The sequence below is a fragment of the Lactuca sativa genome, chromosome 3 (genome assembly GCF_002870075.4).
Source record: "Lactuca sativa cultivar Salinas chromosome 3, Lsat_Salinas_v11, whole genome shotgun sequence".
NCBI classification, from domain to species: domain Eukaryota; kingdom Viridiplantae; phylum Streptophyta; class Magnoliopsida; order Asterales; family Asteraceae; genus Lactuca; species Lactuca sativa.
In genome coordinates, this window is record NC_056625.2 from 1,603,924 (window position 1) to 1,748,102 (window position 144,179).

At 39.5% G+C, this 144,179-nt stretch overlaps 1 protein-coding gene across 1 annotated transcript in view; it reads left to right on the forward strand.

Annotated features, from left to right (window-relative positions):
- The first annotated feature begins 143,114 nt into the window (after window positions 1-143,114).
- LOC111892866 (L-lactate dehydrogenase B) overlaps window positions 143,115-144,179 on the forward strand; it is a 2,331-nt gene continuing 1,266 nt past the window's right edge. The window contains exon 1 of the mRNA XM_023888925.3: window positions 143,115-143,767. Coding sequence (XP_023744693.1) covers window positions 143,159-143,767 — 609 coding nt within the window. The 5' untranslated portion in view covers window positions 143,115-143,158. The remainder of the gene's footprint in view (window positions 143,768-144,179) is intronic.

A 144,179-nucleotide genomic window follows, 5' to 3' on the forward strand; every position in this document is an offset into this window, starting at 1 on the left:
CTCGCCGAGTCCAAGGCAATCTTCAACAGACTCGCCGAGTGACGAGTCCGTGCACATATTCATACAACTCGTCGAGTGAACCCATGTGACTTGCCGAGTCCAGACGTGACATCTTCATCTAGACGATTTCTGGCCATTCCAATGCTTCCAACACATAGATCTGGACTCCTAGGGCCAGATTCACACGTAAAGTTTCCAACTTTACGTGTATGCAAGGCTCAAGAAGCTCCAACAAGCTAAAAATGAAGGTTTAAGGCAAGGACACTCTCAATCACGCCCCAAGGCTACCACTTTCTGATCACATGGCTCCAAACCAACCTAGATGTGAAGTTGCAACCTTAGACCTAGTTTCTATACCCGAAAAAGATCCCAACCATGCTAAAAAACCCCAAATCACACACCATGGATGAAATAACAAGGAAATAGCTTAAGGTAAGGTCCTCTTACCTTAGAGACGAGTCTAAAATGATGTAGACTTCAGATCCACAAGCTCTCTTGATGCTATCCTCAACTTCCTCCAACTTTCTCTTCACCAATTCCTTCTTCAAAGCTTCAATCTTCTCAACAATGGAGTCACACACGAGAAGAGGGTTTCTGGATCTCAAATGGGTAGCAAAGAGGCCAAGGGTGGCTATAATGTGCTTTAAATAGGGCACAATACCCAGATTAGGGTTTTCTCCTTTCAACACCAACTCGCCGAGTCTAGACGCCGAATCGCCGAGTTGGTCACTTAACACTTTGACCAGAACCGCGACTCGACTCGCCGAGTCTATCCATCGACTCGCCGAGTCGATCTTCCTTATTTACACTAAGAACCCTGAACTTGCACCTCTGAACTCGGGGTGTTACAAGGTAGGAGTAGTGAGTGCACCTACTCCGGATATTCTAAGGATCACCAACATACGAGAGGGTAGAGCAAGAACCCCTGCAGAGAGGGGCCACACTTCGATGAATCAGATAGGAGAGATCGGAACTTCAACAGGCGAGGATGCGAGGTATGTACCCTTTTGCCTCCCTACCAGCTTTACCTATATTTTTTTATTGTTATCTTGCATTAGTGTGAGTAAGCATATCGTTGGGGCGTTATCTCTGTTTGTGGTTAAGTTATATATTCAAGAGGAGTTATATGCCATCTGCATACCGTGAATCTTCGGTAGAGTAGTACGAGGTCATCTCCTTACACATACGGATTTTCTAGTGTTCGAATGTCATTTTGGTTATGGTTGGGGTTGGTTCAAGGGCTTGTATGAGGGACTTATAACAAGGACTCAGTAGCCTTAGGAACTATGCTTGGAAGGGTTTTCGGGGTTGCCAAAAGAAGAGAGAGTTGTTGCTGAAGTTTTGATTGGAGCATCAGTCCTTTGGACCTCGAGATCTAAGTGTGATATCAGTTTGAGTATCTAGAGTTATTGGCGTTGTTGGGATTCAAGAAGTGTTAGTTGGTTTTCGGGAATTGTGTTGTTACTAGTTTTGTTAGGCACCGATCGTCAATAGATCGATCATTGGAACGAAAGAAGGATTGGGAATCCTTCAATTCTCATGTATCGAGCGGACTTAGTTGAATCTAAGTAGGGGAGAATCGTCCCGGATCTCAGAAGAAGGAGCGGTTTTGAAACTGGGATAAGTTTCACATCCTTTTTAGGAAGAAAGTTAGCCCAAGTGGCTGTTTGGTTTGAGGGTTGCGTGGGTTGGTAGTTCGGCAAACCCCCCAACATATGAATCGCATCTTCTTGGTGCTTGATAGCGGAATTTGGGGAAATCAGGTTTGGGTTCCAATCATGAATTGAGTTTAGTATGGGTGTTTGGTCGAGTGTTTGCTCGACTCTATGTGCGCTTCGAATTGATAAATTAGGGGTAAGTCATTGGGATGCGGTTGTGCTAGGGTGAAAGTGTTGTAAGACTATGGGGGATCCGTAGCATTCACTAATGGACAGTTGGGGTGAAGGTGTTGTAAGACTACGGGGGAGCCGTAGCATTCACTACTTGTCAGATAGTGTGGAAAGTGTTTTAAGACTGCAGGGGAGCCTTATCATTCACTAGTAGTCAGATAGTGTGGAAAGTTTTGTAAGACTGCGGAGGGACCTGTAGCATTCACAATCGGTTAGATAGTATGGGAAGTGCAAAAAGACTGCAGGGTAGCCGTGGCATTCACAAATTCGTTCAGATGACTTAGGCCAGGGTGGGCCAGTTTGCCATATTCAGTGGCGACAGGTTGTCAGCCTATCATGATCGGAGGGATCAAAAGGATTCAAGGAGCCTTTAGTGGCGGTATAAATAGGGCAGTTATTGTTAGACGAGGTACCCTTTGGAGGTCGCATAGGGCGAATGCAAGGTTGCTTGTTGGCTTAGTAACCATGCAGGAATCCGATATTTCAGATGCGGGTGTTCTGCACACGGTTATGGTAAGAAAATCCATTCAATTGGTAACACCGAGATAATCAAGACTGGAGGTGTTTGTCGGTCAGTCATTCTTGGAAGAAATTGATGGTACTATTTCAACGTAGGCGGTCTATCAAAGAGTCAGACCAATGTGAGGTCTCAGGATCTGGAGATGCAGGAGTAGTTTCCTGCAAGGGACAAAGGATTTACCCCTCTACGGGATTAGAGAGAGTCTAGTTGGGTAGGGATCAGTTGCCCTGGGAAGGCCATCGGAAGTTCAGGATGATCCTGTGTCCCTCAGGATGTCGGGTGTCGGTATCCGTTGGGTTCCGAACGGGTTGTCAATTTGCGGTAAGGGTGGAATACTCAAGTTTTATCAAGGTCGAAGTGATCTCAAGGCTTCACCTTTATGAGCGACACCCCGATTTGGGAAGCCTGGCTGAAGGCCCGATATAGGGATTCTGTCTGGATTTGGCCTGGGAGGGCAAGGTGACACATTGTGTGGGTTTATGATGGAACTTCAGACCGATTCATAGTGCTTACTATGTCTTAGGCACGTAAGTGTTTGGACAACGATTCCGTATGGTTCCTTGGCCGATATCCAGGATAATGAATGCCTGAATCAGGGAAGGAAGTAGTGGAAGATATTTAGTAGAAAATGATGATCTTGAAGACATAAGGTAGCAGGGCTAGTAAAGGTGCAGCGGGAAACACCAATTGGAGTAGTAAGTGGATAAAGGAAGTCGGGGGCGTGACACGTGAGTAGTATCTAGAGAAGGTGACTGCAACAGACTTTGAGGATGAATTCTAGTTTAAGTGGGGGAGACTTGTAACACCCGAAATGTAGAAGGCTAATTAAGGAAAGACATTTGCTGATGAAGATGTCAACTCGTCGAGTTGGAAGGGGGGGAGGGGAACTCGACGAGTAGGATTATGTTTGCATGAGGGGATTTAAAAACCAACTCAACGAGTTGGGGAGGACCAACTCGATGAGATGGACTGGGTTTGGGAAACCCTAATTTCGGGATTTTAGACCCTATTTAAGCAATTTAAACCTCGGGTGTTAGCCCCAATTGTCCAAAACCCTAACCTTGAAACCCTAAGGAACTTTTGAGTGCTTGTGAGCCATTTTGAGGGTGTTGTGTGTGTTTGAATCCACTTGGAAGGAAGGAAAGCTTGGGGATACAAGAAGGAGCTACTAGATCCAAAAACTCTTCACCAATGGCGACATCTTTGAGGTATAAAGTCGCACCTTGACTTGTAGTTAACTAAATCTCCTTTCTTGAAGTTTTAGCTTGAGTTTTGGGACTTTGGTTGAGTTGTCCAAAGAGAAGAGGTTTCCAGGGGTTGATGGAGTAGATCTAACCCTACACGACCTCTTGAGGCTTAAAGTTGCAAACTTTACTGGCTTCTAGGTCCCATTCATGCAATATCTCCATTTTGAATCCATATTAATATAAATGATTTATTAATATGTTAAAAGATTAATATATTGATTAGAAATCATAATGTTTAATTAATAGTTAGCCAGAAATTAATCAGAATTAATTTTGGGGTTAAAAGTATTAATTATAAAGTGCAGGGACTAGTTTGCAAATATCAGATAGTTGAGTGGAAGGCTCCAGAACCTCTTTGGAGGGAGGTGGACGAAATCTATAGGGGAAACCCTAAGGATTTCATCCAAGGGGCTCTGGATAAGGCCTTTGGATTAGCTTAGGCCCCAAGCAAAGGAGTATTAGGGTTTTCCCAAAACCCTAGATCCTTTAGCTATATAAGGAGCCTCCCAGCTCCTAAATTCGGCCACTCCTACCTTTGAAGAAACCCTAGGCCGATTTTTGCATACCCTACCCTCTCTCCTTCAAGTTTCTTTCTTGCTTGTTCTTGGGTGTGATTCCATTAGAGGCATTACATTTATGGTTCTAGGCTTCCAAGAAGATCAAGTTCAAGAGGATTATCAATTGTTTACTATAACAATTGAAAGGTATGTAACTATTTAACCCTAGTTAGTTATTTTCGAAAATAGCCTCTCTCCTCTAGGGTTCTTGTTTGCAATTCATAGTTATATGTTCAATAGTTAAAACATAGATCCAAAGTAGGTTGCATGTGAACTTAGGAATTCTTTTTCTAGTTTATTTGTTTTACCTAAAACCCATCAAAACAAACTCTAGAGGGTGTTTCTAGCATGCATGAGCATAAAGTCAGAAACTTTACGTGATTTTCCCACTTTGGGACACCAGATCTTTGTTTTGGAACGTTGTAGTGCAAATTTAAGGGCTTAATGGGTCAAGACCCTCATTAAGGAACCTAGGGTTTGAGTTTGAGGCTTAATGAGTGGTTCTTGAGGGTAAAGTTGGAAAACTTACCCTTCTGGACATCAATATGGAAGATATAAGAGGTTTGGAGTCCTTGGATTTAAGAGAAATGACTTAATACGTTAAGTTGGTTTGGTAGACTGGAGAACTCGACGAGTTGGTATGCAATTATCCCGATTCTAATGAAAAGGGGGCAACTCGTCGAGTAGTAGGGAAACTCGACGAGTTGGTTCGAGACATCACAATTCTATCTTTAAGGGGAACTTGACGAGTTAACGTACAACTTGATGAGTTGGGTCAACTCGGAGGGTTGACTTTGACCAGGTGTTGACTCGGGTTGACCATTCAGTATTTCTGACCTTTTTGGATATTGGGCCTTCTTAGGTTGGGTCCATGATGGATTGGGCCTTATTGAGCTTTGTGGGCCATTTTGGGTTTGGGCCCAAATTGGAAAACTAGGCCAATAGTGGAATTTATGGATTTTGGAGCTTTGGGTTTGGGCCTCAATTATGAATGTTGTTGGGCTAGGGGTAAAACAATCATTTTACCCCAATTATTGATTATGGATCATGGTTTGAGACCCAAATTGCTAATTGGGTGATATGTTGGTATTGACAGCTCGAGAAGTGGACATGGCAGCCACTAAGGATTTAATTCGGTAAGCTTCTACATTCGATGTGAGTCTGCTCACCAAACCAATGGGTCGAAGGCACCAAGGCCGACCCATTATGTATTATGCGATATGCTAGTTGATTTTGTGCTATGTAATATGCTAATTGATTATGTGGTATGTGATATGCTAGTTGTCTTTGTGATACTTGCATGGAAGACCTCGGGGGGTTCCCGGGACACTTAGGTGTAAGACCTTGGAGGGTTTCCACGACATCCTAGGTAAAGACCTCGGGGGATTCCCTTGGCACTAGGATTTACTTCCTTGGAGGGTTTCAATGGCATCATAGGTAAAGACTTCGCGGGGGGGGGGGGGGGGGGGGGTTCCCATGGCACTAGGTTTTAAGACCTTTGAGGGTTTCCATGAAATCCTTTGTTAAGACCATGTGGGGGTTCCCATGGCATTGTGTTAAGACCATGTGGGGGTTCCCATGGTACCCAGAGTAAGACCCTGGAGTGATTCCACGACATCCCTATATGTTATATGCATGGCTTGTGTAGTGGATACGTTTTATGTGATTATGTGTGTAAGACCCTTAAGGGTTTCCACGACATCCTATGCATGGCTTATATTGCTTATGTGATTGATATGGTTTATGTAGATAATATAGCTAATATGGATTATGTGGTTATGTGGATTGTGTGGGGTATGCTCTGGGGAACTCACTAAAGTTTAAACATGAAGTCGAGAATCAATTGTGCTGGAAGATAAAGATGATCCGATCAGATAGAGGCAGATAGTATCTTAGTATCGAGTTTCACGACTACCTCAAGGAATGTGGAATAGTTTCATAATTGACCTCTCCTAGGACACCACAACTTAATGGTGTGGCTGAGAGGCGCAATCGAACCTTGTTGGATATGTTTTGTTCCATGATGAGTCGATCTTCTCTTCCAATTTCATTCTGGGGGTATTGCCTTAGAGACTGCCGCCCATATTCTTAATCGTGTCCCAAATAAGAAGGTTTCCAAAACACCTCACGAGATGTTCATGTGGAAAGTTCCCTCATTAGCACATATCAAGGTTTGGGGTTGTGAAGCTTTCGTTAGACGATTGAATCATGACAATCTTGAACCTTGAAGTGAGAGATGTTTTTTCATCAGCTACCTAAAGAATTCCTTTGGGTATTTGTTCTTCAGACCTAGTGAGAATGTGGTCTTTGTAGCACGAAGAGGAGTCTTTCATGAGAGAGAGCTCATATGCAAAGAGGACAGTGGGAGCTCCATTGACCTTGAAGAGATTCAAGAGTCAATCGATGAAGGAAGCTCTAAAGATGCTAGGTTTCATCTAGAGGAAGAGATTCTAGTTGAACTAGTTGACATTTCATTACCTATTTGTCGCTCTAGTAAAGTTAGCATGCCACCTGAGTTCTATGGTTTCCATATAGCTCTAGATGGTGACATGTTTATTAGTGATAGTATAGTCATAAATTTGGATGAACCAGCTAACTACAAGGAAGAAATGATAGTCCTTGAGGCAGCCAAATGGAAAAAGGCAATGAACAACGAGATCAAGTACATGTATGACAACCAAGTTTGGAATTTGGTTGATCAACAACCTAGTCGGAAGACAGTTGGTTGCAAATGGATCTTCAAGAAGAAGACATGCATGGATGGTAATATGCACACATTCAAAGCAGGACTGGTTGCAAACATCTTTACTCAAACCCTAGGGGTTGACTATGATGAGACATTCTCACCAGTGGCTAAGATAAAATCTATTATGATAATGCTAGCCATAGCTTCCTTTCATGACATTGAAATTGGGCAGATGGATGTCAAAACCTCTTTCCTTAATGGAAAGTTGGAGGAAGATGTTTACATGACTCAGCCAGAGGGTTTTGTTGATGTAATGTTTCCTAATAGAGTGTGTAAGCTTGAGAAATGAATCTATGGATTGAAACAAGCATCTCGTAGGTGGAATATTTGCTTCGACAAGAAAGTCAAGTAGTTTGGTTTCTCTAGAAGTGAAGATGAGTCATGTGTACATTTCAAAGCTAGCGGGAGTATAGTAACCTTCCTTGCATTGTATGTTGACTACGTACTTCTTATATCAAAGGACATTCCAACTTTGCAAGAGGTTAAGTCTTGGCTTGGAAGTGTTTCGCTATGAAGGACCTAGGTGAGGATGCTTATATTCTGGGGATAAGAATTCTAAGGGATAGGAGTAAAAGACTAGATGGACTTAGTTAAAGTACATACTTATAAAAGGTGCTAAAATGTTTTAGTATGGAAAATTACAATAAATGAGAACTACCCATCTAGAGTAATACCAAACTGAGTATGGCTCAGGGTTCGAGTACCGATGTAGAGATAGCAGAAATGAGTCAGATTCCATATGCTTCTTCCATGGGATCAATCATGTATGCTATAACATATACTCGTCCTGACGTGTCCTTTGCTTTAAGCATGATCAATCGTTATCAGGGAAATCTAGATAAATCTCATTCGATAACAGTTAAGAATATTCTCAAATATCTACGAAGGACTAAGGACTGGGTCCTAGTACTTGGTGGCAGTGATACATTGAGAGCTACTGGGTATAATGACGCCAGCTTTCAAACAGAAAGAGATAACTTCCGTTCTCAATCTGGCTGGGTGCTTACTTTAAATGGAGGAGGAATTACATGGAAAAGTTCCAATCAAGAGAAAGTGGCTGATTCTACCTGTGAATCAGAGTACATAGCGGCAAGTGAAGTATCGAAGGAAGCAATTTGGTTGAAGAAAATCATCAGAGATCTTGGAGTTGTTCCAACCATTAAGGAGACGATGGAACTTTTCTGTGATAATGAAGGAGTGGTTGCCTTAATAAAGGAACCAATAGATCATGGAAGATCAAGATATATCGACAGAAAGTACCATTTCATTAGACATAGAATAAAAAAATGTCACCTCAATGTGAAGAGAATATCATCTAAAGAGAATACTATAGATCCACTCACAAAGGTGAGTAGGGCTAAACACATTCAAGATGCCAGGTGATTAAATAATAGAGAATACTATATTAGTTTTATTAGTTAGTTAAGTTTTGTTTGAAACTTAACATATTAAATGTAATTGATTTTGGTGATTAAATAATAGAGAATTATTTATAAGTTTGTTTACTGCCGTGTCAATTATTTATTCATGTGTTTCAGTTTTGCATGTTTTACTTAAGAGTATCATAAATTGAATAATTTGATTATTCAAACTCCACATTCATTCGTGCTTTTGGAAGTAAGTAATGAATTAAGAGTATCATAAATTGAATTGTAGATTGTCTAAAGAGATCTAGACATATAAATGGTATTGCTACAATGTTCACGAGTACTTAAAAATAGAGATTTAAGTATTGGATAAACCCAAGCTGAGAGGATTACTTCATGGAATTTATCATGAGTAATTTTGAGACGATAATATCTTATAATCTTAAAACGGAGATATATATGAGTTGTAGTTTATAAGTCAGTTGTGAATTGATAATACGTAAACACATCAGTAACTTGATGTTATAAAACATGTTATCATGCATGATTTGATGAGTAAATGGTGCAAGCATATAAATCAAAGTTTATTTGTTCCCTTTATTCTAACTGGAAAAACGATATCTTTGAGCCCCTCGGTGATTTGGTGTTGAATAATAGTGTTGGGCCTGGCCAGGACTAAATTGATGTGTTCAATTAGAAGTTCTATGTCATTATAAATAAGAAATCAGGAAACAAAGTCTTGGACAATGTAATTAATTCTATTACATGCCTCATGTTCGAATTATATATTGCAGAACGGAGGATTATATGATCACTAATCTTAGGACACGTAACTGACTGGGTAAGAGTTCGACAACGGCTTTTGGAAGCTATAATTTGTTGATCGATTTAGAAGTTATACTAGCAATTATGGTTATAGACTTGTCCTAGTGGGAGATTGTTGGTTTAGGTGTCTAAGACCATAACTAAAATTGGTATATATTTGAATTGATAGTAGCACAGTCCTTTTTGGTTGCCCTCTAACGTAACAATTGGACAAGATGCCTTTTAGAGAGATATATATTAATTTATTATGTGAATAATAAATTAAATGATTTATTAATGTGTTATGAAAATAATATATTAACTAGAAATCATATTATTTAATTAATATTTAATCAGAAATTAATTGGAATTAATTTTGGGATTAATTAGATTAATTAAAAGTACGGGGACTGTTTGGTTATTTGTTGATAGTTAAGAAATGAAGGCTCTAGAACCTCATGGAATGAGGTAGATAAATATCGTCTAGGGTAAGGCCTATATGATTTCGTCCAAGGACCCTTGGATAAGAGGATTGGGCTGCTTGGTCACCAAGCAAGGGAATCTCGGGCTTATCCCTTGAACCCTAACTTTGGCCCCAAGCATCTCCAACTATATAAAGAACCCCTAGCCCCTTGATCCCTTCAATTCCTTCCATCTACAAGCCTTGTATGAAAACTACTTCTCCCCTCTTCTCTCTCTTAAGTTATCCTCTTACTAGCTTCCCCGTGATTCCGTTAGAGGCACGACATTTGTGGTGCTAGCTTTCAAGAGATTTTCAAAGGGAATTTCTTGTTGTTTGCTATAACAAATAAAAGGTATGTAATACTGAAACCCTCTCCTTTATTTTTTTTAATAACCTAGGGGTTCTAGGGTTCTTTTTGATGTTCTTGTTATAGGTTCTATAGAGAAAACACATCTTATTTAGGTTGCATGCAAACTTAAGGGTTTTATTTTGTTTACCAAAATCCTATCAGAATATGTCATTGAAAAACCTTTTCTTGAAATCAATGAGTAAACTGCTACTCATGAAGGGCTTGCCACTTATAAGAAACACTATGACGATGCAACGAAGGTCGCTTGCATCATGGTTGCAACCATCGTACTTGAGTTGCAAAAGTCCTACGAGGACTACTGGCTATACGAGATGCGCTTGTATCTTCCGGAAACATTTCACAAGAAACCACGACATGCAATTTGAAGGAAGGAGACTTTGTTTGCACCCTTGTGCACATAATGCAGAGACAAGTGGAGCGTTTGGAAAAGCTCAACATGTCTTTTGAATAGGAGTTGGCCATAGAATTGGTCTTAAACTCCTTGCCTCTCAGCTATGATTAGTTTATCTAAACTTATCTTTTAAACAATGTAGAGAACACATTGACCTAACACCACAACTTGTTGCAGACCGCTAAATCAGGGATGAAGAAAAATTGGGTTCCTTCTTTTACAATATATCCCATCCTTGCCATTGACCAAAACAGAGGAAAGAAAAGGAAGCTAATCCTCAATTGAACTTGAAGGGAAAGGCCGACGCTGGATCGTCTGGTAGTTGGTCGATGACAAAGCCCAATATTAGTGACCCCACACAGGCCACTTGCTTCTATTGCAACGAAAAAGGCCATTGGAAAAGATGTTGTCCTAAATAATTGCAAGACATCAAGGATGGCAAGGTCAATCCATCATCAGCAGTTATATACACTATTCAAGTCAATAACTCACAACTTACTCGTTCTTGGGTCCTTGATACAGGATGTGGTTTTCACATTTGTTCTGATTTGTAGGGGATAAGAGAAAGTGAGGAGGTGGAGCATGAAATAATAAATCTGATCATGGGAAATATGCGATGTTCACCTGTTACAAAGATTGGAACATATGGTCTTGTGCTCGGTGTTGTTGTTAGAGTAGATTTGATTAATTGTTGCCATTCCTCAAAAATGACGCAAAATATTATTTCTTTTAATACATTGTTCAGACAAGGTTTCCGATATTCTTTTGACGATATGAATGATTCGATTTTAGCTTATAAAAATGGTGTTTTGTGTTTAAAGCTTTACCTTCTAATGATGTTTATGAAACTGTGATTTGTGTTGATAGCTTAGGCAATAGTCTAGTTGACATTGATTTGCCTAATGGTCTAAACAAAGCGTGCTTGTGGCATTTTCGTCTTGGATAAATTAACAAGAAACGCATCGTCCAAATCCAAAAGTATGGATTGTTGGCATCATTTGACTTAAGGGTAGACGATGAATGCATCTTGTTTTTCGAGTAAGATGACAAAATCACCTTTCACTAGGTCCTGTGAAAGAGGTGAAGGTTTATTGGATCTGATACACACAGATGTGTGTGGACCCTTCTAATCTACTACAAGGGATGCTAATCGATTCTACGTGACATTTACGAATGATTATAGGAGATATGAGTATATCTACTTAATCAAACATAAATTAGAAACCTTTGAAAAGTTCAATGAGTTTAAACATGAGGTCAAGAATCAATTGGTCAGAGAGATAAAAATACTCTGATTATACAGAGGTGGACAATATCTTAGTATTGAGTTCCACGGCTATCTTAAGGAATGTAAAATAGTCTCAGAATTGACGCCTCCTAGGACACCACAACTTAATGGTGTGAGTGAGAGGCGTTATCAAACCTTGTTAGAAATGGATTGTCCCATGATGAGTCGAGCTTCCCTTCCTATTTCTTTCTGGGGTATGCCTTAGAGATAGTCTCACACATCCTTAATCTTGTCCCTACTAATAAGGTTGCCAAAACACCTCACGAGATGTGGAAAAGGAAAGTTACCTTGCTATCACACATCAAGGTTTGGTTTGTGAAGCTTTCATTAGACAGGAGACTTATGAAAAGCTAGAGCCTAGAAGTGGGATGTGTATTTTCATTGGTTACCCACATAAGTCTTCTGGACACTTGTTCTACAGACCTAGTGAAAACATGGTCTTTGTAGCTCGAAGGGGAGGACAGCGAGAGTTCACTTGACCTTAAAGAAATTCAGGAGTCAACCACTGAAAGAACCTTAGAATACACTAGCTCTTAACCAGAAGATGTGACTGTTTTGAGCCCATTAACAATTCGTTACCTCTTTGCCAATCCAGTAGGGTTAGCATGCCACTTACGTTCTATGGTTTCCATATAACGTCAGATGGTGACAAGTTTATCAGTAACAGTATACTGATAAATTTGGATGAGATAGCTAACTGCAAGGAAGCGACAGTGATCACTAAGGCTACTAAATGGAAAGAGGCAATGGACAGCTAGATTCAGTCCATGTACGACAACCAAGTTTAGAATTTGGTTGATCATGTACCAGGTTGAAAGAAAGTTTGCTACAAATGGATCTTCAAGAAGAAGAACGAAATGGATGGGAATGTGCACACCTTTAAAGCAGGATTGGTTGTGAAGGGCTTTACTCAAACCTTTCGGGGTTGACTATGATGAGACCTTTTTCACTAGTGGCTAAGATCAAGTCTAACAGGATAATGCTTGGCATAGCTGCCTTTCATGATTGTGAGATATGGAAGATAGATGTAAAAACTACTTTCCTCAATAGGAATTTGGCTCAGCCATAGGGTTTTGTACACACAAAGTTTTCTTGATAAGATTAAAACTTAATCTTGAAGATCGATTAGATCTCAAACAGGTAAAATAAAGAACAAACAGCAAGAACACGAAAACAATAAACAACTCAAGAATGAATCAAACGTGTCGAATGATTATAAAACAACCCTCAGAAGAGCTCGACAAAGAACATCAACTGTAGAGGGTTAGACGGTTTACAGGAACGACAAAGAAAATCAAAGCTATCGTAATTCTCTCTATTGTATTCTAGATCGTTAACCTAATATGCATGCAAGCATATACTTATATAGTAAACCTAACAGGCTCACGGTTGGACAGGCCCAAACCGGAGTACAAAACAATTGGACTAACAGCCGAGCCCAATGACGCAATACTAAACGAATCTGCAGCCCAACAATCTCCCCCTTTGCGTCAATTGGAGCGAGATCTTCACTTCTTACTTGGGCCAGCAGCAGCGGCAGGTACCTTCTTCTTTACAGTCTGAAACAGACGAGAGATAAGAGCAAGAGACCTGTATTCCATGAGCTCTTCTTTCCTCCCTTTATGGTGCCGAAGGAGGAAAGAAGAGCACAGGGAATACAAGTCTCTTACAAATGGTGGCAACGTCAAGTTTGGAAACAACTCCTTCGGCACCATAAAGGGATACGGGTTCGGTTGATGATGGATATTGGCTTTCATTTTCGGTTTCTCTTTGGCTGGTTCACTTTGAACTGTGGAAGTTTCACTTTGAACTGAGGAACTAGAGGGAATGTCTTCTTTTGCCGAACTTCCATTTTCTTGAGGAATGTCTTTCGTACCACTGGTACTTGGCACATCGAAATTATCTGGCTTGTTCAAGGGTTCTGGTACGTATCTACCTTTACTTTTCCATGAGGTCCTTTCAGATAAGCCTACCATTTCATCAGCATTATCGATTGGAGCTGACCAGAAGAACTCATTGCAGCCATCAGCATTGTCTTACGTTTACAATTGCTGTGAGTTCAGCAGTCTGATGTTCGGTTACTCCTATGACCTTGTACACTTGATTTGGAGTGGTCCTAACCTTTTGATATACAACGGATTTCTCTGCTAAGATCGGGGACTTTTGTTGGGACAATCGAGCGAACTCCACTGAATTTTCTGAAATTAGATTCTTGTGGTTTTCAGGTTCGCTTTTCACAAATTCTGAGCAGTCAACCGTGTCCTCTACAGAAATTTCACTCTTATGGTCATCCTCATTAAGCTCAGATGCATTTTCAACATCAATTTTGTTTTCTGAGCTTAAGTTGGCGTTTAAAGAGTCAAATTTTTGTATGGTTTCGGTTCTCAGTTTCAGTCTATAATTTTCATCCAAAAGGTTTTTGAGCATGTCCTTATGGTCCCTGGATTTAATGAAAGATTCAATTTTGTCCAGTCCATACATATAGGTCGGATTGACGTCATCAGATGATATCACACTCTCACAATTATAAGCTTCAGCATCAATTTCATCCTCCTTAAACTCAAGGAAGGGAAAAATCATGCGATGAATCTTTTGTCCTATTTCACAATCCAAATGAAGCTGAGTAATATTAGTGTAAAGACGTTTTGCAATCAAACAAAAAACATTTCGCTGTTTTAAAAGCTTTAAATTGTCTCTTCGTAAATAAATATTTTCATCTTTTACTTTGACTAATTCCGACTCCTTCAATTCGATCCACATACGCCGTTCTCACTCTTCGAAGACACCCTGCTTAATTGATCAGTTAGGTTAGAATTGGTGACTCGAGTTTGAGTTAAGCTACTATCTAGATGAGAGATTCGTGAATTAACACTTGTTAGTTCTTTTTCATATGAGCATTGTGGTACTTTAAATGAAACAAAAACCGATTGTACCTTCTGGATCAGTTCATCGAGCTCGTTGAACTGCACGCTGAGCGGTTTGGCTGTAAAGAACATATCCTGCTGCTCCTTCGGTTCATTGCTTCCACCATCAGTGTTGTATCCCCTCATCTGAGATACTTCAGACACCATCAAGCACCTTCCTCCACTGCTCTCCTCTTTTGCCACACAAGCCTTTCCATGAGAAGGCTTCCTCACTTCATCGTCTTCAGAGTCGGTTGACCAAACTCATCATCAGCAACCGAACCCTGCACAATTAGAGCATTCATGGAAGGGTTAGCGGTAGATTTCTTCTTCCTTATCTCATCAAGCTTTTTTTGCAGCAAAGCTTCCTCATCCTTTTCAGCCATCTTTTTGAGGACACAATCCTTCGCATAGTGGTTTTTCCCTCCACAGTAGTAACAGCTTACTCCAGAATCACCGTCTGCCTTCGGTTCCTTCTTAGACTCTTCAACCTTCGGTTCATCTTTAACCTTTTCTGAACTATAACTCCCCTGCCAGTTTCGGTTTTTGTTGCTGGGGAATCTCTTCTTAATGAACCTCTTGGGGTTAGACACCATCATAGCATAATCCTCAGACGTGAGGTCATACTCCTCCAAGTTGAGGTCTTCGTCCTCCATCACAGCTTTACTTTTTGACAGGAGGGCCAGCGAACCTAGGCTTGAGACAACATTCTTCTCCTGCAACACAATCTTCTCTTGAGATTTGAGAATACCCACCAGTTTCGCCAAAGAATATGATTTAAACTGCTCATGGGCTTTAACTGTAGACACCACTGCTCTCCACTCTGATCTTAGACCATTTAAAAACGTAACCTTCTGCTCAATAAGCTTCCTTTCGATGTCATGTTTGATCATCTTGCTGAGAAGATGATTGAAGCGATCGAACGTTTGGGTCACAGTTTCTTCGGCTCCTTGCCTGAATTCTCCAAACTCAGACAAGAGTAAGGTTTGGATAGAGTGTTCAAGATCCTCGTCTGTAGAGTACAATTCACGTAGCTTATCCCAAACTTCCTTTGTCGTCGTGCATGAACTTACCAACCTGAAAGTGTCGGACTGAAGGGCGAATCTGATCAATCTTAACGCCTTGATATTGCACTGGAATTTATCTTTTTCATCTTGCGCAATATCTTTAACATCCTTCAATAGATCATTATACTCCTTTTGAGTTTTAATAATCCTTGAAGTTGCAGAATGAGAAAACGGTCCATTAATAATTGCTTCCCAGATGAGGTATCCATTATCCTCAGATCCTATAACATAGTCTTCAAAGTGATGCGCCCAGACTTCATAATCATGGGTGTATAGGATGGGAATCTTCGTGGTTGATCCAATGCTGTTGCAAATATTGATGGGATTCGATTGCGACTCGTCCATTATGATCAAATAACCTGTTCAAAGATCAGACTTGTAATAAATCAAATTAGGGCAAAACAATAAATATCAAGATACGTCAATAATGAGATGACGGCTCAATAAATATCAGTAATTGCGGAAAACCCTAATTGAAACCTTTTTCACAGAAAGGAAGTGTATCGATTACACAGCCTCCTGCTCTGATACCAATTGATAAGATTAAAACTTAATCTTGAAGATCGATTAGATCTCAAACAGGTAAAATAAAGAACAAACAGCAAGAACACGAAAACAATAAACAACTCAAGAATGAATCAAACGTGTCGAATGATTATAAAACAACCCTCAGAAGAGCTCGAAAAAGAACATCAACTGTAGAGGGTTAGAAGGTTTACAGGAACGACAAAGAAAATCAAAGCTATCGTAATTCTCTCTATTGTATTCTAGATCGTTAACCTAATATGCATGCAAGCATATACTTATATAGTAAACCTAACAGGCTCACGGTTGGACAGGCCCAAACCGGAGTACAAAACAATTGGACTAACAACCGAGCCCAATGACGCAATACTAAACGAATCTGCAACCCAACATTTCTAATAGAGTGTGTAAGCTTGAGAAATCCATATATGGATTGAAACAAGCATCTCGCAGCTGGAATCTTTGTTTCCATGAGAAAGTCAAAGAATTTGGTTTCTCTATGAGCGAGGATGAGTCTTGTGTGTATCCCAAAGCTAGTGGGAGTATAGTAACTTTCCTAGTAATTTATGTTGATGACATTATCCTTATGGGAAATGTCATTCCGACCTTGCAAGAAGTGAAGTCTTGGCTTGGGAAGTGTTTCGCAATAAAGGATATAAGGGATGCAATCTATATTCTTGTGATAAGGATTGTAAGGGATAGAAAGAAAAGACTTATGGGTCTTAGTCATGGTACTTACTTAGACAGGGTACTAAAATAGTTTAGTATGGAAAATTCCAAGAAAAGGGAACTACCTATTCAGTGTAATGCCAAGTTGAGTAAGACTCATACCCCTAGTAGAGATGAAGAAATTGCTTACATGAGCCGAGTCTAATATGCATCAGCTATAGGATCTATCATGTATGCTATGACATGAACTCACGCTGAATTCTCTTTACACCGACGGATGATCGACAGCACATGCTCTAGACAAGCAGTGGTATAAAGATGTTTATCCGCTAAAGCAAAGAGACATTTCTGTCCTTCTGCTCTAGTGAACATGACCGAATTACGCCTCGGGTCAATCTTGCCCATCTTCATCTGATTGAGATCACTGGCCAATCCAACAGGAGATATCTTCGGTTTCCTCTTGAAGACTGTGGCTATCTCCTGATCCATCAAGGCGACCTCCATGATATAACAGACTATCATCGTTTTGAGATGGTCTATAATTGGACCATATTCAGCTTCATTCGTCAAAAGGATGTTATGCAGAACGATCCAATCATGGGGGTTGAGGTTCGGTAGATCTGCTAAGGATATAAGATGTTCGGTTCTTGCAGACCCTCTGATCACCCTGAACTGAACGTTGATGAATCTCCCTTCGGTATATGGCTTTAAGACCCGAACATTAACGATCTTCTGAGCACTCCATGTTTGGTACTGTGGTTGAGCATCCTTCAGATAGAATTCGATTAACTCCCTATCAACCTCAGGATTAGGATGAGGGACTTCAAAAATATTGGAGAAGGCGTGGAAGATAAACGCCTTTCGAGTCAAGGGCATATCGAACTGCGAATCGACAGAATTGTAGCAGTCGAAGGAGATCACCGGTTCGAGCCATAGGATGCTTGGAGTATCTATGGCCTCCTTTATCATTCTCTCCCGAGTCCAAGCAGGGAAACGAGTCTTCCTGCTCCCGAGGAGATCGTGGGCTTCTTTCTTCTTGCGTTCGGCTTCTTCAGCTTCTCGCGCCACACGAACGTTTTCATTTTCAACATTGCGACTATTTTTGCGTTTCAGCAAGTCAGCAATGGTTTCTTTATCATCTTCATCTTCTTCCTCAGCTATTTTCTTTCCTTTATCATTCACACCCGAACCCGAAGTTTGACCAGTAGGAGGAGGTTCGGTTGTGTGAGCAGCTTTTGAGGAAGGAGGTGGTTTCGATTTGGACTTCACTTCCCCCCCTTGTTTCGGATTGGACACGAAACTAGGTAGCCCTTCAATTTTGCTGAGAAGGTCCAGGGCAGGAGTAAGTTTTTCAGCAAGGGTTCGCCTCACCGAATGATTGAGAATCGGATCATGTGCTTCCAGGATGTTGGATAGGGCAGAGTGTACATCCGAAACACATGTTTTGATAACCTCCCTTTCGGATCGAAGAGCCTCAATTTGTTGCTGAGAATTGGAAAGCTGAGCGATCTTGACCTTGAGGGCGGTGGTTTTGCTTGAAAGAACGTCCATTAACAAGTTTTCAGCAGCGAGATCCTCTTGAAGTTTAGCGAGGCGCTCGTCAATGGAGGCACGAAGGGCCGAGTTGTCGTCGCTGATGGATTGGCGAAGGGTAGCGAACGACTTTAACTCCGTTGAGACGAACGTGGCCAATTGGTGAACGATTGGTTCCAATGTTGTCTTTGTTGCGTCAGCGCTCTCCTGTAAGGACTTCAACAGGGAAGAGGCTTCAGAGAATAGTTTATTGACTTTTGCGGTCGCTGCCTCACATGCTTTTGTGGAGGCATCTATTGCTGCAGTGGCTGAGGCGACGGAATCATGCTGAGCCCTGGAGAAGGCATCAACAATCTTCTGAAGAGCGTCTTCAGAGAGAGAGGACTGAGTGTTGGAGGATGAAGCAAGAAGCAAGTCAACCTTCTCATTTAGCTCCTTTAGATGCTTCTTTGTTACTGGAGCATCGTCCTCGTCATCGCTTTGGACCTGAAACGGACTAAAGTAGACCGAATCGAAGGTCATATTTTCCCCGCCAAGGAAAGGGTTATCTCCATCAGAGGCATGATCTGGAGATGTTGGGGGTGGTGAAGCTGGGGTTGTTGTGGTATGTGAAGGTTCAGGTTGATTGTTGGTGGGGGTAGTTTCGGGTGGTGGTTGAGTGTGGATAGGTTCGGTTGTATGCTGGGTTTCGGTTGTATGAGGAGGTTCGGTTACAGGTGGTGTTTCGGTTGCATCGGTATGAACCCCCGTATCAGATATGTTGGTTGTAACCTTTGCAGTTGTTGTAGTTGTATCTGTGAAAATGGGTGGTGGTATAGGGAAAGAGGTTTTAGGAATGGTGGTAGAGGGGTTTATGGTAGGAATGGAAGTAGGGATTGTTTGAGTAGGAGAGGGAATGGGTGAGACATGAATTTCCATGTCTGGGGTAGGTGATCGGGGTGGGGTGTTGCCTCTTGGAGGGGTTTCGCCTCTTTGAGAGCCGTCCGAATCCGAACTCTCACGATCTGAATCACTCGAAGAGGAAGCGATTACAAGCTTTCGCTTCGGTTGAGTCTTTCGCCTCTTCGGCTGCGGGGACTGTGCAACTTTGGTTGGTTTCCTCTTCCTAGGAGAAGGACCTTTAGCACCTTTGGTCACTTGCTTCCCTTTCTCTGCCTTTTTGCCCCTATTAACAGGCTTATCAGCGTCATGGATGGACTTGAGCATTTCCTGTGTGAGTTCCCTCGGTCCAGACGCCTTGAACTCCTTAATCATCCGGATGATCCTGCTGTCAGATGGAACATTGCCGTACATTGTCTCCGGAATTGAGCCAATGAAAGAAAACTTGGATGCATCTGAGACGATGATCTTCGTGGTATGAAAAGTACCGATCGAAGACATCGATGCACCGACAGCAGTGGGGACATCGAACTTATCCATCGCCCATTTTGTGATGAGAGTCCAGAATCGTGCATACGACACCTCAGAATGTCGTGAAGATGAAGAGAGGCTCTGGATGAGTTGTTGCCAGAGAACAAACCCATAGTCAAGATTGACACCGTTGTAGACGCCATACATAATCGACAAGAAGAGTCGACTAGAGCCGTTGGAACCTGAGCTCCGTTCAGATAATCCCTTGAAGAAGACTGTAAACATGCCGTTCCACTGTGGCGGCAAGCAGGATTTTTTAAACTTCGCTACGGAGGTGAGCGCCTCCGTGTACCCCATATTGTAAAACATGTTGTAGAGGTGCCCAATCGGAATCGTCTCCGGATTAATTCTTGAAGGGTCAGCAGCAAACCCTAGCAGTGTACCACATCGTTGCCTTGAAATGGAGGTCTTGTGATCAGAAACCTCGAAGAACACCCTATCGACTGCTTTATCGTAATGTGCAGTCGCATACACCTGCGATAGGAGCTCCATGGGCACAGACTCAACCCTAGAAAGTGCAGGAGCGATTTGTGAGTACTTCAGGCACTCAATGATCGGAGACAGGTAGGAATCGTACGCCAGAGGGGTTAGGTCAATCACCAAACACTGTTGAGGGCGAATGGGAAGGATGTGTGAGGTGGCATGGACTGAGGATGATTCTGCCATTGTTGAAGTTAGGAAGAAGAAGATGAACAGTAAAAGCTTTAGGGAATTTTTGCTCTCTTGGAAATTCGGATGCAGTAAAGAGGTAAATGGGAGTGGAGACTGCCTTTTATAGTGGGTGTAAGGAGAGAGAAAAATCTATTCAAATCTTCTATGGAAATACGAAAAGGTTTTCCGGAATGACAGATGCGTGACACTTAAGGCATGCGATGATCACGTAGGAGAGAGAGTGTCAGATTCCTTGGAACACGCCGCCCAACAAGCGCCGTTTCAGAAGAAACCGTTTCAATTCCACACGCGCCTTGATGTGCCAGAGAGGAACTGCTTGAAATTCGCACACGCGTCCAATATGTCAGTTAAAGAATGGGCGTTTCAAATTCGCATGCGTCCCTTTTTAACCGCCGTTTGAAATTCAATCTTTTTATCTCCCGCCTGAGTCAGCAACCCTTCATCTTATCTTTTAAATGGCATCTTTTGAATTAATTTCCCACGTGGATGATTTTTGACCACGTCTTAATAATTAACCACCAATGCAATAAGACAGCCTGTAATTATTAGTACCAGATTTTTGGAAAATCAAAGATTTTCGTGCTAAGAGTGTAAAAAGAAATGAAATAAAGCAACTCTTTTTAGGAATAAATGTGATGTCAATAATGACACGAAACAAATGATCCCGGGCACGAATCTCTTCCTTCAAGATCAAGAGAGACCTTAAAGTGTTGATGTGGTTTTCCGTTGAATGACGATCAAACACTTATTAATAAATGTTGAAAGGCTTCTTTTAATTAGGCTACTTAAGGGTGGCTTTCGCTTTGATGCAACAATTCTAATCTTGAAATAAGGTAGAAAGTGAACAAAGTACTTGTGAGACCGGTGTAGTCTGTTGAACAAGTAGGTAGGAATTAATTTTAAATTGGCTTCGAAAATATAAAATCTCAACAAAAAATTAAAAACTGGATCCCAAGGGAAGAAATGTTATGGTGTTTAACAATTTCATAGGAATCACACAAAATAAAAATTTGAGATTTCAGCAAGATACATCCGTCAATTCTTTGGTGAAAACTTGAGCAAATTAATTGTTCACCGTCAATTCAGATTTGGTTTTGAATTTTGGGTTTCACTCAGCTCGTAGTGGCACGAAACTAAGATCATAAACACAGTTATTGTGTAACCATAAACCTCAGTGGTAATTTCTGAGAGTCTCAAGGGTTACGTTGATGAAACGAATGTAATGGAGAAATGTAATGGAGATGGTGTAAGAAATTAAAGTACCTCTGCTACGAAAATAAGGACCAAGCAGAAAACTCTTATCTCATGTGAGAGGAGAGTGAGGTAGCTCACGATTAGAATAAATGTGACAGCCTGATTGGGAAGACAAGGTTTGTTTATACAAAGTCATTAAGGCTATTATTCAGAATCTTATGAGGCTTGGGACACATACAGCAACATGCTTCTAGGGACACTTAAGTAATCCAACAATTATATCCCCATAAACGAACGAACACATAAATAAAATAAGAAAATAATTTTGGAGTTTTTGATATATATAAAAAAATTAAAAGAAAATAAAATAATAATAAAAAATTAAGCAAGAAAAAAAATAAGACTTAGTAAGAGTAAAAGAAACTTTGGAAAAATTTGGTAACCGAACCCGAACGTTCGGTTGGTTTCGGTTGAGAAAAGTTTTGAAAAACCGAACCCGAGCGTTCGGTTGGTTTCGGTTTTGGAAAATTTTGAAAAACCGAACCCGAGCGTTCGGTTGGTTTCGGTTTAAGAAAATTTTGAAAAACCGAACCCGAGCGTTTGGTTGGTTTCGGTTTAAGAAAATTTTGAAAAACCGAACCCGAGCCTTCGGTAGGTTTTGGTTTTGGAAAATTTTGAAAAACCGAACCCGAACCCGAACCTTCGGTAGGTTTCGGTTTTGGAAAATTTTGAAAAACCGAACCCGAACCTTCGGTAGGTTTCGGTTTTGGAAAATATTGAGAAACCAAGGAATTTAGGCTTGCAATCAGAAAATACTTTTGTTAATAAGATAAACAACTTTGTACAAGAAATTTACAACTAAGAAAACTACCTTTGTGGTGATGAGCGAGTCAGATGATTTAACCGAACCTGAACGTTCGGTCAATTTCGCTTCTTACGTTTGAGGTTGAGAGGTAGTTTGAGGTACTGACTCTGATTCCATCATACCTAGCCCTTGTAAAATTCTGTTGAATGATGCTTCAGGAAGAGCTTTGGTAAAGACGTCAGCCAGTTGATCTGTGGTTCTTACAAAGTATACTTCAACGTTTCCATCTTCCACATGATCTTTGATGAAGTGATACCTCAGTGCTATGTGTTTGGTTTTAGAGTGTTGCACTGGGTTATGACAGATCCTAATTGCACTTTCAGAGTCACAATATAGTGGGATCTTCTTCATATTGAGTCCATAGTCTCGAAGTTGACTCTGGATCCAAATCACTTGAGAGGTGCAGGATGCAGCGGCTATGTATTCAGCTTCGGCAGTAGACAACGCCACGCACGTTTGTTTCTTTGATTGCCAGCTAACCAACTTCCCGTCAAGGAATTGACAGCCGCCAGTGGTGCTTTTTCTGTCGAGTCCACATCCTCCAAGGTCTGCATCTGAGTAGGCTTGAACGAAGAAGCCTGAGTTGGAAGGATACCATAGACCTAAGGAGGCAGTTCGCTTGAGATATCGTAGAATGTTCTTCACTGCAAGCATGTGAGGTTCGCGTGGGTTTTGCCTGAAATCTAGCACAGTAACACACAGAAAACATGATGTCAGGCCTGCTAGCAGTAAGATACATCAGTGAGCCTATCATTTGACGATAGAGCGTGATATCAACAGCCGGTTTGTCTAGGGATGGAGTTAGCTTGGTGCCGAATGCCATTGGGACTTTGACTTTGGAATCTCCCATCATACCAAACTTTGCTAGGAGAGTCTTCGTGTAAGCTTCCTGATTGATAAAGATGCCTTCGGGTCCCTGTCTAATATTTAAGCCAAGGAAAAAGTTAATAGGACCCATTGAGCTCATTTCAAATTTAGTCTCCATCAGCTTTCTGAATTCAGCTGTTAGGCTAGGATTCGTTGAGCCAAAGATGATATCATCGACATAAATTTGAACGATCATAAGGTCGTTACCTTCTTTTTTGCGAAAGAAGGTTGGGTCAACCGAAACTTGTTTGAATTTAGACATCTTTAAGAATTTAGTTAGCGTTTCATACCAGGCTCTCGGAGCTTGTTTGAGTCCATACATAGCTTTATCCAGAATGTAGCAATGATTGGGATACTTTTCGTTCACGAAACCAGGAGGTTGCTCCACGTACACTGTTTCTTCGAGTTCTCCATTAAGAAAGGCACACTTGACGTCCATTTGGAAAACTTCAAAGTTTTTGTGGGCAGCATAAGCAAGAAATATTCTTACAGATTCCAGCCTAGCTACAGGAGCGAAAGTCTCTTCATAATCAATCCCTTCCTCCTGACAATATCCTTTTACTACCAGGCGAGCTTTGTTCCGTATAACGTTCCCTTCCTTGTCCATTTTATTCCTAAAGACCCATTTGAGACCAACAACCGAGGCATCTGTAGGAGTTGGAATGAGGCGCCAGACTTTGTTCCTTTCAAATTCGTTCAGTTCGTCTTGCATTGCTTGAACCCAATCGGAGTGATCAAGAGCAGTGTTAACTTTCTTCGGTTCAACTTTTGATACGAATGAGTTAAACATGCAAAATTCAACTTTGGAAAATAAGGATGTTTGTTTTGCCTTGAGTTGTGATCGGGTTAGAACCTTTTCAGAAACATCACCAACAACTTGAGAGATAGGATGATCTCTGGTCCATTTGGTAAGAGGAGGGTAGTTTGGATCAAAGGTTGGATCCAGTTCAGCAGTGATCATTTCTTCTGGCTCGGATTGGCTTTCGTAGTCGAATGACATATCAGCTTGCTCCCCCTCGATAGATGAGTTTTCTGGAATGCTTTGAGAAACTTAAGGTTCAGAGGTTTCTTGTGGTGCTGGGCTTTCAGGCGTTGATGCACCTTCAGATGGTGAAGCACTTTCGGTTGGAGAAGTACTTTCGGTTGGAGAAGTACTTTCGGGAGCAGTTGGAGAGCTTGGCTCCCCCTCAATATGTGAGGTCGGCTGAGTTGATGACGGTTGATCCTCCCCCTCGACTGAAGCATCGTTTGATGGAGGTTCATCAGAATTCGATCCCCCTTCATTCATTCTCCTGGCAGCTTCTTCGACAATTTGCTCCATGTGGTCTACCTTGTTGTCTGCTGCGCCTGCTTCTGAGAAAGTAGCTTTCTCTGGTTCGTCAAATAGCTCCATAAACTTCTCGAATAGATTAGCGATCGAGACTCTGACTTGGCCAGTTTGAGGAAAAATTTCCCCAGCTGTGTCTTCTTTGTCCTGTAGCTTTTTGACATAGCTATCATCGAAAGTCACATAATAAGTCTCTTCGATTTTCCTCAAACGCTTGTTTAATACTCTGTATGCTTTGGAAGTGAGAGAGTAGCCCAGAAAGATTCCCTCGTCGGCTTTGACATCGAACTTGTTGCGGTGTTCTTTAGAGTTAAAGATGAAACACCGTGAGCTGAACACATGGAAAAATTTCACATTGGGCTTCCTGTTGTTGAGAATCTCATAAGGTGTGAGCGTGAATCGCTTGTTGAGATATGACCTGTTCTGTGTAAAACAAGCAGCAGAAATAGCATCAGCCCAAAAATAAAGAGGTAAGGAAGCGAAACTTAGCATAGTTCGGGCAGCTTCACACAAAGATCGGTTTCGTCTTTCAACAATTCCGTTCTGTTGAGTTGTGTAGGGAGCTGAGAAGTTGTGACTTATTCCCTTTTCTGCCAGGAACTCTTCAAATTCTCTATTTTTGAATTCCAGACCATTGTCGCTCCTGATGTTGCGAACCACCTTCTTCAGCTGTACTTCAATCTGCTTGATGAACACTTTCAGCTTATGAGTTGCTTCAGATTTAAGCTTTAGAAAGAACACCCATGTAAATCACGAAAAGTCATCAACAATAACAAGAATATAGTTGCTACCACCGATGCTTTCAATAGATGATGGACCACACAAATCAATATGAAGTAATTCGAGTGGTTCAACAACTTTAGTGTTAATTATAGATGGATGACTTTGACGACTCTGCTTCCCCATTTCGCATGCAGCACACAAATGATCTCTATCGATCTTGAGCAATGGAAGACCTCGAACATGACCTCCAGTGACAATTTTGTTGATATCTTTAAAGTTGAGATGAGAGAGTCTTCGGTGCCACAACCAGCTTTCGTCAGATTGTGCTTTTGATAACAGGCATATAGCTGGGTTTCCTTTGATGGGTTTGAGGTTTAGAGGAAACATTTCACCCTTACGATCTGATTTGAGAATAACTTTCTTTTTCTTCTTAATAATTTCAGAACCCTCATCGTCAAATGAGACTTTGAGACCGGTACCTCCAACAAGCTGAGATACACTGATGAGGTTGTGTTGTAGTCCTTCCACGTATGCCACCTTCCTTATAGTGAAATCACCATTGGTAATCATTCCGTATCCCTTTATGGTGCCGAAGGAGTTGTTTCCAAACTTGACGTTGCCACCATTTGTAAGAGACCTGTATTCCCTGAGCTCTTCTTTCCTCCCTTTCATGTGACGCGAGCAGCCACTATCGATGTACCATTCTTCGTCAAACTGCTCGTCACTTATAACCTGTAAAAATTAAGTAGAATTAGGAACCCAAAGTTTCTTGGGTCCACGTGAGCCTTTCACAGGTACAGGAATAGTAAGAGAGATGTCAACAAGATATGTTCGTTTTATTCGTGTTGTTTCATCTTTCTTTTTGATGGTAAAAACTTTGATTTTATTAGGATTAGGTGCGTTCGGTTTAGACTCTGGTTTGGATGCAGAAACCTTCTGTTTGCCTTTTTGTTCAGCTGACGAATGAGATTTTTGAGAATGAACAGAATGAACTTTAGAGCGAGATGGAGATGAATTGGAAGAATTAGAAGAATTAGATGAGTGAGATTGAGAGGGCTTAGATTGAGATGACTTCTTGGCTGGAGACTCTAGGTGACCCTTTTGCTTTTGATCATTGGTGGGACTGACCTTAGAGTTTTGATCTCTTTTGATTTCAGAACCGAACCTTTGCTTTCGGTTGGTTTTGTTCTCTGAACCGAACCTTTTCTTTCGGTTGGAGTCATCCTTAGAACCGAACCTTTGCTTTCGGTTGTTGTGGTCTCGTGCTTTTTAACAGGATTATTCTCAAACTTTAGATTCTTGTCTTGATGTGAGAAATATGCATTCTGGGATTGCCAGAATTGTTTCCTTTCAGAGAGATTCTTCCTGTATCTCTGGTTCCTTTGACGTTTCTAATTCCTCATCTGCTTCGGTTGATGATGGATATTGGCTTTCATTTTCGGTTTCTCTTTGGCTGGTTCACTTTGAACTATGGAAGTTTCACTTTGAACTGAGGAACTAGAGGGAATGTCTTCTTTTGCCGAACTTCCATTTTCTTGAGGAATGTCTTTCGTACCACTGGTACTTGGCACATCGAAATTATCTGGCTTGTTCAAGGGTTCTGGTACGTATCTACCTTTACTTTTCCATGAGGTCCTTTCAGATAAGCCTACCGTTTCATCAGCATTATCGATTGGAGCTGACCAGAAGAACTCATCGCAGCCATCAGCATTGTCTTCGTTTACAATTGCTGTGAGTTCAGCAGTCTGATGTTCGGTTACTCCTGTGACCTTGTACACTTGATTTGGAGTGGTCCTAACCTTTTGATATACAACGGCTTTCTCTGCTAAGATCGGGGACTTTTGTTGGGACAATCGAGCGAACTCCACTGAATTTTATGAAATTAGATTCTTGTGGTTTTCAGGTTCGCTTTTCACAAATTCTGAGCAGTCAACCGTGTCCTCTACAGAAATTTCACTCATATGGTCATCCTCATTAAGCTCAGATGCATTTTCAACATCAATTTTGTTTTCTGAGCTTAAGTTGGCGTTTAAAGAGTCAGATTTTTGTATGGTTTCGGTTCTCAGTTTCAGTCTATCATTTTCATCCAAAAGGTTTTTGAGCATGTCCTTATGGTCCTTGGATTTAATGAAAGATTCAATTTTGTGCAGTCTATACATATAGGTCGGATTGACGTCATCAGATGATATCACACTCTCACAATTATAAGCTTCAGCATCAATTTCATCCTCCTTAAACTCAAGGAAGGGCAAAATCATGCGATGAATCTTTTGTCCTATTTCACAATCCAAATGAAGCTGAGTAATATTAGTGTAAAGACGTTTTGCAATCAAACAAAAAACATTTCGCTGTTTTAAAAGCTTTAAATTGTCTCTTTGTAAATAATTGTTTTCATCTTTTATTTTGACTAATTCCGACTCCTTCAATTCGATCCACATGCGCCGTTCCCCACTCTTCGAAGACACCCTGCTTAATTGATCAGTTAGGTTAGAATTGGTGACTCGAGTTTGAGTTAAGCTACTATCTAGATGAGAGATTCATGAATTAACACTTTTTAGTTCTTTTTCATATGAGCATTGTGGTACTTTAAATGAAACAAAAACCGATTGTACCTTCTTGATCAGTTCATCGAGCTCGTTGAACTGCACGCTGAGCGGTTTGGCTGTAAAGCACATATCCTGCTGCTCCTTCGGTTCATTGCTTCCACCATCAGTGTTGTATCCCCTCATCTGAGATACTTCAGACACCATCAAGCACCTTCCTCCACTGCTCTCCTCTTTTGCCACACAAGCCTTTCCATGAGAAGGCTTCCTCACTTCATCGTCTTTAGAGTCGGTTGACCAAACTCATCATCAGCAACCGAACCCTGCACAATTAGAGCATTCATGGAAGGGTTAGCGGTAGATTTCTTCTTCCTTATCTCATCAAGCTTTTTCTGCAGCAAAGCTTCCTCATCCTTTTCAGCCATCTTTTTGAGGACACAATCCTTCGCATAGTGGTTTTTCCCTCCACAGTAGTAACAGCTTACTCCAGAATCACCGTCTGCCTTCGGTTCCTTCTTAGACTCTTCAACCTTCGGTTCATCTTTAACCTTTTCTGAACTATAACTCCCCTGCCAGTTTCGGTTTTTGTTGCTGGGGAATCTCTTCTTAATGAACCTCTTGGGGTTAGACACCATCATAGCATAATCCTCAGACGTGAGGTCACACTCCTCCAAGTTGAGGTCTTCGTCCTCCATCACAACTTTACTTTTTGACAGGAGGGCCAGCGAACCTAGGCTTGAGACAACATTCTTCTCCTGCAACACAATCTTCTCTTGAGATTTGAGAATACCCACCAGTTTCGCCAAAGAATATGATTTAAACTGCTCATGGGCTTTAACTGTAGACACCACTGCTCTCCACTCTGATCTTAGACCATTTAAAAACGTAACCTTCTGCTCAATAAGCTTCCTTTCGATGTCATGTTTGATCATCTTGCTGAGAAGATGATTGAAGCGATCGAACGTTTGGGTCACAGTTTCTTCGGCTCCTTGCCTGAATTCTCCAAACTCAGACAAGAGTAAGGTTTGGATAGAGTGTTCAAGATCCTCGTCTGTAGAGTACAATTCACGTAGCCTATCCCAAACTTCCTTTGTCGTCGTGCATGAACTTACCAACCTGAAAGTGTCAGACTGAAGGGCGAATCTGATCAATCTTAACGCCTTGATATTGCATTGGAATTTATCTTTTTCATCTTGCGCAATATCTTTAACATCCTTCAGTAGATCATTATACTCCTTTTGAGTTTTAATAATCCTTGAAGTTGCAGAATGAGAAAACGGTCCATTAATAATTGCTTCCCAGATGAGGTATCCATTATCCTCAGATCCTATAACATAGTCTTCAAAGTGATGCGCCCAGACTTCATAATCATGGGTGTATAGGATGGGAATCTTCGTGGTTGATCCAATGCTGTTGGAAATATTGATGGGATTCGATTGCGACTCGTCCATTATGATCAAATAACCTGTTCAAAGATCAGACTTGTAATAAATCAAATTAGGGCAAAACAATAAATATCAAGATACGTCAATAATGAGGTGACGGCTCAATAAATATCAGTAATTGCGGAAAACCCTAATTGAAACCTTTTTCACAGAAAGGAAGTGTATCGATTACACAGCCTCCTGCTCTGATACCAATTGATAAGATTAAAACTTAATCTTGAAGATCGATTAGATCTCAAACAGGTAAAATAAAGAACAAACAGCAAGAACACGAAAACAATAAACAACTCAAGAATGAATCAAACGTGTTGAATGATTATAAAACAACCCTCAGAAGAGCTCGAAAAAGAACATCAACTGTAGAGGGTTAGAAGGTTTACAGGAACGACAAAGAAAATCAAAGCTATCGTAATTCTCTCTATTGTATCCTAGATCGTTAACCTAATATGCATGCAAGCATATACTTATATAGTAAACCTAACAGGCTCACGGTTGGACAGGCCCAAACCGGAGTAAAAAACAATTGGACTAACAGCCGAGCCCAATGACGCAATACTAAACGAATCTGCAACCCAACATTTCTAATAGAGTGTGTAAGCTTGAGAAATCCATATATGGATTGAAACAAGCATCTCGCAGCTGGAATCTTTGTTTCCATGAGAAAGTCAAAGAATTTGGTTTCTCTATGAGCGAGGATGAGTTTTGTGTGTATCCCAAAGCTAGTGGGAGTATAGTAACTTTCCTAGTAATGTATGTTGATGACATTATCCTTATGGGAAATGTCATTCCGACCTTGCAAGAAGTGAAGTCTTGGCTTTGGAAGTGTTTCGCAATAAAGGATATAAGGGAAGCAACCTATATTCTTATGATAAGGATTGTAAGGGATAGAAAGAAAAGACTTATGGGTCTTAGTCATGGTACTTACTTAGACAGGGTACTAAAATAGTTTAGTATGGAAAATTCCAAGAAAAGGGAACTACCTATTCAGTGTAATGCCAAGTTGAGTAAGACTCATACCCCTAGTAGAGATGAAGAAATTGCTTACATGAGCCGAGTCTAATATGCATCAGCTATAGGATCTATCATGTATGCTATGACATGAACTCACGCTGAATTCTCTTTACACCGACGGATGATCGACAGCACATGCTCTAGACAAGCAGTGGTATAAAGATGTTTATCCGCTAAAGCAAAGAGACATTTCTGTCCTTCTGCTCTAGTGAACATGACCGAATTACGCCTCGGGTCAATCTTGCCCATCTTCATCTGATTGAGATCACTGGCCAATCCAACAGGAGATATCTTCGGTTTCCTCTTGAAGACTGTGGCTATCTCCTGATCCATCAAGGCGACCTCCATGATATAACAGACTATCATCATTTTGAGATGGTCTATAATTGGACCATATTCAGCTTCATTCGTCAAAAGGATGTTATGCAGAACGATCCAATCATGGGGGTTGAGGTTCGGTAGATCTGCTAAGGATATAAGATGTTCGGTTCTTGCAGACCCTCTGATCACCCTGAACCGAACGTTGATGAATCTCCCTTCGGTATATGGCTTTAAAACCCGAACATTAACGATCTTCTGAGCGCTCCATGTTTGGTATTGTGGTTGAGCATCCTTCAGATAGAATTCGATTAACTCCCTATCAACCTCAGGATTAGGATGAGGGACTTCAAAAATATTGGAGAAGGCGTGGAAGATAAACGCCTTTCGAGTCAAGGGCATATCGAACTGCGAATCGACAGAATTGTAGCAGTCGAAGGAGATCACCGGTTCGAGCCATAGGATGCTTGGAGTATCTATGGCCTCCTTTATCATTCTCTCCCGAGTCCAAGCAGGGAAAAGAGTCTTCCTGCTCTCGAGGAGATCGTGGGCTTCTTTCTTCTTGCGTTCGGCTTCTTCAGCTTCTCGCGCCACACGAACGTTTTCATTTTCAACATTGCGACTATTTTTGTGTTTCAGCAAGTCAGCAATGGTTTCTTTATCATCTTCATCTTCTTCCTCAGCTATTTTCTTTCCTTTATCATTCACACCCGAACCCGAAGTTTGACCAGTAGGAGGAGGTTCGGTTGTGTGAGCAGCTTTTGAGGAAGGAGGTGGTTTCGATTTGGACTTCACTTCTCCCCCTTGTTTCGGATTGGACACGAAACTAGGTAGCCCTTCAATTTTGCTGAGAAGGTCCAGGGCAGGAGTAAGTTTTTCAGCAAGGGTTCGCCTCACCGAATGATTGAGAATCGGATCGTGTGCTTCCAAGATGTTGGATAGGGCAGAGTGTACATCCGAAACACATGTTTTGATAACCTCCCTTTCGGATCGAAGAGCCTCAATTTGTTGCTGAGAATTGGAAAGCTGAGCGACCTTGACCTTGAGGGCGGTGGCTTTGCTTGCAAGAACGTCCATTAACAAGTTTTCGGCAGCGAGATCCTCTTGAAGTTTAGCGAGGCGCTCTTCAATGGAGGCACGAAGGGCCGAGTTGTCGTCGCTGATGGATTGGCGAAGGGTAGCGAACGACTTTAACTCCGTTGAGACGAACGTGGCCAATTGGTGAACGATTGGTTCCAACGTTGTCTTTGTTGCGTCAGCGCTCTCCTGTAAGGACTTCAACAGGGAAGAGGCTTCAGAGAATAGTTTATTGACTTTTGCGGTCGCTGCCTCACATGCTTTTGTGGAGGCGTCTATTGCTGCAGTGGCTGAGGCGACGGAATCATGCTGAGCCCTGGAGAAGGCATCAACAATCTTCTGAAGAGCGTCTTCAGAGAGAGAGGACTGAGTGTTGGAGGATGAAGCAAGAAGCAAGTCAACCTTCTCATTTAGCTCCTTTAGATGCTTCTTTGTTACTGGAGCATCTTCCTCGTCGTCGCTTTGGACCTGAAACGGACTAAAGTAGACCGAATCGAAGGTCATATTTTCCCCGCCAAGGAAAGGGTTATCTCCATCAGAGGCATGATCTGGAGATGTTGGGGGTGGTGAAGCTGGGGTTGTTGTGGTATGTGTAGGTTCAGGTTGAGTGTTGGTGGGGGTAGTTTCGGGTGGTGGTTGAGTGTGGATAGGTTCGGTTGTATGCTGGGTTTCGGTTGTATGAGGAGGTTCGGTTACAGGTGGTGTTTCGGTTGCATCGGTATGAACCCCCGTATCAGATATGTTGGTTGTAACCTTTGCAGTTGTTGTAGTTGTATCTGTGAAAATGGGTGGTGGTATAGGGAAAGAGGTTTTAGGAATGGTGGTAGAGGGGTTTATGGTAGGAATGGAAGTAGGGATTGTTTGAGTAGGAGAGGGAATGGGTGAGACATGAATTTCCATGTCTGGGGTAGGTGATCGGGGTGGGGTGTTGCCTCTTGGAGGGGTTTCGCCTCTTTGAGAGCCGTCCGAATCCGAACTCTCACGATCTGAATCACTCGAAGAGGAAGCGATTACAAGCTTTCGCTTCGGTTGAGTCTTTCGCCTCTTCGGCTGCGGGGACTGTGCAACTTTGGTTGGTTTCCTCTTCCTGGGAGAAGGACCTTTAGCACCTTTGGTCACTTGCTTCCCTTTCTCTGCCTTTTTGCCCCTATTAACAGGCTTATCAGCGTCATGGATGGACTTGAGCATTTCCTGTGTGAGTTCCCTCGGTCCAGACGCCTTGAACTCCTTAATCGTCCGGATGATCCTGCTGTCAGATGGAACATTGTCGTACATTGTCTCCGGGATTGATTTAGGACCTTTAGCACCTTTGGGTCCCTCGGTGATTTAGTGTTGACATTATAGTGCTGGACCCAGCCAGGACTGAATTGATGCGTTCAATTAGTAATCTTATAAGGTCATCACTAATCAGGAAATCGGGACACAAAATTTTGGATAATGGATTGATTGTAATCCATGTCACATCTCCATATAATATTTTGAAAAATAGAGGAATATTTGATCACTTATCTTAGGGACGATGTCTAATCATATCAGAGTCTGACATTTGCTTTGGAAAGCACACTTTGCTGTTCGATTTAGAAGTTATACTTGCAATTGTAGTTATAGACTTATCCAAGTGGGCGACTGTTGGATTAGGTGTCTAAGACAATAACTAAATTGGTATATACTTGAATTAAAAGCAAAGTCCTTTTGGGTTGCCCTCAAAACTAGTAATTAACTAGAATGACTTTTGGAGAGAGAGGTTGATTTATTGATTTATTATATAATAAAAATAAATAGTTTTTTTTTGTATATATTATAAGATCAATATATTAATTAGAAATAATATTATTTAATTAATAACTAATCATAAATTAGTTTGATTAATTAACAGTGCAAGGACCTAAACTGTAATTGTTTAATAGTTGAACAATAAAAGGATTCTAGATCCTTCCTAGGGTTGACCGAAATTTGGTTGATTCTTAGGGTTTCTTGATTATTCCATGTGGATAATATGGATAATAAGGAAAGTAGATAAAGTTAAGATTTGAAATAATATTATTTTATTTAAAATTAGGGTTGTCTAGGATTTTATTATCAGCTATAAATAGGATGTTTAGCCCTATGATTTTTAGCCACTCTTAATCTAAGAAGGATACCTGAAAATTTCATCCCCTCTCATCTCTCCTCAAGTGTTCTTTTTGCTAGGGTTTGGGTACAAAGCATCAGATGCATTAGATTTTTGGTGCTTGATTTCTAAGATCTTCTTGAAGAAGGAATTCAATTGATTATTTGCAATAATAATCAAAAGGTATGTAAATTCTAATCCCTTGTAACTTTTGATTACATGGGGATTCCTTTAGGGTTCTTGATGTTCATGAATTGTTGGTATCAATAGAGAAAACTTACCTCCAATTAGGTTACATGTGAATTGAAGTGTTCCTTTAGGGTTCTTGATGTTCATGAATTGTTGCTATTAATAGAAAAAACTTAGCTCCAAATAGTTTACATGTGAACTTAAGGGTTAAGTTTTTCCACTACATGTTTTAATTATAACCTATAAAACCCATGAAATGGGTCACACACCCTTCCACTTCCCAACACGTATCTTACTTTGACTCTTCAGAAATTTTGAATTACTGGTTCTATTATGAAAAGGATTCTAGATCTTTCCTATGGTTGGCCGAAATTTGGTTGATTCTTAGGGTTTCTAGATTATTCATGTGGATAATATGGATAACAAGGAAACTAGATAAAGTTAAGATTTGAAATAATATTATTTTATTTCAAATCAGAGTTGTCTAGGGTTTTCCTGTCAGCTATAAATAGGACCTTTAGCCCTATGATTTTTAGCCACTCTTACTCTAAGAAGGATAGCTGAAAATCTCATCCCCTCTCATCTCTCCTCACGTGTTCTTATTGCTAGGTTTTGGGTACAAACAATCAGTTTCATTAGATTTCTGGTGCTTGATTTTTAAGAGCTTCTTGAAGAAGGAATTAATTGATTATTTGCAATAATAATCAAAAGGTATGTAAATCCTAATACCTTGTAACTTTTGATTACAGGGGGTTCCTTTAGGGTTCTTGATGTTCATGAATTGTTGGTATCAATAGAGAAAACTTAGCTCCATATAGGTTACATGTGAACTGAAGGGTTCCTTTAGGGTTCTTGATGTTTATGAATTGTTGCTATCAATAGAGAAAACTTAGCTCCAACTAGGTTACATTTGAACTTAAGGGTTAAGTTTTTCCACTACATATTTTAATTATAACCTATAAAACCCCTCAAATGGGTCACACACTCTTCCATTTCCCAACAAGTATCTTACTTTAACTCTTTTAAAATTTTTAATTACTTCTTCTATTATTAAAAATTTGATTTATGTTTGTCATTTTGTTCGTGAAAATAATTGTTTTATTGAATTTGACACTTTTGGGTTTTCTATGAAGGACTTCCGCTCCAAAAAAATTCTCATTTGATGGGATATCATTGGTGATCTTTATCCCATCATGTCTCCAAAGACTCAAGCCTTTATTTCCATTGCTCCTGTTGTTTGGTCACCCTGGTCAACACATCCTCAAGCATCTAGTTCTAAACCATTTCATTCATTGTTCTAATAATACTAACTTTACTTTGTGTTACGCATGTCAATTGGGCAAACATGTTAAATTGCCATTTACTTCTTCTACTTATGTTTCACAGTTTCCTTTTGAATTAATACATTCCGATGTTTAGACATCTCCTATTAAAAGTTTGAGTGGAATCAAATATTATGTTATATTTTTAGATGATTTCTCTCATTTTTTTTTGGTTTTATCCGATACGTGCAAAATCTGATGTTGTAACCAATTTTTTTTTTCATTTTTAATTAATAAATATACTTGCATTAACCATAAACCTGATCACAACTGTTTTCAAATCCATCTTTATTACATTTTGTTTAAAAACATCAGAGTGTCCCAAAAGGTAGTAATAAAAGAGAGATAGAGTGCACGCCGCGCCATCACGCCTTGCCCTTGCCCTTGGGCTCGAGTGTACCTGAAACACATCCACAAACGGTAAACTTGAAAGCTTAGTGTGTTCCCCAGGGCACACCCATACATAAGCATAAAGTATCTCATACATACTAATCAGCCATACAAACATATAAACCATGCAAACAAACACATAGGGAAGCCCTGGAAACCCTCCAGGGTCTTACTCCGGGTGCCATAGGAACCCCCTCATGGTCTTAGCCTAATGCCTCAGGAACCCCCCGAGGTCTTCGACCTAGGACGCCAAGGAAACCCTTCTAGGTCTTATAACTAAGTGCCCCGGGAACCCCCCGAGGTCTTCCGTACCAACATAATCACAACACATAATTTCACAGAATGACTAACACGTAACACATCTCATATAATGGGTCGGACTTGGTGCCTCAGACCCATGGGTATGGTAAGGAGACTCACCTCCGTTTGCCGAAAACCAAAGCTGCTTTCCTAAAATCCGTAATCTCGCGGGCTGGATAATAGTATTAAATAATATTAGATCCTTAAATTAATCAGGAGGGAAAAACCCAAGTCCCAACCCTATTTATGCAGCCCAATTAATCTTTCTTTGAAAATGGGCCCAAATTCCAAGTCCAAAATCACTAATGGGCCTCTTGGCTTAATAAGGCCCTCCCAAAACTCCATGACCCAAATCCAAAGGTATAGCCCATATTTTACAGAATGCAGTCAACCCAAAATACCAAGTTGAGGCCCAAAAGTCGCCAGCCCTAAAACAGGAGCGACCCAATCTGTCTTGCGTACGCTCAGCGTACCTCTTTTGTACGCGACGCGTACTGGGCTCCCAAGGCTACGCCCAGCGTACACTGATTACGCCCGACGTTCGCCCGAGTTAAGCACTTTCCCCATTAAGTGCTTAATATCCCATTCTTGTACGTCCAAAAGCTAGATCTGAGTTCTTAAACACGTCCCAAGGCATAAAGTTGCCAACTTTATGTCTTTGCATGTCCCTTATACTTCCAAAACCCTCATCAAGACTTTCCCAAGGTCTTTAACTCATGCTCGAGGTCAAGACTACCACCAAGATCTTATTTTTATGCTTCTCGATGGCTTAAGGACCCCAAATATGACTTTTTAACCCATGGGGATGACCAAGCCAACAAATGAGGTCCAAGTCTCATCAAGGGGACCAACTACAAAAAACCTAGCAAGATCTAAAGAAATAAGAGGAAAAGTGCAAGATTTTTACCTCCAAAAGCTCTGAAAGATGATTATGATGCAAGATCCAGAAGCACCTTCTTGATCCAAGCTTTCTTTGCCAACTCCTCCTCTTCAAATGGGCACTAAAGACCACACATACACACTTATAAGGCTCAAAGATACTCTCTCAAGGTTTCCAGAGGTGTAATAACGTTTAAGGGTAGTGGAGGCTCTCTAGGGTTCACTCCAAGGAGCTTAAAGTCGTTTATATGGGCCTCAGGTACGAGAATTAGGGTTTTTCTTCTCTGGCGCGTATGCCCTGCGTAGCTCATGGTACGCCCAGCGTACCCCCAAACACCCGCGACCAGAAAAGGACGTAGTACGCTAAGCGTACACTTAAGTACGCCCAACGTACTAATGGACCATTCATGCTAAAAATTCTTATTCAAACGTTTCAAAACATACCTTATTTTTCTCGGATGTAACAACTCTCCCCCACTTGAATTAGACTTCGTCCTCAAAGTCTGCGGCTGCGAATAGCTCCGGATAGTGCTCCTGCATCTCTTCCTCTGGCTCCAAAGTCCATTCGGAGCCCCTTCGGTGCTGCCATTGCACTTTTACCAACTTTACCTCCTTGTTTCGTAGACCCTTCATCTTCCAATCTATGATGGCGACTGGTCTCTCCATGTAATTCAAGCTTCCATCCACCCGAATATCATGCAAGGACATAACCGCAAACTCATCAGCAACACACTTCCGAAGTTGAGACACATGGAAGGTGTCGTGAATCTGGCCAAGCTCCTCCGACAGCTCTAGACGGTAAGCCACCTTCCAACTTGGGCCATGATCCTAAACGGGCCTATAAACCATGGGCCCAGCTTGCCCCGCTTCCGAAATCTGATGACCCCTTTCCAGGGCGACACCTTCAGCAATACAAAGTCCCCCACTTGAAATTCCAGGTCTGATCGACGACGAACAACATAACTTTTCTGACGACTCTAAGCGACTCGCAATCGCTCCCACACCTGCTGAATCAATCCAGTCGTCTTGAGCATTACTTCCGTGCTCCGCATGACCCAATGTCCAACTTCATCCCAGCACACCGGAGTCCTACACCTCCTACCATACAACATTTCGATAGGGGCTCGATCAATACTGACATGATAACTATTATTGTACGAAAACTCTGCCAGTGGAAGATACGAATCCCAACTTCCTCCAAAGTCCAGCACACAGGCACGAAGCATATCCTCCAGCGTCTGGATTGTCCTCTCACTCTGGCCATCGGCCTGAGGATGGTATGCCGTGCTGAAATGTAGTCGGGTGCCTAGTTCCTCGTGGAACCTCCTCCAAAACCTAGATGTAAATCAGACATCCCTATCTGAAACCACTGATACGGGCACCGCGTGCCTAGCCACCACCTCCCGAACATAATTATCTACCAACTTCTCTGCAGATATGCCCTCAGAAATCGGAATGAAATGGGCACTCTTCGTCAATCTGTCCACGATAACCCAAATAGCATCCACGCCTCTCACCGTCTTTGGAAGCTTTGTAATGAAATCCATGGTAATCTCCTCCCATTTCCATATAGGAACGGGCAGCGGTTGGACCTTCCGATGAGGTCGCTGATGCTCGGCCTTGACCTTCCTGCAGGTCAAGCACCGTTCCACGAACCCGGCAATCTCCCGCTTCATGCAGGGCCACCAATAACTCAGTCTCAAGTCTCTATACATCTTTGTAGCCCCTGTGTGTATAGAGAACTTAGACTTGTGCGCCTCCTCTAACAATATCTGCCTTACTCCCCCTGATGCGGGTACCCACAGCCAATCACACTGTGTCAAAAGGCCACGACTGTCCTTTACAAACAAAGGATATTGCCCCCGAATTCTCTCTATTTTCCAATTTTCCTTCTTTACCCCATCGACCTGAGCCTCCCTGATCATATTCAATAATGGCGAAGTCACATTCATCCTCAAATAGATGTCCCTGATCGGGGATCCTGTTGCCTTGCGGCTCAAGGCGTCTGCCACCACGTTGACCTTCCCTAGATGATATAAAATCTCGCAATCATAATCCTTTAGTACATCTATCCACATCCGCTGACGCATGTTGAGGTTCTGCTGGTCCATCAAATACTTCAGACTCTTGTGATCAGTATAGATATAGAACCGCACTCCATACAAATAATGCCTCCATAACTTGAGAGCAAAAACCACTGCTCCCAAATCCAGGTCATGCGTAGGATAATTTGCCTCATGAGGCTTCAACTGCCTCGAGGCATAGGCAATCACATGCCCCCTTTGCATCAGCACCGCCCCCAAACCTGAGATCGATGCGTCACAATATACCACTCAATCACCCAATCCCTCCGGTAGAACTAAGACCTGAGCCTCACACAACCTCCGCCTCAGGGTCTCAAAGGCTATCGACTGATCCTCTCCCTACTAAAAAGTAACATTTTTCTTGGTTAAGCGAGTCAATGGCACTGCAACCTTGGAAAAGTCCTGGATAAATCTCCGATAATAACCCGCTAGACCCAAGAAACTACGGATTTCTGATGCATTCCTTGGTACTTCCCACCGCATCACCGCCTCTACCTTGGCTGGGTCAACCGAAATTCCCTCTTCATTAATGACATGCCCCAAAAACTGAACTTCCCGCAACCAAAACTCACACTTGGAGAATTTCGCATAAAGCTTCTCCGCCCTTAGAGTCTCTAATACCTCCCTCAGATGCCGCTCATGCTGCTCCTTGGTCTTGGAATAGACCAAGATGTCATCAATAAAGACGATCACTGACTGATCCAACATTGGTCTACATACCCGGTTCATGAGATCCATGAACGTTGCAGGGGCATTGGTGAGCCCAAACGGCATCACCACAAACTCATAATGCCCATAACGGGTCCTAAACGCTGTCTTCGGTATATCCTCATCCCGAATCCTCATTTGGTGATACCCCGACCGAAGATCTATCTTGGAGAACCAAGATGCACCTTGAAGCTGGTCAAAGAAATCATCAATCCTAGGTAAATGGTAAAGGTTCTTCACCGTTAGCTTGTTCATCTCTCTATAATTTATGAACATTCTGTGCGATACGTCCTTCTTTTTCAAAAACAAAATTGGTGCTCCCCACGGAGAGCTACTCGGATGGATGAACCCTCGGTCTAGCAACTCCTGGAGTTGCGTAGATAACTCCTACATCTCCAGGGGCGCTAATCGGTATGGTGCCTTTGCTATCGGGGTGGAACCCGACACCAAATCGATACGAAACTCTACTTGCCTCTCTGGAGGCACTCCTGGTAACTCCTCGGGAAAAACTTCTGATACTCCTGAACTACCGACATACTATCCACACCTGCCACTGTCTCCACCCTTGTATCCGAGACATAAGCCAAAAATCCTGTGCATCCCTGCTGCAGAAACCTCCTATCCCATGCCGCCGAACAGAGGATCGGTCCTCGCGAGGCCTTTTCCCCATGAATAACTAATTCTCTCCTACTTGGGGTTCGAACACTGATTGAATGGCACCCGCAATCTATCATGGCCCCGTGAGCTCCCAACCAATCCATGCCAATAATCACCTTCGATCCCCACAATGGTATCAGGACTAAATCGACACGGAACCTCTCGCCATGCGTATTCAGAACATAGCGTCGATACACCCTTGCAGTACTCACGGTGTGGTCTTCTGCAATTTCCACCTCAAGAGGGAAATCCATAGTCCCTGGCGTATCCCGGAATTTCTTGCTAAGCGCAAGAGACACAAATGATCGGGTAGCTCCCGAGTCGAACAAAACGTGGACCGACATACCATTGACCAAAAAGGTCCCTAAATCACCAAAATACACAACAAAATGAACATGGAGGGAGAAAATAAACACGTAGCAGTCACAACATCCGGTGCTGCCCGAGTCTCCTCGGTAGTTAGCTGAATAGCACGGCTCTTAGCCGCTGGGGCGTCAGCTTTGGCAGATCGGCCATCGGTGATCCTCAAAGTAGTGGGCGCAGGCGCAGCTACCGCTCCTCCTCCTCCCTGCAACCTAGGGCAATCGGCCCACTTGTGGCTGGTCTGGTTGCAGTAGAAACATATCAGGCCCTTCCTGGGGCAATCCTTGCTCACGTGGCCCGGCTGACCACAGGTATAACATGTCTTGCCTTTTCCTTACATATCCCTCCATGTGATCTTCCACATTTGGCACATCGGACCCGGCCCTGGTAGCCCCGACTAGACGTATCTGAGGTCTTAGGCTTTTTAGCCTGTCCTACTGCTGTCTGGGCCTACTTCGGCTTCCGCTTCCCGAGGAAGTCCAACTCCATCTCCCTCTTGCGGGCCTTATCCACTATCTCATTTAGGGTTTTGCACCCCGTGAAACTCACAAACTCCCGAATGTCATCTCTCAGCATGGAATGATACCGGGTCCGTCTCATATCCTCGTCAGTAGCATACTGTGGTATCAATAGAGCCCGCTCCCGAAACTTGGAGGTGATCTCCGCCACCGTCTCGCTGGTCTGCTGCAAATCGTGGAACTCCCGTACCAGCCTCTGCACCTCAATTGGTGGTGCAAACTCCTGATCAAAACGCCGTACGTACTCAGCCCATGACATTTCGGCCACTCCGGCCGGCCCCAATTGGCTAGTAACCTCGCCCTACCAATCCCGGGCCCTATCCCTCAGCATACATGAAGCAAACCCCACCTTTGTTGCATCCGGGCAATAACTCATATGCTGGGCATTCTTAATATCCACTATCCAACGCCGAGTGACAATGGGGTCCTTGGCACCGTGAAACTCTGGCGCTCCACACGCCTTGAACTCCCGAAACGAGGGAGTTCAAGCCCCAACCTGGCCCGCTGCAACCTCAGCCCTTAATGATCCGAGTCTCTCCTCCATAAGATCCATGATACCCTCCTTGACCATCCTGAAGATGATCGGGGTCGCGTCAAGTATGCCCTTGCTAACCTCGGCTGCAATAAGCTCTCATAGCCTCACATCAAAGCATCAGTAGTGTCTCCTGATCCACCCCCCCCCCCCCCCGATCCAGATCCCGATCCTGATCCCCCTGCTCCAAATCGAGTAACCACCATGCTGAACTGAAAAGCCATAAAACATAATGATCATGATGCCTATAACAAGAACCATCCCAACCGGTTCTCCTCCTTAGAGTTCTCAGGTACAACATGAGTTTGGGTACAGGTCGTGTGCTTCCAGTAGTACGGGCCCAATACTACCTTCCACACTTATCCGTACCTTTCCCTCAATGTCCCACCTGCTAACTCCAAATCCCCCCGTCCCTCACACCTCATGCAAAGAAAAAGGAATCAAGCCCTAGACTGCCCTAGCAGTTGTTCTAGTAATACCAATTCATCATAACAGGTTGCCTTTATGCATGCAAATTGTACACAAAAAGGATCTAATAGACCTTCAAATAAAGATTCTACCCTAAGACCACATCCAAACAAGGAAAATAAATTAAGGTCAAATCAATCATTCTGAGTCTATAAGCTCCTAGTCGTATACAAATTTAAAAGCATACACATAACAAGTTCCACATGTTCACATAGCTCTAAAAATAGCGTAACATGGCCATCATGCAAGGGAATCACTTACTTGGCTTGGTTGATCGCGTGCATTGCACTCTTATTATTATTTATTTTTTTTGAAAACTATTTTTACCATTTCCTTAGTTTGAGTCCCGACACACCCGAGAGTGTGCCCAAATCCCTCAAATCAAGGCTCTGATACCAACTTGTAACAACCCAATTTTTTTTTTTCATTTTTAATTAATAAACATACTTGCATTAACCATAAACCTCATCACGATTGTTTTCAAATCCATCTTTATTACATTTTGTTTAAAAACATCAGAGTGTCCCAAAAGGTAGTAATAAAAGAGAGATAGAGTGCATGCCGCGCCATCATGCCTTGCCCTTGCCCTTGGGCTCGAGTGTACTAGAAAAACATCCACAAACGGTAAGCTTGAAAGCTTAGTGAGTTCCCCAGGGCACACCCACACATACGCATATAGTATCTCATACATACTAATCAGCCATACAAACATATAAACCATGCAAACAAACACATAGGGAAGCCCTGGAAACCCTCCAGGGTCTTACTCCAGGTGCGATAAGAACCCCCTCATGGTCTTAGCCCAATGCTTCGGGAACCCCCCCGAGGTCTTCGACCTAGGACGCCAAGGAAACCCTCCCAGGTCTTATACCTAAGTGCCCCGGGAACCCCCTGAGGTCTTCCATACCAACATAATCACAACACATAGTTTCATAGAATGACTAACACGTAACACATCTCATATAATGGGTCGGACTTGGTGCCTTAGACCCATGGGTATGGTGAGAAGACTCACCTGCGTTTGCCGAAAACCAAAGCTGCTCTCCTAATAATCTGGAATCTCGCGGTCTGGATAATAGTATTAAATAATATTAGATCCTTAAATTAATCAGGAGGGAAAAACCCAAGTCCCAACCCTATTTATGCGGCCCAATTAATCTTTCTTTGAAAATGGGCCCAAATTCCAAGTCCAAAAATCACTAATGGGCCTCTTGGCCTAATAAGGCCCTCCCAAAACTCTATGACCCAAATCCAAAGGTATAGCCCATATTTTACAGAATGCAGTCAGCCCAAAATACCAAGTTGAGGCTCAAAAGTCGCCAGCCCCAAAACAGGAGCGACCCAATCTGTCTTGCGTACGCTCAGCGTACCTCTTTGGTATGCGACGCATACTGGGCTCCCAAGGCTACGCCCAACGTACACTGATTATGCCCGACGTTCACCCGAGTTAAGCACTTTCCCCATTAAGTGCTTAATATCCCATTCTTGTACGTCCAAAAGCTAGATCTGAGTTCTTAAACACGTCCCAAGGCATAAAGTTGCCAACTTTATGTCTTTGCATGTCCCTTATGTTGGATTAATGTCTAAGTCCATAACTATATTTGGTATGTATTGACCCGACCCGGCATGGTCCATTTGGGTTGCACTTCACCGACACAATTTATATGGATAATCTTTTGAGAATAGTATGTTTATGATTAATATTAATATATTATAAGTTCTAATATATTATTATGGAATCATATTATTTAATTAGTATTGATCAAGAATTAATTTATAATTAATTAAGTGATCAAAAGGAACTAATTAAATATGGACTCTTATATATATGGAATGGGCCAAGTTCATTTAGGTTGGGCTAAGCTTTCATGGATAGTCCATGGAGTGTTTAACCCATGGATCCTAGGAAATGAAAGGTCATGGGTATTAGGGTTTAACCCTAATCCTCCATACTATATAAAGATGTCTTTGGTTGGTGAAATTGGCACTAGTGTGGATACACTAAAAAGGGCTAGCCAATTTCACTAGAGAGAACCAAGTAATCATATTCTCTAAAGTATTCCAAGGTGTCTTGGTGATTTGTGATTCCACTTGAGGCTTCCACACTATTGGGGCTAAGCTCTTAAAGCTTGAAGACATCAAGCTACATCAAGAGGTATGTATTCTATCTTGTTACATTCATAGTTTTTGTATGCTAGATTAGGATAATACCTTGGATGTTCTTATTTGCATGTATAATAGAGAAAACATAGATCCAAGGTATTTAGGGTTGCATGTACACTTAGGAGTGTTAGAATGCTCAAAACCCAACAGTGGTATCAGAGCCTAGGCTTGTTTTCATGTTATACCTGCAATAGAAGCTGAAAAAACGAATTTGTTGCTGTCTGATCATCAGACTTGGCGAGTCCATCAGGGGACTCGGCGAGTCCATGGCTAAAATGTGGTCAATTCGATCCAACTCGCCGAGTTGGTTCATGCACTCGTCGAGTTGGACCCCCAGACAACATATTTTCGAGTTTTTTGGCTAGAAATGGACTAGGAACATTACCCTAAGTTGTTTTTGAACTTATAAACATGTTTTTTGATGTGGTAATGTTCATGCTAATCCATTTTCAAAGATTATTGTCAATAGATTCATGTTTTGTATTAGTTTAAGGTTTAGACTAATTACATGAAAAAGTTTGATTTGAATTATCTTGTTCTTATGAGTTGCTTAGATTAATAGAAAAGTTAATTGAAATAGTTGTTTTCAATCCATTTTAATCTAAGAGTTGAGTATAAAATGTTTTTGTGTAACTTGTCCTCAAGTTACATGAAAAATCACATTTAAGACTCATAAAACTCATAAAAGTTGGCAATGGTTACAAAATGAAGAGTCTTGTGTCATTGAATAATTTTTTATGACTCCATAACTTGTCCTCAAGTTATGGAAGTTCAAGAGTCACTTCATTAAAGAAAAATATGTAACCATAATTAAATCCATAAGTTATAAAATAAAGAAAAAGTTACTTCTTTTATTAGTTTAAAGTCTTCCATAACTTGTCCTCAAGTTATGGAACTTGAAGAGTTTTTGGATTAAAACTACTTTAAACACATAAGTTATGGAATTAATTAGTTTTGAATAGTTTCAAAACTTGCCCTCAAGTTTTGGAATTTGTAAAGTTTTCACTTATGAATACTTTAATTCCAAGTTAGCCCTTAGAATTTTAAAAAGTTAAAATTCAACCCTTATACTTTATAATATTATAAGTTAATAATATATATATGTATAAGAGTAAAGTCAGTCTTACCGCTAGTACGCCTCATTCACGAAGCCGGTCTATAAGGTGGGTATAAGGTTGTTGCCTATAATATGGCAACTTAATGGGTGTTCACTCTCACCCACCGCTTGCTTGACTGGTGGAGGGTCGTTAGCCGAACGGGTTTGACAAGACTAGAATTCTCCATTCATTAAAAGTATTAATGATAATACTAAGTAACTAAACTCTTAATAATACCCAATCTTAGTTACTTAGGAAAAATGTGAATAAGGTGCTAACCCATGAAATTACACTTTACACTTTGCTAAGTCGTTAGTGGAGCGTGTGTGGTTAACCGGCACACTAACTTGGACTTAACAAGGTAGGTAAAGGGTGACTTAATATTTATCATAGTATCGATGGAGCGTGTGTGGTTAACCGGCACATCGATTGAGGGGTAATTTATTAAGGGTACCAAGTGATTTGCATGGTTACTTCACACCTTGTTTTGTGATCCTCGGCATCCCAGTCACAAAACCTGAAGGGCACACTCAAGATTGAAACATGCCTTTGAACAGTTCAATGAATCTCAAAGATCTAGGAGTTTCAAAACCAATTAAAACCTAATAATACATTTCGTTTATCTTGGTGGAAATTGGTGAATCATCATTCACCTACCTTCAAATATTTTATAGCTTGGATTACGGCATACCTCTTCTAAGTTATAAAATAGTTTGTTGGGTCCTAGCCTTAATATTTCATATTGGGTGTCATATTAAGGACTTTAAATCAACTATCTTGAATATCTCCCAAAAGATGTCTGGTTTAGACACCTATGATCTTCCCAAATCTCTTGAAACAAGGTTTCCTAATGAAGATGATGTCCCATGGATATCATACTTCTTTCTCCTCCTCCAGCTAGTCTCCATAACCCACATGTTCTTAAAAAAGTTTAAGGTCACTCAAGCCCTATTGGCAAGGCAAGGTCTAGGTGTGGTCACATCTTGGAGATGTACTCACATATTGACAAGCCAGGAGAGTTGGGTGTCAAAGTCTTGAGAAAGTTGGTGGTTCAATCACTTTCTAAGTCACATAGTGAGTTCCTTTGGGACACCTATGAAACAGACTATGACAAGACCCTTAATGATCTTATCTATTTGCTAAGATCAACTTCCTAAAACTTTATGGACATTGACAATGATGACATTGGATATCTAGTAAAGCTCTCTCTTCCCGATGGAAAGGGATCGGCCATAGTCAACTCGGTTGACCAAATGGTAAAGAGAAAAGCTAAGTCTGTGATAGTCTCGTGTACCATTATCAAAGGGTCCATATGTTTGTATTGCCAAAGAAAGGGGCATTGGTTGCGAAGCTGCCAAAATTTACCTAAGGATGTTAAAGTCAATAAGTTTGACTCTACTTCAGGTAAAGTCCACTATCTAACTCTGTTAAGTTTCTATTCTGAGATTCTTGATACATGATGTGACTGGGTCACATGGTGATGTTTTAAGAATCAAAGAAAAGTGAAGAAACTTAAAGAAAGAATATGTTGAATCTGATGGCGTAGATGGATTTCTATCGCATAGTTTGAAGATCGGATTCTTGAGCTACTTCTTAGGAGTTATGAGATATTGCTTAGGAATAGGTAACAACAAGTTTTCATATGGATTGTAAGGATAAGTTTTCCGCAAAGTTTAAAATAAAAGAAAATTTTTTATTTTATTTATTTTAAAATATCCTTACAATGGCATTTGAGGAAAAATTGTTGCTTATGTGATTCCATTAAGAGCAAGAGTGGAAATATGAAGTTGATTCTTTCATTTGTGGTAATGTCTATATTTACCAAATAAGGAAAGATTCTCATCACCCAAGTTTCATTTGGACCGGAACTTGGAATCATGCAAGTTGTATAGCATGATGAATGAGAACTTTGAAGTATTGGAAAATTAAGACTAATTACTCGGTCACATGGATGTGTGAGTCAAGTAATGGACTAAGGGATCGAGTACAAAGTCTTGTGCACTGGTCAAGTCCACCACAAAAGATTGATAAGACTATTCGTCATAGTTTACTAAAGCTCAGTAAATATGATTATACTTACAAGCTTAAGTGTAACTCTAAGACATTGGAAAAGGTTCCAATGTATGGCAGAGCGAATAAGAAGAATCAAAATGGCAGAAGGATAAAAGTTTCTCAAATCTGAAAAGATGGGAGAGTACTTTAGTATCAGTTTTGTGATGATCTTAATGATTAAGAAACCATAGCACAATTAGTTCTCTAAGGAAATCTTAGTGCATTCTTATGACTAAGAAGAGGAACTTGAATTGTTGAAGTGGTTAAATCAAGAAGATGAGTCATACTTCGTTCCAATACAAGTCTTAGAGTCATACTCCAAGATTGTAACTTGAGTGACATGTCTCAAAAGAAGGTTAAAACACTTGTCAAATGTAAGAGTAAAAGCTTTCTACTCTTGTACATTTGAAATTGGTAAGTTGTGATGTTTTGGATAAAACAAAGACCAACTTAGGCCAATTGTGTGAAGTGTTTGTCTTGATTAGAATCCACACTGTCTCTTGGATATTTGACAAGGGAATCTTATAGGTCAAGAGGACAGTGGGAGTCTTAAAGGTCTTGAAAGTCTCAAGAACTAATCAAGAACAAAACCTGAAGGTCTTCCCTAGCACACGACTTGAGGTTTATAACCTATCGTGTTGACATATCTGTGCCCATTCCAGTTAAAGTTGGCTTTGCATATGAGTTCCTAGAGTTCTCAATTGGTTGCACAACTACTTGGAAGCAATGGCAGGCCCTTGAGCTGCCAGGTGGCAAGAAATTAAGATTGAGTTCAATCCATATGGTTTTGGATTTGTCATTATCTGTGTCTTATGATTATGGTTTTGACAAATTCATATGGGTAGGAACTCATACACCATAAAAATTTAAGTGTCATAAGGTTTCTCTCCGATTCATGAAAATGATGGTGAGGAAACACTTTCACTAAGTAGATTTTAGCTAGATAGCAATTGTGATATTTGCATTCTCAAAGTCGTTAGTGGAGCGTGTGTGGTTTACCAGCACACTAACCTGGACTTGTGAGAAGTGGCAAAAAGGTCTAACCATTATGATTACGACATACCTCTTCATAATTGTTTAGACACACAAGTGTGCTATCTAAGGGAAGGTGTATGATTTTGATAAAGTTTTATCAAAACAATCTAGCATCAGAAATCTGAACTTTGGTAAGAAAGTCAATGAAGTATTGATTTCTAGAAGTCCAGGTGATTTCTGAGAACATGTCAAAGCTAGTGGGAGCATAAGTGTTATGCTAATAATAATCATGTTAGTGGGAGCATGATAATTATGATAAATATTGCAAGTTAGCAATGTTAATTATAGAAAACAAAAGGTTTCAATTGGGAAAAGTTGTTTTGCTATAATTAAGGGAGAGGAAATTATGCTTCATCTCAAATCTATAAGCTTAGATCGTGAGGTTTTAATCATTTAGTCAAGGATATATATGAATTTCATGTTGGAATGGCTCAACATAAGGAAATTCTGTATACGGGTCCATTATTTGCGTTCTAAAATTCGATTATGATTACGGCATCCCTTTTCATAATCTGAATTATGAGAACTTGGCAAATTGAAATGGACATATTATAGCAAAAGACTGGTTTAGTCTTTATGTGAGACATCATGAATCGTGTCCCATATGCTTCGGATATAGGATCGATTACATGTGCTATAATCATCCGTTCTAAAATTTTCCAAATGCCTGGGGCATTAAGAAGGGAAAAGGTTTAGAACTGGATATGACTAAAAGGATTAAACAATTGTTGATAACAATCTAAAGTTTACAAAAGATTGCTTGCTCAAGGACGGTTGGAAGTACAGTGATAATTCTGGAAGGACCATATTGACATAATCTATAAGGAGGCAACTCTTTTTCAGAAGTGATAGTCAAAATGGAATCTGGAAATGTTTCAAAGTTAGAATTTTCAATCTGTGTAAGATTAAGGAAACTTAATGCAAGAAGGATATTTCCAAGGAGTTGATCTCCTTTGGAATACTCTGTAATGATTGTTGCCAAGTCTTTGTGAGTTTGTGCATAATCGTTACAAGAGTATCAATGCATATAAGTTTAGAATCTAACAGATTTCAGTAAATGGCATGAATTTGGAATTCTTGCATTTGCAGTAAGGATTTGGGAGTGTGAAAAGAGAATCATTGAAGTTATGTTCAATTGATCTAGTTCACAAAGTAAAGATCATAGACAAACATAGTATGAATACTTGGTGTATGGCATGACTAGTGTTTAAGAAAACATAGTGTACATGCTTGGAGCATGGGACAACTATTGTTTTAAATTCAAGAATAAAGTTGATAGCTGAAACAGTATACAATGAATAATGTGTAATCATATGGTGATAAATAAAAGGTGTTTTATTTATGTTCAAAGAGTTGATACCATATTGGATTCAATTATTATTGTGTTTCATTTTGCATGTTTTGACTTCCCGAATAAACTGGGTTATTCTTCCAAAATGACTAAGTTATTCAAACCATCCACAGTCGGTCATATGTTGGAAGTAGATATGAATTAAGACTGTCATTGGTTGGCTTGTAGAGGTCTAAGGTGTTGGACAAAGGGCTACAACACTCATGAGTGCTCATAAGTTCTAAGTATTGGATTCAACCCGCGCTCATTGGAATCGCTTCATGGATTTTATCACGAGTGATCATGAGACGATAATATCTTATATTCTTCAAACCTAGAGATATGAGTTGTTACTATGAGTTGATAGTACATTGATTGCACGAAAACGCATACGGTAACTCGGTGTTATAAAACGTGCCTTTGTGTATGATTCAACAAGTAGTAGAACAAGCCATATGAGTCGAAGTTTATCCATTCCTTTTACCTTCGGGATAAAAGCGATATCTGTGGGCCCCTCGATGATTTGATGATGACAAATGGAAGTGCTCGGCCGGGCCAGGACTGATTTGATTTGTTCAATTAGTCAGTCATCATAAATTGGAAATCGGGAAACAACAAATGGACAGAGAGAATGATTATAATCCATGTCTCAGTCCATATGATATCTAGAATGGAGGAATATATGATCCCTTATCTAATGGACAAGTCATTGACAAAGGTCAGTGTTCACCGACAAGGTCAGAGTTCGACAACGGCTTTAAGAGCTACGATTGCCAGTTAGGTTTGAAGTCATACGCAATAATAGTTTTAGACTTATCCAAGTGGGAGACTGTTGGATTAATGTCTAAGTCCATAACTATATTTGGTATGTACTTGACCCGACCCGGCATGGTCCATTTGGGTTGCACTTCACCGACACAATTTATATGGATAATCTTTTGAGAATAGTATGTTTATGATTAATATTAATATATTATAAGTTCTAATATATTATTATGGAATCATATTATTTAATTAGTATTGATCAAGAATTAATTTATAATTAATTAAGTGATCAAAAGGAACTAATTAAATATGGACTCTTATATATATGGAATGGGCCAAGTTCATTTAGGTTGGGCTAAGCTTTCATGGATAGTCCATGGAGTGTTTAACCCATGGATCCTAGGAAATGAAAGGTCATGGGTATTAGGGTTTAACCCTAATCCTCCATACTATATAAAGATGTCTTTGGTTGGTGAAATTGGCACTAGTGTGGATACACTAAAAAGGGCTAGCCAATTTCACTAGAGAGAACCAAGTAATCATATTCTCTAAAGTATTCCAAGGTGTCTTGGTGATTTGTGATTCCACTTGAGGCTTCCACACTATTGGGGCTAAGCTCTTAAAGCTTGAAGACATCAAGCTACATCAAGAGGTATGTATTCTATCTTGTTACATTCATAGTTTTTGTATGCTAGATTAGGATAATACCTTGGATGTTCTTATTTGCATGTATAATAGAGAAAACATAGATCCAAGGTATTTAGGGTTGCATGTACACTTAGGAGTGTTAGAATGCTCAAAACCCAACACCTTATACTTCCAAAACCCTCATCAAGACTTTCCCAAGGTCTTTAACTCATGCTCGAGGTCAAGACTACCACCAAGATCTTATTTTTATGCTTCTCGATGGCTTAAGGACCCCAGATATGACTTTTTAACCCATGGGGATGACCAAGCCAACAAATAAGGTCCAAGTCTCATCAAGGGGACCAACTACAAAAACCCTAGCAAGATCTAAAGAAATAAGAGGAAAAGAGCAAGATTTTTACCTCCAAAAGCTCTGAAAGATGATTATGATGCAAGATCCAGAAGCACCCTCTTGATCCAAGCTTTCTTTGCCAACTCCTCCTCTTCAAATGGGCACTAAAGACCACACATACACACTTATAAGGCTCAAAGATACTCTCTCAAGGTTTCCAGAGGTGTAATAACGTTTAAGGGCAGTGGAGGCTCTCTAGGGTTCACTCCAAGGAGCTTAAAGTCGTTTATATGGGCCTTAGGTACGAGAATTAGGGTTTTTCTTCTCTGGCGCGTATGCCCTGCGTAGCTCATGGTACGCCCAGCGTACCCCCAAACACCCGCGACCAGAAAAGGACGTAGTACGCTAAGCGTACACTTAAGTACGCCCAACGTACTAATGGACCATTCATGCTAAAAATTCTTATTCAAATGTTTGAAAACATACCTTTATCTTTCTCGGATCTAACAAATGTCTTTGACAAATTTGTGCATTTTTGAAAAAATTTCAATAAACAATTTAACATGGACATTAATTATTTCCAATACGCTAATGGAAGTGAGTATGACCACCATAAATTTTGCACTTTCTTCTCTCAAAATGGTATCATGTTCTGTTTCTCTTTTCCTCATACCTCCCAACAAAATAGTAAAGCCAAATGTATGCTTCACACCATAAATAATTCCATTCGCACTCTTTTGTTTCATGCTCGGCTTCCCCCCACATATTGGACCAAATCTCTTCATATGGAGGCTTACCTTATCAATATACTACCTTCCAATCGTTTCATAATGAGACTCCCCTCTAAAACTCTATCACAATCCTCCATCATATTATCACCTCCGTGTGTTTGGGTGTCTTTTTTACCATCATATTAATGCCTCTCACAAACATGATCCAAGATTAACCCTATGCATCTTTCTTGGTTATCCTACAAATCATAAGGATATCGTTGTCTCAACCTTGATACAAAAGATATTATCATTTCTTGACATGTAGTATTTGATGAATAGATTTTTTCCTTTTGGGTCGATGATGCCAAATCATGCTCCTTCCTACTCTTTTTTGTAGGATCATGTATCTACTCACACTCTTGCCACCACTCCGGCCCAACAATCTCATAATAAATCATTCTTTTGTTGAAGAGTTTTCCTCCCATGGCAACCCAACAATGAATGCTTTGACTGCCACATCTTTTTTCACATCAACCCATCTAGGATGTTGCCTACTAGCCTACCTCATCTAGGTTCGGCCCCTTCCACTAGCCCACTTCAATATCATGTCTTGGAGCCCATAACTCCGTCATACAACAGCTCAAATGAGACGGCTACACCTCAAGTGTCGCCCAACAACCCTTCTCCCATAACTCATATCCCACATCCTGTGGTCACTCATGATAATTAAGGGATTTTAAACTTATCTGAAAATTAAATCTACATGCTGGCACAACCTCTCTTGTTTCCAAAAACTATCTCCAAGCTTTTTAGGATCCAAATTGGCTTAATGCCATGACAGATGAATATACTATGCTTATCTCTAATTAGACTTGGGTACTTGTCCTAAGACCACCTGCTGGTAACATTGTTAACTATATTCCGTTGTTCAAAAAGAAACATAATGCAAATGGATCCTTATCTCACTACAAAGTGCGTCTTGTTTCTAATGGCAGGAGTCAATGACCAGGTAGTAATTATAATGAGACTTTTAGCCTAGTGGTGAAACCTGCTGCTATTCGCATGGTTCTTAGTATTATTGTCATAAGTGACTCATTCGACAGCTTGATGTAAAATATGTGATCCTTCATGGTCATCTTCAAGAAACGGTAAACATGCATCTAATGGGTTTTAGACATTACAAAACAAACTTAATTCCTTAAGTGTGCATGAAACCTAAAACAAAAGATCTATGTTTTCTTTATTGAACCTATAACTATGAACATCAAAACATGAACCCTTGGAACCCTAGTGTATTTTCGAAAATCACATATAGGTTAGAGTTTGCATAACTTTTAGTTATTGTATTAAATAACTAATCAAAAAACCTTCTTGAAAAACTCTTGGAAGTAAGCACCACAAATGTCGTGCCTCTGATGGTTCACACCCAAACCTTAACAACCAAGGAGATTTTGAGGAGAGAGGAGGGATAACTAAATTTCAGCTTATTCCTAATAAATTAGAGTAGTCAAAACCTGTTTTTTGAACTTTGAACCAGTCACTTACATCTCCTAAGATAAGTTATCAAATATTCCTTCGTTGTTTAAGATATCGTACGTACATAAGATATGGATTATAATCAATGTCATTGTCCAAGTTTTGTTTCCCAATTTCTGATTTGTGATGATGACATAAGACTTCTAATCAAACACATCAATTTTGACTTGGCTAGGCCTATCACTTATAAGTCACTACCAAATCACAAAGGGGCCTAAATATATCGCTTTTCCCGATAGGGAAAAAAGAATGAATAAATTTTGACTTATATGCTTGCACTATTTACTCATCAAATCATGCACAACAACACTTTTTTTAACATCAGGTTACTGATGCGTTTATGTATTATCAATGCACAAATGACTTGTAAACCACAAAATCCCCATTACTAAGTACTTATGAACATTGAAGCAAAACTATTGCTATGTTTAAAACTCTTTAGACAATCTACCATCCAGTTCATGACGATCTTAATTCGCTAGTTACTTCCAAAAGTACGATTGACTATGGAATTTCGAATAATCAAATTATTTAGGAAGTAAAACATGCAAAGTGAAACACAATAATAACCTAATTAACTATGGTCTCAAAACTATTGAATATAAATAAAACTCTTATTATTTAATCACCATAATAATTAAGACTTTATTCATTATGTAACGTTTCGATCAATCAACTAAACAATTGAGTTAAACATCACTCATGCCATGCTATAAACATGCATACTATGTTTTTCTATGGTCATTCCCTTATGAGCAGATTGACTGGACACTATTCCAACGATGCTCATTTCACAATTCCAAATTATTGTCACCACTTAAAATGTTTTAGAATTCCAACCTTACATGCACCGTCCTTCTGAGATGTTGAGGCTTCAAAGTCACAAAGACTTAGCCAATGACATTAAAAAATGTTCCATTGGAACTACGTCTCTAAAAAACAACTCCATAGAAATGAAGTCTCAAATTCAAGGTACACTCCTTGAACACCTTTCTTGCATTAAAGTTCCCAACACACATGTAGATTTTAATAATCAATTCCCATTATGGAAACATTTCCACATTCCCATATGACCATCAAATTGGGCCAAGAATCATCCCAATCTAAAACATGTGACTATGGTCCTTCTATACCATACCATACTTCTAACTGTCTACAAGTAACCACTCCTTTGGTATAACCTTAGAATGTTCTTAACAAATTTTTAACAACTTTAGTCACACAAAGTTCTATCCGTTTTCCTCTAAATGCCCAAGGCATTTGGAAAGATCAGAACAATTAAATATTATTGCATATGAAATCGATCATATATCCAAAGCATATGGGACTTGATTCATTATGTATTACATAAGTATCTAATATATGTATTGTACCTTGCTATAATATTTCCATATATTGAATTTCCTATGTTGAATCATTTCAACATGATATTCACATATATCCAAGACTAAGTTCTATCAAACCCTTCAATCTAAACTTTTAGATTTTAAATGAAGTATGAGTGCACTCTCCCTTAAGTCTATCATAGAGAAACAATTCCCAAACTTTGCAATATGCAAATTAAAATCTTTGTTCCCTTCAAATAGTATTTCCATCACACACAATACTAGCATAAAAATTATGCTCCCACTAGCATAATAATTATGCTCCCACTAGCGTTTACATATATCCAAAAATCAACTCGACTTCCAGAATTCAATACTCTTGAATATCTTAATAAAGTATAGATTTCTAATATGTGATGCTTCGATAAGTCTCCAACTATACTTCTTAAGCTTATACACCTTCATCAGATAACATATGTGTGTTTAGACCCTTTCAAAACTTATATCCGTATGTCTTGAAAGTTTAAATAATTCCTTGCCATTTCTCACAATTTGAAATATGAAAAGGAATGTCGTAATCATTTTACGAATTTAAGAACGCAATTAACACAACTACTAACCATAATGATATTTATCAGATCTTTAAAATCAACTAACAAAAGTGTTTCATCATAATCATTCTCATGAATTAGAGCGAAACTTTTTGCCACCTAGATTTTTTGGTGGGTATGTTCCCATCCATGTGGATCTATCATTTCCAACCAACAATCATAAGATAAGGTTTAGGAAAAAACCAAATTCAAATTTAGCTTTCCTTTCATGGACTGGACTTTGCTTATTCTTAATTTCTTTCCCTCTGGTAGCAAAATGTCCTACCAGTGCCTCCATGTAGTTAAGTAGCTCACCCATATTAATCAATGTACTTTCACTGACTAAGATGCGTTGCTTTTTGCTGTCAAATGATAACCATAGAACTCATAAGCATAGCCAACTTAATTGGAAAATGCATAGAAACAAGAATGTGTCAACTTAACACCACAGGTTATCAGCCTCAGTTCATCTGCTAGTGATAACTAAAAGGTAACAACTATTCCAAAGTTAGTGTAGATTCTCGACAAGAAAACACTTCATTGAATTGGTCTTAGTCTATCATTTGTTTTAACCAAAACATCACAACTACCAATTCCAAGCATGCTAGAGTAAGAAAATATTATTACTCCACATTTCATGAGATGTTATAAACCTACTTAGTACGAAATTAGTTTTCACGATACGATTTGTATTAACCAGAGCTTGGCTCTAAAACTTGATTGAAAAACAAAGTATGACTCATCTCTTGATCGAACCATTTCAACAATATCCAAAACATGACACTAAAGTACTCTCATTTCCTTTTAGATTAGAGAAACGTTTATTTTTCTGCCTAATAGATTCTCCATATTCGTTCTGTTACTCTTTGAATCTTTTTAAAGTATTAAAATTATGTTTAATCTTATAAATACAACCATATTTACTGAAACATCAGTAAATCATGACAAATACAATTGTTATCATTTGTGGTGGATCTGAATAGTCCATATCAATATGTACTATATCCATTAGTCCTTCACATGACTCACATAAACACGTGATCAGTGAATTAGTTATAATTTTCCAAAGATCAAGATTCTCATACATCATGCAATTCAGATTGCATAATTCCAAGTTTCTATCTAATTGAAACTTAGGTGATGAGAATTCTTTATCACTTAGTCAATTATGAAAATACCACAGACGATCTAATCAAGAATCAAATTCACAATTAACATTACTAATATCAGAAATGTAATCAACACTTTCATAAATGCCATTGTAAGGAAATATAAAGTAAACCAACTAGATAAACTAAAATTTCACTTTTATTGATAATAAACAAAAAAATTGGAACTTGTCCTTACAATGCATAAAAACAAAAACTATGTTTCTAGACATCTCCTAAGTAATCTATTAAATTATCCTAACTCCTAAGCAGTGGCTCCAAATTCTGATCATCGAACCATGTGACCGAAGTCCATCTCTCACGATTTGATTTATCTCACTCTTCTTAAGCTTCCTTCTTTCTCTTAGATCCTACAATAGTATCAAAATATTATCATCACATTCATGTATTAAGAGTCTAAGAATAAGAGCTTCTTAAGATAATGGAGATAGATAATGGATGTACCTGAAGTAGAGTCACACGACTTGACATTACCATTTCTAAGATCTTTTAGATACTTTGGGCAACTTCACAACCAATGTCCCTTCAATTGATAATAGAAACGTATGGAATCTTTAGGGTTAACACATGGAACTATCTCTGAACTATGCATTGTATTTACCATATGATCAAACGGTTTGACCTTGGCTGATCCCTTTCCATTAGGAAGAGAAATCTGTTTTGGACCATCATTGTCACCATTGTCAATGTCCATGTAAACTTTGGAATCAGACCCTTTAAGCATCTCTGCTTTTGATGTGCTCTTAAGCATTTATTCTTCAACAACAATCATCATTTTAAGGTTCCTTATATAAAAGTTCTCAATGAAATGACCATATGACTTAGGAAGCGAAAGAATAAACAAATAAATGGCTTGCTCCCTTGGGAAAAGAACACCCATTCTATCCAATTTGTCAGTGTACGATTTCATTTCCAAAACATGCGCACACACATAATTTCCACCTTGATGTCTACATGCTAATAGGGCATGAGTAGTTTCGTATCTTTCAACTTGAGGAAAACGTAATGTGAGGAGAGTCACTGGAGGAGGAAGTGGAATAGTTGGAAAAGCATGATGTCCAGTTCCATCATTTCTCGAAGAAGAGAAAAGATTTTCACCTTGATTAGAAAGTGGAAGATCATCTTCTGAAGGAAGAGGAAAACCATTTCCAAGGGAACGAGGAAGACCATTATGGCCTTGACTTAACATTTATAATAGGAGAGAAGAGAATTCAAGTTAGTTGATTTGAATCCTTAATTATTAACCCATAAATTTTAAAGCAAGGCTAGGATCCGTATTTTCGATTCGAACTTTGAGGAGGGATGTCGTAATCAAATTCGAATCTATTTTAGGTAGGTAAGGCTTTTACCAATTCCAATCTAATGAAAATCCTAGATCTTTTGGGATTCATTGAATCTAATCAATTACATGTTTAATCTCGGATTATGCTCTCACTTTTGTGACTGGGACACCGAGGATCACAAACGAGATTTGAATAACCATGCAAATTAGCTTGGCACTTTCCATTTCATTTATCATCTCGTTTTAGTGTGTTGGTTAGCCCCATGTGCTCCATTAATCAATGATAATTTTTCGAGACACCCATTACCACTCTTTATTAGTTCCCCATTATTGTGCTGGTTAACCACACACACTCCATTAACGACTTATAAAGTCTAATGTGTAATTTCATGGATTAGCATACAAATTCATATTTTCCTAAAGTAACTAACAGTAGGATTTTAATACAAAGTTTAGTTACTTTTAATTGCATTATACTTTTAATGAGAATTCATTTTTCCTATCAAACTCATTTTGATAACGAACCTCCACCATACAAGAGAGCGGTGGGTAAGAATGGATAACTAATGACGGTCATTTTATAGGCGGCTTCCTTAAACTCCCCTTTTAGCATGGCTTCGTGAATGAGACATACTAGCGATTTGAATGACTTAGTCTTATGCGTATAGTAATAATTAAACTTTTAATTTTACCTATAGTATAAGGTGTATTTTGTAAAACTTTTCAAAATAATAGGTTTAATAATTGAATTTCAAAAATTAAATAAAAAAAACTTAAACGAAAAGGAAACCAAATGATTTAATAATTATCTATTAATTAAACATTTAATTAATCATATTAATGTTGGATTAGTGTCTAAGTCCATAACTATTTTGGTATGTACTTGAACCGATGGTGCATGGTCCTTTTGGGTTGCCTTCACCAAAGCAACTTGATAGGATGAATTATGGAGAGAAAGGATTAAATATGATTTAATAATATATTATGAGAATAATATATTAAAGGAGAAATCAAATTGTTTAATTAATATTAGTCAAGAATTAATAAGAATTTAGTTTGTGGCTAAAAGACATTAATTAAACTAAGGGACTAGAACTGTCAATTGTATGATAGTTGAATATTGAGCTAATGGACTCCATATTAAAGGAGTGGACGAATTCTTTGGGGAAACCCATTAGAAATCGTATCAAGGCCTTTAAGGAAGGAGCCCATGGGTTTCTTAGGGCTTAAGCATCCAAAATAGGGTTTCCTTGTTAGATAACCCTAATAGCCTCACTATTTAAAGATCCCATATGCCCCAAAAACGTGGCCAAGCTTCCTTCTAGGGTTTCCACAAGTTTTGGGCAGCCTCCTTCTCTTCTCTTCTTCATCCTCTTGCTCTTGGTGTTTGTGAACCATTAGAGGAGTGACATTTGTGACTCTAAGCTTTCTAAAGTCAATACAAGAAGGATTTGAGATTGTTATTGCTACATAACAATCAAGGTATGATCTAAACCTTAATTTATATGTTATATTGATTATCATATGCTAGATCTAGGGTTTATAGTCTTGGATAACTTGCTGTACAATAGAGAAACCTAGATCCAAGCATTAGGGTTTGTATGAGCACATAGGGTGTTGTTATAGCTAAAACCCATCAATTAACTCATATAAGGATTATCTAATTAAATTAATCAAATAATTTAATCCTAATCCACACCCCTAATTTTCGAAAATATGGGTTGGGATTTATCAAATCTTATGATTATCCTATTTAATCATATAAACTAATAATTACCAAAAATAAGAAAACCCTATCCAAATATACCAATTTTCGAAAATAGTAGCTTGGGGAGGAAGGTAGGGATTTCAATCCTTAACTTAAATTTCGAAATCTTAAGAGGCAAGAAACCTTAGCCAAAATCGAAAACTTAGGAGGGGTAAGGGTTTCATCCCTTACCAAATTTTCAAAACTTAGGGTCCAAGAAACCCTAATTTCGAAATCCTTAGCGTAAAGGGTTTAATTGCAATATACCATAATATGATCAATTCATCAATTATAACCATTCAATAGAAAACAACACTTACGCTTTGATACCACTAATGGGGTTTAGACATTACAAAACAAACTTTAATCCTTAAGTGTGCATACAACCTAAAACAAAAGATCTATGTTTTCTCTATTGAACCTATAACTATGAACATCAAAACAACAACCCTAGGGTAGTGTATTTTAGAAAATCACATATAATTAGGGTTTTCATACCTTTTAGTTATTCTAGTAAATAACTAATCAAAAAACCTTCTTGAAAAACTCTTGGAAGCAAGCACCACAAATGTCGTGCCTCTGATGGTTCACACCCAAACCCTAGCAACCAATGAGATTTTGAGAAGAGAGGAGAGATGACTAAATTTCAGTCTATTCCTTGTAACTTAGAGTGGTCGAAATATGCAAGGGGTAAACCTCTTTATATAGTGCAACAAGGAAACTCTAGATAAACTCAAAACCAATATAATAATATTATCTTGTTTTGGTAATTATCTAGCTTTTTGATTATCCTCCCAGGATAATTCTAGAGTCAAAAAGACCTCTAAAACCGTGCACCCTCTTGGTGGAAGGTTCTGGAGCCTGTTGCTCATCTATGTAATAATTGCACTTTTAGTCCTTGCACTTTTAATTAATTCTATTAATCCTAAAATTAATTCTGATTAATTATTAATTAAATATTAACATTTTTAATCAATATATTATTCTCATAATATATTAACAAATCATTTATTTCAAGTTATTAATCAAATAATAAATCAACCGCTCTCTCTAAAAATCATCATGTCCAATTGCTAGGTTTGAGAGCAACCCTAAAGGCTTGTGCTACTATTAATTCAAGTTTATACCAATTATAGTTAAGAGCTTAGACACCAAATCCAACAACATCAACCACTGGGCTTTCGTGATCCATCTCTCCCTGAGTATGTTTTCTTGCTTTAACGTTTGTTATATGGTCTTAGGCAAGCCCCATGTACCTAGTTTCAGTGCTTTGCCCGATTCATTTCTCGTATTGGCTTTGTTCACAATAGATGTGACACCTCTTTATTTATTTATTTATTGATAGAGCACTCACATGGACTATTTGGTACTTTATGTGGATGATATTGTTCTTACAGGATCATCGACTTAGCTACTGACACATATCACTTCTTTATTGAGTTTTGAGTTCTCTATGACAGACCTTGGGGATCTTCACTATTTTCTGGGTATCTCGGCTACCTGTATGACTGAGGGATTATTTTTGTCTCAAAAAAAAAATATGCTACTTAGATTCTTGATCGGGCTCCCATGATCAACTGTAAAACTGCATCCACTCCAGCTGATTTATCTGCTAAGTTTGATGGCATTGGTCCTCGTGTCGCTGACCCCACATTATATAGAAGTTTGGATAGTGCTTTACAGTATTCGACATTTACTAGGCTTGACATCACTTATTCTCTTGTATCAAACTTACAAAGCATCAAATTCCTTATCGAAAGTCGGTAATCCAAGAAATTCACAAGTATAAAACTCCAAAATATTTCATTCAAACTTACAAAGTTAAAGTTATGGAAAATGGGTTTGTTCATGAAATCAAATCTTCAAGATGCAAAAAGATGAGGATGAAAAAGAAGAAAAAGATTAAATGCAAAAAAAAGCGGATTTACTCACAAAAATCATCAAATGTTGTTGTGAAGCAAATTTGGTTCCAAAGCAACAATCTCTACATGTTGCATTGAATTTGAAGTCAAACCTCAAAACTGTTGGTGGTTCTTATGAAGATGTTCTTGGATCATTAAAGAACACGAATAACGAGTTGTACAACACGTATCGTGGGTTCCAACAAAAGAACAAAGATCTTCTAAATTTGATTCGTTCGTTGAAAATGGAACTCAGATTGTCAAAAAGGTATCATAAATTCTCAAATGGATTCCAAAACGTCCATGATTTTGATTCATATTTTGCATTTTTCATTTTTGACCGATTTGCCTCATTGGATAAAATCCGTTTGAACTCCATTGTTGATCCAATTATTTTTGTTTAGATCAAAATATAAAAAAAAATCAAAATCTATTTCTCAAAATTCTTTTACTTTACTGTTCATTCAATTGAAATTCAAGCCCAATTTTAAAATCTCAAGTTTCACTATTCATCAAGCCCATTCGATTAACTAATACTGTTCATGATTGAGCCTAATTTAAATTGATTAATCCATTTATCAGATGAACTGCTCGTTCACCATCGGTCGATTCTAAAGGTCATCTGTGGAATCTATAACTTAAAATCAAGAAATATATTGATCAATTTCTTGACAATGATTTTAGATTATTTTCGATTTCTTTAAAAGTTCTTGATCTAGTTGGTTTTGGTTTAAAGTCAATGTCAAAGTTTCAAAGTCAAAATCGATTTCAGAATCGAAGAGTGATGTTTGGCTTTCGATTTCTCTATTGACAGACGAATTGGAATAAGTTGCTTGGAATTGAAAGTGTGTTGCTTGCAGTCAACAACGATTTCGACTGGTTTTGAATATAATCGAGTCAAACTTAATTTTGACTAATGTTTCTTTGTTCGTTTCACATTCATAACCAAATTGGAGGAGAACACAGTTTGAAATCAGTTTCGCTTTGAGTCATTGGAGTCGACATTGAAACTGTGATGAGTCAAATGAAGATTGGTTTAATAATTGACCTACTTCTTGATGAATCGAAATCGTATTTGACGTCCACTAGGACTAGAAGGAGTTGAGGGTTGATTTGGAAGAGTGTGAAATCGAAGGTTAATAAGGCTGTTAAATCGATTGGTATTGTCGATTAATGATATTGAATTCGACTTGGAGTCGGTTATTTGGTGACTGGTGATTCGCTTTGGATTAAAAACCAAAAAGCGAAGTCTGGAAATTGGATGATATTGGAAGTTGATTGACAGTGAAGGCTAATCCTCCTTAATAAATGAAAGTTTTTCTGCCACATGTCAATCTCTCATGAGTTTTGACACTTGTCATTTTGTAGTATCTTTGAAATATATATTATCCACTTGTCAATTTTTGATTTGTTTCAATTTTTAAAATTAAAATTATATATATGTAAAGTATTAAATACGTTAATTCCTTTCTTATTTTAAAGTTTTACATTAAAAAATATTTTCAATTTACATTTTAGTTTAATATTTCATTTTTTTTTAAAATCAACCCGTGTAATACACGAGTCTCACACCTAGTAATTGATAAATGATGTCCATGTTGAATAACAAGCGAAGAACGAAGTCTGTGATGTTTTGTTTGTTTGGGAATTCAGTTTTGGAAGTTTTGGAAAAGTCAAAGTTTTACAATCGATGGGAAGGTATCAAATCCACATGGAGAAGAATTTCGTCACTTAAAGGGTTGAGTTTGTTTTGCTGTTGATGTCGATGAATTGTGTTGAAATGGATGTCGATGGCAGACATTGTAATGAATGATTTTGGAGAACATTAGTTTTAGAGAGAGAATAATTACAACCCCATTTGTATTGTTTCTAACTATACTAATGAGACTCCATATGTTCATGATTTGTATGATTTACTAAATATTTTTAATTCCGCACATGCCATCATAATCAACACCGCTGCACTTATGCAGTTCAACATATTTGTTTATATATGCATGACCTGAGGGAGCCTCATTTTACTGCTTTAAAGCACATCTTGCATTATAGTTTGTGTAATAATGCTCATGGTCTTCAGGTATATACCTCTCCCAGTCGTACCCTCACTGCCTATTCTGACACTGACTGGGCTGAGTGTCATGTCGCTAGACGTTCTATATCAGGTTATTGTGTTTTTTTAGGACACAATCTTCTATCTTGGTCATCCAAACGTTAGAATACGATCTCTCGGTCTAGTGCTGAAACCGAATACCGAGATGTTGTCAATGTTGTCGATGAAGCTTGTTGGATTCGTAATCTTCTTCTTGAACTTCACTATTCACTGACCAAGGCTACAATAGTTTATTGTGTGATAATGTGAGTGATGTTTACATGTTCTCTAACCCGGTTCATCATCAACGTACGAAGCATAGCGAAATTGATATGCACTTTGTTCGTGACAAAGTTGCAACTGGTCATGTACATGTTCTTCATGTGCCATCCTCTTATCAGTATCCAAATATTTTGACGAAGAGCTTTCCCTCACCATTGTTCCTTGATTTTCGGTCAAGCTTGAACGTTCGAGCTTTTCAGCACGTTCAAACAGCGGAGGGTTGTTATTGTATTATTATTTATGTTTACATTATGTATGTATGTATCATTAGTGTATTCGGCCCATTATTGTTTGGCCCGTTTCTATACATTTTCACATTTGTTGTATACATACTTTAGTACGAATGAAAGATGTTTTCATGAGAAATTATTCACAATTACATATATTTGCTGAAAATCTTTGTATTTATTAATTACACTAGCTTGAAATATTTATAGTTGTCAAAATTTTTATACTTGTTAATTATGCTTGCTAAAATCTTTATATTTATTGATCATATTTCTTAAAATATGAATTTGGTGTTTTTGAATATGATCGTAGACATGGCATAAAAAAGGTTTACAATTAGTTGGAAACAAGAAGCTGTAGAAAAACATCTGTGGAATCTTAGACATTATTAAATCGCCGTTGAAAAAAAAAAAATAAAAAATAAAAAACTAGTAGGCAGTAGCTTGAAGAAGAAGGTGCTTAGTTCGGCACGGGGTATACGTGTAAAATTTGGGAAGTTATCTTTTCAAAATATTTATAGGAAATTAAAAAGTCAATTTGAAAAAAGCAATACAAGATAATGAAATGACGATTTTTATATATGGATTCTAAAGAATAAGAAAACAGCAACGAAGAAAACACATATAATGAAACTTGTTTTAGACTGCTTTTAGAGGAAGCTCGTTGTTTCAAAGTTTTATATTGTTAGAAAATTACTTTTCAAAATATTTATAGGAAATTGCATAAAAGTAATTCAACTTTTATATGGTTAGAAAATTACTTTGATTGTGTTGAACATTGCTTATATTGTTTCAAAGTTTAGGTATTAATATTGACTTGATGACTTCTTATCCTTTTAACATCAAAGCATTTTAGTATTTGCAGGCGATATTGTCGTTCAATTGTATACTTATTAACAGAAGCACGAGACATGCTTTTCGAATAAAAATACGGTTTATATCGTAATCTTCCTTAATAAATGAAGGTTTTTTTGCCGCATGTCAATCTCTCATTAGTTTTGACATTTGTCATTTTGTGCTATTTTTAAAATAAATATTATCCATTTGTCAATTTTTGGTTTTTTTCAATTTTTAAATTAAAGTCATATATATACTTATATATGTAAAGTATTAAATGTCATATATATGATATTATATTGCAATAAATATGTTTTTTTATTTTTTATTTTAAACTTGTATATTAAAAAATAATTTATATTTACACTTTAATGTTTAATTTTTTTAAATCAACCCGTATAATATACGATATATTAAATTAAAATGTAATATATATTATATATTATGACCATGTTCTTTAATATTATCAATTGATCATTTTCATTTTTTTTTTCGTTTGGACTTTTTTTTTCCTATTATTTACTTAATGATTATAATAAACTAAATTACCACACTTCGTAATTACGCAGGTTCGGCCCCTCACGAGAAACGAGGTCGTAACTTATCTCTATTTTGAAAGTAAGTAATACCTTTGTATTGATGACAATTAAATTAGATAGAGAGGCGGTGGACTGCAATACTTATTCCGATATGAGTTTTAATGTCATTTAAAGTAGTGGTTCAATTAAGATTTAAGATGGGCTTTAAATAAAATAGTTGTAATACCTGTTAGAGGCTACGCCATTGGTTATTAAATACACGGATAATCACTTAAAACTATAATATACTTGTTAGAGGCTACGCCATTGGTTATTAAATACACGGATAATCACTTAAAACTATAATATACTTTTTGATTTGTATATTGAGTTGTGTTTTTTTGTTTTTTTCCGTTCATATTTATCCGTTCAATTTGTTTAACCGTATACATTTAGCCATTTTGACCAGCGATTTTAGATAAACCGGAAAAATTGACTTCAAAAAATAATATATTTCTTATTTCGTATATATTTAATTCTTAATATTTGTATACATATTTAGTCTTTAATATTTTTTTGTTGCTAAATATGTCCTTATTGTTTTTGTACACATTTAATATTTATGACCGGTGTTTTTAGGTTTTCTCACAATCATTAATAACGTATCCGGGGATGTTCATGTTTACGGCAACCGTTGCTTCAGCTGCTTATTTGCTTAGTTCTTGTGGTTTGACTTTTGTGTTCTGAACGTCAGAACTTCTTCAAACGATTATAGATTTTTAACGATTTTTATATCACTCATTCGTATTTGAGTCCACTACAACTTTCATTTAGATTATATTTGTTAAAAAGTAATATATTTTTACTTACAATCTTTCTTTCACTGCGTTCTTTATGAATGTATATATGAATGTTTTTTTTTTATTTATTTATTTATTTATTTATTTATTTATAAAATCGTAATTAAAACATATTGTTTTTAATGGGAATAATCTAAGTGAAAATTATAGTATATTCAAATACGAACGTGTGATATAAAGATCATTAAAATCCGTGATCGTTTGAAGAAGTTACGGCGTTTAGAACACAAAACCTAAGCCAAACCACAAGAACTAAGCAACTAAGCAGTCGATGTCGCGGTGACCATGAGCATGAACAACCAAAAACACCTTATTAATGACTGTCTCGCATAATATATAATGAGAAAAACCTAATAAAACAAATCATAAGTATTGAATGTGTTGAAAAACGACAAGTATTTATTATGCAATAAAAAAAGTATTAAAAACTAAATGTGCAAAAAAATATTAAAGACTAAATATATATAAAATGAGAAATATATTACCGTTTTAAGTTATTTTTCCGACTAACCTGAAGTAGCCGGTTATTAGGACTAAATGTGTACAGTTAAACAAGTTGAAGGGGTAAATGTAAAAAAAAACTCAGTGACCAAATGTATACAAATCAAAAATACATTACCCTTTTAAGTCATTATCTGTAACGCCCGGTTCCCAATACATATTTTAAATATGAATTTTTGCATTTTTACATTGGGACTCGACGAGTTGGAGGCCCCAAACTCGTCGAGTAGATGCGAATCTTGGATGCGCGTGGAAAAGCCTACTCGCCGAGTCGAAAGCGCCGACTCGACGAGTAGAGTTGTCTGAATGAAACCCTAAATTTTAGGATTTGCACCCTACTTAAACACTTTAACTGGCCTCCATTCCAGCCTCCATCGTCTCCTTTAGTCCAAAAAACCCTAACTTGAAGCCCTAGAGCATTTTGTAAGTGTCAGAGCCATTCTTGAGGGATTTTTGTGTGTTTTTGAAGCTTGAGAAGAAAAAGGAAGCTTGGGAGATAAAGAGGAAGAAAGTAGATCCAGAGATTTTGTCACATTCCCAGCTCATTTAAGGTATAAAGTATGTACCTTGTTCAATCATTCATTAGATCTCTCCATGAGGTAGTTTAGGGCCATTTGGAGCTCATTATGGAACCATTCATGGATGCAAGCTTGTTTTGGTGTTAGGACTTCGGATCCAGAGTCTTAGAGGGACTCCATGGCATAAAGGTGCCAACTTTAAGGCCATGGGAGTCCCATGCATCTAATGGAACACTTTTTAGGACTTTATGGACTAGTTAACCCATGCATGCACGTAAAGTTTGTAACTTTACGTGCAATATTGATCCTAGAAGGTCAGATCTATGTTATGGATGCATTAAGCCTGACTGAAATCGACTGGATAGACTTGGACTTTGGGGGACTCGACGAGTAGGGTCATGGTTCCCCAACCTTTTCTGTTTCTAAGCAATCTGGTTGAGTCTAGAAGAGGACTCAATAAGATGAGCATGAATATGGAGTTGAAGATCAAAGAACTCGACGAGTTCAAGGATCAAATCGAAGAGTTCAAGGTAATGTCCCAACTTATATGAAGAAGAACTCAAAGAGTCAAGGAAGAACTCAACGAGTTAAGGGCTAAACATTCCAACTTATATGAAGCAGGACTTGACGAGTTCAAGGATGAGCTTGGCGAATCATGAGCAAAAGGTCCCGATTTTGTATGAAGGAGAACTCGACGAGTTCTTGAAAGACTCGACTAGTAGGATCGAAGCTCCAGTATTTTGTGGATTATGGAACTCGACAAGTTGGTGGGCCAACTCGGCGAGTTGAGTCAACCAGATGTTGACTTTGACCAGGGTGTTGACCTTGACTTCGACTCTGACATGAGTTGACCCCTGAAAGGGTCATGAGCATGAAATGGTAATTAAGGAAGGTTATTATGTGTAGGAGTTTGAGAGGAGTTGATCCCAACAATGATGACAGTTCAGATACTACACGACATTGAGGTGAATTACCTTCCAGTAGAAGTGGGTCTAAGGCCACAATGTCGACCCACTAGTAGGAGTAATTGTGGATAATTATCTTCGTGATAATTGTCTGGTTTGCCACTATATGTTAAGTTCTATATGCTAGTATGGTATGATGATATGTGATAGTGGTAGTAGGGGTAATAGTCCCCATATCCGGTTGATAGGGCCAAGGGGTAGGTCGGGCACCCCGGTATGTCTGACAGTATGATTATGTTATGCTTTTATGTGGTAGTAGTAGAGGTGAAATAGTCCCCGTAACCGGTTGAGATAAACCAGAGGGGTAGGTTGGACACCCCGGTATGTCTGACAGGGGTAGGTTAGGCACCCTGGTATTTCTGACAGGGGTAGGTTAGGCAACCCGGTATACCTATCAGGGGTAGGTTGAGCACCCCGGTACGCTCAGAAGGGTAGGTCGGGCACCTAGATATGCCTGACCATATGTGTTATGTATGGTATGTGCTATGGTGGGGGACCTCACTAAGCATCATGCTTATAGTTTTCAGTTTTGTATTTAGGTACCTCTTAATCGAAGGGGAAGGAGCTGGCATGGTAGCAGCGCGTCACACACATAGGACTTCCACATTATGAGATTCTTGGGATTGTACTATGAAATTGGTACTCTTTTTATGATATGATTTTGAGACATGTAGTTATGGTTTTATGAAATGATGTGATTCGATGATGTTTTCTTATAATTGTTTTGTAAATCGTTTTATCAGAAATGAAATTTTTGGTCTTGAAAACTGGGATGTTACAAGTTGGTATTAGGGCCTTGGTTTGAGGGATTCGGACACACTCTTGGGAGTTTCTGACCTCAAATCGAGGGTTTGAAAGATTTTCATGAGAAAATAGTTTTTCCAAAAGTTAAAGTAAAGAGTTTTGAGAAAGAACAAGGTGTGTGATGCGTGCAACCGGCAGAGCTCAAGTAAGTTTCCCCAAGATACCCATACATTTTATGTTATGATATGATATGATTATGAGAATTGCATGCTAGAATAGGGCTAAGGATTTAGGAAGATGCCTAATATGCCTGCTGAATGTGCTTATTGAACTCCATGATAGTGCTGATTAGTTAAGTGATATGATAGCCTGCATAGGATATTCTTGGTTTGGGTTACTTAATGCCCGAATGCTGCTTGCTTTGTGATATTAGGAGTTCTAGCTATCTTTAGTTAACTAGTAAACGAGTACATTACATTACATATTGTGAGGACTAAATAATTTTAGAAGGTTAGATCTAGCCCTATTTTGTAGCTCTTGTTTGAGTCCAACCGTTGTAGGGTAGGACCTCTCATTCGAATAATTATCTGGTCTTAGTGATATATAATGGTATTTGCGAGCTAGTTAGGTGAAGGTGAAGAGTGAGTGGGAGAGTTACCCTGAGGTAAGCCTAGGTTAAGATTAGTACAGAGTGCTGCAGTAGTAGCAGGGACTTAGTGAAGTCGAAGCAATCCTTGAGGAAAGTACGGATAGATGTGGAAGGTAGTATGGACCGGTACTAATGAAAGCAGAGGATTCGTACTCGAATCAGGGAGGGCCGAGATAGAACCTGGGAACTTGTAGAGTGTGTGAGACCTCTCGAGATTATGTATAACCTTGACACTTATGTATTTTGTTTCAGAATGGTGATGATTACGTGTCACAGAGTAGGAGGATCAGGATCAGGTTCCAAGCCAGTTGATGAGGGGCTACGCGATTTCATCGCGTCGGAGATCACGAGAGGCATCCTTGAGTCGACCTCGATGATTTTCTGGTCGATCAAGGAAGGGATTATCGAGCTGATGGAGGATCTCCTCAGGGCGTTCAGGAGCGACATGACATCTAGCCAGGCAGGGACCCGCACACTCTCCTTCAAGGACTTCAGGGATGTGGTTCGCTAGACTTCCACGGGGTGAAGGACCCCATTGTTTCCTGGAGGTGGTTTGCAACCATGGAGTCTGCTCAGTTGACGAACTTCTGCCCTGAGGGGTCGAAGGTCCGGTATGTTGTAGGTTGTTTGAGGGACAGAGCTAGAGATTGGTGGGAGTTAGTTGGAGATTCAATAGGAGCCTCAGCCATTGAGGCCATGACTTGGGTGCTGTTTGTTTTTTTGAAGCAAAAATCCATAAAGTCTGCGGATCACCACTGCAACCCTTTGCAATAGAAGAAGTGGACCAAACGGCTACAGACTGTAATAAGAAGCTTGTTTGTTTTTTTAACATCTGTATGTTGCTGCAGATATTAAAAGTTAAAATAAACTGATTTTATAATCGGAAAATAATTTTTTAATACCGAAAATTTAATAATATAGATGACACTTTGACAAGAATTTATGATATTTCAGCAAAAAATAATGATATTTTAACAAAAAAAATAAAGATATTTTAGCATAAAATAATGATATTTCATCAACAATTATTATTATTCAATATAAAAAAAAAGAAAAAATCAACAAGAATAAACAAAAAAAAGAACGAAAAAAATGTGAAATAAGATTTTAGCAATACATAATCAATATGTTAGCAAGAAAAAATAAGAAGAGGTAGGAAGAGGCAAAACACGTGTTGTGCCAAGAAGAACACGCTCAGAGGTTTTTTAATTCGAAGACTTCTGAAAAACAAACAGCTACGAGATGAAAGTGTTGTGCGTGTGCTACGCCGCACAACAATAAGAGATCTGAAGAGGGTTTTTCCAAAAAACAAAAGCACCTTGGTCGGATTTTATGACCAAGTTCAGGGCCGAGTTCACGCCGGCTGTGGAGCTTCAGCAGCTAGAGAGGGAGTTCTTGGTGTTGGATTAGCGTCTAAGTCCATAACTATATTTGGTATGTACTTGTCCCGGTTGTGCATGGTCCTTTTGGGTTTGCCTTAAAAAAAGAAACTTGATTGAGTGAATAATAGAGAAAGAGGTTATTATAGTTTATTAATATATTACAAGAATAATATATTAAAAGAGAAATCATATTTGTTTAATTAACATTGGTCAAGAATTAATTAAGAATTAATTTTGTGATCAAAAGAAGTTAAATGAACTAGGGGGACCACTGTAATTATGTGATAGTTACAAGGTTGGGCAAGGAAACCCTAAATGATAGGGTGGACGAATTCTAAGGATAAGGCCTTAAGCACGAGCACATAGGATGTTCTTTTGGCTCAAACCCATCAATGGTATCAAAGATTTGTTTGGTTTCTTTTGTACTGATGTCTTGCTTTTTCATCCTCTCTTGAAAATCGAGTTTTTGTGTTCTCTACCTGACGAACTCGGCGAGTCCTAATGTGGGTTCGACGAGTAGGATGAAATCGACAAGTCCATATGAGAACTCGACAAGTTTAGCTGTTAGAAAGAGAGATTTTCGGGATTTCTTGCTGTTTTGCTTAAGGATAATTACCTAAATTGTTTTTGACTAATAAAATCTGAATTTTATGTCTATTTTATGATTATCCTTACTAAATTAAAAGATAATTGCCAATTGTTTGAATAATAAATTCCTTATATGATAATATTTGATTATTTAAATTAATTGTTGAATTATCTTGTAAATCAAATAGTGTGACATCCCCAAAATCTTGGCAAGAAAAGACCGGTTTCATTTTGCTTATTAAACATTTTCAGAGTAGATTCTTTTGATTTAAAAGAGTTGCAAAATTTGTTCCCAAAAACAAAACATGATAAAATAGATTTTTATCAAAACATTTCTTAAAGAAATATAATTTCATTTCATAATCAAAAATCGGGATGCCATGTTTCGATACATACCATAAAGCATAAACGATAACATTACAAGTCATTCAACAAATATATACATATACAAAATTGTAAACAAAACAACTTGATGATTCATCCATCTTATGCCCTTGCGCCACTTCCTGTAATACAAATAAACTGAGTGGGTCAGGCTTGGGAGCCTGGTGAGCATATAGGGTTTTCAACCCGCAATAAATAATTATATTTACTTTTACCAACCAACAATAACCCGATTATCCATTCCCGTTATCCTCACTTTACGTCCCTAAAACAACATCTATCTCAAGGGACCTAATCTAGGATTTTCATTGGGACGGACATTACTGCAGAGGGGCTTCCTCAACAATAAGTGTCCTAAACGCAACCATGTGGGAGATAGAGTACACTGGTGAACATATCGTTCACAACACCTACATGTTATAAGCCTGCTAGCGTTCCACAAGACTGTCTAGAAAGAGTCTGTGGTCGTTATCCATACTCTGTTGAATAACTAGATTAACAACAACAACATCGAGGTCTCTCATTTGTTTATCACACATCAACTATCTACCCATGTTCTACCCAACATATTAGTAGATAAAAATATATATTTTTATACATAGTTTAAAACCTGTATAGCATTCTCATTCAATACATATTCCAACCAACAGATGAGACACATACACATAACACGTATATCATAGAGAATAAATCATATCTATGAGATAGAAGAAAGTGAAGATACATTCACACATATAACAACAAAATATACACACAACACATATTTCGTATAAAATACTTCATAATTATGCGTTAAAAGAAAGTGACTACACACTCACCTGATCAAAAGATGATCGGACAGCACTACGACTTGTAGAAGTAGTATTCTTCGGTAGATCTGGAAGATCTTTACAAAAACCGGGCTCCTCGTGGGCAGAGCTTTGGCTCGGGAATCTCACTTCTCGGGATCTTCGGGACTTCGGAACTTGCTTCGGGACTCGGAAATGATACCGGTGCTTCGGGATATAATTGGAATGCAAACCAAGGCAAAAACTAGAGAGGAAGAAAGAAAAATGGCAAGGAAAATGGCTGATCTCGGTTTCTATTTATAGGCTGCTGGGTCTGGGATTACGCTGGGCGTAACTCCAAGTACACTGGGCGTAATCTTGGTTACGCTGGGCGTACTTTGACGTCACTGCATGCGTCATTTAGTGGCACTTGAGTATTGGTCAGGCAACTTGCACTCATCCGAGTACGCTGGGCGTACTCAAATTACGCTTGGCGTAATTTGACTCGTTGAACTTCTAAATTGCGTAACTTTCGCATACAAGCTCCGTTTTCGATGTTCTTTATATTTCAAAACGGGTTACAAAGGTTAACCTAGAATATTACATTGCTAAAAATGGAAAGCCCAGAAACACAGGCGTTACAATTCTCTCCACCTTAGAATGATTCCGTCCCCGGAATCACACATCAACAAACAAATGCGGGTAGCGACTCATCATGTCACTCTCCGTCTCCCAGGTGAGATTCGGCCCATTTGTGTGTTTCCATCGGACAAGCACTAACTCGACCATCTTGCGTCCCAACTTCATAGTCTTTCGGTCAATGATTGCCTCTGGTTCTTCAATCAACCTTTTGTTCTCATAGATTCTCAACTCCGAAAGTGGAATCATGTCGGGAACTTCTCCCGTGAACTTCCTCAAATAACACACATGGAAAGTGTTATGAATTCCATTCAGTTCTTCTGGTAGCTCGAGCTTGTAAGCTTGGTTCCCAATCCTCTGAAGAACTTTAAACGGTCCAATAAACCTTGGACTTAATTTTCCCCTTTTACCAAATCTTATAAGTCCCTTCCACGCGAGACTTTAAGCAAAACCGAATCTCCAACTTCAAAAGTCATCGGTCTTCGCTTGTTGTCAGCATAGCTCTTTTGACGATCCTGAGCGGCTAACATTCTTTCCCTAATTATGTTCAACTTTTCAGTAGTTTGATGGACTATCTCTGGTCCCATAAACTGCTTTTCCCCAACCTCAAGCCAACAAGACGGCGTACGACACTTCTGCCCGTACAAAGCTTGATAAGGTGCCATCTTAATGCTCGAGTGGAAACTATTATTGTAGGAAAATTCTACCAAAGGTAAATGTTCATCCTAATTACCTTGGAATTCCAGGGTACATGCTCTCAGTATATCTTTAAGTGTTTGTATCATCCTTTCGCTTGACCATCAGTCTGCGGATGATAAGCTGTACTTAAACACAACTTAGTACCCAATTCCTCTTGTAGACTTTTCCAAAATCGTGAGGTGAAACGGCTGTCACGATCTGACACAATCGTTAACAGGACACCATGAAGCCTCACAATTTCCTTCACATAAGAATTGTCAAGCTTTTCCATAGACCATTTCTCCTTGGCTGCTATGAAATGCGCACTCTTAGTGAATCGATCAACGACCACCCAAATCATGTCGTGACCACTTTTCGTTCTGGGCTGTTTAGTGACAAAATCCATAGCAATGTCTTCCCATTTACCCATAGGCACAGGAGAGGTTCTAAACTCCCTTATGGTTTCTGATGTTGTGTCTTGACTCTAGCACAAGTCACACACTTGACCACATACTTTGCAACATCAAGCTTCATCGTCGGCCACCAGTAGTAGGGTTTCAGGTCCCTATACTTTTTAGTGTTACCGGGATGAATCGAGTACATGGTTTTGTGAGCTTCTTCCATCAGAAGATCTCTGACTCGTCCTGTCTTAGGTATCCAAATCCAATCTTGGAACACCTTTAGTCCATGACTGTTTATACCGAACACCAACGTCTTGCCCAAACGTTCCTCCTTTCGGTCATTCTTCTCAGAAGCTTCCTCTTGAGCTTTCTTACTACTTTCCACAATGGTCGAGACAACTTCTATTCTCAACGCTGTTGGCCTTTTTCTTTCAAGATTGACTTTCCGTCTGAGAGCATCAGCAACAACATTAGCTTTATCGGGGTGGTAAAGTATCTCACAGTCGTAGTCTTTAAGTAATTCTAGCCAGCGTCGTTGCCTCATTCAATTCTTTCTGAATAAAGAGATATTGGAGACTCTTATGATCAGTGAAAAGTTTGTACTTCGTGCCATAGAGATAATGCCTCCATATTTTGAGAGCGAACACTACTGCTGCCAACTCCAAATCATGAGTCGGGTAGTTCCTTTCATGCTCTTTTAGTTGTCGAGATGCATATGCGATCACCTTATCTCTTTGAGTCAAAAAACAACCCAATCCAACACCAGACGCATCGCTATAAACAGGGAAGTCTTCAACTCCATCGGGTAGAGAAAGAATCGGTGCCTCGCATAGCTTCTTCCTTAGCTTCTCAAATGCTTCTTTATGCTTATCACTCCAAGCATATGTAGCTCCCTTGTGGGTCAAAGCTATTAATTGACTAGAAATCGAAGAAAAGCCCTGGATAAACCTTTGGTAATATCCGGCTAATCCCAAAAAGCTTCGGATCTTCATGAGATTCTTCGGTTGCTCCCACTTTGTCACAACTTCAATCTTTGCCAGATCAACCATTATACCTTCTTGGATGACCACGTGACCCAAGAATTAGACTTCTCGAATCCAAAAATCACATTTGGAGAACTTAGCATACAACTTCTCCTTCTTCAAGACTTCTAACACTTCTCTTAAGTGTCTACCATGCTCCTCCTGGCTTTTCGAATAAATCAAAATGTCATCTATGAACACTATCAAAGATTTATCAAGGAACGGATTACAAAACCTGTTCATTAAATCCATGAATGTTGCTGGAGCATTGGTTAGTCCAAACGACATAACCAAAAACTCGTAGTGTCCATATCGTGTTTTGAATGCAGTCTTCTCTATATCCTGCTCTCTTACTTTCAGCTGATGATATCCTGACCTAAGATCGATCTTCGAGAAATAGCTCGAACCTTGTAGTTGATCGAATATGTCATCAATCCTCGGCAACATATATCTATTCTTTATTGTTGCCTTGTTCAGCTCTCTATAATCGATGCACATTATCATACTTCCATCTTTCTTCTTCACGAATAACACCGGAGCTCCCCAGGGTGATGAACTAGGTCTTATGAAACCTTTGTCCAATAACTCCTGAAGTGGCATCATCAGCTCTTTCATCTCCGTTGGTGCTAATCGATAAGGTGCTTTTGCTATAGGCGTCGTCCCTGGTAACAAGTCTATTCTAAACTCCACTTGTCTATCAGGTAGTAATCCGGGAAGATCTTCGGGAAATACTTCCGGATAATCAAACATGACAGGAATGCTCTGCATCTCCTTTTTCTCCTTCTTAGCATCAATCACAAATGCTAGATACAATGTACATCCTTTGGCCAAACAGTTTCTGGCTTTCATCAACGAAATGATTCCAGAATTTACTCTGCGTTTATCTCCATACACCATAAACGACTCTTTCCCTGGCGGGTTAACTTTTACAATCTTTTTCTTGCATAGTATTTTGGCATCATTGGTGCTAAGCCAATCCATTCCAAACACGATGTCGAAACCGTTAAGTTCGATAGGCAATAATTCCTCGTGGAACTTATTCCCATTCAAGTCAATTAAGACGTTTTTCATACGATGGCTAACAGGTGTAAACTTGCCACTAGCAACTTCGACTAATAAAGCATTATCTAGTCTATTGACAGGCAAAGCTAGTTTTCTACCAAATTCATGCGAAATAAAGGAGTAGTGGGCTCCAGAATCAAATAAAATTTGGGCAGCCAATTTGTTTACCAGAAAGGTACTTGAAGCGACATCAGCTTCATCTTTACCAGCTTCCAGTGTCATCTGGAATGCTCTCGCCTTCGGATTTGGCAGAATGTTGGGTCTTGTTGCTTCTTTCTTTTTCGGACAATCCCTCGAGATGTTCCCCTCCTCACCACAACCATAACAGACTTTCTTGGTGAGCGTGCATTCGTTGGCATAATGCCTTGGATTTCCACATTTGAAGCATGTGGCTTCCCCGCCACATTTCCCATGATGCTTCTTCTTGCATTTGTCGCACCATTTCGCTTCGCCTCCTCCACCTCCTCTCGAGCTAGACTTCGAGAATTTACCCTTTTTGCTAGATCCCGAGGGTCCATCGCTTTTCCTCTTTTCACCAACCTCTGACCTCTCCATACCTTTCTCCCTGATCTGGGTCTCAACATTTCTAGCAGCCTAGATGGCGACTTTCAATGTGGTTGCTTGCTTAACCATTGGACCATAGTCCGCTGGTAGTCCGAGGGCAAACTTGTTGACCTTAGAGAGTTCTGTTGGTACTAAATATGGGATAAGCTTCATCTTTTCTGTGAAACTAGCAGCGTATTCAGTAACGCTCGATTTCCCCTTCTTCAAATTCTAAAACTCATTATTGATTTCCAGAAGGTCCTGCTTGGAGCAGTATTGCAGTTTCAGTTGTTCGACAAAGTCTTCCCAAGACATTTTGCTCGCTTCTTCCTTGGGCATAGAGTTAGCTAACAACTTCCACCAACTCAACACGCCAGATTTTAGCAGAGGGATCGCAAGAGCGGTCTTCTGCCTGTTGCTACATTCACAACTTTCAAACATTGTCTCCATTTCGGAGATCCAGTCCATAACTTGCACCGGCGTCGGGCTTCCGGATAGACATGGTGGTTTGAATGCCATAAAATCCTTATACTTGCACTCACGCCTATCATTTCCTCTATCCTGGTTATTCTGCCTAACAATCGGTGGGTCGTCTTGACCAATGATCCCACTAAAGTTTCCTCCTTCAGACTGCCCTCCATTCTCCTCGGGCTCTTCCACTTGAATTGACGGTTCTTCATGATTCTGCCTAAGCAGACGTCTTGTTTCTTCCATTTGACGATCCAACATCGTTTGAATCATCATTTGTACACTAGCCATTATTATTGGCTCAGGTGCTGTTGCTACGACAGGTATTTGCTCAATCACTGGTGGTTGATTCCTGTTTTTATCAGCATTTCCCACTCCACTCCTTGTTCTCACCATTTTGATCTATATACCGAATAAGGTGAAATTAGATCCTCATTCACGATAGATAATTAAATCATCCTTATCACTCCGAAACATTTACATGTTAGTTCTAATACCGTCGTCATACGCTTAGAATCCTAAACACATAAGGTTTCCAGATCCGGTTGGCAACAAACTGTAGACCCGAACAAATAATACCATATATGACAACATATAACATTTAGCACATAAAAGCATTTTAGGCAGCTTCCTAAAATATACTAGTGCCCGTGTCTATAATATAACTGACACACATCTCACAATCTCCACTTAGCATTCTAAGTTTAAGTCTAGAAATCTTACAAATTCCTAATTCGCTTAAACTAATGCTCTGATACCAACTGTGACATCCCCAAAATCTCGGCCAGAAAAGACCGGTTTCATTCATGCTTTTTACCTAAATTGTTTTTGACTAATAAAATCTGAATTTATTTATGTTTTATGATTATCCTTACTAAATTAAAAGATAATTTCCAATTGTTTGAATAATAAATTCCTTATATGATAATATTTGATTATTTAAATTAATTGTTAAATTATCTTGTAAATCAAATAGTGTGACATCCCCAAAATCTCGGCAAGAAAAGACCGGTTTCATTTATGCTTTTTAAACATTTTCAGAGTAGATTCTTTTGATTTAAAATAGTTGCGGAATTTGTTCCCAAAAAACAAAACATGATAAAATAGATTTTTATCAAAACATTTCATAAAGAAATATAATTTCATTTCATAATCATAAATCGGGATGTCATGTTCCGATACATACCATAAAGCATAAACGATAACGTTACAAGTCATTCAACAACAATATACATATACAGACTTGTAAACAAAACAACTTGATGATTCATCCATCTTATGCCCTTGCGCCACTTCCTGTAATACAAATAAACTGAGTGGGTCAGGCTTGGGAGCCTGGTGAGCATATAGGGTTTTCAACCCGCAATAAATATTTATATTTACTTTTACCAACCAACAATAACCCGATTACCCATTCCCGTTATCCTCACTTTACGTCCCTAAAACAACATCTATCTCAAGGGACCTAATCTAGGATTTTCATTGGGACGGACATTACTGCAGAGGGGCTTCCTCAACAATAAGTGTCCTAAACGCAACCATGTGGGAGATAGAGTACACTGGTGAACATATCGTTCACAACACCTACATGTTATAAGCCTGCTAGCGTTCCACAAGACTATCTAGAAAGAGTCTGTGGTCGTTATCCATACTCTGTTGAATAACTAGATTAACAACAACATCGAGGCCTCTTATTTGTTTATCATACATCAACTATCTACCCATGTTCTACCCAACATATTAGTAGATAAAAATATATATTTTTATACATAGTTTAAAACCTGTATAGCATTCTCATTCAATACATATTCCAAACAATAGATGAGACACATACACATAGCACGTATTTCATAGAGAATAAATCATATCTATGAGATAGAAGAAAGTGAATATACATTCACACATATAACAACAAAATATACACACAACACATATTTCGTATAAAATACTTCATAATTATGCGTTAGAAGAAAGTGACTACACACTCACTTGATTAGAAGATGATCGGACATCACTACGACTTGTAGAAGTAGTATTCTTCGGTAGATCTGGAAGATCTTTACAAAAACCGGGCTCCTCGCGGGCAGAGCTTTGGCTCGGGAATCTCACTTCTCGGGATCTTCGGGACTTGCTTCGGGACTCGGAAATGATACCGGTGCTTCGGGATATAATTGGCATGCAAACCAAGGCAAAAACTAGAGAGGAAGAAAGAAAAATGGCAAGGAAAATGGCTGATCTCGGTTTCTATTTATAGGCTGCTGGGTCTGGGATTACGCTGGGCGTAACTCCAAGTACACTGGGCGTAATCTTGGTTACGCTGGGCGTACTTTGACGTCACTGCATGTGTGATTTGGTGGCACTCGAGTATTGGTCAGACAACTTGCACTCATCCGAGTATGTTGGGCGTACTCAAATTACGCTCGACGTAATTTGACTCGTCGAACTTCTAAATTGCGTAACTTTCGCATACGAACTCCGTTTTCGACATTCTTTATATCCACGCGTAGGCCAGACCATACTCCACAACTTTCATTTACACTCCGTCGGCTAATTTTGAGTTTATTTTTTAATAATTATTTTTAGTAGGCCGGGACAGAAAAACTTCGTTAGAAATTCATAACTTCTTCGTCTGACGTCCGTTTTCGTCTATCTTTTCACCAATGCACTACTATCAATGAGATCTTCGTATCTCGTCTAGAAAGTTTCGGCTAAAACTCGCTCGATCTCAATTCGAACTTTTGGGCTGTCTACTGTTAAGCTGAAACTTCGAAAAATCATAACTTCCTCATACGAAGTCAGATTTAGGCGTTCTTTTTTATGCACGCTCTCGGTTCATGTTGGGTCAAAATATGGTTTATACTTTACTTTTCTAGGCAAATGTATTTTTCCGTAATATTTTTGGAGTTTACGATCATGTTTACGGTTGAGTTTACGGTCGTAAACCCATTTACGGCCCATGTTATCCGACCCATGTTCTCCAAGTATAAATATAGGTGTTAGGGTGAGGAGTAGAGATTGATGAACCCTAGAGAGTTTACAGCCAGAGAGACAGAAGAACTATTATGTGTTAGTGTGTGTGTGAATATCTTTTATCCGGATCATCATTCTATTCATTAATACATTGAGATTCATCATCTACTTTTTCTTCTTCTCTTCTATTTTATCTGACATCATCCGTTTGATTGGGATTCCGCACCATCAAACGGATCTGATTGATACACGGGCAGATTAGGGACTTACAGTTCAACATTATCTACGTCTTTCGTGTTGACCACTAAGGCTAAATATCACTCCTTCGTAAATTCACTATTTACGTCACGCTGTGCCACATCGGTTTTGTCGCGAAACTTCGACAGATCATAACTTATTCGTTATAACTCGGATTTCGGCATTCTTTATATATTCGGAAACCTCTTTTCAACTATTACAACATTATCCATAGATATTGGCTTTATCTAATATTTCATTTTGACGCTTATTTTTATTCTTAATTCAATTAAGACACACACTTAAGCACAAAGCACATAATACTCAAATAATACATTTCTATTATTTCAAAACGGGTTACAAATGTTAACCTAGACTATTACATTGCTAAAAATGGCAAGCCCAGAAACACGAGCGTTACAAATAGATTAGGTCAAATTTAGATAATCATTAAATTAATTGTTTAATTTAAATTATATTCTATTTGATCCTATGTGTTTTGAAAAGTTCAAAACTTGCCCTCAAGTTTTGAAATTTAAATTTTTGATTATAAGTTTAATTTGAACTCTTTAAATTTCAAACCCTAAGATTTTACAAGTTTAAAATTCAACCTTATACTTTATGATATTATAAGATTGATATATATATATATATATATATATATATATATATATATATATATATATATATATATATATATATATATATATAACTTAAATGCTAGTCTTACCGTTAGTAGACCTTATTCACGAAGCAGATCTATAAGGGGGGTATAAGGTTATGGTTTATAAAATGACCGTTTAATGGGTGCTCACTCTCATCCACCACTCCCTTGATTGGTGGAGGGTCGTTAGCCGAATGGGTAGGATAGGGCAACCCTTTCCTCATTAAACAGTATAATGAATCTATATAAAGTAACTATTTTTTTTTTCAAATTCTCAATCTTAGTTACTTTAGGCAAAAATGAATTGATGCAATTCCATGAAATAACACTTTGTACCCTTTCTAAGACGTTAGTGGAGCGTGTGTGGTTAACCGGCACACTAATTGGGTTCTAAGCAGAGGTGGCAAAGGGTGACTCATTGTTTGCCATAGTTCGATGGAGCGTGTGTGGTTAACCGGCACATTGAATAGGTGAATGTAACAATGAGGGCACCATGTATATTTGCATGGTTATTCACACCCGCTTTGTGATCCTCGGCATCCCAGTCACAAACTAGAGGGGCATATCGAGATTTAAACATGCCATTGAAAAGTTCAATGAATCTGAAAAGATCTAGGAGTTTTCAATACATTTAAAACTTAATCTCTTTTTCGTTTTTCATTGGGGAGAATTAGTGAATCGTCATTCACTTACCTTCAAATTATTTATTTGTTAGATTACGACATCCCTCTTCTGATTTGTAAATAATGTTGTTGGATCCTAGCCCTAATTTCTCATTTGGGTGTTTAATTGGGGATTCATTTCTAATCAAACTTTTTTCTTTTTCCTTTTCAGATGTCGAACGTCAACAACAATGCTTCTGACTCGAATTCCTCCAGGTCGTTCTCACTCATGAACTTGTGTGGGAGAGTGATCTTTGGCCGGTCTAATTTCAATGATTGGATCCGCAACATCCGAATGGTCACTCATTACGAGGACAAAGAGTATGTCCTCGATGATAAGGTAAAGGAAATCAACCTCAACACTGCCTCTGCTGAAGAGATCGCGGACTTTGAGGCTCATGAGTGTGATGCTACAAAGGTCCATTGCATCATGCTGGTGAACATGACTGTAGAACTCCAAAAGTCTAATGAGGACATGTATCCCTATGAAATGCATCAAGACTTGCTGGACCGGTACCACCAAAGCGCTAGGAAAGAAAGGTATGAGATCATCACTTCGATGATCACTACTAGAATGGGTAATAGACAGTCTCTTACCGCTCATCTGCAAAAGATGCAGAGATATGTTGATCGCCTGCTGAAGTTTACATCATCCTTCACTCATTCCATCCCTGCTAAAACCAGTACCGCATGACCTACCACATGAATAAGGAAGAGGTCACTTTGAGCAAGCTTCAAGGCTTGCTAAGGACTGCTGAGAGCAATCTCAAAGATAAGTCTGTTGCATCAACTCCAACTCCTGCTGCTGCCCCTGTTTTGGCTATTGGGCAAGGGAAGGGTAAGAAGAGGAAGGCTCCCTCAAAGAGCCACCACAAGGGAAATTCCCAAGATGGTACCTCTTCTAGTGGAACCAAAGTTTGTTATGCTAAGCCCAACTCTAACCCCAAGGAGGCAGAGTGCCACCACTGCCACAAGATAGGGCATTGGAAAAGAAGCTGCCCAGAATATCTGCAAGCTATCAAGGATGGGAAGATCAAGCCATCCTTCACAGGTATTTACACTATTAAATCTAATGATTCATCGCATGGTATTTCTTGGGTTGTTGATACAGGATGTGGTTCTCACATATGTTTTGATTTGCAGGGAATAAGAAGAAATAGGGATGTGGAGCGTGGGAAGATAAATCTAATCATGGGAAACAGAAGATCGTCGCCTGTCACCAAGATTGGAGTTTATTCCTTAGTGCTTAGTAAGGGATTAGGTTTAGATTTAAATAATTGTTGCTATTCGCCAGATATGGAAAGAAACATCATTTCTCTTCACGGTTTATATAGACAAGGATTTAGATGTTCATTTGATAATGAAAAGGGTTCTATTTATGCTTATCTTAATAGTGTTTTATATTTTGAAGCATTGCCTTGTAATGGAATATATGAAACTATGATGGTTGTAGATAACTTAGGAAATGATGTGTTGTGTATCGATTCTTCCAATAGTTTAGATAAAGCATGCTTGTGGCATTGCTGTCTTGGACATGTCAACAAGAAACGCATAACCGAACTCCAAAAGGATGGAGTGTTGGAGTCATTCGACCTTATGGACGATGACGTGTGCGAGTCTTGTTTTCTTGTAAAGATGACCATGTCATCCTTTACTAGCACTTGTGAAAGGGGTGAGGGTTTATTGGATCTCATACACACCGATGTGTGTGGGCCCTTTAGATCCACCATAAGGGATGCGAGCCGCTTCTATGTAACTTTTACCGATGATTATAGCAGATATGGGTATATCTACTTAATCAGGCACAAGTCAGAAACCTTTGAAAAGTTGAAAGAGTTTAAACAAGAAGTGGAGAATCGGTTGGGTAGGAAAATCAAGATGATTCAATCCGATCGTGGTGGAGAATACCTAAGTCTTGAATTCCACGACTACCTCAAGGAATGCTGAATCATTTCGTAATTAATGCCACCTAGGACACCGCAGTTGAATGGTATAGCTGAGAGGCGTAATCGAACCTTGCTAGACATGGTTCATTCCATGATGAGTTGTGCTTCGCTACCTATCTCATTTTGGGGGTATGCCTTAGAGACTACCGCTCATATCCTTAACTTAGTCCCTATGAAGAAGGTTGCCAAAAAACCTCACGAGATGTGGACAGGGAAAGCTCCCTCGTTGTCACATATCAAGGTTTGGGGTTACGAGGCTTTCGTAAGACAAGAGACTCACGACAAGCTCGAACCTCATAGTGAGCGGTGTGTTTTCATTGGCTACCCACATAAGTCCTTTGGTTAGCTCTTCTATAGACCGAGTGACAACATTGTATTCGTTGCGAGGAGAGGGGTTTTCCGTGAGCGAGAAATCATAAGCCAAGGGGACATTAGGAGGCAAATCGATCTTGAAGAGCTTCAAAAGTCGAGTAGTGAAGGAACCTCTAACGTTGGCGCCCAACCAGAGGAGGAAACTCCGATTGAACCGATTGACGAGTCCTTACCTATTAGACATTCCGAAAGAGTTAGGGTTCAACCTCGGTTTTATGGTTTTCATATTATTATAGAAGGGGATACATTCATTAGTGATCATACACTAGTGAATTTGGACGAACCTAACAGCTATAAGGAAGCCATGGCAGGCCCGGAGTCTGCAAAGTGGAAAGAGGCGATGGACAGCGAGATTCAGTCTATGTATGATAACCAAGTTTGGAATTTGGTTCACAATGTACCAGGTCGTAAGATGGTCGGGTGCAAATGGATCTTCAAGAAGAAGACCGACATGGATGGGAATGTCCACACCTATAGGGCACGATTAGTTGCGAAAGGTTTCACACAAACTCCCGAAGTTGATTATGATGAAACCTTCTCACCGGTTGCGAAGATAAAATCTATTAGGGTGATGTTGGCCATTGCTTCATTTCATGACTATGAAATATGGTAGATGGATGTCAAAACCGCTTTCCTTAATGGAAAGTTGGCTGAGGATGTTTACATGGTTCAGCCAGAGGGTTTTGTCAATGCGAAGCATCCCGATAGAGTGTGCAAGCTTGAGAAGTCCATTTATTGACTGAAACAAGCGTCTCACAGATGGAATCTTTGTTTCGATGAGAAAGTCAAAGAGTTTGGTTTTCTACGAAGTGAGGATGAATCATGTGTATATGTTAAAGCCAGTGGGAGTATAGTAAGCTTCCTCATATTGTATGTCGATGACATACTACTCATAGGAAACGAGATCCCGACACTGCAGGAGGTTAAGTCCTGGCTCGGGAAGTGCTTCGCTATGAAGGACCTCAGAGAGGCTGCCTATATTCTGGGAATAAGGATAGTGAGAAACAGAAGTAAGAAACTAATAAGACTTAGTCAGAATACTTACTTGGACAAGGTACTAAAGCTTTTTAGTATGGAGAATTCAAAGAAGGGAGAGTTACCAATCCAAAGTAATGCCAAGTTGAGTAAGTCTCAAAGTCCGAGTACCAAAGTCGAGATAGCAGAAATGAGCCAAGTACCATACGCTTCCGCAGTTGGCTCGATTATGTATGCTATGAATTGTACTCGCCCTGATGTGGCCTTCGCTTTGAGCCTGGTCAGTAGATATCAAGGGAACCCTGGCAAAGAGCGTTGGACCACAGTCAAGAATATTCTTAAGTACCTTCGGAGGACCAATGAATGGTTTCTAGTCCTCGGTGGGAGTGATGACTTAAAGGTGCGAGGGTACAGTGACGCCATTTTTCAGACCGACAGGGATAACTACCGTTCTCAGTCGGGCTGGGTCTTTACCCTAAATGGAGGAGCAGTGACTTGGAAAAGTTCCAAGCAAGAGACCGTAGTTGATTCAACGTGCGAATCAGAGTACATTGAAGCGAGCAAAGCGTTAAAGGAGGCAATATGGTTGAAGAACTTCATTGGAGACCTTGGAGTTGTGCCGGCCATACAGGAGCCTATGGAAAATTTTCTGTGATAATGAAGGAGCGGTTGCCTTGACCAAGGAACCGAGGGATCATGGAAGATCTCGACATATCGACATAAAATATCACTTTTTTCGACATCGGGTGGAAGAAGGAATCCTCGTAGTGAAGAGGGTATCGTCGGAGGATAACCTAGCGGCTCCGCTTATGAAGGGACTAAGTAGGGTTAAACACTTGTAGCACGCTAGGAGCATTGGGCCGAAGGACGATATTAGTTTAGATTAAATAGTTTAGAGACGTGTAATAGATAAATTGTAATTAACATTCGATGATTAAATAAATGGGTATTATTTATGAGTAAAGTTACTGTCTTATGTTAATTGTTTCCCTATTGTTTCATTTTGCATGTTTTGACATCCTAAATAACAAGATTATTCGAACGGTCCACAGTCGTTCATATGTAGGAAATAGGTATGAATAAAGACTATCATGAATTGGTGTGTAGATTGTCTAAAGTGTATTAGACATAGCAAAAGTTTGCTACAACGTTCATGAGTGCTTTTGAAGCAAAAATCCATAAAGTCTGTGGACCACCTCTGCAACCCTCTGCAGTAGAGGAGGTGGACCAAACGGCTGCAGACTGTAATAAGAAGCGTGTTTGTTTTTTTTAACATCTGTATGCTGCTGCATATATTAAAAAAATTAAAATAAACTGATTTTATAATCGGAAAATAATTTTTAATACCGAAAATTTAATAATATATGACATTTTGGTAAGAATTTATGATATTTCAGCAAAAAAAATAATGATATTTTAACAAAAAATAAAGATATTTTAGCATAAAATAATGATATTTCATCAAGAAATTATTATTATTCAATATAAAAAAAGAAAATTTTCAACAAGAATAAACAAAAAAAAAAGAACAAAAAAAATGTGAAATAAGATTTCAGCAATACATAATAAATATTTTAGCAATAAAAAATAAGAAGAAGCGGTAGGGAGAGGCAAAACAAGTGTTGTGCCAAGAAGAACACGCGCAAAGGTTTTTTAATTCGAAGACTTCTGAAAAACAAACAGCTGCGAGATGAAAAGTGTTGCGTGTGTGCTGCACTGCACAACAATAAGAGATCTGAAGAGGGTTTTTCCAAAAAACAAACAACACCTTGGTCGGATTTTGTGACCAAGTTCAGTGCCGAGTTCGCGCCGGCTGTGGAGCTTCAGCAGCTGGCCAGGGAGTTCTTGGTGTTGGATTACTGTCTAAGTGCATAACTATATTTGGTATGTACTTGACTCGGTTGTGCATGGTCATTTTGGGTTGCCTTCTCCAAAGCAACTTGACTGGGTAAATAATAGAGAAAGAGGTTATTATGGTTTATTAATATATTATACGAATAATATATTAAAAGAGAATTCATATTTGTTTAATTAACATTGGTCAAGAATTAATTAAGAAATAATTTTGTGATCAAAAGAAGTGAATTGAACTAGGGGGACTACTGTAATTATGTGATAGTTACAAGGTTGGGCAAGGAAACCCTAAATAATAGGGTGGATGAATTCTAAGGATAAGGCCTTAAGAATTCGTCCATAATATGGATTCTAGAATTATCTTATGGGCTGCTTGGTGGCTAAGTAACCGGATAAGGAAAATGACAGAAACCCTAATTCCTACACCTATATAAGAACCCCTTGGGCATGAGAATTCGGCTAACACTTAACCCTAGAAGTCTCAGAGCTGAAATTCTCCTCCCTTCTCTCTCTCTCTCTCTCTCTATCTATCTCTCTCTCTCTCTTGTTTCATCCAATTGCTATTGGTGTTTGTGATTCATTAGAGGCGCAAAATTTGAGGTGCTAAAGTTCTCAAGGCTTCAAGATCTACAATCAACAATCAAGGTAATCATCTAGATCTATTTTGTTATATTAATTTCAAATTATATACACTAGATCTAGGGTTTGCAAGTCTTGGATGAATAGCATGTACAATAGAGAAACCTAGATCCAAGCATTAGGGTTTGCATGAGCACATAGGATGTTCTTTTGGCTCAAACCCATCATTTGGATATGAGGCAGACGACTGAGTCGGTGGTGGAGATTACCGCCAAGTTTAGGGAGAGGGCCTTATTGGTGCCTCAGTATGCAAGGGATGAGGAGATGCGGAAGACCCGTTACCACGACATGCTGAGGCCTAACATTCGGAAACATGTCAGCTACTCGGCATGCCCCACATTGGAGGAAATGATTGCGAGGGCGAGGGAGAGGGAGATTGATATAGAGAACCTCAGGAAGAGGAAGGCAGAGACGGGACATGTTACTGGGGTATCGGGGAAAAAACCTAAGGGATCCGACTCTAGGTCGAGGGGCCATCAAGGCCGGAGCCTCTGCGGGAAATGCGGCAAGCCACATGAGGGGTTTGTAGACTAGGGTCATCAGGTGGCTATAAGTGCGGCAAGATTGGGCACTTTGGCAAGGATTGTACTACCCCTACCCCCACTTTTTAGACATCGAACCTGATTTGCTTCCATTTCAATCAGAAGGGCCATAAGAAGGTCGAATGCCCAAGACTAGTCCCAACAGCGCCAGTGGCGGCGCTAACTCCAATGACCTTAAGGATTACGGATGGCTGTCAAGGAAAGACATATACTCCAGTGGTGAGGAGCCGAGCCTTCCAGTTGACCATTGAGGAGGCGCGTGCCGCACCCGATGTAGTGACAAGTATGTTTTCTTCTCCCTAACTCTTATTATACGTCGTTTATGATATTTAAGTATATGTTTTATGTGTTTTTTTAGGATCGTTCCATGTGAACGGTATCCCAATCCAGGTGTTATTCGATTTTGGGGCTACCTGATCGTTTTCTCTCTTGCACTTAGCAAGAGGTTCCCTGAGTTCTCGAGCATGTTGGATTGCCCTCTAGAGGTCGAGATTACTAACGACCGATCAGTAAGAGCATCATAGGTTTTCAGAGATTGTGTTTTGAGGCTGTATGAGGAGCGCTACCTAGACTTGGTTACCATTCCGTTACGTAGGAACAAGGTTATCATCGACATGGACTGGTTGAGACCTAATGGGGCAGTGATCGACTGTGAACAACAGTTGGTACGTGTTAGGATCCCAAGTGGAGGAGAGCTGGTGATTTAGGGAGAGAGGCCGCAACATGGACCAGCTATGTGTTCAGCAGTGAGGGCCATACACTACCTACAACATGGTTGCACAAGGTATGTCGTCTATGTTATGGATACCCGGGAGGCGGGTAAAGTGACTGTGAGTGATGTACCAGCGATGCGAGATTACTCGGACGTATTCCCAGAGGAGCTGCCTAGGATACCTCTGGAGAGACAGGTAGAGTTTAGGATCGACCTAGTCCCTGGTGCGGCTCCGATAGCCAAGGCACCATATCGGTTAGCTCCTCTTGAGATGCAAGAGTTGTCTACATAGCTGTAGGAGCTTTTAGACAAAGGATTCATTAGGCCTAGCAGCTCACCCTGGGGAGCCCCGATCCTGTTTGTGAAGAAGAAGGATGGATCATATTGGATGTGTATAGATTACCGGGAGCTGAATAAGGTAAAAATGAAGAACCGTTACCCACTCCCGAGGATTGATGATCTCTTCGACCAACTACATGGCGCATCTTGGTTTTCCAAGATAGACTTGCGTTCAGGCTACCATCAGATGAGGGTCAGAGACGAGGATGTACAGAAGACTGCTTTCCGGACTCGCTATGGCCATTACGAGTTTGTGGTGATGCCCTTCGGGCTCACCAATGCTCCTGCCGCGTTCATGGACCTCATGAGCTGCGTATGCAGACCAATGTTGGATCGGTCTGTGATAGTTTTCATTGATGACATCTTGGTTTATTCCAAGATGTGGGAGCAGCACGAAGAGCACTTGCGAAAGGTGCTGGATATCGTGAGGAGGGAGATCTTGTATGCCAAGTTCTCCAAGTGTGAGTTTTGGTTGCGCGAGGTGTAGTTTCTTGGGCACCTTGTTAACCAGAACGATATTTTTGTCGACCCGGCCAAAGTAGAGGCCGTGATGAGATGGGAGGTTCTGATGTCTCCATCTGAGATTCAAAGCTTCCTGGGATTAGCAGGCTATTACCGGAGATTCATTCAGGACTTCTCCAAGATAGTCGTATCCTTGGCCCGGTTGATGAATAAAGTTGTGGTCTTTTGCTGGGGGCCCGAGCAGCATGCAGCGTTTGAGACATTGAGATAGAGGTTGTGCGAGGCGCCAATCCTATCCCTGCAAGAGGGAATGGAGGATTTTGTAGTATATTGTGATGCGTCCATTTCAGGTTTGGATGCAGTTTTGATGCAGAGAGGGCATGTTATCACCTACGCCACGAGGTAGCTGAAGCCTCACGAGGTGAACTACCCGACGCACATTATGGAGTTGGGGGCGGTTGTCTTCCCCCTCAAGAATTGGTGACACTATATCTATGGGGTCCGATGTACCATTTGCACGGATCACAAGAGTTTGAGGTACCTCATGGATCAACCGAATCTGAACATCGGGCAGCATCGATGGCTAGATGTGGTGAAGGATTACGATTGTGAGATCCTCCACCACCCGGGGAAGGCCAACTTTGTGACCGATGCGCTTAGTCGAAAGGCGGCCCCGACTAAAGATATTTGCTTGAGGATGACGATGGTGATTCCGCTTTTGGATCAGATCCGAGAGGCACAGGTTGAGGGTATGAAGGAGGAGCGCTGGAAGTGTGAGCGGATTATAGGCTAGGTGGCCTCGTTTAACTATGATAGCCGTGACTTGCTGACCCTACATGGGAGGGTCTGGGTTCTGTACTGGGGCAGAGTACGACAAATTTTGATGGATGAGGCCCATAAATCCAGGTTTTCTACTCATCTTGGGGCGACGAAGATATACATAGATCTTCATCCTGATTATTGGTGGCCCTGCATGAAGCGGGATGTATCATGGTACGTTGAGAGATGCCTGACCTGCAGGAAGGTCAAGGCCGAGCACCAGAGGCCTCACGGCAAGATAGAACAATTGGATATCCCTATGTGGAAAAGGGAAGATATTACTATGGATTTCATCACAAAGCTTCCCAAGACCGCACGGGGAGTGGAATCGATTTGGGTCATCGTGGATCGATTGACCAAGACCGCCCATTTCATTCCGATCCAGGAGAGCATTTCAGCCGAGAAGCTGGTCGACATCTACATTCGAGAGGTAGTAGCACGACCCGGAGTGCCTGTCTCTATGATTTCTAACAGAGACGTGTGGTTCACTTCTAGATTCTAGAAGAAGTTTCACGACAAGTTGGGTACTCGTGTGCACTTCATCACCGCTTTTCACCCGCAGACGGATGGTCAGAGCGAGCGGACCATCCAGACATTGGAGGATATGTTGCGGGCATGCGTTTTAGACTTTGGTGGTAGATGGGATACCTACCTTCCATTGGCATAGTTTTCCTACAATAATAGCTACCACACGAGTATTGACCGTCCTCCCTTCGAGATGTTATACAGGAGGAAGTGTAGGACACTGATATGTTGGGGCGAGGTTGGGCAGGGGTCATGGTGAGTACAGAAGTGGTACTCAAGACGATGGGGAGGATCCAGCAGGTTCAGAGCAGGCTTCAGACTGCTTAGAGTCGACAGAAAAGCTATGGCGACAAGCTCTGTTCGGACTTCGAGTTCCAGGTCGGGGATATGGTCCTCCTGAAGGTGTCACATTGGAAAGGAGTCATCCGGTTAAGGAAGCGGGGCAAGTTGGGCTCCAGGTTCATCGGTCCCTTTAGGGTTGCAGCCCGGGTGGGCAAGGTGGCGTATAGACTGGATCTGCCAGCCGAGCTTAGCCAGATTCATAGTACCTTTCATGTATCCCAGCTGTGGAAGTTCTTGGTAGATGACTCTGCAGTGGTGCCTCTAGAGAATATTCAGGTTGATGACAGCTTGAACTACATCGAGCAACCAGAAGCTATCCTTACCAAGAAGTCGAAGATATGAGGAACAAGAGGGTCGAGCTGGTGAAGGTGCAATGGCAGCACTACAAGGTCTCAGAACAGACTTGGGAGCCGGAGGATGAGATAAGGGAGCACTACCCCGAGCTTTTTCTAGATGCTGCAGCAGACTTCAAGGATGAAGTCTAAAATAAGTGGCAGAGATTTGTAACACCCGGTTCCTGGTACGTATTTTAAATATGAATTTTTTCATTTTTACATTGGGACTCGACGAGTTGGAGGCCCCAAACTGGTCGAGTAGATGCGAATCTTGGACGTGGGTAGAAGAGCCTACTCGCCAAGTCGGAAGCACCGACACGACGAGTAGATCTGTCTGAATGAAACCCTAAATTTTAGGGTTTGCATCCTATTTAAACACTTTAACTGGCCTCCATTCCAGCATCCATCGTCTCCCTTAGTCCAGAAAACCCAAACTCAAAATCCTAGAGCATTTTGTAAGTGTGAGAGCCATTCTTGAGGGATTTTTGTGTGTTTTTGAAGCTTGAGAAGAAAGAGGAAGCTTGGGAGATCAAGATGAAGCAAGTAGATCCACAGATTTTGTCACATTCCCAACTCATTTGAGGTATAAAGTATGTACCTTATTTATTCATTCGTTAGATCTCTCCATGGGGTCGTTTAGGGCCATTTGGAGCTCATTATGGAACCATTCATAGATGCAAGCTTGTTTTGGTGTTACGACTTCGGATCTGGAGTCTCAGAGGGATTCTATGGCATAATGGTGCCAACTTTATGGCCATGGTAGTCCCATGCATCTTATGGAACAATTTTTAGGACTTTATTGACTGGTTAACCCATGCATGCACGTAAAGTTTGTAACTTTACGTGCTATATCGATCCTAGGAGGTCAGATCTATGTTCTGGATGCATTAAGCCTGATTGAAATCGACTGGATAGACTTGGACTTTGGGGGACTCGACGAGTCGAGTCCTGGTTCCCCAAACTATTCTGTTTCTGAGCAATCTGGTTGAGTCTAGAAAAGGACTCAACAAGATGAACATGAACATGGAATTGAAGGTCAAAGAACTCGACGAGTTCAAGGATGAACTCAGAAAGTTCAAGGCAATGTCCCAACTTATATGAAGAAGAACTGGACGAGTCAAGGGCCAAACATTCCAACTTATATGAAGTAGGACTCGAGGAGTTCAAGGATGAGATCGGCGAGTCATGAGCAAAAGGCCCCGATTCTGTATGAAGGAGAACTCAACGAGCTCTTGAAAGACTCGACGAGTAGGATCGAAGTTCCAATATTGTAACACCGTACATTTTCAAACCAAAAATTTCAATTTAAAACACATTTATCTCATTTTCAAAATTCACAAAAGTGCCACAAATATCAATTCATCAAAACACATGTCCAAAACTGTATGTATCACAAAATCTAGGATCCTCTCTACATAAATCTAACTTTGGTGTGCGTACAATAAAGCCGACGCCTTCCGTGATCCTGAGAACTACCTGAAACACATAACACATAACACATAACACATAACATGGTAAGCATGAAGCTTAGTGAGTTCCCCAAAATACCACACACATAACATTAGCCACTCGCGGCTAGCTCAATACGACCCTCCGGTCAATGTATCTCAGTGGAGACCCTCCAGCCCTACAATTCGGATAGACCCTCCAATCCTAACTCAATAAGCTCATAATAATAATACTCAACATAAATAATTAAGACATAATGCAGAATATCACGATACACAGGAAAGAACATAAGACATCTTAGTCACACAAAGATACCACTCATGGTAGGTATAGCGAGAAGACTCACATCGTAAGAAATCGGCTAATATCGAACTCAAACCACCGGTCTAGCCTCCGCCTAACACATACGAAAATTATCCCTAATTAATCATGGCTCTAAAGAAGCTATACTAACACTTTTACAAACTCATAGAAGGGTAAAAGACCATTTTACCCCTTAATGGACTTAATAGTCCACAAATTGACCAAACCTTAAAAGTCAACCAACAAGTCAACGACAGGGAGTACGCTGTGCGTACCAGCTCTCTATGTTCGGCGTACTCTGCTGTCATGCATGCATCGGGGATGCTCGACCCCTAAGTTGCGCGTATTGGGATTACGCCCATCGTACATCCCAATTTCACTCTTTCTCCTCATTTGGTCTTAATTAGTTATTACCTTGGCTCATATCACAAATCTGGACACCCTAATAGCTCTTACTCCATAAAGTCAGCGAATTTAAGCCTTTGCATGGCTGATATGGTCACATACACACAAAACATTCACTCTCTTATCTCAAAAGGCTCGTATCTCATGCATGGCTTGATTACAATGTCCAAGTGTGGATTTTTATGACACTACACCAATGCAAAAACACTCAAAGGGGTTGTTCATAGTCTCTGGAGCACAATATCTCATAAAGTCTCCAACTTTTGGGACAAAACCCTAAAATACTCCACTATGATGCACAAACGAAAGAATGAGAAAGCTTGAAGCTTTATACATCTATATGAAGCCCGCTACACAGCCATGCTCAGATTCAAGGGCCTGGACTCTCACTCCTTCTTCTCCAAAGCTTCTTCTTCACTCCAAGAACACAAAAAATCACTCAAAGGCTCTCAAATGCACTCATAAACCCTATGGAGGAAGGTTTTGGGTTTAAGAGGGTTTGTTGTTTGAGAATGGTGGCTAGGAATGAGGCCATCATATCCTTTATATAGGGACACAACTTAAATTAGAGTTTTCACTATGGGCCTAGTAGGCCCAGCGTACTAGGTGGCTTCCGTGTCAAAAGCATGAACATGAATACGCTGAGCGTACACTCGTGTACGCCCCGCATACTCATTCACCACCTTCTCTAAAAAAGGCTTAAAATGGACAATTACTCAAAAGACAAACGTTTACAAGGTATACCTGGACTTGGAATGTTACAATTCTCCCCCACTAGAATCAGACTTTGCTTCAAAGTCATGCTCCGAAAATAACTCCGGATATTGCCCTCGCATCTCTAACTCCGGCTCCAAAGTCGACTCGGACCCTTTCCGGTGTTGCCACTGGACCTGAACTAGGGGAACCTCTTTGTTCCTCAGAACCTTCGCCTTTCGATCCAAAATCGCGATCGGCCTCTCAATGTAATTCAGGCTCACATCCACCTGAATGTCCTGTAGGGGTACCACTGCCGTCTCATCGGCTACACACTTCCTCAACTGCAACACATAGAAGGTGTTATTAATCTAACTCAACTGTGTAGGTAGCTCCAACCGGTATGCTACCTAACCCATTCTGGTGGTCACTATGAAAGGACCGATGTATCGGGGCCCCAACTTGCCCTGTTTTTTGAATGGAATCACCCCTTTCCAAGGGGATACCTTCAGGAGTACAAAATATCGAACTGGAACTCTAGCTCGGATCGTCGCCTGTTTGCATAACTCTTCTGGCGACTTTGGGTCGTCAGTAACCTCTGTCTGACCTGCTGAATTTGCTCAGTTGTCTTCAACGCTATCTCAGTGCCACCCATCACTCGCTGCCCTACCTCTCCCCAACAAATGGGAGTCCGACACCTCCTCCCATAAAGAAGCTCAATGAGAGGCATGCTAATACTTGAATGATGGTCGTTGTTGTAATAAAGCTCAGCCAAGGGCAAATAAGTGTCCCAACTTCCTCCGAAGTCCATAACACTTACACACAACATGTCTTCAAGCGTCTGAATCATTTGTTCGCTCTGCCTGTCTGTCTGCGGATGGTATGCGGTACTGAAATGTAATCAGGTACCCAATTCCTCATGAAATTTCTTCTAGAACCTGGAAGTAAAACGCGCATCTCGATCTGACACTATCGAGGTCAGCACTCGATGCCGAGATACCACCTCTCTCATATAAATCTCGGCCAATCTGTCTGCAAAAGAACGCTCACTGATAGCGAGAAAGTCAGCGCTCTTCGTTAGCCGGTCCACAATCACCCAAATCGCGTCAACTCCATGCGTATTCTTTGGTAACTTGGTAATAAAGTCCATAGAAATCGGTTCCCACTTCCACTGGGGAATCTCCAGAGCTACATTGGACCACGAGGTTGTTGGTGCTCCGCCTTAACCCGACGATAGGTCAAACACCTCTCTACAACCCATGCCACGTCTTTATTCATACATGGCCACCAATAGTCTCTCTTCAGGTCCAAATACATCTTAGTGGCCCCTGGGTGGATCGAGAATCTCGATCTATGTGCCTCCTCCAACAATACACGGCCATCTGCACCTGTATAGGGTACCCAAATCCGTCTACGGAAAGTCATAAGCCCACGACCATCCGTCACAAACTCGGAAACCTGCCCAAACACACGCTCTATCTTGCGGTTCTCCAGTCTCACAGCCTCCACTTGAGCCTCTCGGATGGTATCTAAGACTGGAGTCATCACCGTCATCCTCACATACACATCCCAGATGAGAGCGCTCTCGGTTATGTGAGTCAAGGCATCAGCTACCACATTAGCCTTGCCTGGGTGATATAATATCTCACAGTCACAGTCCTTCACTGCATCCAACCATCGCCTCTATCTCATATTCAGGTTGGGCTGATCCATCAGGTACTTCAGGCTCTTATGGTCCGTGTATATGGTACACGGGACACCATAGAGATAGTGGCACCAATTCTTGAGGGCGAACACCACTGCCCCTAGCTCCAAATAATGGGTGGGATACCTTGTCTCATGAGGCTTCAGCTGCCTCAATGCATATGTTATCACACGACCCCTCTTCATCAACACTACACCCATCCCTGAAATAGACACATCACAATAGACTACGAAGTCCTCCACTCCCTCCGAAAGGGCTAACACCGGAGCTTTGCACAATCTCTGGCGAAGAGTCTCAAATGATTCTTGCTCCTCTAGCCCCCAAACAAAAGTAACGCCCTTTCGGGTCAATCTGGTGAGAGGAAGCGCAATCTTGGAGAAATCTTTGATAAATCTCCGATAGTAGCTGGCCAATCCCAGAAAACTCCTGATCTCGGATGGAGATCTCGGCACGTCCCATCACATAAATGCTTCAATCTTGGCCGGATCGACCAATATCCCATTCTGATTAACGAGATGTCCCAGGAACTGGACCTCTCGTAACCAGAAATCACACTTAGAGAATTTGGCATACATCCTCTCCGACCTTAATACCCCAAGAACCTCTCGCATATGATCCTCATGCTGCTCTCTGGACCTCGAATACACTAAGATGTTATTGATGAACACGATCACTGACCGGTCCAACATAGGCTTGCACACCCGGTTCATGAAATCCATGAACATTGTCGGTGCGTTGGTGAGCCCGAAAGGCATCACCACAAACTCGTAATGCCCATAACGAGTTCTAAAGGCCGTCTTCTGAGTATCCTCCTCGCATACTCTCATCTGGTGATATCCATATCTCAAATCAATCTTGGAAAACCAAGATGCCCCCTACAACTGATCGAATAAATCGTCGATCCTCGAAAGTGGATAACGGTTCTTGACTGTCAGCTTGTTCAACTCCCGGTAATCTATACACATCCGGTGTGAACCATCCTTTTTCTTGAAACAAAGGATCGACGCTCCCCACGGCGAGGTACTCAGTCTGATAAATCCTTTCACCAGCAGCTCCTGGAGCTATGAGGATGACTCCTGCATCTCTGGTGGCGCAAGGCGATAAGGTTCCTTGGTAATAGGCGTTGTGCCCGGCACTAAAACAATCCCGAACTCCACCTGCCTCTCGGGAGGCACACCTGGTAACTCCTCTCGAAAAACATCCGGGAACTCGCACACTATCGGAACCTCAGAGATAAAACTCGGCCTCTCTGAATCAATCCGCGTATCCATCACGTACGCCAAGAATCCCAAACAACCCTACTGTAAACTCTGCCTCGCCCTGGCAACAGAGCAGAAGGCTGACCTAGATCTGGCACCCTCACCATACACTGTAAGCACTCCCCCACTGGGGTCTCGTATAGTCACCAACTGACGCTCGCAGTCGATCACTACTCCAAAACGGCTGAACCAATCCATGCCCACGATGACACAGACATCACCCATCGCAATCGGTACTAGATCAATCAGAAACACGACACCAAAAATCTCCAGCACATATCCTCGGAAAACATTAGTAGCAAAAACCGCATGCTCGTCAGCTATAGAAACCCTTAAAGGTCGACTCAACGCCTCACGTCGGATACTGATGTGACGACTAAAAGCTAAAGATAAGAAGGATCGACCCACACCTGAGTCAAATAACACCAAAGCAGGTACATAAATCACAAGAAATGTACCTAAATACAGCACAAAATATGCACAATAAATCTCAATATAAATAAATAAGGAAATAGGTACCAGCCACGACATTAGGTGCTGCGCGGACCTCCTCCGCTGTTAGCTGAAAAGCTCTCCCACGAGCCCTCAAAACCTCGTCCTTCACTGGCCGATTATCAGTAGCACACAAAGCAGCATGTGCAGATCCCTATGCTGATCCCTGAAGAAGCTGGGTGCACTCGGCCTTCCGATGGCCGGTCTGGTTGCAGTGGAAGCAAACTGCAAACACCTTGGGGCAATCCTTCACGATATGCCCCTCTTTGCCACATTTGTAGCAAATCCCCGCTCGGCACGACCCCTCGTGACTTTTGCCGCACTTTCCACAAGTTTGGCCCTTCTGGCCCCTAGTCCTCACATCTGCAGGCTTAGCTCGCTTCGTTGTTAGCTGCGACTGCGGCTGCCTCCAGTCTCTTCCCTAAGATTCCGCCTGCTCCCTGGCCTGAGTCTCCAGCTCGATCTCCCTCTTCCTGGCATTTTCCTGAAGCTCAGCAAATGTCCGATAAGACGAGTTCCCCACGAACTCTCAAATATCCCTCCTCAGAATGCTCAAATGTTGGCTCATGCGTGCCTGCTTAGTCAAAACATGCTCAGCGCAGAACAACGCCTTCTCGTGAAACATCCGTGTAATCTCAGTCACCGATTATGTCTTCTGCTTGAGAGACAGAAACTCCTAGGCCAACCATTCCCTCTCCACCGGAGGAACATACTCATCTCGGAACATCAAAGTAAACCTCTCCCATGTCACTGCAGTGTGCTCCGCAGGAGCAAAACTGGCCACAAACTTCCACCAGTCCTTCGCTCCCAAGCGAAGCTGGTTCAACGTGAACCGAACCCTCAAATGCTCTGGGCATGAACAAGTGTAGAAACACCCCTCGATGTCAGAGATCCATCTCATCGCAACAATAGGATCCTGAGTCCCATTAAACTCTGGTGGCTTCATGTTGCTGAACTCCTGGTACAACAATGAGTCACCTCCCTATGGCCTGGCAGCATCGACAGTTGCAGTGGCTGTAGCAGCAACCGCCTCAGTAATTGCAGCATATCGCTCGTCAAACGTCTTGATCAATGTGGTCTTAATAGACCCAAACATCTTCGGAATACCCTCGTCGTGAATCATCCTATAAATCTCATCATCGCTAACTCCAATGCTCTCTGGGGTGTGGCGTGTACCCACCATGATGTCTCTGAAACACAACACAAAATCATCAGAGACTCGCTAGAGCATACTCACACTCGACTACTCATTCCTACTTGTTCCTTAGCATCTTAAGGATTCTTGCTTGGGTTGCATACAGACCGGGTGCTTTCAGTAGTACGAGCCCAATACTACATTCCACACCCAACCTGTAGTCACTCTAAGTCCTCCTCTTAGGATTCTAATTCACAAGTTCTCTATCTCTCAGAAAGTTCAGACTACTCTCTTAGTAGGCTACTCGCATGCTCATCTAAGTATCTCTCCTAGATAACCCTTCAACTCAGAACTCAACACATACTCATGGAAAATAATAGATAATGTTGATCAATAGCATCTCCTAGGCTAGGGCATCACAAATCAGGCAACTCTAGCCATAGAATATGAAATACCTAGCCTATTCTCTAGCATGCATTTCTAATATCTCATAAATATCTCATAACACAAATAAGTATGGGTATTTTAGGAAATCACCGTTTGGGCTCTGGCTGATTCTACACACTGCTCCAACTCGTTTTTTCTTAAAACCTTTTCTCGTTTTAGAAGAATCATTTCCTTTGAAAATTTTCTCAAATCCTCAGTTTGAGTCCAAACACACCCGGAGGTGTATTCGAATCCCTCAAACCAAGGATCTGATACCAACTTGTAACACCGTAAATTTTCAATTTAAACACATTTATCTCATTTTCAAAATTCACAAAAGTACCAGAAATATCAATTCATCAAAACACATGTCTAAAGCTGTATATATCACAAAATCCAGGATCCTCTCCACATAACTCTAACTCTGGTGTGTGTACAATCAAGCCGACGCCTTCCTTTGATCATGAGAAGTACCTGAAACACATAACACATAACAAGGTAAGCACGAAGCTTAGTGAGTTCCCAAAAATACCACACACATCACATTATCCACTCGCGGATAGCTCAATACGACCCTTCGGTCAATGTGTCTCAGTGGAGACCCTCCGGCCCCACAACTCGGATGGACCCTCCGGTCCTAACTCAATAAGCTCATAATAATAATGCTCGACACAAATCACAAAGACATAATGCATAATATCATGATACACAGGTAAGCATATAATACATCTCAGTCACACAAAGATACCACTCATGGTAAGTATAGCGAAAAGACTCACCTTGCAAGAAATCGACTAATCTCGAACTCAAACCACCGGTCTAGCCTCCGCCTAGCACGTACAAAAATTATCTCTAATTAATCACGACTCTCAAGAAGCTAAACTAACCCTTCTACAAACTCACAGAAGGGTAAAAGACCATTTTACCCCTCAATGGCCTTATTAGTCCATAAATTGACCAAACCCTATAAGTCAACCAAAAAGTCAACGGCAGAGAGTACACTGCGCGTACTAGCTCTCTCTATGCTGGGCGTACTCTGCTGTCATGCATGCATCGAGGATGTTTAACCCCTACGTTGCGCGTAATGGGATTACGCCCAACATACGTCCCAATTTCACTCTTTTTACTCATTTTGTCTTAATCAGTTAACACCTTGGCTCATATGATAGATCTAGACTCGTTAATAGATCTTACTCCATAAAGCCAGTGACAAACACATAAAACATCTACTCTCTTATCTAAAAAGCTCACATCTCATGCATGGCTTGACTCCAACGTCCATGTCAAGATTTTTATGACACTACACCACTGAAAACACTTAAAGGAGTTGATCATAGTCTATGGAGCACGATATCTCATAAAGTCTCTAACTTTTGGGACAAAACCCTAAAATACTCTACTATGATGCACAAAATGAAAGAGTGAGAAAGCTTGAAGCTTTATACCTCTATATGAAGCCCCCAACATAGCTATGCTCAGATCCAAGGGACTGGACTCTCACTCCTTCTTCTCCAAAGCTTCTTCTTCACTCCAAGAACACACAAAATCACTCAAAGGCTCTCAAATGCACTCACAAGCTCTATGGACGAAGGTTTAGTTTTTGAGAGGGTTTGTTGTCTGAGAATGGTGGCCATGAATGAAGCCATCATATCCTTTATATAGGGACACACCCTAAATTAGGGTTTTCACTTTGGCCTAGTATGCCCATCGTAACCTTTGGTATGCCCAACGTACTAGGTGGCTTCCGCATGAAAAGCATGCACATGAGTACGCTGAGCGTACACTCGCGTACGCCCCGCGTACTCATTCACCACCTTTTCTCAAAAAGGGCAAAAATGGACAAGTACTCAAATTACCAAGGGTTACAAGGTATACCTGGACTTGGGATGTTACAATTCTCCCCCAATAGAATTAGACTTCGCCTTCAAATTCATGCTCCGAAAATAACTTGGGATATTGCTCTCGCATCTCTGACTCCGGCTCCCAAGTCGACTCAGACCCTTTCCGATGTTGCCATTGGACCTAAACCAGGGGCACTTCTTTCTTCCTTAGAATCTTCACCTTTCGATCCAAAATCGAGATCGGCCTCTCAATGTAATTTAGGCTCGCATCCACCTAAATATCCTCTAGGGGCACCACTACCATCTCATCAACGACACACTTCCTCAACTGGGACACATGGAAGGTGTTATGAATCTGACTCAACTCTGCAGGTAGCTCCAACCGGTCTGCTACCTTACCCACTCTAGTGATCACTCTGAAAAGGACCGATGTATCGGGGGCCCCAACTTGCCCCGTTTTCTGAATGGAATCACCCCTTTCCAAGGGGATACTTTCAGGAGTATAAAATATCCGACCTCGAACTCTAGCTCGGATCGTCACCTGTCGGCATAACTCTTATGGCAACTATAGGCCGTCAGTAACCTCTGTCTGACCTGCTGAATTTGCTCAGTCATCTTCAGCACTATCTTACTGCCAACCATCGCTCGCTGCCCTACCTCTCCCCAACAAATGGGAGTCCGACACCTCCTCCCATAAAGAAGCTCAAAGGGAGGCCTACCAATACTCGAATGATGGTTGTTGTTGTAAGAAAACTCATCCAAGCACAAATAAGTGTCCCAAATACCTCCGAAGTCCATAAAAAATGTACGTGGCATGTCCTCAAGTGTCTGAATCGTCCGCTCGCTCTGCTCGTATGTCTGCGGATGGTATTCGGTACTGAAATGTAATCGGGTACCCAACTCCTCATGAAATTTCTTCCTGAACCAGGAATTAAAGCGCACGTCTCGATCTGACACTATCGAGGTCAGCACTCCATGCCAAGCTACCACCTCTCTCACATAAATCTCGGCCAGTCTTTCTGCAGAAGAACTCTCACTGATAGTGAGGAAATGAGCGCTCTTCATTAGTCGGTCCATAATCAATCAAACCGCATCAACTCTACACACAGTCCTCAGTAACTTGGTGATAAAGTCCATAGAAATTTGTTCCCACTTCCACTGGGGAATCTCCAGAGGCTGCAATGGACCATGAGGTTGCTGGTGCTCCGCCTTAATCCGACGAAAGGTCAAACACCTCTCTGCAACCCATGCCACGTCCCTCTTCAAACAAGGCCACCAATAGTCTCTCTTCAGGCCCAAATACATCTTAATGGCCCCTGGCTGGATCGAGAATCTCGATCTATATGCCTCCTCCAACAATACACGACGACCTCTACCTGTATAGGGTACCTAAATCCGTCGATATAAAGTGTAACGCCCTAAATCAGGTATGACTTGAAAACCCTAGATGATTTCCAACTTTGGCATAAATGGTCCCTTGGAGTACGCAGGGCGTACTCATGGGTACGCTTAGCGTACTCCGCATAAGTGATAGCGGGGACATCTCGCGAATGCGGGGCGTACGTAAGGGTACGTCGGGCGTACACAAATGAACACCAAAACCCTAAATCCGGAGTTAACCCCCTATTTAAACACCTTTTAGCCTCTTGGACCAAACCCTATCAGCCTCTTTAGCCCCATTTTGTCTACTTTCAACTGAGTTAGTGTGAGAGTGAGAGTTTTGATGGGTTATGAGCAAATCATCATTCCTATGGTGTACATGCAAACCCTAATAGCTTTTGGATCTAGTTTGTCTAATGAACATGCAATTGAATATCCAAAGCTATAAACCCTAGATCTAGAATATGATAATAAATATTAATATATGAATTACGGTTTAGATCATACCTTGATTGTTATATAGCAATAACAATCTCAAATCCTCCTTGTAATGGCTTTAGAAAGCTTAGAGTCACAAATGTCACTCCTCTAATGGCTCACAAACACCAAGAGCAAGAGGATGAAGAATGATAAGAGAGGAGGCACCCAGAAACGTGTGGAAACCCTAAGGAAACTCTTTTCCATGATTTTGGTGCTCTAGGGATCCTGAAATAGTGAGTCTATTAGGGTTATTTAACAAGGAAACCCTAATTTGACTGCTTAGGCCCTAAGCAACCCATGGACTCCCTCCTTAGAGGCCTAGGACGATTTCTAATGGGTTTCCCCATAGAATTCGTCCACCCCTCTAATATGGAGTCCATTAGCCTAATATTCAACTATCATACAATTGACAGTTCTAGTCCCCTTTATTTAATTAATCTCTTTTAGCAACAAAATTAATTCTTATTAATTATTGACTAATATTAATTAAACAATATGATTTCTCCTTTAATATATTATTCTCATAATATATTAATAAATCATAATAAATCCTCTCTCTCTCTCTCTCCATAATTCATCCTATCAAGTTGCTTTGGTGAAGGCAACCCAAAAGGACCATGCACCATCGGGTCAAGTACATACCAAAGTAGTTATGGACTTAGACACTAATCCAACAGTCTCCCACTTGGATAAGTCTAATAAATATTATGCGTATGACTTCAGATCCTGATCTGCAATCGTAGCTTTCAAAAACCGCAGTCAACTCTGATCCTATTAGAAGCGTGTCCTTTAGATAAGGGATCATCTATTCCTCCATTCTAGATATCGTATAGATATGAAACATGGATTTCAATCATTCTCTCTATACTGTTTCCCGATTCTCAATTTGTGACGACTGACAACAGACTACAATTGAACACATCAAATTAGTCCCGGCTTGGCCAAGCGCTTAGGTGCCATCACTAAATCATCCAGGGGCCCACAGATATCGCTTTCATTCCACTTTGGATAAAAGGAACGGATAAACTTTGATTCAATGCTTGCTTTGCACTCACTCACCGAAGCACACACAACAATATGTTTTATGACACCAAGTTACTGGTGCATTTACATATTATCAATGTGTAACCGACTCGCAAGATACAACTCACACATCTTGGTTTCAAGAATATAAGATATTATCGTCTCACCAATCACTCGTGATAAAATCCATGAAGTGATCCAAGTGAGCGTGGGTTTAATCCAATGCTCAAATCATATTCATAAGCACTCGTGAATGTTGCAACAAAAAATTTCTTATGTCTAATACACTTTAGACAATCCACACACCAATTCATGACAGTCTTCATTCATACCTACTTCCGACATATGAATGACTGTGGTCCGTTCGAATAATTTGATTGTTCTGAACAAATTTAATTATTCAGAAAGTCAAAACATGCAAAGTGAAACACAAGAATAATACTAATCCCATATGGACCCAAAATCTGGGTATAAATAAAACATTTTATCTAATCACCATATTGATTACTCATTATTTGTTATTTCGGGCAATCAACTTCTTACTTGAATTCTTACTACACTTGTCCCATGTTGTCAGCATGCACACAATGTTTACCTGTGGTCCTTACTTTGTGAAATAGATCAAATGAACACATTTCCAATCATAGTCTCTTCACAACTCCCAATCCTTATCATAAGTATAAGAATATCAAATTCTTGTTACTTATATTAGATTCTAATATTTTATGCAATGATTCTTTCGTAAAGTCATAGCTCAAAATCATCAAGACTTGGCCAATCTCTATCAGAAACAATTCTATAGATTTGATGTCTCTCACTCAAAGTACATTCCTTTGAACATCCTTCTTGCATAAAAGTTTCTAATCTAGATATAGATTCTCAATATCCAACTCCCAATATGAAAACATTTTCATATTTTCCATATGACAATTCATTCTTAATAGAATCTTATCTATTCATAATAATGTCGATATGCTCCATACCATACTTCCAACTACTCACAAGCAAACAATCCTCAGCGAGCTTTGGATCGTCATTTGATAGTTGTTTAATTATTTTAGTCAAAACCGATTCTAGTCCTATTTCCCTCTAAATGCGCTAAACATTTGGAAAATTTTTAGAATGGTCAAATATAATAGCACTGGCAATCAATCCGATACCCGAAGCGTATGGGATACGATGCATAGTGCAGTACATGCTATGTATCCTTGACTAAATTTATTAACATTCCACAACCTAAGACTTTAGATTTGAAATGAAGTATAATATTCTCTCCCTTAATTTTAGCAAAACAACTATTCAATTCTTACGACTTTGCAAAGTATAACTTTTGTTTTCTATAATTAATATTGCTAACTTGCAATACTTGCCTTAATAATCATACAAGCACAACATTTATGCTCCCACTATCATGATGATTATTATCATAGAAGCATAACACTTATGCTCCCACTAGCTTTGAGATGTATTCAGAAAACAACTTAACTTCCAGAAAACAATACCTATTCAATTTCTTAAGTTCATATTTCTAATAGCTAATGCTTTGATAATCCTTTATCCAAGCTTCTCAAACTTATACACATTTGCCTTAGATAGCTCATATGTGTGTCTAACCTATTCAAACTAATTGCCAAATCTCATAATTCGAATTATGGAAAGGGATACCGTAACCATAATCGAATTCGAGAATACAATTTTTACAATCACTATCTTCTTAAAATCTCTCTTAGCGAAAGCATTTCCTCACAGTCATTTTCATGAAGGAGGGAATCTTATGACACTTAGATTTTAATGGTGTATGTGTTCCTATCCATGCGAATTAGTCAAAACCAAGATTTGCAACAAATCCAAACTCATATGGACCGAACTTTCTCAATCTTGATTTCTTGCCTTATGGTAACACAAGTGCCCACCATGTCTTCCAAGTAGTTAAGCAGCTCACCCTTTCCTATCAATGTACTTTTCATTGATCAAGGTGCTTGCCTTTTACGCGTTCAAATGAGAACTCATAGAACTCATATGCATAATTAACTCAATTGGAATGGCACAGAAATAAAATAATGTAGAGACGATAGGTTTTAAACCTTAAGTCGTGTGCTAGTGATGATCGATAAGGTTTATTCTTGATTAGTTCTTGAAATTTTTCAAGACCATTAAGACTCCCACTGACTCCTTGACATATAAGATTCTCATGTCAAAAAACATTTCTTGACAAACAAATATTCAAGAGTTTGTGTAGCTTTTGTCAAGACAAAACACTTCACAAAATTGGTCCTGGTTGGTCTTTGTCTTATCCAAGACATCACAGCTTTCCAATTTCAAATGTAGAAGAGTAAGAAACCTTTTCAAATTCCACATTTGATGAATGTTATAAACCTTCTTGAAACTTGTCACTCAATGTCACAATCTTAACTCTAAGACTTGGTTTTGGAACGAAGTATGATTGACTTGTTGAATTAACCATTTCTTCAATTCTTGATTCCTCTTCTCAGACATATAATTGCACTAAGACTCACTTAGAGGATCAATTGAGATATGGTTCTTAATCATTAAGACTTATCATAAAACATAATAAAAAGTACTCTCCCTTCTTCTTAGAATAGAGAAACTTTTATCTTTCTGCCTACTTGATTCTTCTTATTCGTTCTGCTACTGATTTAAAGTCTTTCAATCAACTCAGAATTACACTTAATCTTATAAGTATAATCATATTTACTAAACCTTTAGTAAATCATGACGAATATCTTTGTCACTCTTGTGGTGGACTTGATCAACACACAACCTTGTGTACCTGATCTCCTAGTCCTTCACTTGACACTTTGTCAACGAATTAGTCTACTTTCCAAATATAAAATTTCTCATTCATTATGCAACCAAGTTGTATGATTCCAAGTTTCTGTCCAATTGAAACTTGGGTGATGAGAAACTTTCCCTATTTGGTAAATTCCTGACCTTTCCACAAATAACATAATTAAGAATCAAATCCATTATTGCTAATTATAGAAATTTACAAACACCAATTTTTCATACACACCATTGCAAGGATAAATAAATAAAATAAAATCAAAATTTATTTTATTGCGGAAAAATTTGTCCTTACAATGCAATTCAATTGAAAAACTATGTTAATGCATATTTCTTAGCAATCTTATTCTAACTCCAAGTAGTAGCTCAAGATTCTAATCTTCATGTGATGCGATCGAAATCCATTTCTTCACAATTAGATTCCGCTCACTTCTTCCCTTAAGCTTCCTCTCTTTTCTTTGATCCTACAAAACATCGAAATGTAATCTTATCACATCTTATATTAAGAATCTAGAATATGACCTTAAAAGAGTTGGTTAGTGGATTTTACCTAAAGTAGAGCCATACGTTTTGACTCTCCCATCTCTTAGATCTCTTAGGTAAATAGGACAGCTTGGTCTCCAATGCCCCTTCTCTTGGCAATAGAAGCAAATGGACTCTTTTGGAACAACAAACATAATTACTTCTGACTTTGCCTTTCTCTTTTGATCAAACTTTTCGATCATGGCATGCCTTTTGTTGCCATTGCCTATATCCATAGAGGTCTGGAAGGCAGATCTACCAATCAACTTTGCTTTTCCAGTGCGCCAAATCATTGCTGATTCAGCAGCAATAAGCATATAGATGAGATCGATGAGGGTTACGTCGTGGTTCATCATATAGTACTCTCTTACGAACTCACTATATGAGTCAGGAAGTCACTGGAGAACCCAGTCAACAGCCAGCTCCTCAAAGAGAACAGATCCCAACATTCTTAACCTATCAATGTGTGACTTCATCTCTAGGATGTGTGCACACATTGACTTTCTTTCTTCATGTTTACTTTCCAAAAGGGCTTGAGTGAGTTTGAACTTCTCAATCTTTTGAACTTCTGGGTTATGGAGAACAATAGGAGGAGGTGGAGGAAGTGAAGCATGATCTCGTGTTCCTCGATCGAATCGTGGAATATCATCTTCATGTGAAAGGCTTGTTCCACGGGATTTGGGAAGACTATAATTGTCATACTTTGACATCTACAAAACAGGAGAAAAATTGAAGTCAGTTGATTGATTAGGTCCTTAATAAATCACCCAAATGAGATATTAAGGCTAGGACCCAACAAAATATTCTACAACTTGGAAAAGGGATGTCGTAACCCAAATTGCAGAACATTTGAAGGTAAGTGAATGACGATTCAGCAGCAATAAGCATATAGATGAGATCGATGTGCCGGTTAACCACACACGCTCCACCGAACTATGACAAACATTGAGTCACACTTTGTTACCTTTTCTTAGAACCATTTAGTGTGCCGGTTAACCACACACGCTCCACTAACGTCTTCGCAAGGGCACAAAGTGTAATTTCATGTAATTGCATCAATTCACTTTTGCCTAAAGTAACTAAGATTGGGAATTTTGTAAAAGCATTTAGTTACTTTTGTACTTCATTATACTTATAATGGAAGGTTTCTGTCCTATCCTACCCGTTCAGCTAACGACCCTCCACTAGTCAAGAGTGCGGTGGGTAAGAGTGGATTCCCATTCAATCGCCATTTTATAGGCAATTTCCTTAAGCACCCCTTATAGACCAGCTTCGTAAATGAGGCATACTAACGGTAAGACTGACTGTTTACTCATACATATATAATACTAGACCTTTAATGTTATATATAGTATAGAGTGTATTTTACACTTTTAAAATACTAGGTGGTCTAATTTAATAAATTATACTTTTAATTTAACTAAATGTAAACCAAAACTTTATGGGTTTGTTAAATCTCCTTTAATTATACACTTTAATTAATCAATAAAACCATAAGGGTGTAATTTGGACTTTTCAAAATAATACTAGGGTTTTAGAATTTAACATTTCTAAATTAATTTTTTAGTCAACTTTTAAATTCCAAAACCTGAGGGCAAGTTTTGAAATATTTCAAAACATTAGGGTTTAACTTATTTAAATTTCAAAACCAAAACTTTTAAGTTCAAATTTAAACTATAAAACCTAAATGGATTAATTTGAAACTTTTCAAAACTTTGTCAAGAATATACTAGATCACAAAATTCAAATAAGGCAATTAACAATTAATTGGTGGTTATCTAATTTGACCTAGTCCAAATTCTTGCAAGATAATTCACCAAATAATTCAAATAAATAAATCTAATCATATAAGGTAACAAATATTTGATTAATTGGTAATTATCTTCTATTTTGGTAAGGATATTCACCCAAAATCAATAAAAATCGGATTTTATTCATCAAAAACATTTTAGGTAATAATCCTAAGCCAAAATAGCACAAAATCCTGATTTTCCCTCTTTTTGACCAGCTGACTCGTCGAGTCAGACATGGACTCGGCGAGTTCAGCCCCCAGAAACCCTAAATTTTGAATTTTAAGCAAGGATAGTTCACAATAGCATCAAATACATCAAACAAATAGCCATGGCTCTGATACCACTGATGGGTTATGAGCAAACATCATTCCTATGGTGTACATGCAAACCCTAATAGCTTTTGGATCTAGTTTGTCTAATGAACATGCAATTGAATATCCAAAGCTATAAACCCTAGATCTAGCATATGATAATCAATATTAATATATGAATTAGGGTTTAGATCATACCTTGATTGTTATATAGCAATAACAATCTCAAATCCTTCTTGTAATGGCTTTAGAAAGCTTAGAGTCACAAGTGTCACTCCTCTAATGGCTCACAAACACCAAGAGCAAGAGGATGAAGAATGATAAGACAGGAGGCACCCAGAAACGTGTGGAAACCCTAAGGAAACTCTTTTCCACGTTTTTGGTGCTCTAGGGATCCTTAAATAGTCAGGCTATTAGGGTTATTTAACAAGGAAACCCTAATTTGACTGCTTAGGTCCTAAGCAACCCATGGACTCCCTCCTTAGAGGCCTAGGATGATTTCTAATGGGTTTCCCCATAGAATTCGTCCACCCCTCTAATATGGAGTCCATTAGCCCAATATTCAACTATCATACAATTGACAGTTCTAGTCCCCTTTATTTAATTAATCTCTTTTAGCCACAAAATTAATTCTTATTAATTATTGACTAATATTAATTAAACAATATGATTTCTCCTTTAATATATTATTCTCATAATATATTAATAAATCATAATAAATCCTCTCTCTCTCTCTCTCTCTCTCTCTCTCCATAATTCATCCTATCAAGTTGCTTTGGTGAAGGCAACCCAAAAGGACCATGCACCATCGGGTCAAGTACATACCAAAGTAGTTATGGACTTAGACACTAATCCAACAAGTTTGAGCTTAAGAAGATGGTTTTGGTGGCTATTTTGGAGTCCTTTCAAGAAGGAGAGTTGCTAGGCAAGCTTGGGACGATTTGGTGCCTCAAGAATTTGCATATTGGTCATCTTGCAAGGTGTCTGGAGGTAAAAAGCTTGCAGCTTTCCATCTAAATCCTTAGATCAAGCTAGGGTTTTCTAGTTTAGTCCCTTTGGTTGATTTTGTACCTCTTTTGGAGAGTTAAGCAACTCCATGAGATGGGAATGACAGATCTGAGGTCTCTTGGTCATTTAGAAGCATAAAAATGGAGTCTTGGTGGATGTATTAGTATCATGCATGGGTTAAAGACCTTGAAAAGGTCTTAGTGGAGGTGTTGGAAGTTTATGAGGCATGCAAGGGCATTAAGTTGGTACCTTTATGCCTTAGGACGTTTTAACAAGCCTAGATCTTACTTTTGGACGTTAAAGAATCAAGCATTAAGCACTTAATGGAGGAAGTGCTTAATCTGGTCGTACGTTGGGCGTAGCCCATTGTACGCAACGCGTAGTCCCCAAACCCTCAGTGCGCTGTGCGTACCAGGATGGTACGCCGAGCGTATGCAACACAGTTGGGCCTTAATCTGTTTTGGGCCTTTGAGGCTGTGGTTCTCATTTGGTTATGGGCCATGGATGCAATGGTTGGGCGTTATTGGGCCAAGAGGCCCATTAAGGATACTGGACTTGGACTTTGGGGCCCATTAACAAGGAAAGGGTATTTGGGCCTTGGGGAGGGGTTAGGAGGGCAGTGTTTGTATTCAGCAGACTGAGATGAGTCTCCTCACCATACCAATAGGTCTAAGGAACCAAGGTCGGCCCATTATATGATTATGATACATGTTTTAGACATTCTTTGATTCGATATGCTATGTGATTATGTCTGTATGTAAGACCCTGGTTGGGTTCCCGAGGCACTTAGGTGTAAGACCTTGGAGGGTTTCCTTGGCATCCTAAGTCAAAGACCTTGGGGGTTCCAAGGCATTGGGCTAAGACCATGTGGGGGTTCCCATGGCACCCAGAGTAAGACCCTGGAGGGTTTCCAGGGCTTCCTTATGTGATTGGCACGCATGGTCTATGTTTTTTGGATGGTTGTTTAGCTAGTATGATATGTTATACGTGTTTGTGTGTGGGTGTGCTCTGGGGAACTTACTAATCTTTCAAGCTTATCGTTTGCCGATTTGTTTTAGGTACATTTGAGCCCAAGGGCAAGGGCAAGACGTGATGGTGCGGCGTGCACTCTATCTGTCCTTTACTAGTGTCTTTTGGGACGCTCTGATGTTTTTAAAAGAAGATAATGATGTAATGAATGTGAATTTGAAAACATATGTTTTTGGAAGTTTATGGTTTATGCAAATGGTTTGATTAATGAAAAATGAAAATTTTATGAAACAACCCAAAATACGACCCAAAAATTTCATTTTTATATAACAAAAACCATAAAACTGAGTATCACATAATAAAACCATGCATTGCGTATCTCAAAACCATACTAAAATATTGTGAGAAAAACTGTGCCACAACTGTATGAAACATATCTAAGAAAATGAATCAACTCCCAGGACAAAAACTGAAACTGTGGTGTGTGCGATGCCATCATCTTGAGCTCTTCCCTTTGCTTGCGGAAGTACCTGAAACCAAGAACTGAAAATGTAAGCACGAAGCTTAGTGAGCTCCCCCAAACTACCACATACCACACAATAACAAATAAAGCACATACTGGGCCTTGCCCACTGCATCGGACCGAAGTCCGAAACTAGCTGCATCGGATGGAAGTCCGGAACTGACTGCATCGGACCGAAGTCCGGAACTGACTGCATCGGACCGTAGTCCGGAACTGACTGCATCGGACCGAAGTCCGGAACTGACTGCATCAGACCGAAGTCCGGAACTGACTGGGACCTTGTCCCCTACATCAGACCGGAGTCCGGAACTAACTGCATCGGACTGAAGTCCGGAACTATCTGAACATGGCATAACATAAACACGTATTTGCTAACATAACACACATACTGCATCGGACCAAAATCCGGAACACAGAACACAAAATATGCTTGAATCACAAAGACATCAAGCACTCTAACTACTGCATCGAACTGAGGTCCGGAACTACTGTTAACTAAACGGGCCGGCATTGTGGCCGTAGACCCGTTCCTACTAGAAGGAAACTCACCTCGTGAACTGGCTGCTGTGTGTATGGCTCTGGAAGCTATCTGTTGCTGCTCCGGTATCTCCCCGGCTACAAATCCATAAACACACTCAATCAGATGCTAATCACTGCATTGGGGTAAAATGACTCTTTTACCCCTGGTCAAAGTCAACTCTCCCGGTCAAAGTCAACCTACAGTTGACCTGACTTGCCGAGTTGGGCCGCCAACTCGCCGAGTCTCTATTCTCACTTCTCAACCCTACTCGTGGCTACTCGTCGAGTATGGCATCGACTCGACGAGTCCCCTCTCAATTCAAAAACTCAGGCAATCTGCATCCGACTCGCCGAGTCGTATGAACAACTCGACGAGTTGTTCTTGAGCTAAGAAGATTGTCTTGGACTCGCCGAGTTGTATGAACAACTCATCGAGTCCCTCCATCACTGAGTCTGCCCTCCAACTCACTGAGTCCACTCTACTACTCACAGGTCCCCACTCGACATCACTCAAAAGGGGGAAAATCGGGGACTCGCGACTCGACTCGCCGAGTCGCATTCACGCAGCTACTCTAAACTCGATTCTGCTTGAATCCAGCGTCTAAAACTTATAGATCTGGGCTTCTTTAGCTCGATTAACATGTAAAGATTCTATCTTAACGTGTCCATAAGCATCCATGAAGATTATAAGGCTCAAAAAGCCTAATAAATGCTAGATCTAGGGTTCTCATGTAAAGCAACTTCAAAAAGGCAATAGATCCGGGCTCTACAACTCCTAATGAACAGATCTAGGGATACCTCGACCTATTATGGCATCCATACAACTATAAGGTTGGAAAATACATACAACTAGCCCTAGAAATGTTATAGTGGAGGTTTTAAGCATAAAACAGAAGGATTCCGAGAAATACCTCAATGAACTCTGATTTAGACCTTGGATCTTTGCTATACACCTCTTCTCTTTGGTCCTTTCTTCTTCTTCTTCTTCTTCAAGCCTTCAAGAATCCACACAAAAACACTTTAATCAATCAAGGGATGGGTTTAGGGTTTCTCACAGCTCTCTGAGGGTGAAGGAGGCGAGTTTGGGGCACATAACACTGCTTAAATAGGGAGCAAACTCGGGGATTTAGGGTTTCTTCCTGCTAGGCAGACTCGCCGAGTCACCGACTTACACGTGCTCGAAATCCCGTCCCTACTCGACGAGTCGGGCTATAGACTCGCCGAGTCCCTCTTGAAAACTTCTAAATAAATGTCATGGAAGAAACATACCAAATATGGGTCGTTACAATTCTCCCCCACTTGTCTCAGACTTCGTCCTCGAAGTCTGCTACGGCTGAATCTGCAAATAACTCCGGGTAGTGCTCTCTCATTTCCTCCTCAGCCTCCCACGTCCACTCAGACCCCTTCCGGTGCTGCCACTGCACCTTCACTAACTGAATTACCTTGTTCCTCAAGGTCTTTGTCTTCCGGTCCAGAATCGCGACCGGCCTCTCGATATAATTCAGGCTGCTATCAACCTGAATATCTTCTAAGGGAACATATGCTGACTCATCCACCAAACACTTCCTCAACTGGGACACATGGAAAGTGTTGTGGATCTGGCTAAGCTCTACTGGAAGATCCAACCGATAAGCAACCCGACCCACTCGGGCCAAAACCCTGAAAGGACCAATGAACCTGGGACCCAGCTTGCCCCTCTTCCATATTAGGGTTATTTAACAAGGAAACCCTAATTTGACTGCTTAGGTCCTAAGCAACCCATGGACTCCCTCCTTAGAGGCCTAGGATGATTTCTAATGGGTTTCCCCATAGAATTCGTCCACCCCTCTAATATGGAGTCCATTAGCCCAATATTCAACTATCATACAATTGACAGTTCTAGTCCCCTTTATTTAATTAATCTCTTTTAGCCACAAAATTAATTCTTATTAATTATTGACTAATATTAGTTAAACAATATGATTTCTCCTTTAATATATTGTTGGGCTGAAGTTCTGTTTTGTATTGCGTCTTTTGGGCTCGTAGATTAGCTTTGTATTCTCCGGTTTGGGCCTGTCCTACCGAGAGCCTTTTATGTATTGTATATAAGTTATCGCTTGCATGCATATTAGGTCAAGATTCAAGATTCAAGATTCAAGATTCAAGATTCAGGATTTCAGTTTTAGCGTTCCAGAGTTTACGATATTGCTCTCTTGTAATCTTCCAATCCTTTACAGTTGATGTTCTTAATCGAGCTCTTCTAAGGATTTTGTTTAATCATTCGACACGTTTGATTCAAGCTGTTTGTTCTTATTATTTCGTTCTGCCTTGTTATTTATATTGTGTTCTTGCAGTTTCATATTCATATACTTGTTCACGATCTAATCGATCTTTATAGATTAAAAGTTATCGTTTTAATCTCATCATATATTATTCTCATAATATATTAATAAATCATAATAAATCCTCTCTCTCTCTCTCTCTCCATAATTCATCCTATCAAGTTGCTTTGGTGAAGGCAACCCAAAAGGACCATGCACCATCGGGTCAAGTACAAACCAAAGTAGTTATGGACTTAGACACTAATCCAACAAGTTTGAGCTTTAGAAGATGGTTTTGGTGGCTATTTTGGAGTCCTTTCAAGAAGGAGAGTTGCTAGGCAAGCTTGGGACGATTTGCTGCCTCAAGAATTTACATTTTGGTCATCTTGCAAGGTGTCTGGAGGTAAAAAGCTTGCAGCTTTCCATCTAAATCCTTAGATCAAACTAGGGTTTTCTAGTTTAGTCCCTTTGGTTGATTTTGTACCTCTTTTGGAGAGTTCAGCAACTCCATGAGATGGGAATGACAGATCTGAGGTCTCTTGGTCATTTAGAAGCATAAAAATGGAGTCTTGGTGGATGTATTAGTATCATGCATGGGTTAAAGACCTTGAAAAGGTCTTAGTGGAGGTGTTGGAAGTTTATGAGGCATGCAAGGGCATTAAGTTGGTACCTTTATGCCTTAGGACGTTTTAACAAGCCTAGATCTTACTTTTAGACGTTAAAGAATCAAGCATTAAGAACTTAATGGAGGAAGTGCTTAATCTGGTCGTACGTTGGGCGTAGCCCATTGTACGCAACGCGTAGTCCCCAAACCCTCAGTGCGTTGTGCGTACCAGGATGGTACGCCGAGCGTATGCAACACAGTTGGGCCTTAATCTATTTTGGGCCTTTGAGCCTTTGGTTCTCATTTGGTTATGGGCCATGGATGCAATGGTTGGGCGTTATTGGGCCAAGAGGCCCATTAAGGATACTGGACTTAGACTTTGGGGCCCATTAACAAGGAAAGGGTATTTGGGCCTTGGGGAGGGGTTAGGAGGGCAGTGTTTGTATTCAGCAGACTGAGATGAGTCTCCTCACCATACCAATAGGTCTAAGGCACCAAGGTCGGCCCATTATATGATTATGATACATGTTTTAGACATTCTTTGATTCGATATGCTATGTGATTATGTTTGTATGTAAGACCCTTAGGGGGGGGGGGGGTTCCCGAGGCACTTAGGTGTAAGACCTTGGAGGGTTTCCTTGGCATCCTAAGTCAAAGACCTTGGGGGGTTCCGAGGCATTGGGCTAAGACCATGTGGGGGTTCCCATGGCACCCGGAGTAAGACCCTGGAGGGTTTCCAGGGCTTCCTTATGTGATTGGCACGCATGGTTTATGTTTTTTGGATGGTTGTTTAGCTAGTATGATATGTTATACGTGTTTGTGTGTGGGTGTGCTCTGGGGAACTTACTAATCTTTCAAGCTTATCGTTTGTCGATTTGTTTTAGGTACATTTGAGCCCAAGGGCAAGGGCAAGACGTGATGGTGCGGCGTGCACTCTATCTCTCCTTTACTAGTGTCTTTTGGGACGCTCTGATGTTTTTAAAAGAAGATAATGATGTAATGAATGTGAATTTGAAAACATATGTTTTTGGAAGTTTATGGTTTATGCAAATGGTTTGATTAATGAAAAATGAAAATTTTATGAAACAACCCAAAATATGACCCGAAAATTTCATTTTAATATAACAAAAACCATAAAACTGAGTATCACATAATAAAACCATGCATTGCGTATCTCAAAACCATACTAAAATATTGTGAGAAAAACTGTGCCACAACTGTATGAAACATATCTAAGAAAATGAATCAACTCCCAGGACAAAAACTGAAACTGTGGTGTGTGCGATGCCATCATCTTGAGCTCTTCCCTTTGCTTGCGGAAGTACCTGAAACCAAGAACTGAAAATGTAAGCACGAAGCTTAGTGAGCTCCCCCAAACTACCACATACCACACAATAACAAATAAAGCACATACTGGGCCTTGCCCACTGCATCGGACCGAAGTCCGAAACTAGCTGCATCGGACGGAAGTCCGGAACTGACTGCATCGGACCGAAGTCCGGAACTGACTGCATCGGACCGTAGTCCGGAACTGACTGCATCGGACCGAAGTCCTGAACTGACTGCATCAGACCGAAGTCCGGAACTGACTGGGACCTTGTCCCCTACATCAGACCGGAGTCCGGAACTAACTGCATCGGACTGAAGTCCGGAACTATCTGAACATGGCATAACATAAACACGTATTTGCTAACATAACACACATACTGCATCGGACCAAAATCCGGAACACAGAACACAAAATATGCTTGAATCACAAAGACATCAAGCACTCTAACTACTGCATCGAACTGAGGTCCGGAACTACTGTTAACTAAACGGGCCGGCATTGTGGCCGTAGACCCGTTCCTACTAGAAGGAAACTCACCTCGTGAACTGGCTGCTGTGTGTATGGCTCTGGAAGCTATCTGTTGCTGCTCCGGTATCTCCCCGGCTACAAATCCATAAACACACTCAATCAGATGCTAATCACTGCATTGGGGTAAAATGACTCTTTTACCCCTGGTCAAAGTCAACTCTCCCGGTCAAAGTCAACCTACAGTTGACCTGACTTGCCGAGTTGGGCCGCCAACTCGCCGAGTCTCTATTCTCACTTCTCAACCCTACTCGTGGCTACTCGTCGAGTATGGCATCGACTCGACGAGTCCCCTCTCAATTCAAAAACTCAGGCAATCTGCATCCGACTCGCCGAGACGTATGAACAACTCGACGAGTTGTTCTTGAGCTAAGAAGATTGTCTTGGACTCGCCGAGTTGTATGAACAACTCGTCGAGTCCCTCCATCACTGAGTCTGCCCTCCAACTCACTGAGTCCACTCTACTACTCACAGGTCCCCACTCGACATCACTCAAAAGGGGGAAAATCGGGGACTCGCGACTCGACTCGCCGAGTCGCATTCATACAGCTACTCTAAACTCGATTCTGCTTGAATCCAGCGTCTAAAACTTATAGATTTGGTCTTCTTTAGCTCGATTAACACGTAAAGATTCTATCTTTACGTGTCCATAAGCATCCATGAAGATTATAAGGCTCAAAAAGCCTAATAAAGGCTAGATCTAGGGTTCTCATGCAAAGCAACTTCAAAAAGGCAATAGATCCGGGCTCTACAACTCCTAAATGAACAGATCTAGGGATATCTCGACCTATTAAGGCATCCATACAACTATAAGGTTGGAAAATACATCAAACTAGCCCTAGAAATGTTCTAGTGGAGGTTTTAAGCATAAAACAGAAGGATTCCGAGAAATACCTCAATGAACTCTGATTTAGACCTTGGATCTTTGCTCTACACCTCTTCTCTTTGGTCCTTTCTTCTTCTTCTTCTTCAAGCCTTCAAGAATCCACACAAAAACACTTTAATCAATCAAGGGATGGGTTTAGGGTTTCTCACAACTCTCTGAGGGTGAAGGAGGCGAGTTTGGGGCACATAACACTGCTTAAATAGGGAGCAAACCCGGGGATTTAGGGTTTCTTCCTGGCAGGCAGACTCGCCGAGTCCCGAATATGGACTCGCCAAGTCACCGACTTACACGTGCTCGAAATCCCGTCCCTACTCGACGATTTGGGCTATAGACTCGCCGAGTCCCTCTTGAAAAGTTCTAAATAAATGTCATGGAAGCAACATACCAAAGACGGGTCGTTACATTTTATTTGTAAAATTTGGGTTGTTACAAGTTAGTATCAGAGCCTTGGTTTGAGGGATCCGGGCATACTCTTGAGTGTGTCAGGACTCAAACTAAGGAAATGGTAAATTTTTTTTCAAAAGTAACACAAAAGTTTTCTTTCTGAAAATGAAAAGATGAGAGTGCAACGTGCATGATCAGCCGAGCCAAGTAAGTAGTTCCCTAAGGTGTTAGCTATGTTACACTAATGTTCACGCCTAATTGATTATTTGGAAACTTGCTATGTGTATGCCTTTAAAATTGTATACGGTTAGGAGCTTATAGCCTTAGAATGACCGATTTGGCCTTACTTCCTGTTCCTTGGATGCTTAGGTCCTAGTGTAGAGTCTTGTATTCGAATGTCTATTTGATCCTTTTCTGTGTACAATTTGCATGCATTAAGGCAACGTGTTATGATTGGTCTAGTTGATATGAATCTGGTAAATCTTACGACAACCTGATATTAGTATGCGGGGTAGTTGTGGAATATGGTTTGGTTGAGGGACGATTTGGAGTTATCAGGTAGCGCAGTGGGGAAAGGTACATGTAGGTGTGGAAGGTAGTATTGGGCCCATACTACAGGAAGCACAAGACCTGTACCTGAACCACTGTTGGATCTGACGACTTCAAGGAGGACCGGTGTGGGGAGATCCCTTATATAGTAATCCTGATAACTGCAATTTATTATATTTCAGTTCAGCATGGTAGTGACACGATTTGGAGCTGGGGGATTAGGATCGGGATCTGAATCTGGGGCGGGATCAGGAGACACTACCGATGACATTGATAAGAGGTTGTGCGAGCTCATTGCAGCCGAGGTTACCCTGGGCATCCTTGACGTGACCCTAGTCGTCTTTGGGACGGTGAAGGAGGGTATTATGGATCTCAGGGAGGAGAGACTTGGATCATTCAGGGCTGAGATTGGTGCATGCTAGGTCGGGCCCGAACTCCCTCGTTCTGAGAGTTCAAGACGTGCGGGGCACTGGAGTTTTTCGGGGCCAGGGACCCCATAGTCAGTCGATGCTGGACAAAGGATATCGAGAATTCCTAGCGCATGAGTTCCTGCCCGGATGCGATAAAGGTTGGATTTGCCTCTTCTATGCTGAGGGATGGGGCCCGAGATTGGTGGGGCGAGGTTACTAGGCATGAGGGGCCAGCCGGAGTAGCCGATATGTCACGGGCCGAGTTTGTCCGATGATTTGATTTGGATTTTGCCCCACCCATTGAGGTGCAACAACTGGTATGGGAGTTTCATGGGTTGCAGCAGACCACCGAGACTGTGGCGGAGATCACCGCCAAGTTTCGAGAGCAAGCTTTGTTGATTCCACAGTATGCTACTGATGAGGAGATGAAGTGGACCCGATATCATTCCATGCTGAGGGATGATATTCGGGAGTTTGTGAGCTTTACGGGGTGCAAAACCCTGAATGAGATGGTAGAGAAGGCCCGTGAGAGGGAGATGGAGTTGGAGTCCCACACGAAGCAGAAGACTGAGCAGGTACATGCAGTAGGGGCTTAGACTAAGAAGCCTAAGACCTCTGATTATTCGGGTAGGGGCCAGCAGGGCCGGGGCCGGTGTGCCAAGTGTGGGAGGTCGCATGGAGGAGCATGTAGGGGTCAGGGCACGGTTTGTTATACCTGTGGTCAGTCAGGCCACGTGAGCAGGGACTGCCCCAAGAAGGGCTTGATATGTTTTCATTGCAACCAGACCGGCCACAAGCGGGCCGATTGTCCTAGGTTGCAGGGAGGGGGAGGATCAGTGGCAGTGCCCGTGCCCGCCACTATGAGGATTACTAATGGCCGCCCTGTCAAGGCGAAAGCTCCAGCGGTGAAGAGCCGCACATTTCAGCTGACTACCGAGGAGGATCGGGCAGCACCGGACGTTGTGACTAGTACGTATGTAGTCTTCTCAGCTTTTTATTTATTTATTTGAAGTGATTATATATATATATATATATATATATATATATATATATATATATATATATATATATACTGATGGGTTTTAGCCATAAGAACATCCTATGTGCTCATGCAAACCCTAATGCTTGGATCTAGGTTTCTCTATTGTACATGCAATTCATCCAAGACTTTAAACCCTAGTTCCAGCATAAAATTAATCATATTAACATGTGAAAGAGTTTTTAGATCTTACCTTGATTGTTATGTAGCAATAACAATCTCAAATCCTCCTTGTAAGGGCTTTAGAAAGCTTAGAGTCACAAGTGTCACTCCTCTACTGGCTCACAAACACCAAGAGCAAGAGGATGACGAATAAGGAGAGAAGAGGCTGCCCAAAATGTCCAGAAACCCTAGTGGAACTCTTAGCCACGTTTTTGGGGCTTGAGGGTACTATATATACATGTAGGCTATTAGGGTTTCAACTAGGAAACCCTATTCTGACTGCTTAAGCCCTAAGTAGCCCATGGACCCTTTTAGAATGTCCCTTGGACGATTTCTAATGGGTTTCCCCATAGAATTCGTCCGACATATTATTCCAAGGTGATCCATAACCCAAATGCAATTATCTTATAATTACAGTTCCAGTCCCTTAAGTTTAATTAATCTCTTTTAGCCACAAAATTAATTATCAATTAATTATTGACTAATATTAATTAAACAATATGATTTCTACTTTAATATATTATTCTCATAATATATTAATAAAGCATAATAAATCTTCTCTCTCCATAATTCATCCTATCAAATTCCTTTGGTGAAGGCGACCCAAAACGACCATGCACCATCGGGTAAAGTACATACTAAAATAGTTATGGACTTAGACACTAATCCAACAGTCTCCCACTTGGATAAGTCTAATAACTATTCTGCGTATGACTTCAGATCCTGATCTACAATTGTAGGTTTCAAAAGTGGTTGTCAACTCTGATCTTATCAGATACGCGTCCTTTAGATAAGGGATCATATATTCCTCTATTCTAGATATCGTATAGACTGAGACATGGATTTAAATCATTCTCTCTATCTATGTGTTGTTTCTCGATTTCCGACTTATGACGACTGACAACAGACTACAATTGAACACATCAAATTAGTCCCGGGTTGGCCAAGCACTTAGTGTCATCACTAAATCATCGAAGGGCCCACATATATCGCTTTCATCCTACTTTGGATAAAAGGAGCGGATAAACTTTGATTCAATGCTTTCTTGCACTCACTCACCGAATCACACACAACAATATGTTTTATGACACCAAGTTACTGGTGTGTTTACATATTATCAATGTTTAACCGACTCGCAAGATACAACTCACACATCTCGGTTTCAAGAATATAAAATATTATCGTCTCACCAATCACTCGTGATAAAATCTATAAAGTGATCCAAGTGAGCATGGGTTTAATCTAATGCTCAAAGTCATATTCATAAGCACTCATGAACGTTGCAGCAAACATTTGCTTATGTCTAATACACTTTAGACAATCCACACACCAATTCACGACAGTCTTCATTCATACCTACTTCCAACATATGAACGACTGTGGTCCGTTCAAATAATTTGATTGTTCTGAAGCAATTTAATTATTCAGGAAGTCAAAACATGCAAAGTGAAACACAAGAATAATACTAATCCCATATGGACCCAAACTCTGGGTATAAATAAAACATTTTATTTAATCACCATATTGATTACTCATTATTTGTTGTTTCGGGCAATCAACTTCGTACTTGAATTATTACTACACTTGTCCCATGCTGTCAGCATGCACACAATGTTTACCTACGGTCCTTACTTTGTGAAATTGATCAAATGAACACATTTCCAATCATACTCATTTCACAACTCCCAATCCTTATCATAAGTATAAGAATATCAAATTCTTGTTACTTATGTTAGATTCTAACATTTTATGCAATGATTCTTTCGTAAAGTCATAGCTCAAAATCAGACTTGGCCAATCTCTATCAGAAACAATTCTATAGATATGATGTCTCTCACTCAAAGTACATTCCTTTGAACATCCTTCTTGCATAAAAGTTTCTAATCTAGATATAGATTCTCAATATCCAACTCCCAATATGAACACATTTTCATATTTTCCATATGAAAATTCATTCTTAATAGAATCTTATCTATTCATAATAATGTTGATATGGTCCATCCAATACCATACTTCCAACTACTCACAAGCGACCAATCGTTGGCGAGCTTTGGATTGTCCTTTGATAGTTGTTTAATTATCTTAGTCAAAAACCGATTCTTGTTCTTTTTCCCTCTTAATGCGCTAGATATTTGGAAAATTTTAGAATGGTCAAATATTATAGCATTTGCATTTGATCCTATACCCAAAGTGTATGGAACGTAATGCATAATGTCTTACATAAAGATTTGATACTTTATCAATCTTCTGCCATAATATTTTATGTGCCACGTTCTCACAATTCGAACTATGCCATAATCATAATCGAAATTTGAGAACACACTATGTATCCTTGACTAAATTTGTTAACATTCCACAACCTAAGCCTTTAGATTTGAAATGAAGCAGCATAATATTCTCTCCCTTAATTATAGCAAAACAACTATTCAACCCTTACGACTTTGCAAAGTATAACTCTTGTTTTCTATAATTAATATTGCTAACTTGCAATACTTGCCTTAATAATCATACAAGCACAACATTTATGTTCCCACTATCATGATGATTATTACCATATAAGCATAACACTTATGCTCCCACTAGCTTTGACATGTATTCAGAAAACAGCTTAACTTCCAGAAAAACAATACTTATTGAATTTCTTAAGTTCATATTTCTAATACCGAATGCTTTGATAATCTTTTATCAAATCTTCTCAACCTTATACACCTTTGCCTTAGATGGCTCATATGTGTGTCTTAAACAATTCTGACTAATGGCCAAATCTCACAATTCGAATTATGGAAAGGGATACCGTAACCATAATCAAATTCGAGAATACAATTTTCACAATCACTATCTTCTTAAAATCTCTCTTGGTGAAACCATTTCCTCACAATCATCTTCATGAAGGAGGGAATCTTATGACACTTAGATTTTAATGGTGTATTTGTTCCTATCCATGCGAATTTGTCGAAAACCAAAGTTTGCGACAAACCGAAACTCATATGGACCGAACCTTCTCAATCTTGATTTCTTGCCTTATGGTAACACGGCTGCCCACCATGTCTTCCAAGTAGTTAAGCAGCTCACCCTTTCCTATCAATGTACTTTTCATTGATCAAAGTGCTTGCCTTTTATGCGTTCAAATGAGAACTCATAGAACTCACATGCATAATTAACTCAATTGGAACCGCACAGAAACAAGATAGTGTCAACACAATAGGTTGTAAACCTCAACTCGTGTGCTAGTGATGATTGATAAGGTTTATTCTTGATTAGTTCTTGAAACTTTTTGAGACCATTAAGACTCCCACTGACTCCTTGACATATAAGATTCTCTTGTCAATAAACATTTCTCGACAAACAAATATTCAAGAGTTAGTGTAGCTTTTATCAAGACAAAACACTCCACAAAATTGGTCCTAGTTGGTCTTTCTCTTATCCAATACATCACAACTTTCCACATTTGATGAATGTTATAAACCTTCTTAAGACTTGCCACTCAATGTCACAATCTTAACTCTAAGACTTGGTTTTGGAACGAAGTATGATTGACTTCTTGATTCAACCATTTCTTCAATTCTTGATTCCTCTTCTCAGACATACAATTGCACTAAGACTTACTTAGAGGATCAATTGAGATATGGTTCTTAATCATTAAGACCTATCATAAAACATAATAAAAGGTACTCTCCCTTGTTCTTAGAATAGAGAAACTTTTATCTTTCTGCCTACTTGATTCTTCTTTATTCGCTCTGCTATTTATTGAAACTCTTTCAATCAACTAAGAATCACGCTTAATTTCATAAGTATAATCATGTTTACTTAACCTTAGTAAACCAAGATGAATATCTTTGTTACTCTTGTGGTGGACTTGATCAACACTCAACCTTGTGTACTCGATCTCCTAGTCTTTCACTTGACACTTTGTCAATGAATTAGTCTAATTTCCAAATATGAAATTTCTCATTCATCATGCAACCAAGTTGTATGATTCCAAGTTTCTGTCCAATTGAAACTTGGGCGATGAGAAACTTTCCCTATTTGGTAAATTCTTGACATATCCACAAATAACATAATTAAGAAACAAATCCATTATTGCTAATAACATAAACATTCAAACATCAATTTTTCATACATGCCATTGCAAGGATAAATATAAAATCAAAATCTATTTTATTGTGAATAAATTTGTCCTTACAATGCAATTCATTTAAAAACTATGTTAATACATATTTCATAGCAATCTATTCTAACTCCAAGTAGTAGCTCAAAATTCTAATCTTCAAGAAATGCGATCGAAATCCATTTCTTCATGATTAGATTCAGCTCACTTCTTGCCTTAAGCTTCCTCTCTTTTGTTCGATCCTATAAAACATCAAAATGTAATCTTATTATATCATGTATTAAGAATCTAGAATAGAAACTTAAAAGAGTTAGTCAATGGATTTTACTTGAAGTAGAGCCATGCATCTTGACTCTCATATCTCTTAGATTTCTCAGGTAGTTAAGGCAGCTTCGTCTCCAATGTCCCTTCTCTTGGCAATAAAAGCAAATTGACTCTTTTGGAACAGCGCATGGAACTACTTCAGACTTTGTCTTTCTCTTATGATCAAACCCTTCGATCATGGCATGCCTTTCGTTGCATATATCAACAGAGGTCTGGAAGGCAGATCCACCAATCAACTTTGCTTTTCCAGTACGCCAAATCATTGCTGATACAGCAACAATAAGCGTATAGGTAACATCAATGAGGGTTACGTCGTGGTTCATCATACAGTACTCTCTTACGAACTCACTATATGAGTCAGGAAGTGACTGAAGAACCCAGTCAATAGCCAGCTCCTCATAGACAACAGATCCCAACATTCTTAATCTATCAATGTGTGACTTCATCTCTAGGATGTATGCACACACTGACTTTCCTTCTTCATGTTTACATGCCAAAAGGGCTTGAGTGAGTTTGAACTTTTCAATCTTTTGAACTTGTGGTTTAGGGAGAATAATAGAAGGAGGTGGAGGAAGTGAAGCATGATCTTGTGTTCCTCGATCGAATCGTGGAATATCATCTTCATGTGAAAAGCTTGTTCCACGGGATTTGAGAAGACCACAATTGTCATACTTTGACATCTACAAAACGGGAGAAAAATTAAATTCAAGTTAGTTGATTGATTGAGTCCTTAATAAATCACCCAAATGAGATATTAAGGTTAGGACCCAACATAATACTCTACAACCTAGAAAAAGGGATGTCGTAATCTAGTTGTAGAATATTTGAAGGTAAGTGAATAATGATTCACTAGTTTCCTCCATGAAAAACGAAAAAAAAAATTTATGTTTTAAATCTATTGAAAATTCCTAGATCTTTTAAGATTCATTGAACTTTTCAATGGCATGTTTAAATCTGGATATGCCCCTCTAGTTTGTGACTGGGATACCGAGGATCACAAAGCGAGTGTGAATAACCATGCAAACTTACATTATGCCCCCACATGTTACAGTCATCTATTCGATGTGCCGGTTAACCACACACGCTCCACCGAACTATGACAAACATTGAGTCACACTTTGTTACCTTTTCTTAGAACCATTTAGTGTGCCGGTTAACCACACACGCTCCACTAACGTCTTCGCAAGGGCACAAAGTGTAATTTCATGGAATTGCATCAATTCACTTTTGCCTAAAGTAACTAAGATTGGGAATTTGTAAAACCATTTAGTTACTTTTGTATTTCATTATACTTATAATGGAATGTTTCTGTCCTATCCTACCCGTTCGGCTAACGACCCTCCACTAGTCAAGAGTGCGGTGGGTAAGAGTGGATACCCATTCAATCGCCATTTTATAGGCAATTTCCTGAAACACCCCTTATAGACCACCTTTTTGAATGAGGCCTACTAACGATAAGACTGACTATTTACTCATACATATATAATATTAGACTTTTAATGATATATATATATATATATATATATATATATATATATATATATATATATATATATATATATATATATATTATAGGGTGTATTTTACACTTTTAAAATACTAGGTGGTCTAATTTAATAATTATACTTTTAATTTAATTAAATGTAAACCAAAACTTTATGGGTTTATTGAATCCCTTTTAACTATACACCTTAATTAATTAATAAAACCATAAAGGTGTGATTTGAACCTTTTTCAAAACAATACTAGGGTTTTAGAATTTAACATTTCTAAATTAAACTTTTAATCAACTTTTAAATTCCAAAACTTGAGGACAAATTTTGAAACATTTCAAAACATCAAGGATCAAAAAGAAAATAATTTAAATTAAACAATTAATTAAATGATTATCTAAATTTGACCTAATTTTAATTTCTAGCAAGATAAGTTACCCAATTAATACAAATATTCAATCTTTAATCATATAAGGAAGTTATTATCTAATCAATTGGTAATTATCTTTTGTTTAATCAAGGGTATACTCAAATACAAGAAAAAATTCAAATATTAAAGACCCAAAACAGTTAAGGCAAGTATGCCCAAGCAAAACAGCAAGAAATCCCGAAATCTGCTCTTACTCTCGAACTCGCCGAGTTCCTCTATGGACTCGCCGAGTAGGAGCAACTCCCCGAGTCAACATTGGAACTTGCCGAGTTCATCAGTCAGGGAGCCAAAAAATCGATTTTGAAGCTTGAAAAAATAACCAAGGCATCAATACAATATAAACCAATCATGGCTCTGATACCACTGATGGGTTTTAGCCATAAGAACATCCTATGTGCTCATGCAAACCCTAATGCTTGGATCTAGGTTTCTATATTGTACATGCAATTCATCCAAGACTTTAAACCCTAGTTCTAGCATACAATTAATCATATTAACATGTGAAAGAGTTTTTAGATCTTACCTTGATTGTTATGTAGATATAACAATCTCATATCCTCCTTGTAAGGGCTTTAGAAAGCTTAGAGTCACAAGTGTCACTCCTCTAATGGCTCACAAATACCAAGAGCAAGAGGACGAAGAATAAGGAGAGAGGAGGCTGCCCAAAATGTCCAGAAACCCTAGTGGAACTCTTAGCCACGTTTTTGGGGCTTGAGGGTACTATATATACATGTAGGCTATTAGGGTTTTCAACTAGAAAACCCTAATCTGACTGCTTAAGCCCTAAGCAGCCCATGGACCCTTTTAGAATGTCCCTTGGACGATTTCTAATGGTTTTCCCCATAGAATTCGTCCAACCTATTATTCCAAGGTGATCCATAGCTCAAATGCAGTTATCTTATAATTACAGTTCCAGTCCCTTAAGTTTAATTAATCTCTTTTAGCCACAAAATTAATTTTCAATTAATTCTTGACTAATATTAATTAAACAATATGATTTCTCCTTTAATATATTATTCTCATAATATATTAATAAATCATAATAAATCTTCTCTCTCCATAATTCATCCTATTAAATTGCTTTGGTGAAGGCAACCCAAAAGGACCATGCACCATCGGGTCCAGTACATACCAAGATAGTTATGGACTTAGACACTAATCCAACATATACATATATGTATGTATGTATTGTGCTGTATAGGAACCTTCTTGGTCAATGGTATGTTGACACATGTTTTTGTTTGATTCGGGTGCTACCCGATCTTTCGTGTCTCTTGTGCTTAGCAAGAAATTTCGGGACACGCCGGGGACTCTGGATACCCCGCTCGAAGTGGAGATCACAGATGATCACACTGTGAGTGTTGCGAGGGCATATTAGGACTTTGTCCTGAATGTGCATGGCGAAAGGTTTCTCATTGATTTGGTCCCTATACCGTTGCAAGGGTTGAAGGTGATTGTTGGGATGGATTGGTTGGGGGCCAACGGGGCCATGATTGATTGTGAGCAACAATTGGTCCAGGTTCGAACCCCAAGGGGGGAGAACTGATTATTCATGGTGAGATGGTCTCGCAGGGACCTACCCTCTGTTCGGCTGCGAGGGCTAGGAGGTTTTTGCAACAGGGCTGCACCGGATTTATGGCTTATGTTTCGGACACGATAGTAGGGACCGTGTCGGATGTGGGCAGTGTACCAGTTGTACGGGATTTCCGGAACGTTGTTCCCGAAGAGTTATCGGGACTACCTCCGGAGAGGCAGGTGGAGTTTCGCGTTGATTTAGTGTCGGTGCAGCTCCGATAGCCAAGGCACTGTATCGGTTGGCACTACCTGAGATGCAGGAGTTATCTACGCAGCTCCAGGAACTGCTAGACCAAGGGTTTATCCGTCCGAGCAGTTCTCCATAGGAAGCACCGATCCCTTTCGTGAAAAGAAGGATGGATCACACAGAATGTGAATTGATTATAGGGAGATGAACATTCTGACGATGAAGAACCGTTATCCCTTGCCAAGGATCGATGACTTATTTGATCAGCTACAGGGTGCATCTTGGTTCTCAAAGATGGATCTTCGGTCCGGGTGTCATCAGATGAGGATTCGTGATGAGGATATACCAAAGACGGCTTTCAGGACTAGATATAGGGATTATGAGTTTATGGTGATGCCTTTTGGGCTCACCAATGCCTCGAGAGCGTTCATGGATCTCGTGAACCAGGTATGTAGGCTGATGCCGGATCGGTTAGCGATCGTTTTTATTGATGATATTATGGTATACTCTAAGACTAGGGAGCAGCACGAGTAGCATTTAAGGGAGGTATTGGAGACCCTAAGGGCGGAGAAACTTTACGCGAAGTTCTCCAAATGTGATTTCTGGTTGCAGGAAGTACAGTTTTTGCGGCATGTTATCAATCAAGAGGGAATTTCGGTCGACCCAGCCAATGTGGAGGCTGTGATGTGATGGGAGGTATCGAGAAATGCTTTAGAGATTCGTAGCTTCTTAGGTTTAGCGGACTACTATCAGAGATTTATCCAGGATTTCTCCAAGATCGTTGTGCCATTGACCCGCTTGACCAAGAAGAATGTGACCTTTTAATAGGATAAGGATCAGCACATGGCGTTTGATACCCTGAGACAGAGGTTATGCGAGGCTCCGATTTTAGTGCTACCTGAGGGGTTGGATGATTTAGTGGTGTACTGTGACACATCAATTTCAAGGTTGGGTGCGATATTGATGCAGAAGGGGGCATGTGATTGCTTACGCCTCAAGGCAGTTGAAGCCTCACGAGGCGAATTACCCCACGCATGACTTGGACTTGGGGGAGGTGGTGTTTGCCCTCAGGATCTGGAGGCACTACTTGTATAGTGTGCGGTTCACAATTTATATTGATCACACGAGTCTAAAGTATTTGATGGATCAGTAGAACCTCAATATGCGACAGAGGATATGGTTGGATGTTTTGAAGGATTATGATAGCGAGATTTTATACCATCCAGGGAAGGCCAAAGTGGTGGCCGATGCATTGAGCTGCAAGACGGCGGGGTCCCTGATTAGGGACACTTGTATGAGGTTGACTGTAATTTCGCCCTTGTTAGACATGATCAGAGAATCCCAAATTGAGGGTGCGACAAAAGAGAATTGGAAAATGGAGAAAATTCGGGGTTAGTATCCTTTGTTTGTTAAGGATAGCCGCAGTCTTTTGACGCAGTGGGCCGAGTATGGGTGCCGGTATCAGGAGGGGTGAGGCAGAGGCTGTTAGAGGAGGCACATAAGTCCAAGTTTTCTATACATCCAGGTGCAAAAAAAATGTATAGGGACTTGAGGCTGAGTTATTGGTGACCCTGCATGAAGCGGGAGATCGCCTGCTTCGTGGAGCGGTGCTTGACCTGCAGGAAGGTCAAGGCCGAGCATTAGCGGCCTCATGGCAAGGTTCATCCGTTACCCATTCCCATGTGGAAGTGGGAAGAGATCACTATTGATTTCATTATGAAGCTACCAAGGACGGCGATGGGCATGGATTCCATATGGGTTATCGTGGACATATTGACAAAGAGTGCCCACTTCATTCTGATCTCTGAGAGTATATCCACAGAAAAGTTGGCGGACATTTATGTTCGAGAAGTGGTGGCTAGGCATGGGGTTCCAGTGTCGATGGTTTCAGATAGGGATGTTCGGTTTACATCTAGTTTTAAGAAGAAGTTCCACAAGGAACTGGGCACTCAGCTGCATTTGAATACGACATATCACCCTCAGACTGACAGTCAGAGTGAGAGGACGATCCATACACTAGAGGACATGCAGCATGCATGCGTGCTGCATTTTGGAAGGAGTTGGGATATGTACCTCCCACTGGCAGAGTTTTCGTGCAATAACAGTTATCATGCCAGCATTGACCGGGCTCCATTCGAGATGTTATATGGACGGAGGTGCAGGACCCCAGTGTGTTGGGACGGGGTTGGGCTTCGAGTCATAGGGAGAACTGAGGTGGTGCTCAAGACCACCGGCTTGATTCAGCAGGTGCGTGACTGGTTGCGAGTCGCACAGAGCCGTCAGAAAAGTTATGCTGACCGACGACGCTCGGATCTTGAGTTTCAGGTGGGGGATTTTGTACTGCTGAAGGTGTCTCCCTGGAAAGGGATTATCAAGTTTCAGAAACAGGACAAATTAGGGCCTCGGTTCATAGGCCCGTATAGGATCACAGACCTAGTGGGCAAGGTGGCATATCGATTAGAGCTGCCAGGGGAACTTAGTCAGATTCACAACACCTTCCACGTGTCTCAGCTGCAGAAGTGTGTTGCTGATGACTCCACGATTATTTCCATGGATGATATTTAGGTGGATGGGAGCCTGAATTATGTTGAGAGGCCGGTCACCATTTTAGATTGGAAGACGACGAGTCTTCGGAACAAGGATGTGAAATTGGTGAAGGAGCAATGCCAGCACCGAAAGGGGTCTGAATGGACTTGGGAGTCAGAGGAGGTGTTGCAGGAATTTTATCCCGATCTATTTACAGCTGCGAACTTCGAGGACGAAGTCTAGTCCAAGTGGGGGAGAGTTGTAACGCCCTAAATCAGGTATGACTTGAAAACCCTCGATGATTTCCAACTTTGGCACAAATGGTCCTTTGGAGTACGTCGGCGTACTCATGGGTACGCTTAGCATACTCTACATAAGTGATCACGGGGACATCTCGCGTACGCGAGGCGTACGTAAGGGTACGCCGGGCGTACGCAATTGAAGGCTAAAACCCTAAATCTGGACTTGACCCCCTATTTAAACACCTTTTAACATCTTGGACCAAACCTTATCAGCCTCTTTAGCCCCATTTCGTCTACTTTCAGCTGAGTTAGTGTAAGAGTGAGAGTTTGAGATTAAGAAGAAGGTTTTGGTGGCCATTTTGGAGTCCTTTCAAGAAGGAGAGTTGCTAGGCAACCTTGGGACGGTTTGGTACCTCAAGAATCTGCATTGTGGTCATCTTACAAGGCTTCTTGAGGTAAAAAGCTTGCACCTTTCCATCTAAATCTTTAGATCTAGCAAGGGTTTTCTAGTTTAGTTCCTTTGGTTGATTTTGGACCTCTTTTGGTCAGTTAAGCAACTTCATGAGACGGGAATGACAGATATGAGGTTTCTTGGTCATTTAGAAGCATAAAAATGGAGTCTTGGTACATGTATTTGTCTCATGCATGGGTTAAAGACGTTGGAAAGGTCTTAATGGAGGTGTTGGAAGTTTATGAGGCATGCAAGGGCATAAAGTTGGCAACTTTACGCCTCAAGACGTTTTAACAAGCCTATATCTGACTGTTGGACGTGAAAGAATCGAGCATTAAGCACTTAATGGAGGAAGTGCTTAATCTGATCGTACGTTGGGCGTAGCCCATTGTACGCAACGCGTAGTCCCCACACCCTCAGTACGCTGTGCGTACCAGGATGGTACGCCGAGCGTACGCAACACAGTTGGGCCTTAATTTGTTTTAGGCCTTTGAGCCTGTGGGTCTCATTTGGTTATAAGGCTTGTTAGGGGTGTACAAAAAACCACATAAACCGCACAAACTGCCCACACCGCACCAAACCGCACCGCATAATGCAGTTTAGAATTTCGCAGTGCAGTTTGCGGTTCGTAATTTTGTCAAACCGCACTATGCGGTGCGGCTTGCTGTTTATAGTTACCAAATCGCGGTTCAAACCGCACCACGTCGTATATATATACATATATATATATATATATATATATATATATATATATATATATATATATCAAAGTTTCTAATCACCAAATACTTCATACTGTCCAATAACTTTATTCTATATCACGATGGTTAAATATGGTAATTAAAGACTTAAAAGACTATGATATCAAATTTCATAAGTCATAACAACTTAGCAAAACATTATGTGGTTTTTTTGTTTGCAATATTTATGCCTTTTAAAGCGTATGCAATATAATTAATAAATTTTGAAAGTGTTTAAATGGAATGAATAACAACCAAAGTTATAAATTGAAACAACTTATCAAACCGCATAAACCGCACAAACCGCCCGCATGAAACCTCAACGAATAATGCGGTTTAGAGCTTTTGTGGTGCGGTTTGCGGTTTCCAAAAAACTCAAACTGCATGTACGGCGCATTTTGCGGTTTTAACTCTAAACGGCACCGCGAACACCCCTAGGGCTTGGTTGTATTCTATGAGTTATGGGCTTTTTCATCTGTATGGGCCATGGATGCAATGGTTGGGCCTTATTGGGCCAAGAGGCCCATTAAGGATATTGGACTTGGACTTTGGGGCCCATTAACAATGAAAGGGTATTTGGGCCTTGGGGAGGGGTTTGGAGGTTGGGTTTCCCCTTGGTTAATTTAAGTCCTAACATTGATTATATTACTATTATTATTATTCAGCTCGGGAGATTACGGACTGTTAAGAGGGCAGTGTTTGTATTCAGCAGACTGAGGTGAGTCTCCTCACCATACTAAAGGGTCTAAGGCACCATGGTCGGCCCATTATGTGATTATGATACATATGTTAGACATTCTGTGATTCGATATGCTATGTGATTATGTTTGTATGTAAGACCTTGGGGGGGTTCCCGAGGCACTTAGGTGTAAGACCTTAGGGGGTTTCCTAGGCATCCTAGGTCAAAGACCTCAGGGGGTTCCCGAGGCATTGGCCTAAGACCATGTGGGGGTTCCCATGGCACTCGGAGTAAGACCTTGGAGGGTTTCCAGGGCTTCCTTATGTGATTGGCATGCATGGTCTATGTGTTTTGGATGGCTGTTTAGCTAGTATGATATGCTATATGTGTTTGTGTGTGGGTGTGCTCTGGGGAACTCACTAAGCTTTCAAGCTTACCGTTTGTGGATTTGTTTCAGGTACATCTGAGCCCAAGGGCAAGGGTAAGGCGTGATGACGCGACGTACACTCGATCTCTCCTTTACTAGTGTGTTTTGGGACGCTCTGATCTTTTTAAAAGATGATAATGATGTAATGAATGTGAATTTGAATACATATCTCTTTGGAAATTTATTGTTTACGCAAATGGTTTGATTATTGAAAAATGAAAATTTTCTTTGTAAAATTTGGGTTGTTACAGAAAGTCATAAGCCCATGACCGTCTGTCACAAACTCGGAAACTTGCCCAAACACACACTCTCTCTCTTTTCGGTTCGTCCCAAAAATAACAGCCTACTTCTAAAAATAAATATCTTTTTTTTTACCAAAATACTACTCATTATTATTTAACCTTCCATAAAATTAAACGCAATAAAATAATGAAACTAAATGCAACAAAATGGTACGACTGTCATCTCATCTACAAAAGTTAGAGGTAATTAATGTTTTCTTAATCTGTGTTTTTTTTTACTATAGACAATAATTTTGGGACAAAAAGAGTATTTTTTTTTTTTGGAATTAACAAATAATTAACTATTTATTAAAAACAATCTTTCTATTTATAGACAGCTGAATGTGTGAATTTTCTTAAGTCCTTAGGACATCTCTAACCCAACACTAAAAAATCACTTTTACACTATATATTATATTATACTGCTCCAACCCTACACTATACTTTTTATATATAGTGTTCGGATTTTAGTATAACACTATATATAGTATTGAATTTTAGGATAACATTAAATATAATGTTGAATAAAAAACAATATATCTAGAATAGTCTTTTAGTGTTAAATATAGTGTAATGGGTTGATATTTTACACTATAATTATAAATATAGTGTAAACAATATTGTTAAAGGTTGGAGATCGTCTTAAACTATGTTTATCAGCAATAATGTCAGAACCAATCATATATTAAATAATATTTTCGTTTTATCCAACTATACAACTAATACTAACAACAAATCTTAATATTTTTACCATTTATCAACAATTTAAAACAATTAAAATAATATTTTATATGAGAGTTTAAAATATACATAAAAATATATTACTGTTATATTTTATATCTAGGTAATAAAAATTGAATATGATATAGTTTTTATAATTTTTTATTAATTAATAAACAATTGTTAATATTAATATGAAAAATAAAAATAAAACATAACTCTTTTCTATGTGACATATGGAGAGTTAAAAAAAGAGTTTTGATTACGATTCTAAATTGTTAGATCATTAATTGTGAGACCCATGTAATATATGGATTAATTTAAAAAAAATTTTAAAAAAAAAGTTAAATATCACTACAAAATAAAATCCATTTAGTGGCATAAAACAAGTGCCACAAAAAATTGAAAAAGTGTCACTAAAGACCACTCTAGAAATCCACGGCACACAAAAATAGTACCACTAGAAGCGCTCCCACTAAATCACTTTAGTGACACTTTTTTAATTTGTTGCTGCAAACATTTAGTGGTACTATTCTTTTTGCCACAATATAAACAAAAGACTTTTGTGGCACAAAATTTGTGCCGGTAAAAACTATTTCTATTTAGAAATCATTCTACCTTTAGTGCATATCATTTTTTTCAAAAAACCGCACTATCAATCTAAATGCCATAACGTTAATTAATTAAATCATTATTTATTTATAATATAAAATGAAAACAAAAACTAAAAAAAATGTAGAAATCATAATATCACCGCTTCTGTTAAAAGTTTGATCATCTTCCAAAAGTATTCCAAATGTTTGGAAACAAATGTCTTATAGTTATGATTATATTAAGTCTAAAAATCAAACATAAAACATAAAACTAACAAATGTTTAAATAAAAACTCAAAAAATCATTACACTTTGAACCTCTTGAGAATCTTCATGCCAATGATCATCATGTTAACTCTTCTTACCAATGACACTAGTGGTTACCTGTTAAAAAAATAAATACCTACAATAACAACCTCTGATAAAAGTGACACCATTTGTTACAGATTAATTAAAAAATTGCTAGTTCAATGCTAAAATATATAAAAAAGAAAAATGAAAGATCATTACCAAAACTCAAGGTATCATCCAAGAGCACCAAAATTGGTTTTGTTTCTTCATCGAACTTCTTTACCTTTTCAGGATTTTGTACATCTGTCACCACATAATATATATAACTCCTAAAAATTATACTTTATACATTAAAACCATATTTTGTGATTTAGACGTGTCTTAATTAATCTGATTTATCTTGTTTTATGAAAGTTACTTTAACCGAATGAATTTACTTAAAACTGAAATGATATGTTGCTATTTTTTGATCAAAATATTAAGACCGTTTTCTACGCAAGTCTAAGATTGTGAACTTTTTAAAAGCAAGTACCTTTAATGGAATATTCATCAAACTTGGTTGTGTTGCACCTTATACTTGCACATTTAAGATTCCTAACATAAAATTATAAAATAAAATATTTTTTATCATCAAATTGATAGGTGATGGTTGTTTGCTTACCGGTCTTGTAACATCAAGTCCTTTACGATGTCTTTGGTTGTAATCACTTTTATTGAGAAGCCCATGAATCCATGTTACAAACAACACAAATGAAAAAACAAACTAGGTTAGGCAATTCATGAAATGATGAAACAACTTATAGAATAATCAAGAATCAAGAACAAAAATTTCTAAAACTAGATTGGGAAAATCAAGAACCAAAAAGAAACAAACTAACAAATATCTACTGATAAACATCATTTTTTCGAGCTAGTAAATAAAAAACATGATAAAAGATACAATTTGTAAAGTTAATGTATTTGTAAGCTTATAGTATGTTAATTCTTTTGTTTGGAATAAGGGAGTGAATAATAAAAAAAGATGGATGATCAGGTGCAAAAATGATTAAAGGGTAAAATTGTCCTTTTTGGTAAATGCCAAAATTGGCTGGTTTGTTTCATACTTGCATGCTAGGATAGTTTCTTTTTTGGATTAAAAAAATCCAAAAGGAGAAGGAATACAAGTTAATTTAGAGGGAAATATGGTCTTCTTATAATAAATACTAAAAGTAGAAACTATAGATCTCGAATGGGATTTGATTCATAGCATGTAATTTGTGCTACTATCATTTTTAAAAGTATTAGAAAAAGAACAACATATTATCAGATATTCCTCTAAACTAAAAAAAATATAGACTAAATAATACCAGAAGATGGTGTTTGTACATCTACTCTGTGTAATTCAAGTTGTATAGATCAGAAGGCATGTATCCTAAAGTTATTCCATGAAATGTATTAACACTTTTAAATAATTCCATGTATTTACTAGATCCACGTACCACACCACATTTTTCTACAACATTCCTAATTAAAACCTTGAAACTATGAAAACAATTTATCAGATATCAATCAAAGAACGAAAAATTGCAAAGTTATATTTACTAACTACTATCTCGTATCCAATGGATGTTCCATGCTCTCTGAATTTTGGAAAAAAGAACAAGTCAAATTACATATAATGGCCAAAATAGATAGCAAAAAAAGAGATTAAACAAACCTACTTTTATTTCAACTAGTTTCTTCTTCTACCACTAGATGGTTTTTTTTTTTTTTTTTGTTGTAGAAACGAATTTTAAGTACAAGAAAAGGAATGGAAGTTCACATGGTATGCATTTCATCCAGGCTCAAATAGATCCAAGCACTCAAAACATAAATAAATTCATGTTTGGTGGATTGAATTTTGTTTGGCATTTAATCGAACACATGGAGTGCATTTCAGAAAACAATACATTTAGATGATTAAACATAAAAGAAATTGAGGTGCATCATTATGTACAACAAGGGGTAAAAAACAATAGTTCTAAATACATGCTAGTGAAGATAACTTAATGGAGAAAAACCACAGCAGTGAAAAAACACACAAATAAGGAAAAAAACAATGGAATGTGAGACTTATATGTGCAGATTGAAAACGATAGAAGGTTATGAGTCGACGACCTGAGATTAATGGAAAGGAGTAGGTGGCGACGAACCCTACTGAAGGTGAGATCATACCTAAAGTTTGAACACTGAGGGTGAAATTAGGTTTCCCCGATATCGTTGAGGTGAGGCAAAACTGTGATTCGATTTTGTTGGAGAGGAAGAGGAACTTTAAATGGAGAGACTCCAATTTATGCTTGGAGGGAAATGGATTTTCATGGTGTTAGAAATTTTCCGATGGAAGCCTATAAGAATCAGTTCATCGGGTTCTATCATATATGCCTAATTTTTCGCAAACTCTGAACCATACACATTTTGGAATAATATAAAACTAGTTACTTCTTTTGTGGCATAAGAAAAGTGTCATTAAAAACATAAATAAGTGGCACAAAATTTAAATGCCACTAAAAGTGTGTGTCACTGAATAACATTTTGTTTGTAGTGTATAAAGATCAAAATACTTAAGAACTTTGAATTTATAAGAAGATAAGAAAAATAATGAATTATTATAATTGAAGTATTTTTTATCTTTTAAATTTAAACAAATAATTTAAATAAATAAATAAATAAAAACTAATGAGCTTGAATTTTGAAAATTTGAAATTAAAAGATAAGTTCATTAATGAAATTGATATCCATTTATTACTATACTAGTTTATAACCTGTGGGAACCACTATTATAAAATTAATTAAACTTTTATATAGTAAAAACTCAAAATTATTAATCAATTATTTTAAATAAATTATTAATTAAGAGATATTTTTATTAGTTATCTGAAATTATAATCGTTGATTCAAATAAATATGTAAAATTAATTTTTAATATATATAAGACATTTTTTATTTGTGAATTAATGAAAATAATAATATAAAATTTAAAATTTAAAATAGAGAAAAAATACAATAACAAATAGCATCACATTAATGAGGAGGTCTAATAAATTTAAAATTGAAAACTAGTAGATTGACAAATGACAACACATTAATTAAGAGGTTTAATATGGTGACACATAGCAAAAAAAACTACTATTTTATTAGTATATGAAGATTTATTGCAATTATTGCATTAAAATATTATGTTGAATTTAATAAAATAAAAAAACTCATAAAATGACATGTGAAAAAAAATAATTCAAAATAATCACAAAATGACATTAGGCTAATTGAATGAGAATGTGACATATGACAAAAAAAACTTTCATATATTAGAGTAGATTTTTTTTCTTTCGTTCGGTTGCCACTTTTTTTTTAAACGACAAATCTAACCTACTCCAAGGTTGTCAAGATCAGGATCCTACGTACAAGGCCGGCCCAAGGGGCGGGCGAGCTGGGCCAAGGCCCGGGGCAGCAGCTGGATGAAGGGCATCAGATTTTCTCTGTCTCTTATGGTTCACATTTTATTTGGCCCAAACTTAGTTATCCAGTAGGCAAAATTAGGGCGACAGGCACCAACGTGAAAATTAGAACTCAATTGAGCTGTAAAAGAGACGACGCACGCGATACACTTCAATGTATGGGTAAACGCAACGTCGCGACATGCCTAGATGGAGGAGTCTGGTTTAGTCCTTAGTTGATCGCTTTTCCATTTAAAATCCGAGTCCTTTGATTTCTTTTTTTGAAGCTCTAAAATCTCTTGATTTTTTATTTCAGATTTCTTCTTCTCGGTGTGTCCTTTGGTCCCTTATCACCTGATTTTGGATTTAAACTCTGAGTTCGCATTCTCCCTGTTACCTATCAAAGTACTGAGGTAAATATTATGATTTTTTATATTAATTTTCTTACTTTCTAAAATTATTAGTTTTTTTTTTTTTTTTTTTTTTTTTTTTTTTTTTTTTTTTTTTCTGAATTATGATTGAAAAGCAGTGAACTAGGGTAAATTTTATGAATTATGATATTAGTTTCTGAAAATATATAATTGTCCTGATGCTTGAAATTACGATTGTGATGCTTTTCACATAAACAAAATGTTTTTTATGCTTTATGCTTACACAAACAACATTTTGCTTTTATTAGTTATATTGTTCACTTATTTGTAGTAGAGATTCTTAAAAGTGTTTAGGATTTGTAGGCAATTTTTCTTTAAAAGAGTTATGAATTATTTGGCTTTGTTTTTGATATTTTTAATACTACTTTCTACATTTTCCGATCATTGGGGCTATAATGGGTATTCTCTTGGCTTTCTGATGGCTGAATGCATGGGTGTTTCCCCTCATCAATCAAACATATCATTGTTTTACGAATTAGTATTTTGTGCTCATACAATTGAGTGGAGCCTTCACCTGCTGAGCATTTTGGAGCTTTCCTTGCTACTGATGTGATAACGTGTTGGTGCTTTCTTTACTGATACTGTTGTGATGCCATTATCATTTTGTGTTGCATGAAGGGAGCAAATGCAAAGCTTTTGTAAATTGAAGCATGTGCTGATATAAAAGGGATGTTGATATTGTCACTTGTCTCAAATATGCGCTTGAAGACTAACATTCGCAAACTAATTATCTATGGTGATTACATGAAAGGATTATGACACTGGATGATAGGTGCTAGATTTAATTGTATCTAACAATATATGTAAATTACATTTTTTTGTCCCTTATATGGGTTTTTGGTTTTAGCTTTGAACATTTTTGCCCCTCTAGTCCTATGTTTTTATTGAAAACATAATCCTATGTTTTTATTGAATTTGTTGTTAGAAAAACAACAAATATAGTGTTTTTTTTTTGTTCTATAGTATAAAATTAGGGCATCATTATGTCTTATTGCCCCGGGCAACATATTTCTTTGGACCGACCCTGCCTACGTATGATCGTTTTTGGGTTTGCAAGATCGGGACCGATATCCTAAGATCCCACAAAATAAAATATAATTTTAATCATGAAAATAATTCGAAAATTCAAATTTTCGTTCAAAAGTTATAAAACTTCAAAATATTAGTCATAAGTCACAACACAAAATGATAAGTGATAAATTGGTAAATGGTATTAGACATAAAACGGTAAAAAAATTTCATTTGCAAAAAAAAAAAAAAAAAGAAAGAAAAAATCAAGTGACGGTAGGATCGTGATTTTGACAACGATGCATACTCCTAAACTACTCATTAAATCCACCTATGTCTACGACGGGACTCGAACCCTCAATCTCAAGAAAAGAGGAAAACACCAGATACGGCTGTAATAGAAGCCAAATCAAAATAGTTTGTATATATTATTTACTTATTTTTTTCCTGACGAACGATTGACTTTAAGATCACCAATAAACATGGTCTTATATACCGGCAGTTGTTAATTTGAAAATGAATCCAAAGTTTCATTGAAATAAATGTTGATCGGACCCAACGTTAATTGAAAAACTTATTATTAAATATATATATATATATATATATATATATATATATATATATATATATATATATATATATATATATATATATATATATATATATATATATAAGAATTACCGAGAGCTTATATACGATAACTATAAAATTTGAAAAGTAAAACTGATAAGATATCTCGATTCTCGAAGATATACCAGAACCCACCCATATGGTTTCTATTTTCTAAAGCTTAAAAATATTCAACCATGGTGTCTTTGATCAAAAGTTCATTACATTAAAAGTGATGTTACTTATTTTCTTAAAATCTCTTTACTAAATGACATTTTTAAAATTTATTTGGTTTATCCCTGAAATTTAAAACATGGTTTGATCATTATGTATTGTTTTAGTTATAACGGTCTATTAGATAATAGGTAAGAAAATATACTACAGTATTATAAATGTGTTGCTTTTTGGACAAGTATTGGTTTAGATTTTAATGGATAATCTGCATTTATCAATGAGTTTTTATTTTTAAACAGTTTCGTTAGTGGTTAATAGTATGTATCCAAAATTAATAAAATTCGTCTACATCTAGATTAGCACGGATACCTTCAATCTAAAAGATAAATCTTTGTGCCAAGTGACTAAGCTCACGTTGTCATTTGTCAATGTTGATGTCGATTCTCTTCCAAGGAGTCTTCATTAAAATTCAAATGAATATAAATTGCAAAATTTTTAAAAAAAGTTAATATTTAATAATAAATTAATTGACTCTTCTTGATTTTGACATTTATGAACTTAAAAGAAAAGTGTTGAGCCTTTTTTTATACTATAAATAGTCACTCGTGCCTTTTTATCAAATCCACCACAATCCATTTCAAATACATACTTACCAGAAAGAAGAATAACAAAAATGCAGAAAAGTGCTTCATCCTTAGTTCTTGGACAAGGGGGGTTAGACATAGCTCAATCCTTCTTCAAGCCCATCCATGGTGCATCACCGCCGCCACCCACCAGACGCACCACCAAAATCTCTGTTATTGGTGTGGGAAACGTCGGTATGGCTGTTGCACAGACCATCCTCACGCAAGACCTAGCTGACGAGCTAGCACTAGTCGACGTCGATCAAGACAAGCTCCGCGGTGAGATGCTTGACCTCCAGCACGCTGCTGCATTCCTTCCACGAACCACCATCTCAGCTTCCGTTGACTATTCCAGCACGGTTGGTTCTGATATTCTGATCGTCACAGCCGGTGCCCGGCAGATACCAGGGGAATCGAGGCTAAATTTGCTGCAGAGGAATTTAGCTCTATTTTCCACCATAATTCCACCGTTAACAGCTGCGTCGCCGGAGGCTATTCTGTTGATCGTGTCTAATCCGGTGGATGTCTTGACGTATGTTGCATGGAAATTATCTGGGTTTCCCCCTAATCGGGTTATCGGGTCGGGCACAAATTTGGATTCGTCTCGGTTTCGGTTCCTCATTGCGGATCATCTTAATGTCAATGCTCAAGATGTGCAGGTGAGTTAGTTTCACGAGTGATTACTGTTTTATTGTTTCTATCAAAATTATACAAAAAACAAAACACGATTAAACAACTTTCAGATAAAAATACTAGCCGCGTTTTTTTTTTGAACCGCAAAGCAAATTATATTAAAAGAAACCGGCTGGACAAAATATACTGCAAAAGGAAGTATGAAAACTAGAAATACTTGTCGCCTAAGAAGGAAAAAATCTAAACAAAATTAGGGGAAACTAATAAGGAGAAGCTACCAAACTATCAAATAGGCTTGAAAACCAAAACATGAACCAAACTTCAGCTCCAAAGACAACAAATCCTGCTTGCAAATAAACTTCATAATGTAAATAAGCGACTCCGACAGCGGCACACTATTGGCCATATGCCACCTCTTTGTAATGGCGATTGTTTGCT